At 45.0% G+C, this 144,179-nt stretch overlaps 1 protein-coding gene across 1 annotated transcript; it reads left to right on the top strand.

The window, feature by feature from the left end:
• The first annotated feature begins 11,837 nt into the window (after positions 1–11,837).
• Ppp1r14c (protein phosphatase 1 regulatory inhibitor subunit 14C) lies at positions 11,838–95,537 on the top strand. The gene is made up of 4 exons (XM_051164648.1): positions 11,838–12,442; positions 64,292–64,375; positions 66,399–66,431; positions 94,670–95,537. Exons 1-4 carry the CDS (start codon positions 12,140–12,142, stop codon positions 94,742–94,744), a joined length of 495 nt encoding a protein of 164 aa, XP_051020605.1. The 5' UTR covers positions 11,838–12,139; the 3' UTR covers positions 94,745–95,537.
• The last annotated feature ends 48,642 nt before the right edge of the window (positions 95,538–144,179 follow it).

The raw sequence follows: 144,179 nt of genomic DNA on the forward strand, positions 1-144,179 counted from the left end.
CTCTATTGTGTTACTTGGTTTGGTGGTGTTTAATTTCTTGAGTTCTTTATATATTTTGGATATTAAACCTTTGTCAGATGAAGGGTTGGTGAAGATCTTTTCCCAGTCTGTAGGCTGTAGCTTTGTTCTCTTGACAGTCTCTCCTGCCTTACAGAAGCTTCTCAGCCTCATGAGGTCCCATTTATTAATTGTTGACCTTAAGGCCTGGGCTGTTGGTGTTCTGTTCAGGAAGTTGTCTCCTGTGCCTATGTGTTCCAGACTCTTCCCCACTTTTCCTCTAACTGGATTAATGTCTCTGGTTTTAGGTTGAGGTCTTTAATCCACTTGGATTTGAGTTTTGTGCATGGTGACAAATAGGGGTCTAATTGCATTTTTCTACATGTAGACCCAGTTAGACCAGCACCATTTGTTGAAGATGCTGTCGTTTTTTCCATTGAATGGATTTGGCTTCTTTGTCAAAAATCAAGTAACCAAATGTGTGTGGATTCATCTCTGGGTCTTCAGTTCGATTCCATTGATTCACTAGCCTATTGCTGTGCCAGTACCATGCTGTTTTAATTACTGTTGCTCTATAGTACAGCTTGAAATCAGGTATGGAGATTTCTCCCAAGGATCTTTTATTATATAGGATTGTTTTTGCTATTCTGGGCTTTTTGTTTCTCCATATGAAGTTGAAAATTGTTCTTTCAATATCTTCAAAATATTTTGTAGGTATTCTGATGGGGATTGCATTGAATCTGTAAATTGCTTTTGGTAAGATGGCCATTTTTACTATGTTAATTCTCCCGATCCATGAGCAAGGTAGATCCCACCATCTTCTGATGTCATTTTCAATCTCTTTCTTCAGAGATTTAAAGTTTTTTTCAAATAGGTCCTTCACTTGCTTGGTTAGGGTTATTCCTAGATATTTTATATTGCTTGCGGCTATCGTGAAGGGAGTAATTTTCCTAATTTCTTCCTCTGCCTGTTTGTCACTTGTATATAGGAAAGCTACTGACTTTTTTGAGTTTATTTTGTATCCTGCCAATTTGCTGAAGGTGTTTATCAGCTGTAGGAGTTCTCTGGTGGAATTGTGGGGTCACTTATATACACTATCATATCAGCAGATGGCCTAACTTATCGTCCCTTTTTGGCATCTGGCTTGCCCCATGCCTGCCCGCCTGACTTTACAGGGCAAACCAGAGGACACTGCGCAATACGTAAATAAGCTTCCTAGAGTTTCTCAGAAGGACTCTGAATGTCTTGGCTCATGAGCATTACGCATTTACTAGGGTTTGTATTTCTGGGCCTGATGGCAGTTACTGCCGTTGTGCTTCTGGTGTGCACACATGACAGTTTGGAAGCACCTTGAGGCTCATCCTCATTCATCACGCTCTAGTGCATTTCTGGGTTTCTTCAGTCGAAAACCTCCATCTCAGTTCATAAGTGCTCAGACAGCCAGAGGGCATCTGTAGAGATATTTTATAATTCCTCTTTCTTGGGTTGGGCTGTGAGGACAGAGGAGGCCACTGCCACTTACCACTCATCCCACAGCTTACTGCCTTACTGTGTACCTATGTGCACGCTGCACACTTACTGTTTGCTTCATTTTCTAGGCTGTTCCATTTTTGCTGTATTATGATACCAGTGTTATAGTTTCTTCTGCTTTTCATGCAGCATGCGTTTGACATACAGCAACAGATTTTTCTCTGTTATCTCAAGCATAAAAAATTGAAGCACAATTATTTACTTTCTAACAGTTTATAATTTCTAAGATGAACACAATGGTTATGACAGACTATACTATTAGATTTTCCAAAAAAATTGTCTGAGGCTTTCATTAATACATATAATGAGTTTTGAACAAATCTACCTCCTCCACCCTCCCTCCCAACCCTTCCTTGTATCCTTCCACCATTTTCCCTCCAAAGTTCATATTCTCCCCCTGCCATCCACCCACTGAGTCCACCTAATGCTGCCTTCATGTACACAGGTATAGGGCTGGCTACTGGACCACAGGTGACCTCTCCAGAACCTCACCTCTGGAGAAACCCGACTCTTCCTTCACTCAGCAGACATCATTTGCCAAGAGCTTCTCACTTGCGTTTTTTTTTTTTTTAAATATAAGACTATATCTGAATACTTAACAGATGTTTTTACCTTTCTGTGAGATTTACTCCTGGGGCTGGAGGGGTAGCTTGGTGGATAAAGGTATTAATTCTCAGTCTTGGTGACCCCAGTTTGACCCCTGAAACCAGGCAGTGAGCGGGACTCATGGTGTACACCTGTAATTCCAACAGTTCACTGGTGGCATGGTGGGGGGGGAGGCAGAGACTGGACAGTCACCCTGAAGTCTGTGGGTCAGTTAGCCTGGAGGACACAGTCCAGCAGCAGGAATAAGCAGGGAGATCCCACACACGAGGTGGACGGTGAGGACCAGCTCCCGAACGTTGTCTTCCTGCCTTCACATGCATGTTCTGTCACGTGAAGCTGCCTTATGACACCATTAATTGTGTCACTTACCCAGGGGCATAATTGCGTAAAGGCTTCTGGGGAGATGGTGGTGGTAGTGATGATGCCGATCCAGGTTTCTGTGGCGCAAAGACACAGAGGGGAAGAGTATTTAGGAGAGAGAGGGAGGGAGGCTGAGAAATGAGAGTTATGTTTGGAATATGTAGTTGTCACCCAAAAGATTGTCCCTAGTGGCCTAGGACATCCTCAATCCTAGATGCATAGTGGAATAACATGAGTATTTTCAAATGACACCAATGCCACCATCCCAGAGATGTTGTCCTGTCTGTCTGGGTAGAGTCACATTCCTCAAGGCTGCTGGTTAGCTGGTGTAAGCTAAGAGTGCAGCAGCTCAGAACACTGAGGAGGAGGAGGAAGGGGAGGAGGAGGAGGAAGGGGAGGAGGAGGAGGAAGGGGAGGAGGAGGAAGAGGAGGAAGGAAAACCCACTTTCATTAAGAACAATCGGCGACTCCACATTTGGAGCTCTATAGCAATCTCTATGAGGGTTGGGTGTGTGCTTCTCTGAGGCTGGTTGTCCCCCAAGAATTTCTCAAGAAGGTTGTAGGGTTGACCAAACCACTGTGTGTGTGTGTGTATTCTTACTGTATACCTCTATTATCCCAGGCTAGATTCAAACTCATAGCACTTGTCCTCACTGTTGTATTATAGATTTTAAGCATGAATTACTACAGCTGGCAAGAACTTGGGGGTGGGGAAAGAGGTATATTAAAGGTTGAACCTGGGACCTAGCACATGCCAGGCAAGTATGTACTCTATTACTAAGCTATGTTCCTAGTGCCAAATAAATTAATTCTCTATTTCCTTTGTCCTTTTCCTCCCTTTCCCCTCCCCCTTCTACCTTCCTCCCCTCTCTCCTTTCTTAGTACCCCCTTCTTGTCTGAGGAGCAAACCCAGGGCCTTGCATATACTAAGTAGGAACTCTACCATAGAGCCATACCCCCAGCCCTCCTCATCTTCCCAGTGAACATAATCAGCCTTAAGGTAGATAGATGTGTGCACCCAGCTTGTAACGTCTGAATGTGTTGGAAACTGGATCCCCAGGGCAGCATTAACAGGTTGATGGGTTATTAGAAGAGTGGCTTTGTTATAAAACCAAGCTCACCCTGGTTGCTTGCCCAGTCTCATTGTGCGCTGATCTCTGCCCTGTTATAATGAGGCATGGAGGCCCTCACCAAACGCTCTTATATTTTCCAGCCTCCAGAATGTAAGTGGAATGAGTTTTTTTTTTGTCACAGCAGCAGAGCAAATGTCTTGCATGGTTGCTGAAAATTTTTATGAGATGGTATCTAGGTGTCAGTGATAGGGGGTGACTAGCACGGGACCTGCCCACACTGAATACTGGCCCATCTCCTTGAGGTGACTATGTACAAGAATAGTGAGATCTAGAAATTGTCCCCCACCCTCATTAGTGGCATCTGTAGAGTTCTGGATGCTAAAAGTCCACCCCAGTTCTCCAGATAATGTATTGGGTCATGTGTGTTTGTGTGTGTGTGTGTGTGTGTGTGAATGTGTGTTTGTAACAGAACCCTATCTGTCCTGGACTCACTTTGTAGACCAGGCTGGCCTCGAACTCACAGAACTCCTCCTGCCTCTGCCTCCCGAGTGCTGGGATTAAAGGTGTGCGCAACCACACCGCCTTGAATCAGGTCTTTTACAAGTACCCAGATATCCATCTACTGTTTGTGTCCCCTGCCATAGCGTTGGGTATCACGGGCTGATCCTGACAGTCATAAAACCACATAGGACTGTTGATTTCTAAAGCAAGGAACCCACACTGTCCTCCATGGTGTATAGTTGTCATGTGATGCCCATGCCATCTCAGTGAGAAGGTCCACATCTTTCTGGGTCACTGAGATCAATTGTATTTTAATGAAAGGTTTTCACACAAGAAATTAAAGCCAGTGTTTCATTCTCTTAGGCTGGAGGGCAGTGCTCAATTCCTATCACTGTTATTCTAGTTATTAAAATTTATAAGCCACTTACAGTTACAAAATGAGACTTCAGTACAATGCGTTTCAAGATGTGGCTCCCACACTGGCTCTGACTGGTTTGCTATTGGTCCATGGTGACGTAAGCACAGAAATGGGAGTAGATGTTTATGAGTTTTGAGAAATGTGACTGTGTCACTAGACGTAGACCAGGATCCAAGCCAGTCAGAACATTGTCAGATACAGTGACTCACAGTGACACAAGCTACATGTCAGTTGTAACTACAAGACCACACATTGCTCTGTAGCGAAGCTGGGAAAAGCAAAACAAGGTCACCATGGCCTTAGGGGTAGCTTTGAGAATTGTTCCTACTTTTGCAGCTGGGGCAAAAGGAAAAGCCCATGGCACTCCTGTGGGAGGTCAGAGTCGGAGTTCCAAACTGACTCTCCTCCTGTTTCTTCAGCCCATTGCCCACAGTGGGGTACCAGAAAGCCAAGGCTAATGCTGGAAGAAAAGGGGAGTTCAGATTCCACTCATGGGTAGGGCCTTGGGAGGACTGAGAGACAGTTGTTTCTTTGTTCATTATGGAAATATAATAAAACTCATGGGAGTGTCTCTCTGGAGAGAGACGCATTGCTTCCTACGACCTGAAGCCATTACCATTCTGCTGGTGCCTGTGCTGGGGAGAGAGAAAACAACCTCAAATTTCTTTCCCTTCCCTTCCCTCCCTTGCCCTCCTTCCCCTCCCTTCCCCTTCCCTTGCCCTCCCTTCTCCTTCCCTTCCCTTGTCCTCCCCTGCTCTCCCCTCCCCTTCCTTTCCCTCCCTTCCCTCCCCCCTCCCTCCCCTTCCCTCCCCTCCCCTTCCCTTCCCTCCCCTCCTCTCCTATTCTCTTTCCCTCTTTGTTTTTCCCTCCCCCCTTTCCCTTCTCCCCTCCTTCCTCTCTCCTCTCCTTGCCCACATCTTGGTACTAGGAATTGAATGTAGAACCTTGTGAACCCTTGTCAAGTGCTCTCCCTCTGAGCTAAATTCCTAGCCTTAGACCTGAACTTTTCTGTATTTGTGTTGGAGAATCAAAAGAAGTAGAGTGTGTAGACAACAGGCCCACTCATTCATTAGTTGTGGCTCAACGATGCCAAGCACTGTTCTTGTTCTTGAAAGAGCACACTACAATTAGCTGTGCCATTACTTCCCAGGAGCTTTCAATTTAGTCATAGAGGCAGGCAGATGACCACCACAGCCTGTCATTAATGAGATGCAGGGGCCATTGCTTGTCTTGTGGCTTTAGGAAGTACAAAATCCAATGTGAGCTCCTAAGTCTCTGTCCTTATGAGTTTATCTTCTTCTGGCACAATGAACACAGCCATATGTACCTTCCAAGTAGATAAAAGAAAGAGGAAGAAAAAGAAGGAAGGCGAGGGCCAGAGGGTACAGAAGCAAGGCCTGTCTGAGCAGAGACTGGATCGCATGAAGACTTGCCAGGTGACCTGCGATAGACAGGGATGGTGGTCATGAGAAAGTATGGAAACATCATCTCACTGAAACTAGGATAGTCAGGATGGACTTTGTCGAAGGTGTGAGAGCAGAGCTAGTGCTGAGGAGAAACGAAGCCGGCCTGGCACCAGGGAACCTGGGGAAGATGAAGGTTGGAGACACAGGGAAAGTAGCCAACCGTGTTTCCTGTTGAGAACAGCGTGGGCAGTGTTTGAGATGACACTAAAGCACAGAGCCACAGGCAGCTTATGACAAGCCTGTGCACAAGGCCAGGCTGTTTGGGGCTGTAGCCTGAAGGGAATGGAAGGCACTGTAAGCACAGCTCAGTCAGCATTACGTGATCATATCTGTGGTTAGAAATCTCTCTGGGGCTTTCATGATTGGAGGGCCCAGAGACAGATCAGGAGAGGAGGGAAGTCTGGGAAAGAGGGGACAGAGCTGAGATGGAGGCAAATCACGAAATCATCAGGGTTCACTTACTGATTGGATATGAGCCTGGGTTTGAACCCAGGGTCCTGTGTATGCTGTCGAGTCCTATACCACTGAGATACACACCTCAGCCCCTCTTTGGTTCTTTTGTGACACCTCTCTCTGGAAGGATCTTGCACGTGATCTGTGTCAGTCACTTGGGGGTCAAAGTTGCTTGCTAGAATGTAATATTGGTGGAAGAAAATGCCAAGTGAATCAATAACCAGGATGGACTGTGGTACCAAGAGGAGGGAGAATTGGGCTGGACCTTTCTAGGGACACTGCTCACGGCAGTGCTGGGCATGCTGAGGTCTCCGTAATGGTGGATTGGGAAGTCAGTTCAGTTGGTTGCGACCATCATTCTTCAAATGTAATAGAGCAGAATAGATTACAGATTCCAGGGTATCAAAGTGGGTCAATGTAAGGAACTGTATATGTGTGTAGATATCTGGGCCAAGACAAAAAAGTATATTTCTTCTTGTAACAGCAGTTTTAAATATTTGAAAAACACTGGTTTGGAATACTTTATATGGCTTAGAGTATGTGGCCCCAAACACTCACTACACAGCAGTTGTTTTTCTGTAACGAATTGATTAAAGTATGCGCTCATCTACTTTAACCGTGTTTGCCTAGGGCCTCAGCACTGACCGTCTGGCTGTCCATCTGAACCTGGGGCCTGACACTAACTCAGTCTTGGTGTAGGGGGTCTGTGGCAGTAGGTGGCAGTAAAAGCTGCAGGAAGCTACATTTCAGGCAAACGTGACAGCCTTGCAGCAAGGACCACCACAGCCAGAACCAAACCCACCTCTGCAATGGCGTCTGTTCCACCACGTCTCCCTGTCTGGGACTGTCACCACCTTTGCTGTTGGTTCCTGTGCCCAAGGATTATTTCATCAGAACAGCTTGTGCAATGTTTCTCTTTAAGTTTTTGGCTTCCCCCTTATCTCAATCTCTCTGAGTCTGCCCACATGCCTTTCCATTCAGTGCTATGCCACATACAGTCATTATCTTCGAAGAATCCATTTGTTGTGTAGGTTGACACAAATAATGAGCAAGGGATGGGTCATGCGTAGAGCTGGGACTCACCTCCCTTTCAGGGAAAAAGAGCTCACAGAACCCACTGCCAGGCAGCAACAGCTAAGCAGCTAAGACCAGGTGGGAGCTGGAACAGGGACCTCAGAGGAGAAGGTTTAGAGACCTTCAGCCATGGCATGCGGTCAAATTACGAAAGTGTTGAAGTGCTAGCAAGGACTCCTGTGACAGGAGTTGGCTGATGACCTTGTTGAGGGAACTTCCAGTGGAAGGGTGGTAGCAGGAGTGTGGGGGGAGAAGAAAGAGACATGGGGGTTGGGGGGGGCAGGGGTGGGGGTGGGGACAGGGAGGGAGGAGTCTTCAAGCAGAGAAAGGGGAAAAGAGAAGAGCCCTTGCCTAGAGAGGAGGTTAAGTTCCTCTAGAGACAAATTTGAACCTCATTTTCCAGAGAGACAAAATAGTCTATGAGTTAGACTGTGAATTTCCTGACCCCCCTCCACCCACAGTTTTTATCTTGTATGAGCAGTCAGGGAAAATATTTTAATTTAACTTATTTCTTAATTAATTTATTTTTTTATTCACTTTATAGCCAGACCTCAGCTCCCCTCCCAGTCCCATCCTCACAGGCCCTCCTCCTTACACCATCCCCTATCATCTGAGAAGGGGCACCCACCCCCATGGGTACCAACCCACACTGGTACATCAAGTCACAGCAGGATAAGACAATCTTTTCTTACTGAGACCAGACAAGGCAGCTATGTGAAAGGTATCTAAAGGCAGGCATCAGACTCAGAGGGGACTCCTGTTCTAATTGTTAGGGGACCCACATGAAGAACAAGCTGCATATCTGTGTGGGCACCTGCACATCTGTATGTGTAGAGGACCTAGGTCCAGCCCAGGTATGCTCTTTGGTTGGTGGTTCAGTCTCTGCGAGCCCCCATGGACCCAGGTTAGTTCATTCTGTAGGTCTTTTTGTGGTGTCCTTGACCCCTCTGGTTCTCTCAATCCTTCCTTGCATTGAAGTTTTATGGAGACAACATGTAGATTTGTGATTAATGACTGCTGATATTTATGCAAGTAACATCTGGGTTTGTTTTGGAGTTTTAGCTAAATTATAGATCCAAAGGCCTGGAGTTAGAAGAAGCACATTTGCACACACAGCTTGTGCCAAGGTCAGAGGACAACTTGCAGAAGCTCGTTCTCTCCTTCTGTCACGTGGGTTCTGGGCATTGAACCCAGATCATTGAGCTTAACATCAAATGTCTTCACCCGCGGAGCCATCTTGCCAGCCCAAGGATTTAAATGCCTTACTATTGGCATTCTTACTGTAGGTAAGAACACTGTGTTTAAGTTTGTGCCCTAAGGCTGTAATCATAACATCCCCAAGGAAGATCACCAGGTGTTGTGTAATTATGATGCTATCTAGTCTTTAAGGAGTAAGGAAAATTGTGCCTGAGCGTAAACATTAATATAGCATCCGTTTCACTGGGAGGCTGAAGAATGTCCAGAACTGATTATTAAAAGTCCTATCTAACTTCAGGCATAAAGATCACATTTAGACAAAGGGCCTATATAATTTCAGAAAACAAAACCCCTTCACCCAAATCGAATAGCAAGGGAAGAAGAAAAAAACAAAAACAAAAAACAAAAAACAAAAAAACACCCAAAGGAAGAAAGCAAAGCTAGGGAGAGAAGAAATTGACAAATACCACTTCCTTGGGCTGATCTCAGAAGAAGAAGTAATTGCCTTATGGGAAAAGCTCATATCTTGCATTTTAAATCCCTCCACTGCATTTGCTGAAAAGCTCTGTTCATTTGGGATTCATCTGAATAAAAAAATACCAGCTCTCTGTGTGCATACAAACATATTATATATATGTATATACACACACATATCTATCTATATATGTACAGATATATACACACAAATATATATACAGATATACACACACACACACACATACACATAGATGAGAGCAATTCTCTGTAATGCTGAGTTTGCTATCACTTTTGCCTTCTTCTGGTGTGGAGTTGGTGCCAAAGGCCTTGCCGTTGTGAGGCAAGCACTCTCTAAGGCTAAAACCTGCAGGTTTAACTAGTCATCTTGGCAGAAGGAGCCAGCACGGAAAGAATTACTTTATTTCCAAACATTTCACCTTTGTCTTCGGAAATATACAAATCCATATTTGGAGTGTCTACAGAGCGTTGGATGTGGAGGTTTGCGTTTTCAAGTGTAGAATGAAGCTTGTGTGGGGGGAGATAGGGTGGAGGAGTTCACTTCCAATATCAGTTACTTATTGGTTAGAAAAAAAATAATAAATGTGTTTCCAGAGAGAAGGGCACTGTGTTGGTTCAGTTCCCACTTGTAAGTCAGGGTGATTTGTAGGGGATTAAAGGCCATATTAAGAGCCTCTCTGCTTACTGGTGATTTTTCTACAGGTTCCATGCATGGCATCTATGCCTTTTGTCACTTTTGAAGTCACAAGCAAAAACCGACTTTTAAGAGCCAAGGACAAAACATTCTATGCGAAGAGAAAGAACTGACTTTAGAATTCTTCAGAGAGAACTTTGTGAATTTTCATGACTTCTTTGAAGACTTTCTTGAATGACTGACTTCATTGTCCGAAGTTCCAGAGTAGGGAGCAGGGAATTTCCCACTGTTTGCAGCCATACTTTGGGATCACAACAGTTTTCATAATAATTAGCACTTCAGGGGTTCAGCACTAGACCAGGACAGAAATGTTGGCTAGTTTCTCCTCCTTCACCAGAATTTCAGTTGTTTCTGTTTTGGTTAGAATTCTGGTTAGTGCTGTTGGTTAAAGCTGGTCCTGAGAACTTGGCAAGGAACCAACTGTCTGGAGGATGACAACTCTGTGTGTGTGTGTGTGGGGGGGCACTATTGACTGCTATGTTCCCTTCACTGCCTCCTAGAAATTTGGTAAAGAAACTCACCTCTCCTCTCTGCTGTGGCTTCAAGTTTAAGCTGGTCCAACATCCCTGCCAGGTCGCCTTGGGTGGATGACTGACAGATGGCAGTTGTCTCCAGGGCATTCATCATGGGAACTCATTTCTGTGATCTCTGATTGCTTTGCACATCTGGCTTTTTCTCCCTCCAGAGATCTGTTCTTTCAGTTTTTATTCTCTTCTGGGGAGAGGAGTTCTAGGCCTACCTCAGCCACCGTACTGTGGGACACCCTCACTATGGTCTCGTCCTTCCTTGGTACTTTTCAAGGCGTGACGATGACTTCCCAAAGAGCTTCAGGCATGGAACGCTGGGGAAAACCCTCCATGTTCTGCCTGGAAAACCCCACACTGAAGAAACAAAGACATCTCAGAACATGGGCAGAAGTGAAGGGTTAGCTGGTGATGCATAGCCTGGCTTGCTGGCTACTTCTTCTTCATCTTCTGTGTCTTAGGTTGGAGAATCCCACCCGAACATTCTCTCCACTGTAGAAAACGCTCAGAGGAAGCTCACTTGATGGTGGTTCCTTTTCCTCTGAGAGCTTCAGGAACCTCTTATTTCAGGGACCAGCTTATTTTAACAATCTTAAACATTGGTTACTTGTCTCTGAAAGTCTTTGTGGTTTCTTTCAGTTGCCTGAACAGGAATGAGTTGTTATGTAGTACAGGAGTATGTTAGCGTCTCCCTGTAATTTTATACACACGCACATGCTTTTTTTTTTTTTTTCTGTTTATAATTCTCCACCCCACCTCTTCCCCCTAAATGTTATAATAAGCTCATTCATTCGTAATTCTACTTGGTTGCATGATGTTTTTCAACTAAGCTAGTCAATGCAGCTGCCTTCCTGGGGGAAAAAAAAAGGAGGTTGTTTAGAAAGGGCCCTGGAAGGAAAGCTGGCTGAGCTGGGAACACAACAGGAGACTTTAAGTCGAACAAATGCTGAAATGCTTGCGGTCTTTTGGTAGCTCTAGCCCCTCACCCTCTGGGCAGCTCAAGCTTTCAGTGTCCAGCTTAAGGTGAAACAGGGGCTTGGTAAAAAAAAAGAAAAACCAGCCTGGAAATAATTTCTCAGGCGCCGTGATTGCCTGATTGCACAAACATCGCCTCCTCAACCACCCCCCCGCCCTCCCCTCCCCAATTCGACAGAGAAAGTGGCATCTGTGGTAGTCATGGCGTGAATAGGAATGTGTGTTTAGAGGCGCGGGGTGGGGCCGAAGGAGAGAGGAGGAGATGGTCCCCGCCATCCGTGGCCACGGGCGAGAAGACCCCTCACGCAGCGTGGTCATTTCCCACGACCTTTACCCGGTGGAACAGAGCTGATCCAGACTGAGGAGGTAGACAGATTTCGTGTGCCCCTAGACTGCTGGAGAAGCGCAGTTCCCATCTGCGGGCAAGAGGAGGACACCCCTGTAGATGACAGACGATCGACACCAGCCTCCTCCCAGGACTGCATTGCCCCTCTCAGGCCCGTCCGGGGCACAAATTCTCCACCTGGGACGACTCCCAAGCCGGGGGCGGTCTCCCAAGCTGGAGCATTGGGGTCCTTGGAGGCGTCTTTAAGGCTGCGGTCCCCGCCCTCCTCGCCCGCCCCCTTCCCTCCTCCCTCCGCGAGTGTTCGGCGGCCAGGCGCGAGGAGGAGCAGGTGCGGGCCCTCGTATGAGGCTGCCGGGGCCGCGGTGGTAGCGGCGCCGGGCGCTCGCCCGCCCCTTCTTCGGGCCACTCTCAGGCTCTGGCGCGCGGGGACATGTCGGTGGTGACTGGCGGCGGTGAGGCGGCCGGAGGGGCCAGCGGCGGCGGGGCGCGCGTCTTCTTCCAGAGTCCCCGCGCTGGCACTGGCGGCAGCCCGGGATCCAGCAGCAGCTCTGGCTCCTCAAGAGAGGACTCCGCGCCGGTGGCCACGGTGGCCGCCACCGGCCAGGTACAACAGCAGCAGCGACGCCACCAGCAGGGAAAAGTGACAGTGAAATACGACCGCAAGGAGCTTCGGAAGCGGCTGGTGCTGGAGGAATGGATCGTAGAGCAGCTGGGTCAGCTGTACGGCTGCGAGGTACCTAGTCACTAGCGGGGAAGGTCGGGACCTATTCCTCCCCTGTCTGCCCACTCAGGAATTTTCAGTGCCTCTGGTTCTCGGGTGCGCGCTGCCCAGCACCTGGGGATCGAGCCCCGGGAGCGTGTCGCTGCGCGATTTCTCTCCCCCGGGTGCCCTCTACCGCCTGGGCGCTGCGCTTGGAACGCCGCTGCCTGGGTTCGCCTGCCTAGTGCCTGGAGAGCTGCAGGCTCCCTTGATGGCTAGGGTGGAGGGTTGGGTACCTAGCAGCTCAGTGCTTCCCCTTCCCCCCCCCCCCCCCCCGTCGAGTTCCTGGAGCTTGTCTGCAGAGCCTTAACTACACCTAGTGCAACTCAGAGTGGCTCGCCTTGTCTGCGCCCTAGTAGAAGCTGGGGAAAGGAGAGCGCTTAGTGGGTGCCATAATCAGGACAGCCCGGATTTCTGTGGCAAGGAAGAAGAGGAAGGGCCTTAAGATGCTCATGGAGAGGAGACGTTCTGGGGGATCTCTGAGTCCCCCTCAGCTCCGATCAGTGCTCCCTCTTTTTCAGCCAGCCCCTTCCACGCGAGTCTTCACAATTTTTCCCCAAGCGCTCACAGTTGGGCTTTGTTGCAGCCTCTTTGATTTCCAAACCCTCCTAGAGTGCGCTCAAATGAAAGCCTCCAAGAGTGCCTAGGCAGATGGCTCAGGCACCATGCTTCAGATCTGCCCAATCCTGGTGCCCAGGCTCCCCTCAACAGCACACAGCTCCCACAGTTCAGGGACTGAGTTTACGCACAGGTCTGACACACATACATCTGACGTAAGAAGAAAAATGGCCAAGGCCAAGTAATCTCCCAGGAGTCGTTAGCAACAATGAAGTGTTCTACTTAGGGTTACCAGAGAGGAGTTTGGAAGAGAGAAAGCGTCCAGGAGATTAATAATTAAGAATGTGGTTTCTAAGTTAAAGCTAGATTGGTGTTCTTGCAATTGTTAGGCTTTTCGGCAAAAGTAAAAAGAAGCCAGATGAACTCACTGACTTTACCAATCCATGTGAGTTATCCTGTTTTCACATATTTTATGGCCTATTGTGGACACGTATTTTCTTCAGCATTCATATTGCACAAGGCAACAGCCTTCTGCACGCTGACTACTGATGAGTGATTGCAATTTAATGAAGCTTGACTGTACAAGCAGTAAGCTTGTAAAAAGAAGAAAGAAAGAAAGAAAGAAAGAAAGAGAGAAAGAAAGAAAAAGAATTTTCTGGTTTAGCCCTCACAAAAAGTCCATTTAGTTGCATAAGTAAAAATTGGTAAATTTGAACAGGATTGTAGGGTTTCATTTTTTTTTTAATAGGAAGATGGTGAAATTCTTTTAAGAAACAATGTATTTGAATTAGATGCAATTCCTGTTGCATGAATGGATGTGTTCAGTCCTGCCTCTATAGAATACAATTAATTTTCTCTTATTTCCTGTTGGCTTTTATAGTCCATTTTGGGTTTGGAGAAGGTTTGCGTTTCTAGAGAAAATACTGTGGAAACTAACAGTGCTTCACTAGAGGTGCCGTGGTAAACTGTACACCTCTCTGTGGTTAGCCTGACAAATTATATATTTTACAATTTGCAATTACTATATCGTAATTAGTGGTGGTGGTGGTGAAACTTTGAATGTTCACTGCATTGACTCATATTTCAAAGAGTAACTATGACTTTGAATCTTTTCCTTGGGCTCTTAGGCTTTCCACCATAACTAACATCTAGAGTGGTTGAAGGAAGCTTCTGTGCTGCAATTATTTAAGATGTTCTGCATACACTACAGTGTGTTGGTATTTCCCTTATCCTCTGTCATCAGAGGAGTGTTAGGAAGTAGCAGGCCACTCTGCTGACTAATAAAGAGCCAGGTGGTATACTAGACAGCCGCGCATGGCCTGTTCCCATCGATTTACCCACTGAGGGGCTCTGGGCTTAGTGGTGGTTTCTCTCTTCTGAGTGCTTTTTCTTGCTCACCACTTCAAGTATCTCCATTCGTGAACAAGAAGGACCCACCCTGGCTTAAAGCTCTGAACTATATAAATATGAGGGCTAGGATGTAGCCTTTTAATGTTTAAAACTGGAAACTGGTCATATCTTTCAAACGTTTATTTACACAGCAAGCCAACTGGCTAGGTGTCAAGCTTCATCCCAGCAAGGGGCCTGTGTTATCTGCTGAGTTTGGGATTGTAAAGAACACGTATTTAATTTTAGAAGGACTTGTACCAGACAGATCAGCCGTTAGATGAGTTGCCCTTTTGAGAATGGCCAATACTTTTCTTTTGCAGTGCACAAAACATGCAAAGTTAGAAAGGAATGGAGAAGAAGAAATACACACACCTGACTGAGGTTTGTACCTGGAAATTCACAGGACCCAGATTAGTTTTGTTTGGAGAAGGGTGGAGTGGACATTTGGAGAGCTCTTGTTCAGTCCCAGGTGCTGTTTCTGGCACTTGGCATGCACCAATTCATCTCCTAGTCACAGCACTCCTGAGATGAGAGGGGCCTCACTGTCACTGCTGTACAAATAAGGAAACAAACTCCCAGAAGATGAAGAGACTTGGCCAAGCACACATAAGTGGGAATGGCTTGGGGGTGAGAGGCAGGAACTCAGGCTGTGTGACTCTGCATGGAACTACTGGGAGCATCTGTAACTCTGTAGGGAGTTTATGTATCAAGCCAATGGAGTACCTAGAAATGTGCTCTCCCTGTCTACTCTGACAGCTGTACCCTTATAATGAGTTGCAAGGCTAAGTGTGCATTTTGAATTCTTACATGCCCCAGAGCTCTGGGCTGGAATGAACTTGAGAGAACCTTCTCCAGGTCCAGGTGTCTTCTCTTTTGGTGCCTACCCTTGGCACAGTCCTGGCAACATGTAGGTGCTGGGCTCAGCCTTTGCCCACTGAGCCATCTCATCCACCCATGTCCAGGCTTTGTGCACATCTCTTTCTCTTCCTATGCCCGTGCCTCTAGCTCATGCTTGCCTAGAAGAAACTTGTCCACAATCTGGGAGGTTCTTGACAATTGATGGAGGAATTCTAGTCACATGGAGCATCAGATGAAATCAGTTGGAGAGGCCCATTTAGTTTCAGAAAGGCTTCATGGATGTAGCATGGAAGAAGTGGAGCCCAGGGGTATGGCCCCTCTTGTTCAATCCAAGAATCTTTTGTGTTCACAGATAAATGTGGCCATTACATCCTGCAATGATTTGTCATGTGTTTAAAGCTTTTTTTTTTTTTTTTTTTTAATCTTGTGGGAAAGCTTGCATAGTGAAATTTTGAGCTAGGAATTTGATTGGCACAAACCCGCATCCATATGTAAGGGACTCTGTTTTAAGGCATTTCTGTGTCTTCCGAAGTGTTTTTAAGAACATCTGAAATCTGGCACACTGTCTACCCTGACAAGGGTTGCAAGATGGCTTGCTGCATAAATCGCGTCATTTTTCTCCAATCTTGCCCCACCTCAAAGTAATAGCTGTGTTTCCAGTTTTGCAGATTGGTTCTCCTTAGAAATTAAAATCTGTTGCTAAGCACAAATCATTGAAAGGGCAGGGAATCCTAGTCATAAACATTCCATATGTTGACTTGTTCTTTACATCTGAGGTCTTTCTGCTTTTTAAAAGTGGTCTTATAACTTATTGGCCCCTCCGGTGTTGGCATTTCTGCCCAGGGCAGCCATGCCCAGCTTTTTACCTGGATGATGGGGATTTGAAAAACCTGGGATTATTAGCATTCTAAGATCATAGTATTATTTCTACTTGATTGGTTGTTACTAGCAATGCATTCGTGTGTTTGTGTGTGAGAGCGAGGACAGGTGTGCGTGTGTCACGACACGGTATGAAGATCAGTGGACAGTCTGCAGGACTCAGTTTTCTCCTTCCACAGTGAGTTCTGGGAATCAAATTTAGGGAGTCAGGCTTGCACCACAAGCACTTTTACCCAGTGAGCCATCTTGCTGGCTCCATCTTATTATTAAAAAAAAAATTAAAATAAAAAAATTATTACCACACAGGCATGTTAATTGTACAAATTATCCTCACTGTGCCCTTTCCATATTTGCGTAGATCGTGTCTTATGGCCTGTGTGGCCTGCAGGGCACAGCTCTGTTGGTGGGCTAGCTCTTGTGTCCCGATGAGGCCTGTCATTCAGTGTAAGTCCTTATTTTCTGCGTATATCCCTGCCTGCCAACATCAAATTAGCCTGCCTGGCCGTGTTGTTGACATCTCAGCAGGAAGACGAAACTGCTGTTTAGAACTCAGCTTATGGGACACACGCCGAGTCTGCATTTGTTCAGGTTTTTAGGAATGGACTTTACTGCCGCGCGCGCGCACATGCGCGTGCGTGTGTGTGCGCGTGTGTGTAAAAGTCCCCCATAAACGCAACCTACTAAGAGCTGTACTAAAAGAATACTAAGGTGTGGAGATCTCTGCAACCTTTGTGGGGGCAGCAGAGAGATGAGCCAAGGAAGGCAGGAAGGTCGGTAAGCTCAACACAATTCAGTAGCTGGTGCTGGTTCAAACTTCCAGAGTCTGATTCCAGCTGGTTTATTTTAGGCATATTTAATCACAGGACAATTTGGTGAAAATTATTCTGTTGATGATTGACTCAATCTTGAGTGCTCAACAAAGCCTTCATAAATCTCCTTAAGGAACAAAGTAAGTTAAATACAAGTCAGACATGACTACATCAGAACCCTTTGTGAAGTCCATAAAGAAATGGTGTATGGATTGACTGAGATAAACAGGTTTACAATTCACTGAGAAAAACAAATTCATGATAAGGGTCTGGAGGGAGATATTGTGCAGGTTCCAGCCACACAGATATCGCAAAGACTAGTAAGCATGTCCGATCCTGCCTTCTCTGTGGAAAACAAGTTTTCCATTCCTTCCCTTAGAAGAACAATCTTGTGTGCTTAACATTAAATTCCAGGTTCCCCCAGTGCAGTGCATCTCAACCTTTCAAATGTCTCAACCTTTTAATGCAGCTCCTCCTGTTGTGGTGACCCACAACCATAAAATTATTTTCATTGTTACCTTATAACTATAATTTTACTACTGCTATGAATCACACTGTAAGTATCTGATGTGTAGGATATCTGATCTGTGACCCTTGTGAAGGGGTCATTCAGGGTCGAAGCCCCCAAGTAAAGAACTTTTGGAGTAGTGTGTGTCTGTGAGCACAAAAGACCTCCATTCCCCCTACACTAAGAATACATCAAACAGAGAAGCAAAACAAAACAAAACAAACAAACAAACAAAAAACAAACATACAAACAAAGAAAACTCTGGGATAAAAGAGTTCTGAATTGGCAAAGTAAGGAAAGAAGAGCACGCTTAGCTCCATGCGATAGCTACTGTTGATTGTCAGTCTGCCAAGATTTACAGTTAGCCAGGAGACAGACTCACGGAAGTGTCTGTGAGGGTGTTTCCAGGGAGAACCAGGGCCTCCGTGGTCCTGGGCTGGATAAAAAGGCAGGAAGCAAGTAGAATACCAGCATTCATCTTTCTCTACTTCCTAACTAGAGAAGGCATGAGACCAACATCCCATAGTCCCTCCTCTCGGCCTTTCTCACTGTAATGAACTGTGCCTCTTCAAACTGTGAGCCAGAATAAGCATGTCCTTCCTTTCAGTCCCAGTATTTTTGTCACAGTAATGGGAAAAGTAACTATCACACTTCCCTTTGGAGGTGTGAGAAACGGATGGAGCGGAGGTTAGGAATGTGTGCTCTGTGGCTGGATTGAGTTGTCCTTATGCTGTCATCCCCCTTTAGCAAGTGTGTAAAATCATACAATTCATTTGATCTCTTGAGCATCCCCACCCCCTCACCCCCACCCCCGCCACACACGCCGTGTTGTAGGGAATCATCCTGTGGGAGGCCTGGCTGGCAAAACGTCAAGCATAAAGCATAGTCTGTGGAATATAGTTGGTGTCTGGTTATTGTTGGTTTTATAAATGTGGGGGGCTATCGTTGGCTTTATAAATGGCCGCTAAGTGTGGGGGACTGTCTGCGATATGGGGAAAGAGGAATAGGAGGCAAGATACAAGGTGTTGACGTAAATTGAATGCGAAGCCCTGGGGATGCATGTAGGGCCCACTGTAGCTAGAAGGGTTGTGTGTATTTGAACATGAACATAAACAAATATGTTCCAGGGCCTTCCTGATCTTAAGTATTTTGGTAGATTTAACTGTCTGAAGACAAGAACCATGCCCATCTTCATTGTGTTTGTCCCTAGTAGGGCATGGTCCCTTAGCTTTTAAGTATGTCTTTGGCTGAAGGAAAAAGGGCTGACCTTTAGGAAGTGTTTAGAAAGTTATAGTGTTATAGTATCAGAATTAGTTGGCAATGTTTCTTTATTGAGGATGCAGTTGAGAGAGAGAGAGAGAGAAAGAGAGAGAGAGAGAGAGAGAGAGAGAGAAGTCCATCTGTTCTTTACTAACTGTAACTCATAGCTTGCATCCTTACTGTTGTATTTCAGCATTGGTGGGGGAAAAAACATGCCTACTTCATGGCACCAAACAATTATGTCACTGTGACAATAGTGGCTAATAGCCTTGTATATTTAAATTGAGGGAATGCACTAGGGAATTCAACCTTTTTTGGGTCTCCAGGCTGCTCTTAGATGACCCTGCCATGCTACCTTGCCAGGCCCATCTCTGATGTATGTGTGCTTCTGATGTCTTCTATCCTCTTCAGCTCACAATCTGGCCTAGCCCTGGAGTGAGAGAAGTGAGTGCTGAATTGTTTTGAATTGTATTGTGCCTTCTCTGCATGGCTTCATCTTATTCTTTTGATCTCTTGTTTCCTGTGCTTGGGTATTTCAGTCCTTGGCATCTTTTAAAAACTCTTGCTATGTCCTCATTTCTCAACAGGTGTCTTCTTAGCTGGTGTCCCACTGATTATGTTTCTTGCTCTGTATTGTCAACCTCTTTTTCCATTGGCACTTTCAATCTAACGAGTCTGCAAACTGAAATCGTTCTCTTTTGTTTAAAATAGTGTGTAGGCGTAATGTTACTGTGTAAAGGTTTCAATGCTGGTTTCTGTACCCCCAAATATCTGGTTGCAATCCTTGTTCAGAGAATCTCCTGTCTCAATGTTGTCTAAACTTTGGCCCCCAATTGTCCCTTGATATGTCACTAAAGCATCTTAACAGCTAATCTCTGAGTAGGGGAGGGTGGCTGGACTTCCTGCTTCCCAGAGGAGCAGGAAGGAGAGAGGAAGTGAGAATTCAGCCATGAGCAAAGAAAGCCATAAAATGCAAGTATCTCAGAGATTTCTGGCAAAGAGGGAATCAGATTAGGTTAGTGGGTTAATAGAGACATGTGTCATTCAGTTGTTGTGATGTAAAGCTTATTAAACAAATATGAAAGTCCAGGCTCAATTATTTTGGTGCTAGCGGCGTTAGAGGGAAACTGTAACACACAATTTTAAAACCAACACTAACAGTAGTTACTGTCATTTTCTACAGGATGAATGCTTCTCTTTTTCTGCCATGTACTCCTGATACAAGCTATCTTTCCCTTTCTGTATGTCCCAGGTCTTTCTTCACCCATGGCACGTATCTCTTTCACCCATGGTAATCTGACGTCACTTCCCAGCACAGCTGGCCTAGGGACCATCTTGTGTCTCAGTCCAGTGGCTTTGCTTAGGCCTGACTTTGATTTGACCTTTGACCATACAGACAGCTTATCAGTTCCCTCTGAAGTTCTCTCTTGTCCCTGAGCATCTTAAGCCAGGGCTGTCCCCTAGCATTCATTCATTCTTGAATGCTTATTGGCTTTTCCATTCCCAGAAGGGCTGCCTCTGCAAAGGTACCTCCTAAGGCCTTTTCCCAGCCCCCCACTCACCTCCTTTTCTGTGTCTTTCATTTTTACAGCCTATATAATTCTCCTTACTGGTACCTTCAGTTGATAGCCATCTGTTGACAACTTCCAAATCTCTCCTTTTAGCCTGAATTCCAGGCATCCACAAGGCACTTTGAAATGGACATCTTCCCTAGATGCCTCAAGGGAGGCTCCTGACCGGCTGTCTTCGAGGGAGCATCTTGTTTTCCTCCACAAATCTGCTCATCTTCATCAGTTCCCTCCATGTGTATAGTTGGTCCAGGAAAATATCATGTGGCATTCTTATCTCTTGTTCCTCCCTACCTGGGCACACCCAGTAGTCGTTAAGTCTTGCTGGTGCTTGTTCCTTAGATTGTAGGTGTCTGTTTTCTTGATCTCCCCAAGTTACTGCTACAGTCCAGCACTTTCTCATTTGTCACTGGCTTTACCGCAAGGGTGACTCGTTCCTTTTAAATTGCCGCTACCACTACACCCATCGTCACCCATCTCCATGGATACTTCTGTTTCTTCTGCTACCACCAGTAATTCAGGACTCAGGTGACTCATATTTCATTTCTCAGTTCTCTCAACAATTCTATAAAGTGTGTGTGTGTGTGTGTGTGTGTTTTGTATTGTCTCTGTTCTTTATTTTATAGGAAAGAAACTGAGATCAAGATGTCATTTGTCGTTGCTCAGGGCTATACTAATTCCCAAGTCACTTAGCCAGGATTCTGCCCTTGCTCCTGAAATCTGCATGTATGAAGTTCTTACTGTATTCCTCGTCCCTAAAGAGGCAGTGAAGAGGTCAAGGTTCAGACTGCTTGAACCACAGACCCTGGTGAGAAGCCACGTGCCATGGTCCTTGGGACAGGGATTTCTTTGACATCACTTCTAGCCCTCCACAGGCCAGAAGGTTGTTTCTTAGAATCCAGTGACTCTTTGTCTCCCCCTCTCCCCTGGCCTTACAGGATAGGGCACTCACAGCTTACACAGTGACCCAGGTTCCAGGGGTCTGCCTTATTCATTTCTCTGCAGCTGTCTACTTCCTGATCCACAGCTGACTGCTGTTTTCAGGTTCTCAATACAGGTCAGCTGTTCCAGGCAGCACTTCCTGCTAGCCTGTCTCCTGCCCCAGCCATACCTTTTTGAAGCCCTTATGCTGTTAGTAGCTCTAGTCACTCACTCTCCTGGCTGCGCGTGGGTATCCCTGCTATGGACTGACTGTGTTTCCTTCCCACTAATTCCTAAGGTGAAAATTTTAACTTCTAAAATGATGGCATTCGGACGTGGAGATTGGAGGAGATGACCACGTTACAAAAGGTCATGAGAGTACAGCCCATTTGATGGTCTTAGCGCTCCTATAGAGGGGCGAAGAGATCAGCTCTCTTTCTTTCTCCTTTCCTCTGGTTTGCCAGTGTCTCCTTGCTATGTCCCAGAAGAGAGCTCCCAGGAGGAAGCTGACATCCTGATGTTGGACTTCCAGCTTCCAACAGTGTAAGGGATGAATATATGATCTTGGACATCCTGATCTTCTAACAGAGTGAGAGATAAATGGCTGCTGTTTGATCCTAGGCTGAGTCATGTTGTTGTTGTAGTCAGAACCCACGTGCCCCATATCTGAGAGTGGAGTGAGAATGGTCGAAACTGGCGCTTCGGTGCAGCAGTGGCATTTCTGGGCTTAGTGACATGCATGCCCTAGGCTAACTTCATTGATACCATGTTGCTGTGCCCTCTTTGAAAGCGGCTGTTTCGCTGTTGACTTGATGTTCCGGTTCTTTTTCATGGCTGTAAATTATAACTGTGTGTCCCTTTGAACCTGAGAGCTGGAGGAAGTTTCCACGAATAAAGCGCAGATGCACGGAGGGTGCAAGTCTCCAGAGGAGGCAACCACAGGTTGCCACACTCTCCTCTGTCGTGTGAAGCCCTTGGTATGCACAAGGACACAGTCGCGGTGCACTGGAATATTAACGCTTGCTGAGCTCTGATGGGGTGAGTGCCTCCCATTTGCAAATAAAGAATCTGAGGAACGGGGCCACTCGGGTCTCTTTAGAGCAAGAAATGAAAGCTCGGGTTTCTGCCTCTGCTGAAAAGTTCAGGCCAATAAATTCTCACCACATTTTCTTTTGAAATTTGTTCCAATGAGATGAAACTGTACACTAGTCTCTAAAACATTGTTTTATGGTGGAAGGGGGCAAATGGTGAAAAACTGGGGGGTGGGGAGGGCCTTTTCTTTTTTGAAAGACTCCCTTAGCACAAATTGTGAAATGAACTGTGGAGGGCAGACATACTTCCTTTGTATTCCTTCCTTCCTTCCTTCCTTCCTTCCTTCCTTCCTTCCTTCCTTCCTTTCTTCCTTCATCCATGTGTTCACCCAGCAGATACTTACATAGGACAAAGGGGCAGGGTAATTCATTGTTTTATTATGATTTATTCCTGTGACCAAATATCTGAGAAGAAGCCACTTAAGGAAGGGAGGCTTATGGTTTAGGAGACACAGTCCATCACGGAGTGGGAGGGATGGCAGCAGGTAGCTCCGTGATGGCAGAACAGGAAGCAGAAATAAGACAGGATCCAGGCTATACAACTGCAAGACCCACCCTTCAGTGACCCACTTCCTCCAGTGAGGATCCTCCTCCTAAAACCTTCCGAAACAGCATCAGCATCCTGGGACCAAATGTCCAAACACAGGAGCCTCTGAGGGACATTTCACATTCAAGCCATGAAAGGAATGAGAAGATGTCATCCTTCTCAAACTTGCAAGGGCACAGATATGGCTGTCAAGAAAGTGCTATTGGAGAAAGAAGGAATTCCCCGCAGTTGAAAGCGTGTGACAGCACGACCTGTGTCTCGTTCCCCATGTGTCAATGAATTTATTAATACATTTCCTCAGAGCGTTGCATCTGCTAGTAAGCTTTTCCTTTACTCCAAGCCAGTTTTCAAGGGAGGATATGACAAATTCATTGAAGTTATAATGAAAATAACCCGAATTGATTTAATTATCTTTCACTGCAGTGGGAAATGTCAGGTCTCTGGAAAAGAAGGTGAGCTGTTAGCAGGTGAATTTTGGGGGTGCGTGCACCAGGGCAGGATGTGGTTATTTATGGGATGTGGAAATCTCCCTGGTGTATCTGACATCAGACCACACTTGCTCATTTTCCCATGATGCGGTAGGAAGAACCTGGATTCCTGAACTCTCTTCTAGCCTGTCCTATTGTTAATCAGCTTACACCCTGGAGAAATCATTTTTGCCAGAGGGTTTTATTTTCAGGTGGTCTTTCCTCAAGTGAAAAAAAAAAAAAAAGAGGAAAACTCACGTCTTTACAGCTCTAACCTTTAGCAATGGCACCAAAGAGCTGGCTATGCATCGGAGAAATTGAAATTTGTTAAAGGAGCGGTGACACCAACAGCATAAGAACGAGACTCCTGGCAAACTAGTTCATCAGACGGACAGTCAACTGATGCAGCCTCTAGTTACAGTGGGAGTGGAGCAAAACTGTCTGGCCCTGGGCATGATGTCTCAGGATAAGAATGTAAGGATGGGATGTGTGTGTGTGTGTGTGTGTGTGTGTGTGTGTGTGTGTGTGTGTGTGTGAGAGAGAGAGAGAGAGAGAGAGAGAGAGAGAGAGGGGACGGGGGGAGACAGATAGACAGACATGGAGACAGATGTAGACAGAGCTACAGGGAACACTTAAAGGTCAATCTCATGTGTAGTCTTAGGTGCCACCCACAGGTCTCTCAGTAACCTGGAACTCACCTGTTAGAGAGGCCAGCTGGCAGTTGAGCTCCAGGGATGTCACTGTTTCTACCTCCCCAGTGATGGGGTTACAAACATACCACACCACATCCAGCTTTTCACAAGGGTTCTGGGACTTCAAACTCAGGCCCTTATGTTTGTGTGGCAAGCATTTTACTTAGTGAGTTATCTCCCTAGACCCATCGGAAGCCATTTAAAAATGATTTTTCTTTCTCCGAAAACATCCTCCAATTATCAGCTTTTTGAATTAATTTGAAATCTGCCAGCACAGATGCTTAGCATCAACCTTGCTTCCTTTTTTCTTTTTTGCATTAATTGGGTTAATCTTTAAGATGAGCTGGCATATTTGACTTCACATTTTAGACATATATAATTTATAATCCTGGCTGTCAGCAGTGGCCTTCTCTGTATTATCTGCCCTTTACCTTGTCAGCTCATAGTAAAGTAATGGTGGTATTTGTTTTAACTTGAGGGAAGTTTGAGTTAAGATATAAAATGAGTATCAGAGAAAGAAAAATCACAAAAAAGCTTAAGAAAAAAAATTCAAAAGGTAAAATGTACAGATTACTTTGAATAGGATTATGAACAAATTTAGGTTAAGCAAATTAATTTGTGCTGGGGTATTTTATGGTTTGTTATAGGCTTATTATGACAGGATAATACAAAGAAATTAAGGCTTTACCGTGGATGGTTATTGTGGCGGCTTAAAAAAGAATGACCCCTCCCCCCATAGGCCCATAGATTTGACCGCTTGGCTACCATGGAGTAGCTTGGCTACCATGGAGTAGCTTGGTTACGATGGAGTAGCTTGACTACCATGGAGTAGCACTATTAGGAGGTGTGGCCTTGCTGGTGTAGGAAGTGTGTCACTGGGGATGGGCTTTGTGTTTCAAATGCTCAAGCCAGGCCCAGTGTCTGTCTTCCTGCAGCCTTCTGATGTAGAATTCTTGGCTATTTCTGCAGCACCATGCCTCCCTGCACGCCACCATGCTTCCCGCCATGATGATAATAGACTAAACCTCTGAACCCGTGAGCCAACCCCCGTTACATGTTTTCCTTTATAAGAGTTACTGTGGTCATGTTGTCTCTTCACAGCAATAGAAACCCTAAGACAGTTACAGTAGGATGTAGGAAGCAGGGTATAGTACTCTCCAGAATGTGTGTTTGTTTTGTGTAACGATGGGACCCTAAAGCATCACAAGATGGTACCACTCAACCCCTACAAAAACTTTGGGGTACAACTAGTTGCCCCACTTTAAGACAAGAAAGCAAAGCTCAGAGACCTTCATGGCATGAGCAAGCTTAATTGGCCTGAGGAAAATGGAAGAAGATGGAAGGCCTGGTGGCCCCAGGGCACTGTGGACCCCATCCCACCCTTACTCTAAGGCCTCTGATACAGCCATGAGTTCTAGCACATTTGACTCCTCCACGAGGCACATTTTTCTATTATACATCTGATACATTTTCCAAAGGACTTTGTCTTGGTTGAGCTATTGATGGGATTCTGTGATTTCTTAGATGAACCATTTCAGCAATTTTTTTAGGGGGAAAAAATCCAATCCATTTGCTTCTAAGTATATACCACAGTCAGAAAACTGCGTATTTCTTCCATGTCCAGGTTTGCAGGAGGAGCTAGCAATGGATCCCATGCTTTCCACCTACCCGGTTAGATGGAATGGGCTCCAGGATCAGTCCTGTCTGTGGCTAATAGCTAGAAGCTCACTTTAGTTATCATTATCGTAACTGCTCGTGCGTGTTACCACCAAACTACAGCCTCAGCCCCTCTGGAAGCTCACCGTGAGTAAGTGACAGCGTGTATTTTACCCTTCATATCCGAAACTACAAGATGCTATTTTTGATGGACTGAAGTGCAGTAACTATTTTTCTGAATAAAATGGGAAGACCCTTAAGTCGCTGGCTTATATAAGTAGATAATTTTGTTCAGGTCTTTGGCATCTGTAGCCACTGATCTTTTAACGTTATGTGTGTAGGTGTAATTGGTATAGTCATGTCATTCCTGCTTTTATTAATGGAATCAATCTGTTTAAAGCAAAGAGAGAAAGTGCAGAGTTTTCAGACTGGCAAAAAAAAAAAGAAAAAAAAAAAAAAAAACTGTGGGTGGGGAGTACTTTTCTGCCAAGTTCCCACAAGCGAATACTCTACAATTCTAGTCTAGTCGGCTGAATTTTCTCATGTTCACATTGGGTGTGGCAGCTTTCTGACAAGTCGGGAAAGAAGATGAATCATTGATTTGGTACTAGGACACGACTGTGCTTGCTACAATGAAAACACCCTACAAATATCGCAGCTTCAAGAACAGCATGGAGTGTCTCTGGTAGACAAGCACATTTTGTGCAGCTGAAATATTCCATTTCTTCTTCAGACTCCAGGAGGCTTAGAATTTAGTAATCTCATACCCAAAGCAGTTTAGCAGTTTAGGGGCAGGTGTTTAGCAAATGAAAACCTGTCTTCTTTTGGATAAATGAGCTATTGCCAAATCTAGCCTGAGACTCTGAAAGCAGTGCCTCCTCATAGATCAGTGATCTGAAACACGCCCAGGTTCAACTTGGAGGCGAATGAATGGCTAGCTCTGATACTGCAACAGAATATCAGAGACTGGATACTTTGCAAACAATAGAAGGTTACTTGCTCACATTTTGGAGGATGAGCCGTCCAAGGAGAGAGAGAGAGAGAGAGAGAGAGAGAGAGAGAGAGAGAGAGAGAGAGAGAGAGAGAGAGAGAGAGAGAGAGTAAAAGCAGAACCCTTTGGAATCAGAGCAGCCACAGGCTTTATAACAGTTCAAGGCTGGAGTGGGCAGACCTGGTGGGACTGTGTTTTGCAGTGTTCTCTTTTTAAGGAAGGTAGATGATAAAAAATTTTAATTTAAATTGTAAATACTTACAGAAAAAAAAAAAACAAGCTAGCCTATGTATTCAAATCAGCTACTTCATATTTTCAGAATGGCACCTAAAACCCTGCGGGGTGTCTTGCATTTAGATGTGTGTGGAAAGACAAAAGGACAAGCAGACTACCCTCTATTTGTGCATGGGAGCCTTATCCCCACCCCCACCCCCACCTCCTCAAGGTGAGCTAGGAGGGCAGGCAGCCCCTATTTGTATATGTTGGCCTTTTGAAACTCCTCTTTATAAAGTACCTGTTTAAAAAAAAACAAAAAACAAAAAACAAAAAGAAATCATTAACACCAACAACAGAAGCCCATTTTGGGATTTGAGCTGTCTGCCTTGTGGATCCTGGACTTGTCTGTCCACAACAGACCCTGGGTGAGCCCTCTGCAGAGATAAGTGTGGTGAGTGTTTCCTTCTAGGCCCGGAGTCGCTCTTTCACTCACTCCCTCACTGGTGTGTTTTGATGAACAGAAGTCTTTACTTTACTGTTTCCCAGTCTATCCGTTTTCCCTTCGGAGTTGCCTCCTTCGTCTGCATCCTTTTTCCGACATCCTATGTTCCAACATAGGATGTTCCAACAGCATGGATGTTCTTCCTTCTGTGTTTTGCTTTCTTACAGTTAGATCTGTAGCCTGCCTGAGGTGGGTTTTGTGTGTTGTGCGGTATAATGACTAAGATTCAGTGAGCCCTACTTGAACACTTGGACATCATTGAAAAGATGATTCTCTCCCACTGCTGCGGCCATACGTCAGAGGATGGGGCGGTGTGTGTGAGTGGCTGGATGCTTGTGCTCCCCTCCCCAGTTAATATACCTGTGAGTAACACACGATTCGAGATGGCACCTTTGAGAGGTGAGTATGTCCAGAGGGTGGGGCTCCTGTGAAGAGGATTCACACCCTCATAAGACATGGGGGAGCTTCCTCTCTGCTCTCTACCAGACATCAAGGACCACCCAAGGAGTAGGTATCCTGATAGGAATTTGGGCAAGGCACCTGTTGGCACCCTGATTTTGGAGTTTCCAGGCTCTAGAGCTATGATGAATACGATTTTGTTTCATTAAGCATTTTTAGCTTATTCTGTTTTGTTATAGCATCCCAAAACTGGTCCAAACAGACGGCTTTGGATATGAGCCTCTATGGCATTCATATTTTAATGTTGGATAGGTGCTATTTTGCTGTCTATATTCCATTGCTATGGTACCATGGCCCTTGCACCCTAAGAAGTGAACCCTAAGATATCAGCTGCATGATACATGAGCACGGAAGTTGCCCTTAACATAAAGTCTTCCCAGGGGTATTAGGCTCAAAGGAAAGGTACCAAATTTTGTTTTGGAGTAGAATTACTAGAGCAGTTATGTTTTCCCCCCCAAGAGGCCCAAATGTGGCTTTTGACCAACTCTGCCGACTGGGTTCCCTGGGAAAGCCAGCAGACTTTCCTATTGCCCTACTGGGTGCCAGGAAGAAAGTGGAACCGAACAATGGAACTCCTTCCAGAATCTCTATTTTTACTTTTAGAACATTTGTTGCTTCTTTCTTTACAAGTTAAATGCTCAGCACAGTGAAGGTAATTTTGGAAATTTTATTTCTGGGATAGCTTTGTTTATCATAGTTATTTAAGTTTTCTCTGTGTGTGACAGTCTGGGCAAACATGCAGTTAGCCTAGGAATGAGAGCTTTTATGTTGCCATTGGACCAGTCTAAAACGGATAAACTCCATAGGCTAAAAGGTATGTTTGTTTTGTTTTGTTTTGTTTTTTAATGCAGTGTTTTACATAGTGAGTTCAGTAAATATTGCTTGTCAAAATTTTGTGTTGTGACCAATGAGTCAGTTCAGAGTAGCCAAAAAATGGATTTTCAGAAGGTTAGTGTGGACTCAGGATTTACCCATAAGTCATTGCCTTAGATTACATTGAAGGTGGGTCCCCTGCTGCTGTTGCTCCTGATCCACCTAGAGTCAGAGACCAGGATACCCCTCTTTTGGCCACTATCTTGCTCAGCTAATCTTTCCTAGGGGTCACCTAAGACCATTGGAAACCACAGAGCAAAATTACAGTTATGAAGTAGCAAGAAAATAATTTTATGGTTGGAGGTCATCATAACATGAGGAACTGTATTAAAGGGTCACAGTGTTAATAGGATTGAGAACTACTGTGTTAGGGCCTGGACTCCTGTCCAAAGCCTGTCTTCTCTTCCCCCCCTGGAGGAACGTGAGTGAAGAGAGTCAGGGAGAGGGCAAGGGGGTGGAGTCAGCTCCCAGGGGTGGGGCCAGCTCCCAGGGGGTGGAGTCAGCTCCCAGGGGGCGGGGCCAGCTCCCAGGCTGCTGGAAGGCTGGGCTGCCTCCCTCAGCATTTCTTGTCTACCTCTACCTATGGCTGATTGCCACTCTGCTGCCTGAATGCCATTCTGGGCAAAAAGAGAGGCAGCCACGCAACTGGGTCCACCTTAGGAAGAGGAAATCTTCTACAAAGCGACCAGGGCACCTATGTCTGATGTGATGGAACTTTAACTCTTTCTTGTTTAGTTAATGCTTCTCCATGCTTTTTCCTTTTTAGTTTATTTCCAATGAATATTTTATACAGTTAGTGTAACCTCACTTATCCAGAAGCTCCTAATTCAACAATATCAACCAGTTGGAGCTGTAGGAGAGCCTAAAAGAAAGCAGAAGTGACTTTGAGGACCCAGCGAGACCCTGGCCTTGCATCCATTCTTTACTAGTGAGAGGCTTGGTGGCCAGGCAGAACTTGTTTGCTTTAGATAGACATAAACCTAGCAAGATCCTTAGTATCTTGGTTGGGAAGCAGTAATTAATGTTATTGGATGGAACTGCTGGGGGTGGGGGCAGGCACAGCTGACAGTCCAATGGCGAGTGGGGAGACAGCATCTACCCCCAAATGCTTGAAGATGGGAACCATTTTTTATATGAGACCAGAGAGCTCTCTTCCTGTGTCAGAAGCTTGGAGGGTGTCGCCACAGTGAAGGACATTTGGTTACGGGAAGCCTGAGCCATCAAGGGAGCTTGATTATATTGAAATTCTGTTTACCGAAAAGCTGGCGCGTGAGCAATCCATTAGACGCGTGCAGAAGATGGGTTTGTGTTAGTTATTTCAAGTCATCTACTTACGTGCAACCAACATTTCCCTCAGAATAGTAAATAGACCAAAAAGTGCCCCCCCCCTCTGTGTTTCTTCCTCTCTCCCTTCCTCCTCAAATTCTTTGGTGTCTTTTTTTCTTCCTTTCCTCTGCACTCTTGAGTGCCCCTCTTCTAACTGTCCTGCTCCTGCCGTCTACTTTGTCCCCCGCCACCTCTCTACTCATGCCACTCCCCTATACAATGCTCATTTCTATTGTCCCTTGAGTTTTTCCATTTAAGTTTTACCTTTGAGTTTTACCTATATCCAGGGGCCTGCTGGTACGTGTTTCATACCTTGTTCCCAGGAAGAAAGGCCCCAAGTTGATAAGATGCTCTAGTCTCCTTGGGGCAAGCACCCTCTCCGTGGTTTTCATTGCAAAGCTGGACATGGACTCGGGAACACAAACACCATGGACCTAAGAACCTCAACATTATAGATCATAGTAAACACTGATAACTTGAAAATTAATAACTTAGTAACTTCGTTTTAATATAATTACTTTGTGTACATGCTTATGCAATCAGTTGTTATTTAACATTTAGTTATTGTGTGTGTATGTGCACATGTGAGTGTGTGCACGTGTGTGCATCCCATAGCATGGATGTGGAGGTCGAAAGACAGCTCTCAGGAGTTGTTTCTCTCTTCCCACCATGTATGTGTTAGAGATCTAATTCAGGTCCTTGGGCTTGGCCGCGGTTATTTTTAGTCCTCAGAACCATCAAGTGGTTCTGTGGTTTAACGCAGAATATCTAAAACGTCTAACATATAATCAATATGGAATTATTAATTAAAATTTGTACTCTCTTAAAATATACAATTTTGCAGTATAGATAGAAGGGATCTTATGAATTTGGAGCCATAGGATCAAGATAGAGTTCACTCTATGGAGTGCTTAATTAAAATTTTTGGTGGCTTTTTATGGGCATAGAGCTTTTGTCTTTTCCTAGACTTCCTTGTGTGTAAGGAAGCAGAAGAAAGAAGCAATGAACAAAACAAAACAAAAGGAGAGCTAGCCTTGGCAACTTTGAACCACTGACCATATGTCAACAATGAATTATCTTGGATATCTCTGTTAATGGCAAAAGTAAAATCAAGAAGGTTCTACAGTTGATTTTAAGAACTTTGTTTCATTTCATTTGGGAAAAGAAAGGCCCCAAATGTAGCCCAGGCTGGGACTGAATTGTCTGTGTGGTGGCGATGGCTTTGAGCTTATGCCTCTGGTTCTCAAGTGCTGAGGTATTAAACAGGTGCTCTCACAGTCTGATAAGAATTTGTTATTGTTCTAATGAGCTAAACAATATCTCTGATGGAAAGAAGGTTCCACATAAACCAAAGACCTGCAGAAAGTGAGGACACAGGGTGACTTCTAGTAAAAAAAATAAAATAAAATAAATTTAAAACATCGTGTAGATAGAGGAAACTAAAAATGACAAACTGCTTGTGAGGAGAGCCCTAAAATAGAATCCACCAGGTTGACTAATTACCAATGCCAGACAGCAGAGCTCCTCAAATCTTAGTGACAAGACCTGTTTACTGTTCTGCAAATTGGGCGACATTTTGTCGAATCGGCTGGGTAGTTAATGCTGGGGTATCTATTGTCGAATCGGCTGGGTAGTTAATGCTGGGGTATCTATTGTCACAGGTTCAGGGAAGGGCTGGGGTTGTGAGCCATTTTGCCAATTCCTCCACACACAGGGTTTACCACATAGTACTTCAGACTCTTTGCAGGCTGGTGACTAGTTCTTAGGAAACATTTCAATAAAATCAGGAAGAAGATGATTTCACCTTTGAAGTCGCATAGTGTCCCTTCTGTTCTAGATTCCAAGGAAGGGAACCATGGGTCTCCTTCTGATGGGAGGACAGTCGGGTCAAAACACTTAGTCAGATATGGAACTAGGATGAAAAAATATGGTTGAGGCCACATTTGAGAAACATAAGTAGCCACAGGAGCAATATGGCGCAGCGATGAGAAGGGAATTGGATGTTCGGTCAACTTCATTATGTGCTAGAGACTGTGATGTACCAATAGTGCAGAAGGAAACAAAAGAGATGAGCCCCCTCCCTTTCTTTCTCGATTGAGGAGAATGAATGAGGAAAGGAATGAGAGAGGAGGGTCAACAGATGGCCTTGGAGGTCACGGTAAGGCTTCCCTTTTGCCTAGTAAGGGATTTGAAATTTGTTCCTAGGTTGAATAGCTTTCCTGAAGGGGAGTTACATTGTCTAACTATATTTTATTACTGTAAACCTTACCCCTTGACTTAGCATACTTTTTTCCAAGCACATTAAAAATTTTCTAATTTGTTTTTTGAGTAATTTAGATGAACAGCAAAACTGAGGGCAAAGGTAATGTTCCCATATGCTTCTTGCCTCCACACATGTACAGCCTTCACTAGCACCCCAAACCAGAGCAGTGCATTTGCTATAATCAGCGTATTTATATTGACGCTCATTATTCCCCAAAGTGCATCACTTATATTACTGTTTACTCTCTGTGTGGCACTTCCTGCAGATGTCAATAAATGTATAATGATATGGCTCTAAGATTATAGCATCACCCGTAGTTGTTTCACTGCCCTGAGAAACTTCTACCTACTGTGTTTAATTGTTGGATTGTGTCATTTCTAAAAATATAGCTGTCTGTTCTAAAATGGAAAAGCCAGCACGCAGTAGCATGCTGCCACCCGCTAGTCTCCCTCATAGCTGGGGACACTTTGCTACTTTATTTGACCCTAATGACACCCTAGACTCTGTGAGGAGATCCCAGGAGGCCACAGTTAGAAGAGATGCTAGTGACGGCTGCTTCTGACCCCTCTCTGATTGACACATTGATTTCATCTCTAGTCTGGTAAAATGCTCTTCCAGGGCTGTCATGGCTCAGGTTTCTCACGCCCCACGCAGATTCCATGATTGACAGGCACATTTGAAAGTTAGGGGACCTTCTTTAGGCACAGACCAGGGCTGCAACTCAATCTCTTTCTCTTGTTCTTCCCTAATTTTAGTCTCATGCAAACAATCTCATTCCTGATCTTATAATTAGCCCAAGACATGTTTCATTAAAGTGGGGATTACTTCAAAGATTACAAAACCATACCGTTAAGAAAAGTCAGTCAATGTCTACTAGAGCTTATTAGACATTTCAGATTATTTTGTTCATGAAGAAATAGGTCATATGTAACCTCTATATATTCATTATATAGTACACATGGGCATAGTATAACAAATATAAGAAAAATGCATGTATTTGTGAATAATCATTTTACATTCAGGACTAATGGCTCAAATTGCCATCTGAAGGAAATACTTGATTTTCTCAGACCAGTTAGAACAGACAGCTTTTTAGAAGATCACTTTAATCCCCAGTGTTAGTGTTTTCAGAGTGAGATGAAGCTCTTTTAGTGTGTGTGTGTGTGTGTGTGTGTGTGTGTGTGTGTGTGTGTGTGTGTGTGTGTGTGTGTAGTTGCCAGGACTCTGGCTTTGTGTGTACTTTGCCTGGTCAAACACATAAGCATCTTACGTCACCTAACCATGTCACTGGGTAACCCAACACGTGGCTATTGAAGCTATGCTTCAGGTTGCTGTTTTCTCTCTCAGCCAGGTCCGCTGAACTAAGATCTGGATGCCAGACTCGGGCCCAGGGAAGAAAATGCAGTTTGACTCACAGGCACAACATGTTGTACCTGTCTTGCTTCAGAGAACTTATTGGCTGGCAAGCTTTGTTTGTTATAGTGGATCCCTAGAAATTTCTGAGATTCTCTCTCTGTGACAGGATCTCAAGTTTTAAGTTACTTCAGCAAAGAAAAATCGGGCTCCCCAAGGTTTGGTTCCATTTTCCCTTTGTGGGGCATCCCACATGAGTGCTTCTTTTGTGTGGAAGTAGGGTCTTAAGACTAGAGTGGACAGGAGGGACTCTGTAGGCTCTGTGAGGTCAGGGTTTGGGGTGTGGGGCAGATCCCAGGCAATATGGGAAAGCAGCTCAGTTGGCCAGTCTGGGTGGCCCGGGCTTGGCAGGCTTGTGTTCTCCTTCTCCATGGGTGCCATGGCCTGCCAGAGTTCTCAAGCCTGGAATTGGCTTCTAAATATGAAACGAGGCAGGGTGCCATGTGCAATTCATGTCTGACTTCCTTGGCAACCATCTCTTGTCTCGTTTCCTGCTTCCAGGCAGCAGTGTCTTTCAGATTCAATTCAACTGTCCGCTTGCTTGGCTGTCTCAGAGCACAGAGACACGAGGAAAACTGCTCTGCTTCCATCTATGCTGTTTTAGCTAAAATAGGAAGGACGTTCAGGCCTCAAGAAATGTGAGGCCTGTCTTAGATTATTCTGGGGACATGTTCTTAGTCCAACCCATGATCCATGTCTCTCTTCTGGTAATTTGGCAGCTTAGTCAGTTGGCTGTCTCTGGGGAGAGTAGAGTAGTCTACAGTCTAACTGTCCGTTGGATCTTGGCAGTGAGTTTCCTTTTAGGCCATTTTCAGGAGTGAGGCCTGTATAAGCACAGGGCCCTATCCTTGCCACTGGTGGCTGCATTTGCAGAGAACTTGAAGGTGTGGCTTAAATCAAGAGAGTCCCATTGGTTTGGAAGGATGCTGAGGCCAAACACTGAGCTTTATCCCACTCAGGGAAGTGGAGTGAGAGACCATCAACAGCACCAGTCCCTTTTGGTTTGTCATAATGATCTGGCCTTCCTTGTATTCTGGCTCACCGGTCTCTCTCCTTTCTGGCTTTCTGTGTCCCTGACTTTTACATCGTGTTTGTTTTCTGTTCTCTTTTACCACAAGTCCCAAGGTCTATGTGTCCCACAACCTTGCTCTCAGAGGTTCCTTGCTGGGTGATGGTGCAATAGATGTTCTTGTGTGACACTGAACTGCCCTCCCAGCATGACTGAGACAGCTTCACACACAGCAGCAGACAAGGCAGGCCCATCTGAAAGGAGAACTTTTCTTCATACATCCAAAAAAGTGAAGACATAAGATTTCCTTGGTGGTTGCTGTGTGTTAAAGGATCTAGGGGGGAAAAAAGACAAGGAAAATAGAGATAATCTGTGGCCCATACATGGTCTCACTGCATGGCAGTTTAAGGCCAGTTTATATTGGGAAGGGAACTATCTTGGGAGATAAAGCGGGGATTCTTGCCAGTGTGCCTGAAGGCTGGAATGTGTTGACGGCCAAGGGAACAGGCAAGGGAATGGCCATGTGTGGACTCCTCAGACTGCAGCTTCTGGGAGGGTCTGAGATTGTCTCTGTAGCTGTGTTGGGGTGCATGTCTAGGAGCAGCGATGAATCAGAGTCCTCTCCTTCCCTTTTCACAACCTGCACCTCCCATCTCATGCTCCTGTATTCTACTCAGAGGTTTGTTTGGCCTGGAGTTCTGGGTTCGATTCAGGACAGGAAGGGGAGAGAGAGTAGGCGGGAGGTCTGTTTTAACCTGGCCAACTGAACCTAGCGCTGGATGGCGCCCCACTGACCAACCACTAGGCTGCGGGGAGACTCGTCCGTCCGAGAATCCCCGTCTTCAGGCAAGGATGGTAGATTACCCTTTACTGATCTTTCTTGCCTCATTCATGAACAGTGCCTGCTGCTGGCCAACAGGCTGTGGAGTCACACGGCGGCTGATACTGCTTGCTCTTGAGTGTGTAATATCCCAGATGGCACTGGTAGGTGGTCAGTCTCTTAGAAAGCTTGCATGTTTCCACTGGTATTGAGAGTCTCTCTGCCTGAGGTTTGCTTGCTATCCCTGCCCTCTGCAGGCTTCAGTTTCTTCCTTCTTGCCTCTGCCCGGAAGCTGCAACAAGAGGTCTGGGTACCAGCTCGTGTAATCATGTAGGAGGCTGGAGGAAACCCCAAAGGCAGGCTGCAACGTCTGCTTCTGTGGCTAACTGAGGGGTAAGATGAGCTTTGGTTTCTTTAGGAGACTCTTTAGGTGTATGTCTGAGAGGAAAGAGGTTACCGAAGATGGAGACCGATGGCTGTGGCTCAGCAGGACCAGGTGTTGATGCTCGATTCTCAAACCCAAGCTAAGCCAATATGGCTTAAAGACCCACCAGGAACACCTGAGACAAAAACCATTTCTGTGAATCAGTGTCCCTATTCACGAGGGCGAAAATCACAGTGGAGGCTTGTTTTGCTAAATGGAAAGTGGAGGGACATGGCTTCTAAGGAACTGAAGGCCATATTTGCATTTAGTAGTAGCTGGCAAAATTATCTTTGTTTTCTTAGATGTGAAAATCTGTAGCGCTCTCTTGAGAAGGAGAGTGTTTACCTCTTTAAACCAAGCTTTACCAAGGGCTAAGTCAGGTGAGTTTCTGCCAGGCAGACACTGGGTAAAGACTGCCCGGTATGGCGCCCTCTGGAGGATAGCACTCCTAGCCCGCTTTTCAGGGCGGGAGTGTCCTGGTGGGTATTTTCTTTCTGCTCTTGGATTCAGGTTGTCTTTAGGAGACATTCAATTAATTGGACAGTTAATTAATTAACTGTGGCTCTGGAGATAAACTCAGAGAGAGTCTACACGCTAGCTAAGTGCCTTAGCCTTGCGCTACACCCCCAACCCAAGGCATTTTAATAATATGGTATCCCATTTAGAAAGGTCACCTTGACCTAGGCCATGCTGTTCTCCAATTTGACAATGCTCATTCCACGCATTTTTATTCTTTTTCTTGTGTGTGGAAATGAGGGAAAATGTCTAATGTGAGCTTAGCTTTGTTTCCAAACCCAATATGATGCCTCCTACCCCTGCCACGGTTGTGCCTTTGCTGGGGTGCTAAGCCGCTGGCTTTGCTCTGACTCTGTGTGAGCTGTCTTTCTAACAGGCACAGCGAGTGTGCTTTCTGTGTATAGTTGTCAAGATCTCTCATTAGCTGTGACTTGATTTACTTAGGATCTAGAGCAATGGCTGGGTTTCCTTCTCATTGCTTCTGTAATTTGTCTTGAAATAGAATTGCTTTCTGCAGTAAATGGCTTGCGGTGTGTGTGTGTTTGCTTCCTCTTCTCCGCTTGCAGTTTCTGGCTGAAGTGGGAAATATGATTCAGGGGTGGAATAAGAATTAGGGATCTTCTTTCTCTCTCCCCAAATGCAGAGTGTCAAGTTGGCAGCGTAGCTAACTAGCTTGGGTGTAAAATATATTCAATAAAAGTGAAACTCAATCTTATCATTTGACTAACTTCAGGCTTTATTTTTTTTTTTTAACCAAATGATATTTGTTATCTCCCCGCAGTTTTAGATTGTATAACGTTTAGATGCAGAGTCTGTAATGCCAGGGCACGCTGGGTTTTATCTGACCCCCATTTTCCGAGTCGGACACCTTGAGACAAATCAGTCAGTCTCTCTATCTTCACCTGGCCATGCTGCTAAGAAGGGAAGACTACAGAGGATGCAGCTTAAGAAGCAGCTACTTGCTCTTTATTGTTGGATGCTGGAAAAGCCCAAGGCCAAGGTGCCAGCATATCTGTTACGTCATGAAACTGCTTCCTGGTTTGCAGAGAGCCATTTTTTCCCTTTGTCTTCACATGGTGCATTTATTCCATCCCTTATAGCCTCTTCCTATGAGGGCACTAGTACTCTTGAGGGCCCAACTTCATGACTGTGTGTGTGTGTGTGTATATATATCCTTAGATCCTTATATCTAGTCTTAGCATTTCAACATAATAACTCGGGGGCACATGCACTTTTATTCTACAGCATTTTCTATTTATAAGCTCTAAAGTGGTGAGAATTAGGGCACAGACACATTTTACAGAGTTGGTTTGGGCCTTTAAAAATATATGCAAGGCTGAGAGGATCATGCCTGACACCACAAAAGTACATGTGTTGTAGAAATTGATGAATATAAGTAAATATTCAGCATATGTTGTAGTAACTGATGAACATAAATAAGTATTTGGTGGTTTTCATATTTTATCTTTCATAATTACTGTACATTAGACTTTTCACACTGGGGAAAGAATGACTTTTTTTTTTTCTAAATGAGTCATCTTGAACTATTAGCAAGTAGTTCTGGTTGATATTAGTCATAAACTTTACTCAAATTTGCTGTACTACAATTAACACTGATATTTCAAAAGGAGATAAGTTAGTGAAAATAACTCATAATTCATAAATTCTATTTTATTTCTCTATCTCTACTGTAAGTAGAAAAAGAAATGTGTTTTCCTTTAGGCATTCAATGGGGTTCAAAGATTATTTTTCAGAGTCATCATGAATCTGTTGCTGAGTCACCAAAAGGGGACACTTCTTAAAATGAGTAAATGAGGCTGGGCGGTGGTGGGGCATACCTGTAATCACAGCACTCTCGAGGCAGAGGCAGGTAGGTCTCTGTGAGTTCGAGGCCAGCCTGGTCTACAAAGGGAGTCCAGGACAGCCAGGGCTACACAGAGAAACCCTGTCTCAAGAAACAACAACAACAACTGAGTAAATGAAAGTGGAATGCTTCAAAGATGCACAGAACATTTAGTAACATATGTATCTTCCATTTTTAATGTGTGTATGTTATAGGCATGTGTATGTGCATGTGTGTGTATGTGTGTGTGTTGTTGTGTGTGTGTTGTGTGTGTGTCCATACATATGGAGACTAGAAGCCAATGTTAGATTATCATCTCCAGTCACTTATTCATTTTGTTCATTGACTCATGCTTTCTCAGTCAAACACAGAGATGACCAATATGGCCAGACTCATTAGTCAGCTTGCTCTGGGGTGGGGAGGTCCCCATTTCTGACATTGAAACTCAGAATTACCCTGGAATTTATGTGATTTCTGAGGATCTGAACCTTGGTCTTCACACTAGAGCAGAAAATACTTAACTGCTTAGCCATAGTCCCAGCCAAACTCTCTCTCTCTCTCTCTCTCTCACACACACACACACACACACACACATACTAGCTGAGACTAGTTGGTGTACAGTGTTTATTTGGGACAGATCTCTCAGTGTTTGAATTGTTCCTTCTGGTATCAGAGCAAGTGATTCTTCTGGCTTTGGAAGATGAATCAGTTATGATTTTCTTTGTGAGGAGATCCCTCTCTCCTCGTTAGCTTTAATTGTCAACTTCACACAGCCTAGTGTCATCTGAAAGAAGGCACTGGTTGAGGAATTGCCCAAATCAGAGTGATCTGTGGCCATGTCTGTGGAGGATCTGTCTTGTTTACTAAGTGGTGCCAGAGGCCAAGCCCACTGTGGGCAGCACCATCCTTAGGGGAGGAGTTCTGGGCTGTATATGAAAGCTAGCTGAGCATGAGCACCTCAGAGAGGAGTAAGCAGCCTCCTCCCTGGTTCCTGCCTCCAGTCCTGCCTGCATGCTTGCCCCAACTCAATGATAGTTACCTAGAAGTGTAGGTCAAGTAAACCTTTTCCTCATCAAAACTGCCTTTGGTGAGAGAGGTTTTGTGTTTTGTTGTTACAATTTTTTTCTACTTGGAAGGTATCATGCCACCATGTAAGAAGTTCTGTGTAATCCAGCCCTAGCCTGTTCTATTAATTACACTTTTAAAAACTTTGTACTCACGAATTCCATTGCATGAGTTGAAGCTGGGTAAGGTGGCCATGTTCCACCTTGACAACCTCATGGGCCAAGTCAGTGGTCGGAATTTTAAGTTTAAGGGTAAGCCTTTTGGAGGCTTGGTGGTGGTGCAGCTTGAATTTCCACTTTAGGTCAGACTTGCTTGCCTTATTGTTGTAACTTATATTTCCACAACTAGTGTTTTCTCTAATTTTTGTGTTAGACCCACATTTGTATTTTACACCAAATAAGCACATTGAATTTCTAGTATTTCTCATTCACATAAAAGTTCAACAACAACAAAAAAGGCATAGTGAGCTGGGTATGGTAGTGCACACCTTTGATCCCAGCACTCAGGGAGGCAGAGGCAGGCGAATCACTGTGAGTTTGAGGCCAGCCTGGTCTACAAAGCCAATCCAGGACAGCCAAGGCTACACAGAAAAACCCTATCTTAGAAAAACCAAAACCAAAACCAACCAAACAAACAAAACAAAAAGAAAAAAAAAACAAATTAAAATGTTTTATTCTAACATGACTTTAGTCATACTTGGCGGAGGTCTGTTTGTTATCAAGGTTTCTTATTTTGTTAGGCGAATGTTCTGACTGGTGTTATCACAACTGTACTCTGTGCTTCAAGCATCGGGGTTTCTAATTTAGAACAAATTAATCTACTTCGGGTTTTATGGTGAAGAATCTATTTGTGTAAATCTTTTGCTAAGAGCTTAATTAGATGGTTGGACAAATATTTACACTGCACTTTTTAAAACCATAGATTTTGTTCCTAAGTGGCTGCAGGGTGTTAGAATTTTCTTTTTTAAATTAATTTAACTTAAAATTTTTATTTATTTATTTTTAATTTTTATTTTTATTCACATTACATCCCAATTGTAACCCCCTCCCTTGTGTCTTCCCATTCCCACCCTTCCTCTCTCCCTTCACCGCCCCCCAATCCCCCTTCCTTAGTCCTCTGACAGGGGGAGCCCTCCTCCCCAACCGTCTGAACCCAGCCTATCAGGTCTCATTAGGATATCCTGCAGGATGGTGGATGGTACTCCATGCTCAGACCACTGGCTGTCCTGGGCTGGAGCGCAGTTCTGCTTGAGAAATGAGGAGATACCCAGTGGCTGGCATAAGCAGAATGAAGAGACATAACTTTTTTGTGGAACATTCTAATCAACCTTGGCTCAAGTGCTAAACTCTCCCTTCTTACAAGTTCTATTTTCTTACATGTCACTGCATTCAGGCCTTAAGGGTCGGTGTAACCCATTCCTTTCCTTCAGAGCAAAGCACACGCACTGCTCTGAGTATAGATGTAGGGTTTTGGTGTTGCTGTTAATTTGAGACAAGGTCTCAGTCTGCTGGTAAAGCATATCTGGAACTCACTATGTAGCCCAGGCTAGCCTCAGCTTCACAGAAATCTTGAGGAAGAATCTGATCTTTTGATTGGTTATGGGGACAACTCCAGGGTGGCCTTGAGTGAGATTGGGAGGCATTCTCCTGTCCTTGTGGGTGGCTGGGGAGACACAAGGTCTGCAGTGCAGTGTGGAGACATTCTCCTGTCCTTGTGGGTGGCTGGGGAGACACCAGGTCTCCAGTGCAGTGTGGAAGCATTCTCCTGTCCTTGTGGGTGGCTGGGGAGACACTAGGTCTCCAGTGCAGTGTGGAAGCATTCTCCTGTCCTTGTGGGTGGCTGGGGAGACACTAGGTCTCCAGTGCAGTGTGGAAGCATTCTCCTGTCCTTGTGGGTGGCTGGGGAGACACTAGGTCTCCAGTGCAGTGTGGAGACATTCTCCTGTCCTTGTGGGTGGCAGGGGAGACACAAGGTCTTCAGTGCAGTGCGGAGGCATTCTCCTGTCCTTGTGGGTGGCTGGGGAGACACAAGGTCTCCAGTGCAGTGTGGAGGCATTCTCTTGTCCTTGTGGGTGGCTGGGGAGACACAAGGTCTCCAGTGCAGTGTGGAGGCATTCTTCTGTCTTTGTGGGTGGCTGGGGAGACACTAGGTCTTCAGTGCAGTTAGCCATCAAGCTTCCTTTTATGTGGGAGAGACATCTTGTGACTGCTAAATTCATCATCGCACTATGACTAGCTCGGCTCTCCTCTCTGTAGGAGCCTTGCCTGATCTCACCTTTCAGAAGTGTTCACACTTGGAACCTTTGCGAGCTTCTCTCAGACCAATGCAGAATGCCTGTATATGGTAGCCCCATCTGTGAAACTTTAGCTGAGATCACTATCCTGCAGAGTGTACGTTTCATTCAAAGGTGTAAGTAATGGTAATTCAATGGGAATAACCCACTAAACAGAAAAGCACAGAAAATAGAGCTAAGCAGACAAGGATTTTGTTCCCAGTTCCACCTTCCATATCTGTGCAATGAGCCCACAGCATCTATAAAGTGAGAATAAACACCTGAGACAGTGTGCTTCCCAGGGGCAGAGTCCCTCAGGATACAAAAGTGACTGGTGACAAGAGAGAAAGGATTCACCCAGATTCCAATTCTGGCATTCTGGGTGACAGTTTTGTTTAAAGCTGAAGCTGTGTTTCCTTTGACCATTTTCAGTTTCTGACCCCTTGTCTAAAAACCTGCCCAAGAGGGTCAGATTTGTACTTGTGAGGGTCAGTGAGAGACTAAGTGACTGGAGCATTGATTGATTAGTAATAGAAGATGAATTCCTGAGCCATAAATCTGGGCTTTAAAGGCTGGGTGTATATCAGCGACGAGCTGATCTTGTCACAACTACGAAGCTCATGTATACAATCCCCTCTTTTCAAGATAATAATAGCGACTATTCACCTAGACCTGTGTGCCAAGTGTGGTGCTGACGATGCTCACAATCGATTTATTGCTGCTCACACCAATGCTAGTTGACTAGTGGGTGCCATGGTTACCCATGAAGAAGGCACGGAGAGGAGACATGGTTTGCCCTGCTCAGGCAGCTGGGAGTGGGGTGGGAGTCAGATGGAGGATGGGCAGTGGCAATGGGTGAACCAAAACTACTGTTTTTGTTTGTTTTGTCTCATTTTTGTTGTTATTGTTGTTCATTTCTTTTGTTTGTTTGTTTGTTTTTGTTTGTAACTCACAAGTGGAGCCAGTGTGAAGTGAGGAACCCAGACGCCTTGCTGAGCCACACCAATCCCAGCCTTGGCCTTTTTGTGGGTTTGTGGAAGTTGTCCTTGTAGATGAGGGCTGAAGGGAGAAGGGAGAAGGGAGAAGGGAGAAGGGAGTTATAACCCAGAACAGGTCAGTGTGACTCCCAACAGCAAGGGTCAGGAGAGACGGTTGGCTGGCTTCTGTTTAGAGCTAGGCAGATTCAAAACTGAGCTTGAGCTCCAAACCCAGACGCAGCTCTCTGTTGTCTCTTGAACTAGCTGTGGATTTTGTGCCCACATCACGTGGCATCTGCTTAATTAGGGAGCCAATAGTTTCCACCTACTCCACTCTGTCCAGTCTGTCCCATCTGTATAGCCCAGTCTTCCCCGGGACTGCTCTTCTTTAACTAGCTGCCCAGGCATCAGATGCTCTGGGCCCTTTTGCTGGTTCAACCACAGTTTTCTAGTGGCTGCTCTTCCCTTTTTATAGTCTATCTTTCAGGATTCAGTGATAATAATAAACCTGTGAATCCCAGCTTAGCATCTAAAAAAAACAAAATAGTCTATAGCCACTGCTTCTCTGGTATTTCCATGTCACAGGATGCTCACATGTAGATCCTATGTCCGTTTGAAGCCAAACCTCTGCGTTTTCTTCTGCTTTCTTCCCTGCCCCCTTTTGCTTGTTGAGTGGAGTGCTGCCTCAACTGATGCTCAAGACCGTCTCAGAGCCATCCTTAACTGCACGCTACGCTTTGTGTTTCTTATGCCATTCCTCTATCCTGGTCCTTTGTGGCCGACTTCTTTTGCTTGGGTTATTCCGTAGCTTGTAAAGGATCTCCCTCCTGATTTCTCAGGGGCTCCCTCCCTAATGACCTTTAGGACTCTGCTCACAGGTCAATGCCCTGTGCTTCAGCACTGTTGTAAGGCCCTTCTTCCTGTCTCCCTTTCTTACTTTCCTCTCTCTAGTTGCTCATCCCTTGGTGAACATTTGTAAGTCAGCAAGTGACAGAAGGAGAAGGATTCTGTCTATAGTGTCTGTCTCTCATTCTGTCTTAGTTACCCTTCTCACTGTGACAGAGTACCTGACAGAAGTGACCTGAGGAAGGACGTTTTTTAAGCTCATGTTTGGAAGAGATAGAATCCACCATGGCTTGGGAGACAGAACACCCATCCTGGTTTGGAAGGCAGGACATCAGGAATGTGAGCAGCCGGTCACACTGTGTCCACAGTGTGGAAGCAGAGAGAGATGGATCGGGCGTTCCATTCTCTTGTATTCAGTCTGAGGCCCCAGCCTATTAGTTGGGAGCCCACATTCAGGGTAGGTCTTCTCTCAGGGGATTCTGAACCCCATCAAGTTGAGGGTTCAGATCAACCATCACACACACGCATCCATGCATGCACGCATGCACGCATGCGCACGCACATACACACACTATCCCCAGCACCTAAAAAACAATTCCTGGTGTGCTTGTTTGTCATGTGCTGAGAATGATGCTCAGAATTAGGAGGGACAGAAGAAACAGCTAGGTGCATATAAAGCTTCCAGAGCTAACAATAGAAAGAATGAGAGAGAGAGAGAGAGAGAGTGTGTGTGTGTGTGTGTGTGTGTGTGTGTGTGTGTGTGAGAGAGAGAGAGAGAGAGAGAGAGAGAGAGAGAGAGAGAGAGAGAGTGTGTGTGTGTGTGTGTGTGTGTGAGAGAGAGAGAGAGAGAGAGAGAGAGTGTGGGTGGGGAGGGGGGTGAGGGTGGGACAAGCGATGGCACCTCTCTCATTATGTAAGTCCAGAGACGCCGTTTTGTTCATTGCACTGCTTGGTGACAGATTATTGATTTATCAAGCATCTCAGTAAAGAGGAAACTTCATGTGTTCGAGTATGTATATGTGAGACATATAGTTATTGTTGGAGTTCATATACACGAGGCAGATGGTTATTATTGCAGTATGTATATATGAGACATATGGTTATTTGGGGGTTATGTATACATGAGGCCTGCAGTTATTGACAGAGACTGTAAAGGAAAGATTTACAAAGAGAGACCTATCCCTTTTGAGTATCAAGAAAGGAAATGGGTCTTGGCCACAGAACAGCCTTTGAGCTGGGGATTGAGGTGTAAACAGGAACACAGGATGTTCCAGATGTGGAGGAGCACATGTGTCTAGGCCCGTGGTAGCTTAGCTTTCAGGGCGTGTGGGCAACAAAGGCTTTGGTTGAGCCTGTTTCTAGGTCTTCTGTGTTCTCCTCGAGGGCTTCATGAAGCTCAGAAATTCCGTGGCTCAAGTGAGAATGGATGCAGATTTGGACGGTTTATTTTTGGCTTTGCACACTCATTGTGAACACTTGACTTGGATCCTGGCTAGAGTGTGTGTGTGTGTGTGTGTGTGTGTGTGTGTGTGTGTGTGTGTGTGTGTGTAGCGGGCCTGACCCTGCTCTATTCTGATGACCAGTTGATCAGTTCTGGATCTTCCCCCCCCCCCCCACCTTTTGTCATTTTAAATCCCCGTTTAACTGGAAAGCAAATGTCCATCTCTAAGCTGCTCCTAGCAGAGATGGGCTGAGTATTGATTCAAAGAGAGAGAGAGAGAAGGCTAGAGGTTCCTCAGCCCAGGCTTGTGAAAATTGAGAGAGTCACTGAGGCTGGAGGATGCTTTCAAAACCATCCAGGTCTTATTTAATTAGCATCTCCATGGAATGGCCAAAGACTCTATTAAAGAGGAGGAGGAGGAGGCAGAGGTGGAGGCAGCAGTGGCAAAGGCCTTGGTAGAGGTGGTGGCGGTGGCAGCTATGTCTCAGACTGTGGGAAAATCTCAGAGACTGCTGTGGCAGGCACTTGTCAGTGACTTCTCAATATCACGTGACTCAGAAAAAGTGGGAAAACCAGAACAATAACCAACAACTACGAAAGATCCACCTGCCTGGTTCCAGTTCCTGTGGGTGATGGGCTGTCTCCACCAAGGTCTCTATTTTCAAGAGAGCCAATAGTAAGAAATGAGGAAGATGAATGAGGGAGCTGAGACATGAAGCAGGGGCAGGGGGCATGATGGAAAGGTCTGATGGGCTTGACTTGTTGGATGAGGGATGAGGAGGGAGCCTGAGGCATAGTTGAGGACACAGCAATCCTTCAACCTTTGGGTCACACATGATGAGCAGCTCGTCCTGGGTACAGCTCACGAGCCCCTTTCCTTCCTTTGACATTGATCTGGTATGGTTCTGGAGCCCACTGAGCTCCTTCCTCTGGCTCATGGGCATGTCTTCAGCAGATATTTATCGAATGCCTGTTGGGAGCATGCTTTTCTTCAACACATTTTATCTCTGTTTGCTCAAATCTTTTCTTCTACTTCTGTCACCATCCCCTTAGCCAAAGAAATGATCACTCATTGAATTTAAACCCCTTCTAAGAATTTGGTCAGTGTGCACCAAGAATTCTCTTTACATAGGGAACTCTAAGTCACTTTATGGGAAATGTGTACAAAATGATACCATGGGTTTTGAAGTGGTATGCATAATTTCATGAAGAAAAGTAAATTATGCTCCACCACAATTTATATGCCAATCATAAAATATTTTTTACATTCATTAAAGGAAGGATTCTATTTATCAAGAAATAATTTACCATCCCAAGGTGTTCTTAAAATATGTCTTCAAAATGATTAAGTAATGTTGCATTTAAAAGAATTTACACTTTATTTAATCACCTTGGCCTCCTACTGCTGCCTCCTTTAGCACAAGCAATTCTGTCTTCATTAACCCAATAAAATACATTGCCTGACTGCAATAAAAAGGTGAGCGGTCCTTGTAGTTTGTTACAGAGTTTAAGATCTACTCCCTGTGTCTATACTACCTGCTCATAGCTGTTTGCTATTTTTCAGTATCTCCTTGAATATAGAGGAAATCTGCTTGCTCAACATACTCTTTAGTGTTTGACACATATTTAAAGGTGAGGTGAAACCCAGTCATAAATAAAACAGTTTATTTAACAGGCACTCAATCTAAGATGAATGGAAAAAGAGCAGCGAGAGTTGTAAAAAGTAATGTGTGTCCAGTCCCCTTTGCAGTTTTTGACTGAGAAGCTTGCAGTTTCAGTCTTTAAAAAATATGGTTCTCACAATCTTCTCTGCAAATTTAGGTCAATTTTAGGAGCACGTTAGGTGCCCTTGTTATTTTATGGGTTACTTCTATTAACTGAAACATTAGAAAATGCACTTCACAGTGGTTTCAGGCCCAAGCATCTTACTGGGAATAATCTTAGTTTATTTATCGTTGTTTATTCATGAATTTTTATTATTCAGGAAAAATTGCACATCCTGAGTCCAGGTGTGAGCACCATGCTGTGTTTGGGAGTGCTGAGCCATAGATTTGTCCCAAGGAGAGTTTGCAGGTGGAGGTGAGGGCTGCCCACCTTGATGTTCTGTTTTCATTTTATTGTGGTAGAGCACACATGGTGTAAAATTCACTGCCTTTAAAGCATTCTGTTCAATGACACTAAGAGCTTCACATTGTTGGGCAACTGTCCACATCATCCATCTTTAGACATTCTCACTTCCCAAAACAGGGACCCTGGGTACACTCATTTTTTTTACATATGAATGACCACAGAGGTGTGGTCCCAGAGGGCAAGGAACTCTGTGCAGTGTCACAGGATCAGTGGTCAGCTTGACCAGCCTTCACCCCGTCTCCAATGTTCACCGGAACCAAAGTCCAAAGACCCAAGACTCTTTGGATCTGGCTCCTGTTGGAGCTGAAGCCCATGCTTCCTTCCTGGGTCAAACAGACCAAGAAGCACGGTCCTCTAGCCCCTCCTCTTGCTAAATGACAGTCTTGGCCTTAAATGAACCATCACAATATACTCTTAACTCCACCTCGGCTATTATGTGAGCCACCTGGAACAGCCTAGAAGCAAGCAGGATTTATGGTCATCCAGGGCAGCTGAGCAACCATAAATTGTGAGCCACGCTTGCCTTAATGACAACTGCGGTAGCTCCCCAGAGCCACTGGGACTCAGATCAAATCACACAGTTGTCACTGGGCAGCAAGTGATTGTGGAACACCCACTAGGTGTGAGGTGCTCTGTCTCCCCTTCCATTTTGGTCAGTTATTTAGCTGGACTCCCAGCAAGGCTTTAGATTCTTGAACTTTATTATTGTTGTTGTTGTTGTTATTATTATTATTATTATTATTATTATTATTATTATTATTTGTTTCAAGCCTCTCCCCCCTCCCCCCACTTAATGTGCAAGGTTGAGTCTGTCTGTCAGGGTAATGTACACGGTGCAGTGGGGGACTGAAGCGCCTCAAAAGTAAACATTTAACACCTCTTTCTGAGAATAACAACAAAGATTAGCATAATGATCCTGCCCCTTACTTTTTGTCACCTTTCTTTTCTTGTAAGATAAACACACAATCGACCCAAGTGGTTCAAGTGTTAAAACTGAAGCTTGGCACTTCTTCCCTCTTAGGATGCCCATGTCTGGTCTCTAATCAGAATGTGTGTTGTAGTAGTGAAAGGGACAGGTGTGTGTGTGGGGGCGAGGCGAGAGTGGGAGCTTGCTTTGCTGTGTTGAGTCAGAATAACAGAATGGTGGGCTTTGAAGAGGAATGTGACTAGGAGCTGCTTGCCTGGAGTAAGTCTAAACACCAGTGTTGCATTATAAAGGCAACTGTGTCCCAACCGCGTTGTCAGAACCTGTGGAAAAAGGTGAGAGTTCCCCTAGGGCCAAGAAGGGCCCAGAGAAGGGCCCTACCTTACTTTCTCCTGTTGGCACCAGCCACTCTCCAAGATCTAAACCTTAAACTGCTGTCTCTTTTCAAATTTATTTTATTGATTATTATTGAGGGCCAGGGTTGGCACATATGCTGCTTACGTGCACACAGAAATCAGAGGACAACTTTGTGGAGTCTTTATTCTCCCTCAGGGTTCAGGGGTCAACTCAACATATTAGTTATTCTTCTGTGGCGTGCTCCTCCTACAGGGCCACACTCCTAAACCTCCCAAACTGCATCAGCTGGGGACAAGTATTTTAAATGCCAGATTATGAGGGATATGTCATTAAACTGACTACACTCAGGTCTGGAGGTTTGCACAGAAGGACTTTTAGCCGCTGAGCCATCTTGCTGGCTTAAGTTGTTGTCTCTTGTCATGTAACTTTGGGGGGCATGACATTCATTTACACCAGAAGACTAATAGAAGACTTGCAAATAGAAGCTTCTGCAAAGCTTCTCTCTCTCTCTCTCTCTCTCTCTCTCTCTCTCTCTCTCTCTCTCTCTCTCTCTCTCTCTCTCTCTCTCTCTCTAGCTATACACACCCCCTCCCATTGAGTCTTATCCTGAGTCCATTTCTTTATAGTGGCAGGGGAGAAAAGGTTAAGTAAAATATGAGTCACAGGCTCAGCTTGTCCCAAGCCCTACACATGTGAGCAACCTGACTGCAGTTACTGTCCTTTGTCCAAAAGGTCACTCTGGGTGCATTTTATGTCCATGGGAATCGTATCCCCAACAGCTGCCTGTGGAAGATGACTTCACATCCAGGCTCCGGGGTCACTTGTCTTGTATGGATGGGTAATAAGTGTTTGGATAGAGCATTCACTGCTTGCCTCGGGGGGTGGGGGTGGGGGTGCGGGTGTCTTTGAGGTTAGGGAGGAGGGAACAGATGGCCTAGAACTGACAGGCTGCTTCACAGAGTGGCAAAAATGACTTCCAGACTGTCACAGGATGCCTAGGGTGGGCATCCATGTTATTTGGAGAAAAAGGTGGTCCTGTTTCCAGTGCGGAGGCAATCTGCTGTGACACCTGTCCCCCGCCTGTTCCGTGGAGGAGGGTAACGTGAACGCCTGCCTCTGTGTGCTTGTGCTTGGTTTGTGTGTGGGGGCATCAGCAGTCCTCCTTCCTGGAGGATGGACCACTTCCCACCCAGGCAAGAGTGAATGGCTGAGCAGTATTCTCCCTCCCACCCAGAACGGCCTCTCCCCATCTTGACACTGATAGCCCTTCATCCTGGTGGGGGTGGGGGTGGGGGAAGACCCACATGTGTACTTACAAAAACAATAGAAGATGAATTCCTCAATGGAGGTGCCAGCAGGGTCTGAGGACTACTAAGGTGGCCGCAGCAGAGCCATCTGTTCTCAGAAGGTCTTTGAAGAAGCCAAGACTATCGGTGGCAGAGTGACACGTCCCTCACAGCAACCCTCATGCTGCTGAGAGTCGCCTCTGTGCTGAGCGAGGGACAGAGAGAGCATCTCGCATCACAGCCATCTGCTTCTTTCATCACTGCTGGTTTAAACTCTTCTTGCCTGCTGCCCCAAACTGTAGAGGTGGCTCTTATATCTTGCTGAAATTCAGTACCTAAGACGGTGCCCAAGCCACAGTATGCGGTTAGCAAATAGAGCAGAAACTGTGGTTTTCTTCAAATGCATGGAAGAATTTGGGGCACCGCTCCACGGTAGCTTTCTTCTTTCTTCTTGTCATCATCTGCAACGAGTAGCTTCCCTTATTTAAAAGGAACTCAAGACCTCTACAGTACTACCCGTGGTTCCTCCCTGTGTTAGTGTTGAGAGGGGTCCCCAGGAATCTGCCATGTTTATGAGGTGTGCCTTGACAATGGTTCGTCAGGCTTTTTCCAGGGAAGCACTGTTAAACTTAGGAAAAGTTCCTTCAAAAGCCATGTATTGAAGCCGAGTGGCCAGTGTGACGGTGCCAAGAAGTAGATCTTTACAAGGTGGTTCCGTTATGAGGCCTCCTTCCTTGGGAATGGGCTTCATTCAGTGTTAAAGAGCTCGGCCCACTTTTGCCTTTGGCCTTGTGAGGCAAGGCTGCAGCATTCCTCCTCTTGGGTGGGTAGGCAAAGTAACAAGGTACTGTTTGCAGAGTGGAGATGGAGATGGGGTCCCTCACCAGACACAAAACCTGCTGGTTTGTTCACCTTGGATTTCTAGGCTTGCAGAACCATGAGAAGGAATTCCTGTTCTTTTTGTTTTGTTTGTTTGTTGTTTTTGTTTTTCAAGACAGGGTCTCTCTGTGTAGTCCTGGATGTCTTGGACTCGCTTTGTAGACCAGGCTGGCCTCAAACTCACAGAAATCTGCCTGCCTCTGCCTCCCGAGTGTTGGGATTAAAGGTAAGCGCCACCATGCCCGGCTCCCTCCTTGCAAACTTTATTGGACCCTGTGCTCACCAAGTCTACACACAAGGTGTGCCTGTCTAGGACCAGGTAGTGAAGGCACACTGTGTCTGATCCTTCAGTTTATGCCTGCTCTGGACAGTGCTCTCAGGAGCAGACATGGCTTCCACTCTGACAGCCTGGATGACAGCAATAGGCAAAGCCACCATCTCGGCCATGTTTGTCACAGGTAAGGCCCAGTTTTCTAGCCGAGGTTCACACATACTCTAAAATGCTCAGCGGCTCCCAGACTTGCCCGCTTCCCCACTTATCTTACAAGAGCTATGGATTCATGAATGCTTCAACACTGTTGTTGTCTGCTGATTCTCTGTGGAGCTCCATTGGGCCCTGATGGCTGTAGGTGGCTTGACAACTTCTCCACACCATGGCTTGGAGAGCCATTAGGCTCACACTACTGAAAGTGTCTCTTGTTTTCCCTTGATACATCTATGGTTCCTGAAACCCCCAGTGAGGAAACCTTCCTTCCTCCTTATGCCATGTCTCAAGAGGCTACAGCACAAGTGGTGAGGCCATCTTTGCTGCTGCTGCTGGTGGTAGTGGGGGGGTTGTCACATTGTTTGGGTGTGAAAACTTTGGGCAAGGTGTAGTTGAGTGGTGTATCTACCATGGGAACTGCTTGTCCTTTGAGGTTGGTTGTGATCCTGACACCATACAATGCACTAACAACTGATAGTTTAGAGACAGGATGACTGATGGAAACTGATAAGTGTGCATAAAGTACAGCAGATGCTATAAACATGTGATGCTATCAACCAGCTTCCATGGGGTGGGGAGGCTGTGAGACAGTGACCGTAGCATACCATCCAATTACTTAGCATGTGCAGAGAGGCCTTGTGGAAGCCTAGGTGGGACATGCTCTAAGAGACAGTAGCAAGTGGAGTGCTGAATGGGAAAGAGACCAGAAGGTTGGCACACAGAGTGTTTATGGATGTCAGTAAGAATTTCTTTAAGATTTTTTTCCTTTTTGTTGTTGTTGTTTTTTGTTTTTTGAGACAGGGTTTCTCTGTATAGACCTGGCCATTCTGGAACTTGTTCTGCAGATGAGGCTGGCCTCAACTCAAAGATGTGCTTACCTCTGCCTTCAAAGAATTAAAGGTGTGCCCATCACCACCGGAAGAATGTATGTATGTATGTATGTATGTATGTATGTATGTATGTATGTATGTGTGTTACCCAGGGCTGAAGCCTGAACCCAGGGCCTTGCAGTTGCTAGGCAAACACTTTGCCTCTGAGCTAAATCCTCAACCCGAAGAAGTTATTCTTAAGAGAACTTGGAAGCCACTCAAAGGCTCTGGGAAGGAGAGTGACAGATCTGTCTTCTTAAAGCTGCCAGTGTGGCTGCAGAGTAGGAATTAGACTAGACAAGGGTGAGAATGTGTGTGGAAGCCAGCTCCAAGCATCCTGAAATAGCTTAGCCAGAGGCGGCGGACTCACAGATAAAAAGTGCAGAATCTGTGACACGGGTTATGGAGTGACCAACTGGAGTGGAGAGTTGGGCTAGGAAGAAGACTGTCCACGCAGGAGTCGTGCGAACACAGACCACGCAGAAGGCATCCAGGAGTCATAAATGGTTATGCTAATTATTTACGGAGGCACCTGCCCTTTGCGCTGCTCATTTCCCAGGCAAGCTGTGGTAGTAACTGGCTTGTTTTGTGATCGCCTCTCTAAGACTCGAATTTACCTAACAGCAGGTGGGCAAAACATACCCTAATGTGTCCTTGGTACCCAATGGGAGATCCTCTGCTCTTCTGTGTGTTGTGAGGAAGGGGAAGAAAGGAACTTTCCAGCAAGTTCATGCAGAACAGCCCTGAAGGTTTGCCAGCATGCAGTCGGAGTTTCTCTCTCTGCCCCTCCTCCAACTCTCCACTGCCGTGCAGGCTGGGCACTGTGAAAGGGGCAGTGCCCTGGCCCAGCTGCTCCACCAGACTGTGCTCGCTGTGCCCTGCTCCAGGCTTTCTGGGCCTTGGCTTGGCCTCTCTGGCTTTCATCTGGACCCTTGTCTGTTTGAGTTTTTTCCAGAATGCTGTCTGTCAGCTGTAGCCCTGGCTTCTCTCAGTACTGAGTAGAAATCTCATTCTGAACAGCATAGGCTTTGCCTGGCTTCGTGGCTCTTTCCCTGGCACTGTACCTTGGGGTTTTGCTTACCTTTTCTTTTCTCCGCTTTCAATCTTTGTGGTTTTCAGCAAGTTGATGATGTGTTGGGCCTTTGTTTGTGTTTTTTCAGACATCAGCTGTGAAAACTTCCCTGGAAGAGGCATTTACATAGAGAATTTATGTATTTTTAAAAGGGGAACTGACAGATTCTATATGAAGACCACCTAGTGTCCACTCTGGTCCCTTTGCTATGTAGTGAGCTTGCATTATGTCCCTGGGCTCAATCAGAGCCACTCTTCATGCAGGCTGGAAATTAAACAGCAGTCCTGTGTGACAAGGGTGGGAATAAAGGTATGTAGAGCCGCCTTGCTCTAGCACCCACAGACTATAGGGACCCATCTCTCTCTTACCCCCTGCTCTGGGCAGGCCATCATGCCACCGCCTGGCTGTGACCTGCAGTTTCACTACAGGGCAGCTAGAGCTGCAGGGAAGTGAGCATGCTGAGCTTTGTCACCCAGACTCTCTGACTTCCTCTTATTCTATAAGGAAAGGGCAAGAGACGTTTGTGATCAAAGATGCATGTGTCCATTGCTTCTGCCTGATTCTGCATCGTGTGTGTGTGTGTGTGTGTGTGTGTGTGTGTGTGTGTGTGTACAAAGTGCAATTGTGTGTCTGAGTGCACATATATATGTATGCGTACAAGGTGCAATTGTGTATCCGAGTGCACATGTATATGTTTGTACAGGGTGCAATTGTGTGTCTGAGTGTGTCTGTGTGTGTATGTGTGTGTGTGCATACAGGGTGCAAATGTGTGTCTGGGCACACATGTATGTGTGTATGTTGCAACCAGAGGACATCCTCAGCTGTCTTCCCTCTAGAACACCAGTTCTCACCCTGTAGGTTTCCCACTTTGGGAGCTTAATGATCCTTTCATAGGAGGTACAGATCAGATATCCTGCATATCAGATAGTTGCAGATATGAAGTTGCAATGAAAATATTTTATGGTTGGGGTCACAGCATTGAGGGTAGAGAACCACTGATCTAGAATTTTTGTGACAATGGAGACAGTGTGTCTTGTTAGCTTATAATTTCCCCAGTAGGTTAGGCAGGCAGGCAAACCCCAGGCATCTACTTGTCTTTCCTTCCATGTGCTCTGCAGGGAGATAAGCAAATACAACCATATTTCACTTTTTTTTTTTTAATCTTTTAAACATGGGTCCTGGGGCTCGAACTTACTTCTTGATGCTGGTAAATCAAGTGCTTTACCAAGTGAGCCATCTCCCCAGGCCTCTGTATCTTTTAAAAGTTTTATTTATCTGTATTCGGAGAGCATAAAGAGTTCTTCAGATATGTTCCTAAAAGGAATTGCTATGAGTAAGGAGAGATTTAGGGGTGGGGATGGGGTTCCTGGGGTGCAATGATACCTGGTTAGCTCTGAAGAGGGAGAACCACCTACCTGGTGGACAGGAAAGAAAAAGCTACATGGGCCAACGGGTTGCAATCTAGGAAAACCCTTCTCAGCCTGGTTGCTTTTTTCTCCTGTTCAGTAGCCATGGTAACTCCTGAGACCAGGTGCCCTCTCAGGCACCCCTTGATCTGCAGGGCATTCTCACAGCCTGCTGCTTCCTGTTTGGTCAGCGTGCACTGGGCACTCGATGCTCATCTTCATTAACGGCTCCCGCCTTCACCCACTTCAGTCTCTGGCAGAGTGGCACAGGGACACCTCAGCTGGCTGTGAAGTTTGGATCAGCAGTGACCCACATAAGAGCCTAGTTGTAAGAACAGACTGTATATCACGTGACTGCTGTGCTCCGAGCCGTGTTGTCTTTAGCGGTTATTTCTGGAACTGTGAACGTGGTCTCTGCATATGCTCTCCCTTCCCTGAAGCCCATTCTTCAGCAAGCAGAAGGGGTGAAACCTTGCAAAGCTAATCCGGGTCATGCTGTTCCTCTGCTCAGAGCCCCCAGCAGCTGTTCCTGCTCATGGTACCTTCTGGATGCTTTATAGGGCCCTGTGATTCTCTGCAGGTGATCCCCACCTCACTGGCCCCAGCTCCACTGGGGACCCCACACTCCTGCCACCTGCAGCTTTTCAGGTATAGCTTGTCATCCATTCTTCTCCCCAAGTATGACTGGTGCTCTCTCTCTCTCTCTCCCTCTCTCTCTCTCTCTCCCTCCCTCCCTCCTTCCCTCCCTCCTCCTCTTCTTCCTCCTCCTCCTCCTTCTTCTTTTCTCTTTCTCTCTCTCATCTCAAGGTCTTTTATTGAGATGTTTCCCACTCTTAATATCCCCAACCCCCTCCTCCTTCCTTTCTTCTCTCCTGTCTAGATTTTTTTTCCCTTCAAAATACTTGTTGCCACTTACCTCACTATGTATTATGCAGTCTGAGGATACCTCATCTGAAATACTGCAATCTAAAACACTCCCATAATTTCTGAGTGTCGTGATAACACCCCAAAAGCATTGGGCTGGGAGTCTGGAATGCAGCATGGTGGTAGGCCAGTTGTCTCCTGTGTGTGCCGTGGTTTGAGTGAGAATGTTCCCTGTAGGCTCAGCTATTTCAGCACTTGCCCTTGAGTGGGTGGTGCTGTTTGGGGAGGGTTTAGAAGGAAGTGAGGTGAGCTCTGAAAGCTTAAAGCCTGGAGCCATTTCCTGTTCGCTCACTGTTTCCTGATTGTATTTAAAGATGTGAGCCCTCAGCTTCCTTCTCTTGCTGCCATGCTTGCATGAGGGACTCATACCCATTGGAACTGTAAAACAAAAATAAACTCTCTCATAAGTTACCTTGTGGATCATTAAACCAGTCTGCCAGCCTGCCAGTCCCTTGCTGCTCAGCATGGTGATCTATGTTCCATTCCCCAAATCCACATGGTGGAAGGAGAGAACTGATTCTTGCAAGTTGTTCTCTGACCTTCTGGAGCCCCTTGTCGCCTAGTCACACCCTCGTGTGTGCATGCACACATACACACCCCCATATACAATGATGAGAAGTAAAATAAAACATTAAAAAAAAACCAAAGCAAAACAGGAAGTTTTGGACATTGGGTTTTCAGATTAGGCATGGTCAACCTTAAAGTTTCTGCTGATGCTCTGAGACCTAAGCTCAGCTTGCCTCCGGTTCCATGCATCGCAGATAAAGATACCTGAACCAATGTGTTCACCATCTGTGTCCCCGTAGAGAGCAGGAACGTTTGCCAGTGCATCACTTCTTATCCCTACCCAGTGGTACACACACAGGATGTGGACTCTCCTGGAACTCTGAGGTCCTGGTATAGTGTAGTTATGCATTCTTCTAGAATGGCGGTTCTCAACCTTCCTAATGCTCTGACCCTTTAACAATGGTTCTTCATGTGGTGACATAAACCATAAAACTATTTTGTGCTGCTACTTCATAACTGTAATATTGCTACTGTTATGAAGTTGTAATATAAATATCTGATATGCAGGATATCTGATATGTGACCCCTATAAAAGGGTCAGTGGACTCCCAAAGGGGTCCTGACCCACAGGTTGAGAACCACCATTCTAGAATACTCTAACATCAACGGAATGTCAATCTTCTTGTCTAGCTGGCAGTGTTTGATCCATGCTGTTGCTGTGTTGAGATAGCAGTGGGATTTGGGCTGCTATGACATGCTGGTGTGTCACATGTCATTTGTTAATAAACCTGGAAGTGCTAAACGGAGCCTTCGAGCTGTCAAAAATTCAAACACATCCCAAGGTGTTTGTAAAATAATACAACACTTGGTCAGTTGTGTCCTACGTGCTTTCATGAGCAGGAAGCAAGGGAAACAGAATGTGTGGGGGTTGGGAAAGCATGTGCGGTGTCCCTGTCCCATCTGCAGTAGTTGTCACTTGTCTATGTGTTGAGCGCCTCAGAAAGAACATAAGCTATGGGGTGTTTGACAAGGGTGGGATAAGCCTTGGTGTTTGGATAGACAAGAACAATAATTCTTATTAATAAAATGTAAAACATCCCTTTACAATAAAGTCATTTGTGGTCAGGGATGTGTGTGTGTGTGTGTGTGTGTCTGTCTGTCTGTCTGTCTGTCTCATTCATGTGGCCAAGGATGGCCTCTGACTCACCATCTAGCCCAGGATGATCTTGAATTCCTGATCCCACTTCCTGAGTGCTGAGGTTACAGGCATGTATCATCATGTTTGGCTGGTGTGATGCTTTTAAAGGAGTAGTTGGTAAGATTGGCTGCTCAGCTCTGAGGAGATTTCTGTTCACTTAGTCTTTAAAGCAAGTGCATGCTGGGGAAATACTATAGTGTGCCATCAGACTGGAACAAGGTTTTGTATTTACTCCTGTTGTTTAATGTCCAAATTGAGGACAATCTGACCCCACTAGGAGGCCATGCTGCCTCTGAAGTGTGTGTGTGTGTGTGTGTGTGTGTGTGTGGTACTGGACCCACATCTTGGTACTTAGGATCCCAGACACACTGCTGGCCCAGCTGTGGCTCTTCAAGCCTCTGCCTACTTGTCCTTCCTCAGTCATGATTTTGCCCTCCCTGAGCTTTGTCAGTTAGTCCTCCTGGTGTCTTCTTCTTCTGTTGATTTCTTTGCTTCTCCAGAGCGCTTCTTTCCCACAGGGGGTACATATACGGAGATGTAAGACAAGGTGTGTCAAAATGCCTGTGGTTTTTCTTGTCACTCTTGACTGACCTTTTTGGGAGGAGATGGGCATCAAAGTTAGAAAACATCCCTCCTTGGGTTTCTAGAACCCCTTCTTGCTCTGGTTTGGATGCAGTTTGTTTCTGAAGGCCCATGTGCACCAAGCTTGCTCTCCGGGGTGGTGGTGTTGAACTGGTAGAATCTTTAAGAGGGGGAAGTTCCTTAGATTGTGGGGATCCACCCCCTCCACTCACAGAAAAGGTTAACATCAACATTTCGGAGTGGAATGGGTTGGGTCTCACAGGAATGGGTCAATTTCAAAATGAGTTGGTCATCATTAGTAAGTGACCTTGGCCCCTCCCCTTCCTCTTGCCTCCTGCCTTTCATGTGACTTTCTACATGTGTCCTACTGTGTGATGCTGCCACGAGGCCCTGCTATGAGCATGCTGATGTCATGCTGTTGGACTTCCAGAATGGTGAACTGAATAAATCTCTTTTCTTTGTAAATCTCCCAGCTTCAGACTTCGTGTTACAGCTACACAAAACAGGTGAAGGGCTTGCTGCTGGCTTCGAGCACTCGGTGTCCCTGTTGGGAAGCCTGCTGGCTGTGGCTCTCATGCAGCCCATCTTCCTCTCGAAAGCCTCCGAGGTCTGCTTTTCATTCCCAATGTTGTGGTATTTTTCTGTGGGGATGCATTCTTGCAGACTGCTAATTTAAATATTTAATATTATAGCATCATTCACATATGCACCAACTTAAAAACAGGTACAAACTCCCGATGCTTATGATTCTTCCAATTATCAAATTATACCCAATTGCAAATTCAGCATAAAGTGCAACCACCTTAAATGCACACCACTCACAGACCATGATGGCTGACTTAGTTCTTTCAGCAGCACAGATTCCGTGCATATTGCTGTGGTTCCGTGTGACCTGTGTGACGTCTTCTAGCATCACTCTGTCTTAATAAGTCATTCCTATTTATTAAATTTATATATGGTTAGTCTGCCCTCCGACCTTTGCCTCATTAGCCCGTGACAACTAACGCAGTTTTGTTTGGTGCAATGTGTAAATGCAGTTGGCCCAGAATGGTGCAGTCACAGGAGGTCATTCCAAGAATCTGCTTGTTTACAGGAATTTGGCAGGGAGGAAGTGGTGTCATTAGAATGAAAACATGAAGCATAAATGTTTTCATAGAGAGTTCATATAACCCATTCCATTCTTACCTTATATCTCCTGGGTCAATCACCTCTGCTCCACACAGGCTTATATAAAGGTGAGACGTCAAATATTTGGCTGGTTCCTTCAGCCCCACCCCCCAACCCCCTGTCTCTTTGGAACTGCCACAATCTGCATAGTGGTTCATGCCATTGTGTCTTTCTGTGCCTGCTTTGGAAAGACTTCTGAGAACTGCCAGAGAGCTTGTGTGCTGAGCTCGAAAACACAATCTTTTTTCAAGTCTAGGTTTAGCTTGATCAGTCCTGCTGGCCTTGCATTTCTGGAGCAAAGTGACATTTGCATTTTGTAAATGCTTAATTGACCCCTCTCAAAGTTCAATACCAACCTTCTGGCTAGGTAGAAATGTGTATGCTCCTGTGAGAAGAGGAGAGGAAGGAATGGGGAAGGGAGAAGGAGAGGAAGGGGGAGGGAGACACACACACATGAGAGACAGAGACAGACAGAGAAAGACAGAGAGAGAAAGAGACAGAGATAGAGACAGAGACAGAGAGAGAATATGCATGGTGTGTTGTGTGTGACACTGGGGTTGTATTCCTGTATTACAGGCAATTTGCATGCAAATATGCGTGTATATGACAGTGTTTGTGTGTGTAAAAGATTATGCATGGTGTGGGGGTATGGAACAGGATTCATGGGAGTGCATGTTAATATGCACATGTGCAGTGTGGTGGTATAGATACATGTGTCAGCATCCATGGTGGCATGCACCGTGGTGAGTGCATATGTCATTACTACACGGGGGCTTGGCTCATTATTCTGTCTCAGCCACATCACTGAAGGCTGCGTAGGGCTCCTGGCTACTGTGGCTGCCTATTAGGGCCACATGCTGTCACCCAGCGCTACAGTGTGGCCCTGTGCATTGCAGACTGGGAATCCTGCCTCCGCTTTATCGCTGGGGTGAGCCTGGTTGTGCTGACCTCTTAGCTGTTGGGTAGGTTGTGGCTGTCTTAGTGGTCCCAGTGTCTCTGTTGTTTCCCTCGATTTCTAGAATACTTGGTGCTCAGAACCTGCATCCGCTCTTCACTTTTTCTTTCTCCAGTGTCCAATTCTTTTTTTTTTTTTAAGGTTTATTTATTTATTATGTATATAGTGTTCTGTCTGTATGTACACCTGCCCGCCAGAAGAGGGCACCATGTGGTTGCTGAGAATTGAACTCAGGACCTCCAGAAGAGCAGACAGTGCTCTTAACTGCTGAGCCATCTCTCCAGCCCCCAGTGTCCAATTCTATCCTGGGTTCCCTCTGTACTCTTTCCATACTTTCCACACCGTGAGTTTTAACTCTTTCTTCCATTCTTTTTTGTTGTTGTTGTTGTTTTCGAGACAGGGTTTCTTTGTGTATCCCTTGCTATCCTGGACTCGCTTTTTAGACCAGGCTGGCCTCGAACTCACAGCGATCTGCCTGCCTTTGCCTCCCGAGTGCTGGGATTAAAGGCGTGCGCCACCACGTCCGGCTTTTCTTCCATTCTTGATGACTCCCACTTCGGTCCAGTTGCCTCAGCCATGGATGAGGACAGCCCTGTTCACACAGCCTCCAAACTTCCCCATCAGCCTAGGGCCTGTAACTGGCCCAGCTCCATTCTCTGTCTCTTCCTGCTCTTGCTCTCAGTGGCCATGTTCTCAACAAGTCAGGGTGACTTCCACTTGTGGCTGTCCAAGTTCATCTCTCCTGCTCCTACTTCTTGGTGAGTTTTTAAAGCCTCAGATTTTTCTTTGCTTCTTACATTAAGAATTGTAGTTTGGCCAACTTGCGGGAGATGGCGGTACCTAATTCTCACCCACTCTGTGACTGGCTGGCTATCTTACAGTTTATGGAAAGCCACGAGACAAAGGTTGGAACATACCTAAGTTTAACTGTCAGACAGGCTAAATGTTTTTTATTTGTTTCTCTGTTTTTTCACTCTGGGGAAGGGGATGTGGTCTGCGAGCTGCCTCCTTCCTCTGTTACAGAGATCTTTTTTTTTTTTTTTTTTTTTTTTTTTTGAGTCCAGGCTGAGAACGTGTACGGGGCATTTTAAAGATCTCTAATTTTTAAAAGAGAAGTATCTTTGAGGGTTTTGTGGGTGGTGGAATACACCCACAAAGAAACCCAAAACCACAGAACAGAATCCCATTCATTCAGGGGTTAGCACTGCTGTGGTCCACTCCTGGGATAGGTGGTGAATGGAGCCTTTGCTCTGTTCCCTTCAGAGGTCAGATTCAGCTTTGGCTCTTGAGTGCCTGTTAAATGCACTGATTGTATATTGGGGTGCAGGGGGTGATATCCTGAAAGCAGAAGGGAGGACATGGTATCTCTGAGAATCATATCTCTCCCACTGGAGCTGGGGCCTATGGTTATAGTCTCAGTACTAGTAGAATGCTTGCCTAAAGAAGCTGGGTGCTACTAACATTCCCTGGCACTCTGAGGAGTACTTCCTGACACCAGCGCTACTATATGGGGACACATCTTCAATGTGGGGCAAATACCCAAAAGCAGCGCCTCTGGTTCAGGTGCTGTCGACAGACAGTGGGAGCCTTCGCAGCCCTGTAGGTGATTGGGTCTGTCATTCCTCTGGGATCAGCATTCCAGAGCTAGAAAGCTGAAGAGAACCTCCATGCACGCAGAATCGCCAGCCTCTGAGAGCCTGTGTTGTGTGTGCAGGCTGCACTCGGCGGCCCCAGGCCTCTAAAGCAGCGTGTCAGGCAGAGACTCTATAGCTCAGTCAGTCCTGACCACCTGTCAGCATGGCCTCACAAAGGAGCTCAGGGTGTCCCAGTCACATGACCATGGGTCTCAGAAGTGACCTGGGAGTCACCTTAAGACCCAGTATTTCCTCTGCACCCCTTAGCTCTTTTGACATGAAAGCCTTTTTTTTTTTTTTTTTTTTTTTTTTTTAAGATTGAGGCTTTGCTTCCTGACTCTGGCGCAGAGGGCTAGTGGCTCCATGGCCATACTGCCCATCAGGACCTTCTGTGATGATGAAACATTCTAAATCTGGGGCAGAAACCACTGGCAGCATGAGTGGGCTCGAGCCCTTGAAGCATGCTTGGTGTGAACGAGAAACCAAATCCATCTCTGGCTCTCATTCTGAGGCATTTAAACCCTACCCATGATGGCCGTGATGACCGTGATGACCGTAGCAGGCAGCCCAGCTCTCTAAGCCTGAGGAAACAGGGCAAGCACAGCAGCTAACAGAGACACATAGCCCTGTGCAATCCTAAGGAAAAGACATTTGGCTGAGGTGTCCCATGCCTGTGGCAAACATCACGCAAGTTTAAGCTGGTTTGATAAAACTTGGCTCAGCATCAATGCTGTTCCTGTGATTTTGTGGGGGGGCTCGGGGGGGACACCTCACTTCTGTGCTGTTCAGAGACAATGGTCATTATTGACTGTGCTTTTGTCTCCTTCTAGAACAGAAGACTCCAAGCCACCTACAGCTCTCATTTCTTGAGCAGGGTCTATGCCGGGTTCCTCTGCTTGAATTTTACAAAACTATGACATGAACAAGTGCTAAATACTGAACCCAGAGATCTGTTCTAGGCAGGAGTGGGGAGAAGGTGAAAGGGAGGCTGTGCTGTCCTTAAAATTTAAGGGGTTGTTTATTTTTGTGTGCCTTTTCTTGAAGGGAGCCAGCAGAGACCTGCAGAAGTGTTCTTGCCTTACAAGGTACTGATTAAAGCGATGCTGAGCTATAGATGGAGCTGAATTTGTCTCCAGCTTCACTTTTTGAAATACACATACTGGGGTTCATTATTAAGGGCCATTAATCCATTGTCCTAGGGATGCCTAAGGGATAAGTGGCCTGCCTGGTGCCACCTATGGATGAATCACCAGGCCATGGCCTCCCACAACACCCTGTTCTGCCAGTTGTTCTGTAAGCCACTGGGGCTTCACTGCTGGTTTTTGCATCCTATTTGGTCCTTTTGTTGTAGAGAATCTGGCAAAGTCTACACAGCTACTGCTAATCTGTTTAGGGCTCCCTCCTCCCCCCACCCAATAGCGCCACATTTCCCCCTAAGAGTGTTCCTTTTCTGTCACGATTTCAAATACACACCAAATCAAATTGTTGGAGATGCTCAGCATGTGATCTTTGTCAGGAAGTCAAGACCAGGTAGTTTATTTACATGGAGCAGGTGAGGCCAGGTTGGCCCCGTTGTCCTCACGTATAGCTGGCTTTCTTTGCAGCTGCTGGTGACACCCTTCAGCTCTCACTGTGTCTAACTGGAGTTAGGCTGCTGGTGAATCTATGGGGCAAGATGCAGCACTGAGCTGCAGATCTCTCTTGCAGCCTGGTTTGTATTTACAGCAGAGGATGTCGTTACTCTGAACGTAAAGAGAAGACTCAAATGACAAAACAGGGCTGGGGACAGAGGGCCACTGAGTGCTAGATATTCAGCTTTCAATCCCATGAGGTCTTTTGCTTTTCTTGTCTTCTTCTCTCGGCTAGATTTCTTTGGTTGCTCAACCCAAATTGGCTGGAACAATATCAGGCATCAACTCAAATGTGCTTGGACCTGGCAGCTTAGTGGTGCTGAGGGTCTAGCTGTATCTAAAAGTATTCCTTTATCTGAAATTACTTTTAAAATATTTTTTACTGTATTCTAGAGCGTTTCATACAACATTTCTTGATTATATTCACTCCCATCTCTTTACCCCTCCTCCTCCCAGGCCCACTCCTCCCTCTACCTTTCTTGTCCTCTTTTTTTGTTTTATTTTTATTTATTTTATTTTTTTGGTTTTTTGAGACAAAGTTTCTCTGTATAGCCTTAGCTGTCCTGGACTTGCTTTGTAGACCAGGCTGGCCTCGAACTCACAGCGATCCACCTGCCTCTGCCTCCTGAGTGCTGGGATTAAAGGTGTGTGCCATCACCACGCCCGGCTTGTTTTTGTTTTAGAAGAGACTATCCTGCTGAGCTGTCTTGGTCCTTCGAGCTTTCCCAACTCTTGTGTCAACCTTGTCCTAAGTTCAGGCTCTTTCGTGGCAGCAAGAGGCCACCAGCAATGTCCAGGGCTCTGCGTTTCCTCAGCCTGCACTCGATCAGAGAGAATGAGGGTGCTCTCTTGTGGAAAGAGCACCTTTCTTAGAACCCCCTTGGGCTTTGGAATACACATGTTTTGATGAGTTGGTGTCTGATGAGGTGATGCTTCTGACCCAAAACCCATGGTGGCATCAGATTTTCTCCAGACCATGGCCTGGGAAGGGAAATGGGGCCCACAGTAAAAATGGGTGTGGTTGCCTAGAGAAAAGTGTCTGTGGATCAGAAAGTGTAACTCCTGCCTTTTCTGTACTCTGCCAATCTACCATGATCCAGCCATAGGTGTGAGTACTGTTAGGAGCAGAATGCATCACTCACACTCCCCCCCCCCACACCCCTCTTTTCCTTCCTTCCCCCCTCTCATTTCTATCCCCTTTCCTTCACCTTCCCTCTCCACTCTCTGTTCCTCTAGTCTTGCCTTCCCCTGTTACCCATCGGCCCTTCTGGTTGGGTAACTGAGTCCTGTATTGAACTCATTAGCATTCCGAATTTAGTTCTTCCCAGCACTAAAACCTTCACATTTGCTCCCCCAGGAAGAAGAAATGCCAGATGTAGAAATCGACATTGATGATCTTCTTGATGCTGACAGCGAGGAAGAAAGAGCTTCAAAACTCCAGGTAAACAGTTTCCCAAGCCTGTAATTTTCTGATCATGGATGTTTGAGTCCACCTGGGTCTCCAAAGCCTGGCCATCAACTGATGCTTTCTGGTGAGAATGCTGGTTGTCCCCAAGATTTGAGCAGTGTCCCTTTGCAGAACAGAAAGCTTTGATGCTAGCTCTTGACCACCAACTGCAAGGCTGATAATAAAACAGATGTTGACAACAGTCAGTTTCCCAGGGACCTTCTGCGACAGTGTTCCCACATCTTATTGTCTTGGGAGAGAAAGCTGGCTCTACCTTAAAAGGTCAATCTCCAGGCAAGCCAGAGGTGCCGTACAGGCGGATGGGAAGGACCTGTGGGGTATCCAAGCCCTGGGCTGTCACCTCACCACTGTGGATTAAATCACTCGTGAAAGCAACTTTTAGAATTAGATTGCTTGGAATGTAATTCTGTTCAGTAAAATATCTTTTATGAGGTGCTCACCTGATTGTAGTCTGCCAGGAACAGTGGAGATTTGAGGTGCCTAGTGTTCTTTAGCAGAAAGCAGTAAAACGCAGAAGAAGGCTCTTCCTGTGCGAGGTCACCTCTCAGTCTGCACTGGGCTGTTCTGAACTAATTAACCCCTGACCTGCCGTTGTTCTTAATGTCTACTGGTGATTACTGTTAGTGGCTGTTGGCTATCCTGGGTGGCACATGGTGATGGGGGCCAATCAACACGGGTACTTTACTTCATTGATGTGATTAATGTATTAGTGATTACTAGATGCCTTGAGAGTGGCAAGCAGCCTCAGTTCTAACGGCTATTCTTTGTAGATTTCACTGGGAGACAATAGGGGTTTGTTTTGTTTTGTTTTGTTTTTCAAGACAAAGTTTTCTTGTGTAGACTTGGCTATCCTAAAACTTGTTCTATAAACCAGGCTAGCCTCGAACTCACAGAGATTTGCCTGATTCTGCCTCCTGAGTAGTGGGACTAAAGGGGTGAGCCACCACACCCGGTCCCATGACAATAGTTTTGTTGTTGTTGTTGTTGTTTTGTTTTGTTTTTGTTTTTAAAGATAACTCAGACATCAGTTCTTTAGAAGATAAAATGACATGAATATCAGTTGAGAACTTGACAGGGACTTTTAGTTGCTCTCCAGGCCCCTCTCCTGCTTGGTTTCCGGGTCAGTGAGAAGAGCAGACAGTAAAACCATCTATGGCTGAGTCGTGGCCAGAACCCTCTCTCCATGTCCATCATGGCTGCCACCACCTTGCACAGGCAGCGTTCCAGCTTTAAGTAGGTCCAGTTTAATATGAACCAGGTAGGGAGCCCAAAGGGCAGGGTGTGAGTGTGCACATGTGTGTGTGCAGAAAGAGGTGAAGTATTACCATTTAACGGAAGCTCTGCTCACTGAGCCATATATAATCTAGTGAGGGTTATATTTGATTTTCAAAACTTCTGATAGCACAAAAGCAAAACTTTTATCATCTAAAAACTCTATGCAATACATTCAAACATAATACGTACATACATACATACATACAAACATACATGAGTGTGTGCATATGTACTCATGCTAAGGACAAAACATGGCTGCATATGAATGGCATTGTTATATCTTAGCTGACCAATTGGTACTGAAATAAAATGTGACTGTAGATAGTCAATAGTAAGCCTTGACAGTTCTACAATAATAATTTTAAAATGAAATGAAAGGGCTGGAGAGAAGGTTCAGCAGTTAAGAGCACTTGCTGCTCTTCCAGAGGGCTAGAGTTCAGTTCCCAGCACCCACGTCAGTGGCTCACAGCTGTCTCAACTCCAGCTCCATGGGACATTGACTATCCTCCTCTGGCCTTCATGGATACTGTATTCATGTGAACATACCCCAGACACACACACACACATACACACACACATACACACACACACGCACACACTTTAAGATAAAATAATTTAAATTAAGAAGGAATGGCTTTTTAATTTCACCTTTAAGATGATGATTTTTTTTTTTCAATCTTAATTAAAAAAAAATCCTGACTTTCTCTGTATTTAATTCTAGGAAGCTCTCGTAGACTGCTATAAACCAACAGAGGTAAGCAAATTATTCTACCTAAGCACTGTGTTAGAATTGGCTTTTGTCAGATCAATTTGTCTGTCTTGAAAGCTAAGCTACGACAAGGGAATACAAATGACCCGTTTCTACCCATGAGTGCCTGTGTTCACGCAGCGCCGGCTTCGTTACTTCTAAGTCTAAACCTGTTTGGTTCAGGAGGATGTTACTGGAACAGGGTGTGCTTATCTTTCAGAGAAAATCTCCACTTCACAGAAAATTGGGAGGAGGTGCAGAGTCATTATAGCTGCAGAATATAGCTTATGACTTTATGGATATGCATTAAAAAATGCTTCCAACCAGGGCTGGCGAGGTGGTTCAGAGGTTCAGAGCACCGGCTGCTTTTCCAGATGACCTGGGTTCCTTGCAGCCACAGAGCAACTAAAAACCATCTGTCACCCCAGCTCCAAGGTATTCAATGTCCTATTCTGGCATCTGTAGGTACTAGGCATGCACGTGGTTTTCACACATACATGCAGGCAAAAGCATATGCATAAATTACTTTTAGTAGGAGAAAAAATGTTATGCCTTGTCTGGTTTTTTTATCCAGTGGTGTAAGAAATACTTGGTACTGCAGACTAGACCAAAGCATTCAGATTAGATGATTAAAAGCAAAAGCTGGGTAGAGACGAAGGTTTCAGTCAGTTATGAAAGTATTCGCTTCCCTTCCCTAAACACTTTCAGTTTGTCCCTGTGGCGAGTCAGAGAAGTTAGAAGACCCATCAGATGTTTAGCGATCACAAAACATCAAAGTGGCGGTGATAACTCTTCTGAGCTTTGAGGTGGTGAATTGTGGAGAAGAACATATGCTTTTAGGAGTGCGTAAATATCTGAATATGATCATTTGGTTTAAGGGTAGATATCAATTTGAACTATATATTTAAAGCCCTCAGTTTTGATTACATCCTATAGAAATTTAAATGTTTATTAAAAGTGTTTATGTGTGTGTGTGAACGTGGTACACACTTATACTTCTGAAAACCACCATGTTATAAGGCCAAGAAAGAAAAGGTGATCTTTGCCCTTTCCCTCTGTAGAGGCGTATATTTTATATATGCAACACGTGTGTCTTTTTTCTTTCGTTTACTGTTATATTCCTAGATATGTATTTATTGATTTTATTCATCTATTGGCCTTTAGGGAAAGATGATAGTTCTCTCTCTATTTACATAATTCATTTTCATTCATACCCTCAATAAACTTATATAGCAGCAGTGTCTTATTAAATCAATAGTTTAAATCTATAATATTACAATTTAAACAAGTGTTTTCACTATGAAGCCAACAGTAAATAGGGCCATGGCTCCTTTCATATACGTGTGTGTGTGTGTGTGCGCGCATCTATGTGTGTATGCTATGTGAGTGTGTTCCTGTGTGTGTGTGCATATGCATGTGCACACATGCATGTGTGTGTGTGTGTGTATTTGTGGTGTGCTGTGTATGTGTGAGTGTGTGGGGGTGGTGCGTGAGTGTGTGCATGTGTGTGAGTGCGTATGCATGTGTGCACATGCCTGGGTGTGTGTGTTTTTGGTGTGCTGTGTATGTGTGAGTGTGTGTGTGCGTGTGCATAACCCTTTGTCTTTATTTGTACATTTTTACTCATTGTTTTTATTTATTTCTTCCTCAGCTTTCTGCCTCTCTGGTTATTTTCTTAATTAGAAGTTTCGATGGACCCTCAAAGCTCACTTGCATCTTGTTTATCATGTCCTCGGCCTAAACCATCTTTCTAAAGACTTCCTGACTTGAGCTTTTCTAGTGTTCCTTACTGACATCTTAAAGTGATACTTGTTCTATATCTAGCACCAGAGATTCCTTTCTGGATCAGATTTCATTTGTTTTAGTTTTTCTCTGTATTTCAGGGTCAATTTTATTTCCTTTTCCCTTTGTGGATTTTAACCAGGAACTTTATTTTAAACATTTTCTGTTTATTCTTGGGTCTTATTATGGGGTGAGCTGATTGCCAGTCAGACTTTTTATGCGGCTTTAAGTGAAATGAGATAAGGTCAGTGTAATTGTGGGCAACATAATAATGTTGGTCCCTTAAGATTACGTTATAGGGAGATGTCACCATTGTTGCCACAAATGCAGAGTATTTGCACAACAAAATTCTCACACACATTCTGGAGAATGGGGCCCCTGCTTTAAATGGTGCATGATTACTTGGATGTCTTTCGTTGTTCCCCTGAGAAGACTGAGTTTTTGTCAAAGTGATTGTTCTAACCCCCAACCCCAGCTGGAAGGCTGCCAGCTTGAAATCAGGCCTCCAGGAAGAGGAAGGAGGCAGGAGAACCTCCTCCTTAGCTCTTTGGGGGAATGGAGCTTCTTTATCTATGGAGTGTTGGGAAATAAATATGAATTACAACAGTTTAAAGTTGTTGTACTGGGGTAGACAAGACTGCTAGGGATGTAGCTAAGAAAAGAGATGAGGGCTGGAGCCAGGCATGGTGCTGCATGCCTTTAGCCACAGCACTCGGGAGGCAGAAACAGGTGGATCTCTGTGAGTTCGAGGCCAGCCTGGTGTACAAAGCAAGGTCCAGGGCAGCTAGGGCTGTTACAGAGAGAAGCCCTGTCTTGAAAAGACCATAAGTAAGTAAGTAAATAAATAAGGGCTGGTCATGTAGCTCAGTGTGGAGTGCTTGCCTGGCACATGCAAGGCTGAGAGCCAGCACTGAGCATACAAAACAAGCAATGAGCCAAGCTGACAGATAACTGCACTATGGAGTGTAGCTACCGTGTGACAGCCAGTGTGTACTGGCATAGCTTGCTGTTGAGAGGGACCAGACTGGGAAGTGAAGAATGCCGACTCTTAGATACTCTGCTTTCGTTCAGTTCTCCTTTCAGATAGATGGTTATTTAGGTGAGAAGGCTTTGACTGGCACATTTATACTTTCATCAGCCCCATAGACTGCTCTCCAAACAACCGCCTTTGTGTCCCCTGCCATGTCTAGGGATCCAAATCTTACAGTGGCTCACAGCTATGCAGATAATTAAACATGGAGGGTCCTGTTACTGGAACAAAACACGTCTAGTTAATTTTTTTTTGGTGTGTGCATTTATGTATGCCTGTGCATGTAGCTGTACGTGTGGCCGCGTGGAGTCTAGGGGTCAACCTTGCCTGTCACTGCCCAAGTGCTGTCTACGTTGGCCTGGTTTTGTGGTTTGTTGGTTCTTAGAGAAAGCATCTCTCACTGTTTTGGAGCTTTCTGTGTCGGCTGGGGAGGTTAGGCTGGATAGCTAGGAAGTCCTAGGGAATCCTCCAGTCTCTGTCTCCCCAGTGCTGGGATTAGAGCATTAACTATCACACCTAGCTAGGGGTTGGACTTAGCCCTTCATGCTCTCAGAGCAAGCACATTGCCAACAGATCTATCCCCTCAGTCTCAGGTCTTGATGTGGGGGCTCAGGAGATGAAAAATATGCAGCCTTCAACTATTCTGAAAGAAGAGAAATGAGCTGGAGTTCATGAACGAACATCTCTAGATTCTTTATTTTATTTTATTATTCACTTTACATCCCAGTCATAGCGCGCTCCTCTCCTCCCTGTCCCACGCTCACTCTCTGTTTCCCTATCTGCCCTCCCCTACTCCTCAGAGAAGGGAATCCCCCCTCCTCAGCATACCAAGTTACATAAGGAATAAGCATATCCTCCCCCCCCCGCCCCCCCCCGTGACCTGGCCCAAGGCAGCCCCATGAGGGAAAAGTGGTCAAAAGGCAGGCAAGAGAGTCCATGGGATTCTTCTTTTTAGCTCACAGTTTCCAGGAATAGAAATGTCACAGAGTGAGGGATTCTGTCCAAGTTCATTTATCCTGATGGATCCTTCGAGAAATATGGAGTGTTTCGCCTTTCAGTTTATGCTCGTAAGACCCGGTTTTGTGCCACCTGGACTATGAGAGAAGCGTACTGGCTTCTAATTTTTCCAGGGTTAAATAGCTCACATCGTTCTGACCTACATCGCCCTATTTAATCTGCACAGCCATCAGGTGAAGTAAGAGGGTTTGGGTAACTTGTCTCCAGGGTCAGAGCAGTAATCCAGGGAGCTTGATCCTGAGGCCTAGCACTGGGTTCGGTGCTGCATGGTTCCATCCTGCCAGTCCTCATGAGTCCCTTGCCTTAGTGAGAGATTCAGAACTTTAAAGGATGCTCTCCAAACTGAAGAAGATGCTGAATAATTAATTAAGCATCCACCCCTTTTTTAAAGCAGCCACCTCAGGAGGTGCTGTCTTTGATCAAAGTTCCTTTCTATGCAATCATGTCACTTGGACGTTTGAAATGTAAACAAGGTGTCTTTGCTGGCAGAGACAGAGCTGTTTATGTCCTCTGGCTGCAGAGGCAGGGTGGGTGGTGATGAGAAGGATGGGTTTTGACTTGAGTTTTGGGGACAGAACCAACTAGTGCTGTTTCAAGCAGGCTCTCAACTTCTCTGCACTTCCAATTCCTCTTGTAACGTCCTGTAAATAGAGGTACTCGTAACTGTCCCTGAGCATCTCAGTAAGAGTTAGTTACAGTGATAATTTTAATAGCAGTAACAACAACAATTGGTAATTGATTAATAAGCTGGGCACTGATCTAATCACATATCATGTAATGAATATTTTTTATGAACGTGTTAAACATTTATGATCATCTGTGCCTTAGTATTTTACATACTTAGGTTTTTTTTCATAACAATTTTAGATCCACAGTGTAATAGCCCAGAGGATATAAAGACTTCCTCTGTATATCCCCCAGCCTCCTCCATTATCAACATCCATCCCCCCCACCCAGACTGGCACTTCTGTTCTTCCATAGGACACATGCTAGTCACCCAAGTCCATAGTCTACATTAGGGTTTACCCTTGTTCTTGTGCCTTCTGTAGTTTTTGAAGAGTCTGTGCTCATCATAACTGCCTTACAGAATAGCTTCCCCACCCTGCATTCTGCCCTCCCGTCCCCTTCTCCCTTTCAGTCCCACATAACACTGGCCTCTTTGCTGTCTCCGTAGTTTCCCCAGGTTGTCATCCAACTAGAGCCTTACAACATGTCACTTCCACAGACTGGCTTTCCTCTTACTCATCTGTTCCAGTTTCCCCCATGTCTTTCCATGGCTTGATACCTTACTCTGCTCTTAGCTGTAGATGATGACATGTCTATGCATAGCGCTCACCAATGGAAGGATGTCTTGATTGTCTCCCAGTCTTGGCAGTGCTGCTCTGAATACTCTTGTGCAGGCTTCTGGAATGATAAGTTTCCATGTCTTTGGGAGCAAATTCCAAGGAACATGGATTGTATCATAAGACTGTATTTGGGTTTGTGATAAACTACAAAATCCTTTTATTCTCACCTTTCATTCTCATCAGGAAGGAATGTTCCTCTTGCCCCAAACGATGCCCAACATTTGGTGGTGTTGGTGCTCTGGACTGTTGGCCATTCCTAGAGGTATGGAACAGTGATGCTCCACTGGTTTCATCTAAATTTCCCTATGGCATGTAGTCTGGAGCACCTATTTGTGTGCTCATTTGATACCTATGCATTTCATTAGGCGAGAGGTATCTAGTGAGGTCTCTGGTTCTTTTTTATTATTATTAAACTAGGTTTTTCTTTGTTTTCATTTTTTGCTGCTGTTGAGTTTAAAGCTGTCCTTATTTTATTTTAATTTTATGTGTCCGAGTTTTGTCTGCATGGTGTGCCTACAGTGACTTAAAAGAAGACTTCAGAGTCCCAGAGCTGGAGTTACAGGCAGCTGTGAGCCACTATGTGAGGTGCTGGGAACCAGACCCAGATCTCCGGTAACAGCAGCAAGTATTCTCCTAACCACTGAGCCATCTCTCCAGCTCTTGTCATTGAATCTTTAAAATCCTTTGTGGCTGGGCTATAGATCCTTGGTAGAATAGTGGTGTGTTATACACCAAAGAAAGAGTGGGAAAGAGATAGATTATTTTGCCCTCCGGGATTTTATTAACTGGTATGTCTTTTGAAAGTCTTTTCTCCCACTCTTTTCATTCTCTTCACAGTGTCTTTTATAGAACAGAGCAGTTCATTTTAATGAAGCCCAGCTTATCGATCCCTCCTTGTGCAGATTTTTTTTTTCCTTTGTTGATGTTCCTAACATTCACTGCTATGGACAACCGTTGCTGCTTTCTCCCATGATGTTTTACTGGAGTGTTTTTTTTTTTTGTTTGTTTGTTTTTTGTTTTTCACATTTAGATCTATATTTGGTCCATCTGAGTTAATCTTTGAGGAGAGTGAAAAGTTGTATCTACAGTGTGGCTTTTATCTTGAATGTGCCTGTCCAGTTGTGTCAGGACCATTTGTTGAGAAGTTTATTCTTGTTTTACCCTATTGCCTTTGATCCTTTATGAAAGATTGGTTCATTGTATTTCTGCAGCTCTATTTCTGAGCTATCTATTTTGTGTCATGGATAGCTTTTTCAGTCTTTCATAGTACCACACAGTTTCCATTACTTGAGCCTCATAGTAAGCCTTGGAGATAGATAGCATCAGCTCTCCGGTGGCATTCTTCCATTGGTGTTGTGATAATTGTTGTCAGTCACGTGCCTCTACACTTTAGGATCTGATGACAATAACCACAAAAGAACATACTGGGAGTTTTGAGTGAATCTGTAGGGCAAGTCAGGGAGAAATAACATTTTGATAACAGTGTTTCTGCTTTCCACTAAGACTGGAACTTCCCCCATCTTAGTTTTTCCCCCCTATTGCTGTGGTAAAATAACCTGACAAAAACAAACTAAGACAAGAAGGGTTTATCTTGATTCATAATTCATGATATTTCTATTGATATAGCCTTATGATTAGAGACTCTTTCTGGTTACTTGGTGTTGAGTGGTCAGTTGGTGAGATTAGAGGAAGGTATGAGCAGCTACTACCAAGCCAAGTTGAGTCTCTTTTCTTATTTCTGTCTCTTCTTTGATTTTCAAGTCTTAGGATCTCATAGGTGTGCCTCCATTAAAATATAGAGGTAATAGACAGAAAATGTGTTTGGGACATGCAGGAGGGGTCTACCTTGTGGACAGCAGGAGTGGCAAGGCCAGGGGTGGGCTGTTCTGAGAAGTTTCTGCTTCTACCTGAAGGTGCCCATGCCACTGTTTGGGATAAACATCAGGTTTTGCTTTCTGTGCCTCAGGTTTTGATGTCCTTTGCTCTCCCAGCAGTTATGGTACAAGCTTGCCTTTGAACAGTCAAGGCCTGTCTGTTGCTATGCAGCCAGAGGTCCCCAGGATGATTCAGCCTGTGAGGCAGTAATGACAAGAAGCACTTCCAGGTCCTAGTCATCTGTGGGGGTCATAGAAATGTCAGAGCCATGCCACAGTAAATGTGCTTTGCTAGGATGCTCTCCCCGTGCCTGCTGTAGGGATCAAATCTCTCCTTGTTCAGGCCTGATGACATACTTCACTTCTAAGGGCTTTGGTGGTGGCCGTGGTTAGCTTATTGTGTTTGTATCTAGCTGTGTAGCATCATAATCTGCCTCATAAGTTGTTATCTGGTTTATGCTGATGAGAACTGACCCATACCTTTCCTTGAGCTGGTTAGAGTGGAGAGATCATCTGAATAGAATGTTGACAGCACAGAGAAGCTGTGGGAATGTCTGGAGGGGGCATGGCCATTGCTTTAGCACAACTGCCTTATTCATTTGTTCAGCAGATGTTTACGGACTGTCGCTAAACCCTAGCCAGGATGCAGCAATGGATACTCACAGCTATTTGAGAGGCCATCTCTTCAGAAGAGAACATTGATGAGATGTTAAATGCTCATCAGCACTTCTGTAAGTGAGGAGCTCGAGTGGCTGCTGGGACACGGCTTAGAGGAACTGCATTCCAGTGCTGCCACCACTGGTGTGAAGGTCCCGAGGTTCTGTAGAGTAACAGGGCAGTGGAGTCGAAAGGATTCCATTAGCAGTGAGATACACACGAGGCGTTATTAGATAGCTTACAGGATTCCAGCCCCTGAGTCTCCTGGCTGTTCGTTGCACATTTTCATATATACTATTTTATTTTGTTTTGAGTTTTTTTTTTCTAGACCAGACCAACCTCGAATTCACTATAGAGCTGAGGATGACCTTGAAGCTCCGATTCTCCTGCCTCCACCTGCTGAGTGCTTAGGTTAAAGGTGCGCACCATGCTGGGCTTGTGTGGTGCTGGGGGTTGAATCTAGGTCTCAAGGTTGATAGGCTAGCATTGTGCCCACTAAGCGACATTCCCCAGCCTCCTCCTACTCTTTATGCCCCAGGCGTCCCTGCCCAGCTGGAGCTGGCATTTGGACCAACATTTAAAATAAGCCCAATGTTCTCTCTTCCCCTTGCTGCTTCTCTCTGTTCTCCTACAAGGTGAGCACTGGCTCCCTGCCAGAGTATCCATAAAGTCCACTGTGGAGTAAAACCAACCCAGGAGTGGTCCCTGACCTGTAGTCATGGCACAAAGGTCTGCGTCCATAACCTGTCTAGCAAATATTAAGTACTCTGCAAGGTTACAGAACAATTCACAAGACTGTCCCCACTGCAAGACCAATTGCGGGTCTAGGGGTGCCTCAGGTCAGCTCTGCATTTGGTGATTCACCAGAGGAGCCCACAGAGTCTCTGAAATCTGTTGTATGTATTATTCTGTTTCACTAGTAAAGATGACAGATTAGAATTGCAGAAGGGAAGAGATGCAGGGAATCAACTGTGGGAACCTTCCAGACATAGCTGGCTGCTAGTTTTCTCCGCCCAGTAGAATGGACAGTTGATTTTGTCAGCAGGGATGTGTGATATTGTGTGTACAGTATCAACATGGGAGGCTTATCTGAGTTTAGGTGTCCAGATTATGTCTAGGGACTTGAATGTGTTGACATGATTGACCACCAGGATGGCTGATCTCAGTCCTCGGGTGACACTCATGGACTCAAAAGCCCCACTTGAAATCACTTTATTACACCATCTTAGGCCAAAGTAAATCAAAAGATTTGTTGAGGAAGACATCCTAAGGGAGGTGACCTTTCAGGGGGTGACAGCAGAGGGCAGACCTATTCTTTGCTACATTTTCCTAGATCCCAGGTGAGCCAAGGGCAGTGACAATGGTGGTGATGGTGATGACAGCAGTGACAGTACCAACAGGAAAGAGCAGATTCCTTCACAGGAAAAGGCACCCACATCTTGAGTTTGGATACTTGCCACCCCCAGTTGATGATGTCATTTTCTTTGTGCTGGGAGTGGAACTAGGGATCTTGCTCATGTGAGGGGGAGCACTGTACCACTGAGCCATGTCCCCAGCCCTAAAGCACAGCCTATATAAAGCACTGGGTCTAGTTGACATTTTCTAATGATTGATGGTAACTTTATAGCCTATCATTATTATTAAATTCAAAATGATCACTCTTACCTTAAACAAAACCTCACTTCTCACCGTGTGTTTAGAATTACATGGACATAAATACATAGGAATTAGAGACTATTGAACATGTAGCATTTGAGAGTTCTATATCTTTGTCAGAGATGATCAGGATAAAAAGAAAAGAGATATTTGAAATTATCACATCCCTCCAGTGCCATGGTGATTAGTCTGAACTTGTAGCCACACTACAAGCCATCTAGAGAGAAGAGAGAGAAACTCTGAGAGTCATGCAAATTGGGCCATTTTTAGGACAGAGGTATGGTCCTGAAGCATCTGTGCTGGGCCCTAGGGTACAGAGGTAGACTTACTGTATTTTTCGGACTATAAGACACACCTGACCATAAGATGCACCCAGTTTTTAGAGCAGTAAAACAAGAAAAACAGTAAAACCAGCAATCAGATCATAAGGTGCAACACACACACACACATACACACACACACACACACACACACACACACACTTTTGGGAGGGAAAAGTGCATCTTATGGTCCGAAAAATATGGTATCCTCTGATCGTTGTCCTTCGTAAGCAGCCCATGGAAGCCACTTACACCTCAACCTTTTCACTTTTAAAGGCACTCTCTAACGGCCCCCAAGGGGACACAGTATGGTTTCCATGGGAACCTGTGCTTCCTAAATTGCAGTTCTGGGAGCCAAATAAATGCTCATTTGCTTTGCAGACCACCACCTAATGGTAAAATTACTTTACTCTCTTTAGTTAGAAAGTGGGAGATTATAATTTCATTTGTTCTGGCCAGTTGATAATTTTCCATGGCTGGAATATTTCTGTAGACTTTACTTCCTGTTGCTTGAATTGTGAATGCAAAGATTCCAAGAAATTCGTTAGGAAGCGAAGAAAGAGTTCCACATCCTAAGGCTGAAATTGTGGAGTGCAGGTGACTGCCTTTGCTGTATGCAAACATGGGTGGGTTTCACACAAAACAAAAACAAAACCAAAACCAAAATTCATCTAGGAGCAGAGGTTGAATCTGAGATTAAGGGGACCATACAGCAAAATGAATTAACCTCCTAAGACAGACAGTCCAGAAGTCAAGAAGACATGGCCTGTGTCCGCGGCTTCAAGTTAACGAAGGGAAATCAAAACCTGACTGTGGTTAAGGCCTTCAGGAATTTACATTGGCAGAAGTCATTTGACAGCAGCCACGACCCACCTCCCCTGAAGCAGCATCCATAGCCTCTTCTCAGATAATGAAAAGCAGAGTCAGTTCTTGTGTGCCCTGCCAGCTCATAGAGCAGTAACCCTCCACCGGTCCCCAGATGAAGTGGACATTGACTTGGTCTCTCATGAGTGAGACTGAATGGAGCTTGCTGTAGGGCTGTGACCACGTCTCAGAATCCCCTAGGCTGGGCACATCTGGATGTATTACAGTGATTCACTGTTTCCTGCCTAGTCTCCCATGCAACTCACATGGTCAAGGTAATGCCATTTCTATGTGAGTATGTGTGTGGTGTGTGTGTGTGTGTGTGTGTGTGTGTGTGTGTGTGTGTGTGTGTGTGTGTGATGTCTAACTGGTTCTCCAGGTGACAAAGTTTTGTTATTTTGAACAGTTTTCAAGTGTGACCATCACCTGTCTAAAGAAGTGAGCCCTAGCCTTCCATTTTTCTCACTTACCTCAACTTTGGCAGGTTGGGAAGTTCTTCTGCCCTTCACTCTGCTCCTACATTGGTGGATTCTTACCTTGGCTACTGTTTCAGTTAATTTTCTGTTGCTGTGATAAACATCATAACAAAAAGTGTCTTGAAGAGGAAATGGTTTATTTTACCTTGTAGGTTATAGACCAACATGAGAGGAAGTCAGGGCAGGAACTGGAAGCAGGAACTGATGTACAGGCCATGGTGGAGTGCTGCTTGCAGGCTTGGTCCTCATGCTTTGCTCACCCTGCTTTCTTATACAACCCATGGCCACTTGCCCAGGGGTAGCACCATTCACAATGGTCCCTTCCACACTAACCATTTATCAAGAAAATGACCCACAACCTTACCAATCTGATAGAAGTATTTCTCGACTGAGTGTCTCTCTGTCCAGACAACTCTAGTTTTCATCAAGTTAACAAGATTCTAGCTAGCACAGACTTGCGATTGAAGCCACCTGTGGTAAGCAGCTGGAATCCCAGTACTTGAAAGGCTAAGGCAGGAGATGGATGAATCTAAGTTTAGCCTGGACTCTGGCTCACAAAACAAGCAAAACAAAAGCAAGCAACAATGACTAAAAACAAACCCAAACCCTAAAGAAACCTTTAGACTTTTAGTAAAGTTGACAGTGAGTTGGGTCAGGGGCAAGTAGCAACAGTCAACATGCCAGTTTTAGGGTCATGATTATTCTTGGAGTAAAGAGGGGAGTACATGCAGCCATGTGTGCATTGGCTGGGTTTGCGGCCCCTCTGTATCTCACACTTAAGAATTTTCATCTGCTCCTCCTCTCTCCTCTCAGCCTCTACACACTGCCACAGGGGCAGGTAGTGTGTTCTAGAAAAACAGGCTGTAAACCCATAGTTCTTCTAGGCACACTTTGTTAGAGCTTACCTCACTGGCACACTTACTGCGGCTGGTGACACCATTCTCCAGGGAGTGCCATTTTAGAGTCTGTGTATTGGGAAATACTTCTAATTAAAGACTTACTATTTGGGATCTGGCCGGCTTATTTCTTTCTAAGTGACTCAGGATACTGGAAAGGCTGACCTAGGTGTAGTTTATGAATAGAACAGAGTTTTGTTACTTTGCTATTTTCCAGGGACCTATCTTCAGAGCATCATATTGTCACCAATGAGCATAACAGATTAATTACTTTGAGTGACCAGAAAAGGCCCCCAGACACCCGGCTATGGTGATAATTACAAAGCATACGTCCATCTGCTGCCTCTGGCACAGGCTGGAGCAGGCGCGTATGTGATCATGGGTGGATGCTGAAAACCAAAGGGCCCAGACGGGATCTGGAGAATAAGGTCTCAGAGTAGAAAGTGGTATAAACTCTGGAGCTAGAAAAGGCCTTCTGTTCTCCGGGCTGCTGCCATGTTTCCTTGGGCCAGAAGTTAACTTTCCAAGCTCCCTGGGAAAGCTAGCCATTCTGTGGCTGCTGATTCCCTTCCCCACTCCTTCCCTGCCCTGCCCTCCTCTTCCCTTCCCTACCATCCCTTCATCTCCCCTACTGTCCTGTCTTCTCTCCTCCTCTACTCTTCCCTCCCTTTTCCCTCTCATTATAACAAAATAGCCTAGACTCCACCCTTCCCTTACTCTCCCAGACTCATTCCTTATCCAGGTCTAAAATACCACCCTGAGAGCCTTCAGGTTTCCTGAGGTCACTGGATAATTTCTACAATTTTCTCCCTAGTGGACATCAAAGACACTAGTGTCTTTGTCCTCATTCTCCCTTTAAAAAAAAAAAATCTATGTTTTTTATTTTATGTGTGCGAGTGTTTTGCTTGCTTGTATGTCTGTGCACCACAAGCATGCCTAGTGTCCATGGATGACAGAAGAGGCCACTGGGTCCCCTAAAAGTGGAGTTATGGGCAGTTGGGAGCTGACATGTGGGTGCTAGGAACCAAGCCTGGGTCCTCTGCAAGAGCAACAAGCACTCTTAGCTGCAGAGCCACCGTCTCTGACTCCCCATACCCTTTTCTTTACGGCCATGCCACAATTGTACCCATTCACTCATTCACTCAGGTTATTCTTTGCAGGTTTTTGCAGGGCTTTTCCTAATGTCTTGACCAAACAGCAAAAATGAATAAGGTTATTGTGACTACACAGGAGTGACAAGTGTACATAGAGATTATATCCTGTGGTCTTTTTCAATTTATAATAATATTTTGCAAATTTTCTTTTTTTTTTCACCTTGCTTATTTTACCTAACATTAGTATTAATGCAATGGGTTGTTCATTCTTCATCAAGTTCTTTTATTATATAACATTATCTTTAAAAAAAATTTTTTTTTTATTGTTAGTATGTGGCACTCGTATGGCAGGCAAAGGACAGTGTTCGGGAGCTGGTTCTCCCCGTCCACCTTGTTGAGGCGAGGTCTTTTATGCTGCCATGAGAGACTGTGCTGCATGTTTCAGCCTGGCTAGCCTATGAGTGTCTTGGCTGTTTCTACTGTCTCTGCCTCTCATTTCACTGTAAGAGTGCTAGGACTGTAGATTAACACCACGGCATCCAGGTTTTTTAGCCATAGAGATTCTGGGGCTCAAACTCAGGTCACAGGCTTGCTCAGCAATTGTTTTTATCTGGCCAGCCACATGTAGCATTCTTTCCCCCCCTCCTTTATTTATTGTGTGTTTTTATGCATATGCCACGATGCATATACATATGTAGAGGTCAGAGGAAAGCTTTCAAAGGTCAGTTTGCTCCTCCTATCACTATTATAATTATCCATTCTTCTACTGGTAATTGCTTGGATTGTGCTCAGCTTTTAGTTAATGAAATTATTATTGCTGTTATGATTATTATTATCATCATTATTATTGTCTCATGTACATGCATGTCTTTAAGGAATATAGCAGGAGATGGTGTTCTTCATGGTTTGGGCTGGCTTCATGCTTACCAATAAGTGTGTGGATTTCCTTTACCCTCATTATTACAATGCCTAAAATTATTAAACTTTTAAGATTTTGCTAACCTAATGAGATCTCAATGTTTCAATAGATCTTTCATGGCTGTTGGCTAGGAAGACTGGACTCTTTTGCAGGGTGGGGTGGGGTACGTGTGCTTAACTAGCAGTGTGTGGTGTGTGTGTGTGTGTGTGTGTGTGTGTGTGTGTGTGTGTGTGTTTAATTAGCAGTGTGTGGTGTGTGGTTTTTTGTGTGTTTCTTTAGGAATTTCCATTTCAAAGTTGTTCTCCATGTTTTTTTGTTTTTTTGTTTTTTTTGGAGTGTTGGTATTTTCAATATTGATTTTTAAAGAATTCTCTATACACATGTATATTCAGGATAACAATCCAGACTAGAGTTTATTTTGACTTATGATGCCTGTTCTCTACAGGAAAAGGCTTAGGGTGAACTAAAATATAAATGTGAGGCATTTTTTAGAGACAAAGGTGGTGGTGGGGGTGGAGGGAGGACCCAAGGTCATTTAGCAAAAGTGCTGACTGAAAGATAAAGAAAAGATTTGGGTTGTTTTTAAACAGAAACTAGTTTGAAAGATAGAGAAAAGGGTGAAACTTCACATTTAGTCTGGCTAGTGTGGCGTCGCTGGAGCTCAGATTCAACAGAAAGAGCTGGAAGTGGGAGGCCATGGTGGGGAAGGTGCTCGCTGCACGGCTCTGTGCACGCATGCATGCTGGTGTGTGCCTCGTGCCTGTGTGTGTGGCATGGTGGCTGTTGAGAAATACTGCTGAATGGATATTTCCACATTCCCTTCAAGCTCTTCATGAAAAGAAGCAAGCACACTCACTTGTAACCCCTTGAGAAGGAAAGCTACTTGTCCCAAAGTGCCTTGGAGCAGCTGATTCGTCCTTCAGATTGTGGAAGGAGAGAAAAAGGCAGGGCTCTCAGGAACTGTGGCCCTCCATTCAGATGTGCTGGGAGAAGCTAGTGTGGGTCAGCCTCTATGTCCACTGGGAGGAACATTTACTCAGCCGTGGTCACTGGTGGCTGGCTAGGAAAACACTTGAACAGGTGTTTTGCATGGATGCTGTCTTATTTTTACCTGGCTCCATTGCAAACCTTCCAGACAGGGTGTGGGGAGATGAGCTGCATTTTCTTAGTGTACTGCACTCTCTATGGGAATTTGTATAGCTCACGTCCTGGTCTAGTCTATGCTGTTTTGTCAGAATATTCAAGAAAATAAGTATAATCCTAATGTCTTAAGGGTGGGATATCCAGGAGCATGGTGCTGGCCTCTGGTAGGGGCCCTTTTGAAGTGTTGACATAGCTCAGAAGAGCCAGAGCGCACAGGAGAGGGACAGACGCAAGGGAGGGCCAATCTCTCTGTGACAGCCCTTTCTCAGGGTAACTCAGGATAACTAATCCATTTTCAGGATAACTAATCAATGGCTGAGATAAGTAATCCACTTTTGGGATCATGGCATTAATCCATCCTAAGAACCTCACAGCCCTGCTCACCTCTTCTGGGTTATATCTCTTCACACTGCCATAACAGGAACTAAAATTCAAGATGAGTTTGTTGGACACAATCAAACCATAACAGACTAAACATATTCTTAAACTTTGGTATAGAGGTATTGATCATGATGGTGGTATTACATGGACTTTTTGGTGCAACCTTTTTTGTTGCAGGATGGAGTGATTTATTTGACTCCCATTGTTAGCTGCCTCCAGCCTGAAGCACTGATCCTTATGTCCTTGATAAGCCACCCTGGCAGTGGGAGTGTACTGCAGAGAAACATCTTTATGTCCTGGCTATCAGGGAAGAAAGGATCAAGAACAAGATATTTTTAAATACGAAATATACGCCACATAACAGATATGCTCTGGAGAAGTTTATTATTTGAGAGGGAGAGCAGGGAAGTGGAGGGCACCCCAGAGAGAAAGAGAGCGACAGAGACAGAGAGGAAGAAGAGAGAAAGAGAGACAGGAAGAGAGAGGCAAGATGGGTTTGTCCTTTCATATACTTCTGGGCAGAGGCACATCTAGTAGCAAGGAGGTAATGATGTCATAGGTTGCTAGGCAGACTGGGGCAGTATGCTAACAGATATCCCATTCTTCCAGCTTGGTTCCACTTCCAAAAGTCTCTAGCACTTCTCAAAATAGTCCCACTATCTGGGACCATGCTTTTGATATAAGAGCCTTTGAGGGAACACTTTATCGCCGACCAGTGACAGTGATGACAGTGGTAACAAGAGTGAGTGTTTGCACAGCACTGACTATGACCTGGCTCTTCCTGAGCATATTTCACATGTGAACTTGCTTTGTCCTTCCAGAAAACTCGAGGGCAGTTTCATTAGCATACCCTCCTGCTTACAGGAGGAACACCCAGTAAGTGGTTGTTGTATGTCTTTTTCCTGGGTAGACAAGCAAAGGTCTATTTACCTCAGACAAGACACTAAAAACAGCAAAGAAAAGAATCCCCTACACCCAGCACAGGGAACCTGTGACCCTATCAGGGTTGCTTGTAAAACTCAAAGGAAGCTGTGTCATTGAAATCCCCAACATAATACCGTGACAGGATCTTGTGAGCCTGGTAACTTCTTCTGAAATGTGGCTCTTTACATAAGATCCTATGTTCAAGAGCGGATGTTTCCAGCTGGAGGACTCAGTACATAAGGGTGCACAACATTTGAACCCAGCCATTCCTGGACCAGAGTCACCTACCCTGGCCATAGAATTGTTTCTTGCTCAGTGTTTATAGAGCGACTCCTTTCTTCTAAAATAAACTACTGTGGCTTTTCTAGGCATTTGTTTCAATGAGTCCTGTGTTTGCAGCCTAAGGTCTTTATCTTCTATTCACTTTTCAGTCTTCAGGACCCCCGGCTTCCACCTCATTAAATGCCATAAGAAGGTGTCTCCTGCGACTGTAGTTTGCCCTGTCCTCTCCAGCTGTTCTATCGCCACACTGAACAGCTGGAGGATTCTAAGGTGATATCATGCGCGTCTTAGGTGGTATTTTGGGGACATTTGGCCAAAACCTGCTGAAGCAGTCAGAAATAAAATAGACAGTTTATCTTGAAATATGGCTCAGAGCAAATGTTGGTTTGCCTTGTAAAAATTGTGTCAGTTAACCAAAATAGTCTTTCAATGGTTAAAAAACTAGAATGGTCAGATCTTTAAAAAAGAAAAAACAAAACAAAACAAAACACTGGGTGATGGCCAGCTAATGCTAGTTTCTTAAAGAGAGAAAGAAGGGGGAAGTGGGTAGAAAACAAATCCTTACTCCAAAGTGTATTCTCTCTCTCTCTCTCTCTCTCTCTCTCTCTCTCTCTCTCTCCCTCTCTCCCTCCCTCCCTCCCTCTTTCTCTCTCTCTTCCTTCCCTTCCTCCCTCTTTCCCTCTTTCTGCCTCTTCTTTTCTTTCTTTTTTAAAAAATATTTTGAGACAAGGTCTCACGGTATAGCTCTGGCTTGGAACTCATTATGTAGATCAGGTTAGTGTTCGAACTCATACAGATCTGCCTCCCTCTGTCTCCCGAGTGCTGAGGTCAAAGGCGTGAACACCATGTCCCAGAGTAGCCATTTTTTATTCTGCAACCCCCCTAATTCACCAAGGGTTTCATCTTTAATAAACTCTTAGAACCATGACACTTGTTTGCCCTGGAGAGAGAGAGAGAGAGAGAGAGAGAGAGAGAGAGAGAGAGAGAGAGAGAGAGAGAGTCAGTCTAGTAGATGATCCAGGTGCTGGCTGACGTGAGCTGTCTCTCTGCCCAGTGGACCTGTGACACACTTAGCACTACACCTCATGCCTCCTTTGATGGACCTGTTTCTGTAGCTTCCTCCCCACCTAGCCTAGGAGCCCCTGGAAAACAGGGTTTCCAGCCACCTGTACCCCATATCTTAGTCCATAGGGAAGAATCTTCAATGGAGTCCACTTACTGTCAAGTGCAGGCTCAGCCTATATTTAACCGATCAGATGGCCACTGAAAATCCCACATTCAAATATTTGCCTTATGACTTCAGACAGGCAACCTGTAATGAAGTAGAACATTAATCACTGTTTTCTAACAGTAGGTGCGTCCAGCCCACCCAAGACCAGATCCCAGTACAGAATGTGTACCCACCAGGGAGTACCCTATCTACCACCACTCATCCATATCACCAGGGAATGGAAGTCCCCAAAAGAAATGCCCCCCAAAAGAATGCATTACCCCTTTTGAGTATTACAAAAGTCACATCCTCTGTGGCTAGGGAGTTGCCTTGAATGACCTGTCACTTTCCTGTGGGAATCCTGCAGCTTGCAGTGGAAGCAGCCTGTATCCATCTTTTCTCACAGCATGCTGAGTGCATGAGGCTTAGTAGAGAGAAAGCCACACAAAAGCAGCAGTGAATTGCTGGACTTAGAAACAGAAACAGCCTGTAGATTTTTAGAATTTTTTAAATTTATGTTTTATTTCATGTGCATTGGTGTTTTGCCTACAACTATGTCTGTGTGAGGGTGTCAGGTCACCAGGAACTGGAGTTATCGACAGTTGTGAGCTCCCATGGGGGTGCTGAGAATTGAACCCCGGTCCTCTGGGAGAGTAGCCAGTGCTCTTAACTGCTGAGTCATCTCTCCAGCCCCCAGCCTGTATTTTTAAATAAAAGGCACACAGAACACTTGCCAGTATAGAAATTCTCTGAGCCATAAAGCAAATAGCACATTGCCAGGGATTCAAGTCATACAAATATGCTCTTTGACAACAGTGGGTTAGTCGGAAGTCAGTGGTGGAAAGCTGCCTAGAAAGCTCTCCACTATATGTGAACCAAGTCACACGTTTCCTAATAACGCACGCCCCAAAGAATGGAATGAGAAGGCATTTTGAACAGAACCAAACTGCTGTTCAAGCAGTGCTTAGAGGGGAGTAAACTGCACTAAATGTCTTTGCTAGAACGTGTCTTAAGTCAGTCTGAGGCTGTGGCTCACTTGGTAGAGGGCTTGCCTAGCATGCACAAAGCCCTGGGTTCGATCCCAAATGCCCTATAATCTGGGTGTGGTGGTGTTTGTCTGTCATCTCAGCACTAGGGATGTGGAGGCAGGCAGGAAGATCAGGAGTTCAAGGTCATTCTCAGATGCTCAGTGAGCTTCATGCCACTTTGGGTTACATAAGAATCAGATTAATTAATTAATTTAAAATCTAATTAGTTAGTTAATAGATAATGCAATTTTCTATGAGCTTATCTCATCTAGTCCTCAGATGGATGGATGCAGCCTTGAAAGAACTGACCAGGTTAGTAGAGAAGGTGAGCCGGATGCCAGGTAGAAGGACACACTGAGTTAAAAGCTAAGCAGTGCTGTACCTGACAGGAAGAGGATAGCTGAAATCACACCCTTGTGGTCACAGACACCCCAAACGGGCAAATATTTGGACACAGCAACCACCCTTCAAATTCCAGCATCACCTCCTTCAGAGAAGCGTGAGCCCACACGTTCCGCTCACTGTCACTGATCATCGCGGGCTGTGCTGTCTGTGCCCCCTGGCTCTCACCATTAATCTTCCAAATTGTCAGCAAATGGTGCTGCATCTCTTTGGCAATTAAATTAAATGTGACGAACGTTAATGGAGAGTCTCTATGTTTCACGCCTGGCTGTGAACGACAAACAAGGATGCCCCGGGGGTCCTGCGTAAAACTGCGTTTTGAAATCTATGTGCAATTATAAAAGTGAACAGAGGCATGGGAACGGGGCTTCAGTTCCTATGTAGGGTTATACTGAGTAGGGGAGGGGGACTTTTAAGCCCCACGGGGTGGGGGAGGGGGACAACAAGAGAGCCATGGGGTTGCAGGAAATGAAGAGTGAGTGTGTGGCCCAGACTGTAGCAATACTTTTAGAAAGAGGTCAGGAGGAGTGAGGCCACAGGGACTTTCTGGAATAGTGTGAGCTGTGGCAAGCAGGAGCTGTCTGTGCCAGAAGACACCGACCTGCCTATATCAAGGCCCAGGGACACAAGGCTAGACAACAGAGTCGATGTCATTCTGAGCACTCCTGTGTTTTAAAAGGGAGCATCGGAGGGTGGAGAGATTGCTCGCTGGCTGAAGTGCTTGCTGAAGAAACAGGAAGGCTGGGTTATGGATCCTCAGCACCCTTGAAAAAACTGGGAAACGGTTCCTATTGCCCCTGTGGTGAAAGGCAGAGGCAGGAGGATGCATGGAGCTTGCCAAGCAGCCAGGCTAGCTGAGTGTGTGAAGTCCAGAAGTAGTGAGGGACCGACCTTGTGTCAAAAAATACTGTGGAATGTGACAGAGGACACCTGCTGCTTTTTGGCCTATAAACACACACAGATGTAGACACACACACACACACACACACACACACACACACACACACACACACACACACCACAATAGAAGAACCTAGGGTAAGGTTTACCTTGAAGAGGGGAGAATGGACTATGGGATATAGGAATCACATATCTCTTGTTTAGTGCTGGGGACAGGTGTGACACTCCTTCGAGAGGCCGTATTTCATAGTGTCGAGGACCAGAATGTCGAAACGAACCTTGATTTCAACAGAAGCTCTTCAGCCTTTGGTGAACTTCTCGAATCAAGTGTCTTCTTTGGGTTGGTACAGTAGCGATGCTTGCCCACGGACTTGTGAAAGCTAAATATTTGTGAAGGCCTTAGGACTAAGTACTAGGTGGCACTCAGATTCTCATTTTAAAGTTTACAGTATGTGCTGAGCCTAACTTCTTTTAGTTGTGTTAAGAACTGAAAACAGAAAGTGTCTACCATGGAATGAGAAATTATATGTACTAGTGTTGATTCCCAAAGTACAAGTGGCACTAGTTTTAGCCTGTGCGTATGAAAGCACCTACTGAAATCTCAAGTTGTCCTTTAGAATCAGCTGGTATGACAGAGACAATCCTGGAGCCTAGACCAAGTGGCTCTCTGACACTACAGTATATCCCCACACCATCAGCGCACTTACCCATTCAGACTAGCTGGATCTGAGTTCAGTAGGCTTGGCAGTTCCTACTTTGTTGGCGAATAGCGTGGTCACATTCCTATCTATGACGAGGAAAAGCATTTCTTGCACTGATTATCTTAGTTACTGCTCTATTCATGTGAAGAGACAGAAAAACCAGAGCAACTCAGAAGAGAAAGACTTTAGCTGGGCTTGTGCCTGTCATGGCTGAGGGTGGTCGAAGGTGGGCACGGTTCTGAGGAAGTAGCCAAGAACTTTTGTCTGACCTGAAAGTTAGAGGCAGAGAGAAGGTAGGACTAGGCCTAGAGTGGGCTTTTGAAACCTTAAAGCCAACCCCCAGTGGTACACATCCTCCAGCAAGGCCAAACCTCCGAGCACTTCCCAAGACATTGGACAGAGGATTCAAATACATGAACCGATGTGGACATCTCATTCAAACCGCACTCCACATTCTTCCAGAGTGGGGATGAAATGATCCTCTTTCCCCCATGCGCTGGACCACTCGTGAAGGCGTACCTATAAATTCCAAATTATTGTCCCAAGTTTGAAGTAAAAGGGTTTGGCTTCTTTGCTCAGCTCTGTTTTTCACTTGGTTCCAATGGTTCAGCTCTTCTTAATGAGTTCTGTCTTCCTCAAGAAAGGCAGTTAGAAGAATCTGTGAGGAGGCCAGCAAGAGGGCTTTGCAGGTAAAAGTGCCACCAAGCCTGACAGTCTCCAGGACCCACATGCTGAAAGGAGAGAGTCAACTCCCATAAGTTGTCCTCTAACCTCCACTTGAGCGCATGGCATGTTCAGCACCCCGACCCCAGTCTGTACATTTAAAATGTAAATTTAGGGATTTAAAAAAGACTGTATGATGATGGTTCGTTGTTGATTATAATGCTAACAGTAAGATTTGTACAGAGTCCTTATTTTCCCTTGGCTTTTGTAAGAAAATGTATGACTGAATAATAACCGAGCTACTTCCTCAAACACAAAATACAAGTAAATTATTACCGTGAAAATTAAAAAAAAAAAAAGAAAATCTATTACAGTGCTACATAATATCAGCAAACAATTGCAAATAACAATACACTGCTCATAGTAACACTGGCAGTATTAAATACATACAGATACGACCAAGTTGTGCACTCTCCACACACTGGAATATGTAAAGATTTAGTGAAATCAGGGGTACCTCAAGTTCACAGGTGAGAAGACCCACTAGTGCTAAGGCATCAGGTTTTCCCAAATTGATCTACTGATTTAATGCAGTCACCATCACAAATCCAAACAAGCTTTTTGGACAGAAACTCCTGAGCTTATTCTAAAGATCTTAAGTTAATTTAAGGGACCTATAAAGGACAAAACCATTTGGAGAAAAGTTACCAAAATTGGAAGAATAGTATTGCCTGATATCACCAGGACTTACAGACCGTGTTTGCAAGAACATGTGGTTTTGTTATAAAGATAGATAAATAAATGGATTTATCTCTTTCATTTAACCAACTTTTTTTTTTTAAGGCATAGGACTTTATTAAGCATCTGTTCCTTCTAGAAGAATGTTCTTCTGTGGGATCCTTCACCGCTTTCTGACTGCCTTCCCCTCTTACCTCTTGTGGCCCCATGTCCTCAACCAGTCCTCACTTCTCACACAGCCTTCAGCCCTGCTCTTCTGTCTACTTTCCTGTGCTTTCAGTCACCTCCAAGGTTTCTTCATCCAGTCCTGCATCTTAGTGCGTCATCATCTATACTGGCTCGTAGAATTTTCTGGTATAAGGTAAATATCATGTGACTGCAATGTGCTGTCTGGTGCCCATATGAGTATCAGTTGCTTAAAACATGGCCTTTGTGACTAACGACAAGCATTTTTTCATTTTACTCATTTTAACCAACTTCAATAGCCCCATGCACTCAGAAGCTACTGTACTGAATAGTGTGGGTCTAAGCCATTTTGTTCACAAACCCTACATTTGAACCTATTATCTAGTTTTGACCTGTCTTTGTTCAAAAAATGGGATAGCAAGGGTTCTATTTCTTTTATGCAACCTTGTTTTAGTCTTGTGTCTCTGTGGCTCAATGGCCATTTGCTTTGTATAGAAGTTGAAGGTCACTGATGGGACTGCTGCTGAGGGCCACAGTCACATCTACATGCATGAGGTCAAGTTCCATATCACACTTATCTTGTCATCTCATTGCAAACCTATTACTTTGCCTCCACTTGTCCACATCTCAGTCAATAGCGTTACCTTTTTGGCTAGTTGCTGAGGAATGGTGACTTTCTCTTCTGTCTCTTCTCCCCTCTGCATCCTACCCCCGGGTTCAGTCAAGCAGCACGGTCAGTTGGCTCTGCCTCGGAAATGGATGCAAGATATCTACTCGTTTTCATCAGTGTTCACGGTGGCAGTGATTGCCTGGCTCGCTGCCATAGATTCAAACTGATACGCCTTCCTTCCGTTCATGCCTTCAAAGGCCACTCATTACATAGCTCCCAAAAGGCTATTTTAGAAATCTAAATCTAACCATGCTGTTCTATGCTTCAAGGCCTCCCGTGGCTTTCCATGTTAAAGATAAATCTCTGCTCTGTGGTCTACTAGACCCAGTCAGGCTTACTATACATCCCCTAGTATTTCCCGATCTCCTCACTCTGGCATTTTGTCCTAGGGAGAGCCGTCTCCTGGTCTGAAGGTCTCTGTGCTTGTATTGTCAGCAAGCCCCTCTAAGCCTCCTTTAACCTGGCCTATTAATCCTAGTCTCAGTTCAGAGGTCACTTCCTCAATGAGACAACACTCCTCTGACTAAATCTGTGTCCTCTGCTCAAGGCTGAGTTTTGGAAACAAATGGGCTATCTTTTTACTGGCCCAAAGTACCCTAGAGAAACAGACCTGGAGCCATTGAAGTATCCTTGACTAGAAATCCTGAGTCTTCTAGGAGGATCATTTGGAAAATAAAACAGACCCTTTGGGGCAAGTTCCATGGCCATGTTTCTGTATGGGGAAAACACATTGATCTTGCTGCTTTTCACATACTCAACTAGGCACCCGAATATGCAAATTTAACGGATAATTTAAGCAGGTATTTATGAATATTCTATTAGTCAGGATTCTCTAAATAAACAAAACTGATAGGACCCATATTAAGGGGTATTATTAGACTGACCTACAGAATAGTCAGTGCAAAAGTGGCTGTCACAGTGGGATGGCCAGAGAATTCAGTAGGTGTTTGGTCAACAAGGCTGGATGTCTCAGAAGTCCAGCCTAGTGATGGAGTCCCAGAGAGTTCCTGGAGCATTAATGGTTATCAGTCTATGTTGGAATCCTGAAGAAGTTGGATTTAATAATGGCTGTAGCAACAGGAGAGGCAAACTTGCCAGAGAGAGTGAAGGCAAGCAGGCACAAGGCAAAGATTTTCTTCTTCCATGGTTTTGTATGGTCTACATTAGAAATTGTAGCTCAGATTTAGGGTGGGTCTTCCCACCTCCTATATTCTGGTTACAACAATCCCTTGAAGGTGTGCCTACCAATTTAGATTTTAGTTGACTCCAGATGTAGTTAAATTGACTTGGTCATCACACGTACAGACAGTGTATTAAAGTGTAGACATAAAGTTATGTTTCTATAAAACTAAAATCCTCTGATGGCTCAGAGGATAAAGGGACCCACTGCCAAGCCTCACTGAGTTTGATCCCTGGGACCATTTGGTGGAAGGAAAGAAACAAACTCCCAAGGTTATCCTCTAACCTATATATGTTTGCCATGACCTCTCTCTCTCTCTCTCTCTCTCTCTCTCTCTCTCTCTCTCTCTCTCTCTCTCTCTCTCAACTTTAAGCACAAATTATACCATGGAAACATTTTAATCTCTGAAATTCACCTACATTATGATCAATTCTGTAGAATTTGACATCTATTTAAATTATCAAGTCGCTCTTGTCTCAAGGAAAGAGGCCTTCAATTTAGGGCATGCTGTTCCTCATGTGATTTTTATCTTTGTGAAAATCTTATTAACACAGGAGAAAATTACCAGAGTTATTCATGAAATAAATGGCAGGGTTTCCGATTCTAACCTTGGATTTTTATCAAGATGGGAAATTTATAGTGGAATACTTGACTCCTGCCACTCATTTGCATAACATTCATATACATAACAATTATTCACATAATAGTTTCCAAAACAATGAAACAAAAATTGAATGTGCCAAATGCTACAGGCTGCTTAAACCAAAGAGTCAAGTGGACAGTGAAAAACTTAGGTTTTCAAAATGAAATTAAATATAAATGGAAAACAATGTTATTTTATCCATGAACATACTTTAAATTAGATACGTGTACCAAAAATTGCAGTAGGACTTCCCTTTTGCTCCCATGCTGTCCACTGTCAGGGATGATGAGGAGAGTTCTCTGACCAGGTTGTGGGACCAGTCTCCAAAAGGAATTATCTGGGTAGGGACAAGTAGTAAGGCATACAGAGTTCAGTTGTACCATTGTTTAGAACTTGGAAAAGCCAGAAGAAGCTTCTGAGAATCTAGGGCTGGGAATTTAGTAGTGGTATAGCCTATGCAAAAAAGACTGTGTAGCCATGTGCTTTTAGGAAGGTTTTCACGTAGTAGGGGAAAGCTTGACATAGTGTCAGGTAGACCAGAACGATCACACAGTGTGATCTAAATAGCTAAGCAAATCTGTTAAGTGTGGGTAATTCTAAGGAAGATACCAATGCTGGTTTGTGTTTTCCAAATAGTTAAGCAAAAGCACCTATTGGTTTTATGCTAGCAAAGACTATTAAAGGTCAAATTGTGGTGGTGGTGGTGGTGGTGGGCAAAGTATCATATGTTAAAGCTTATTATGGTTTAGGGCTAGAAAATAGTGCAGAGCTCACAGAGCCTGGGCCTTTAAGTTGGCAGGAGGAGATGGCCAGAAAGCCAGTTTTTGGAAGGTGTCCACATAATTAAACCATGATTCTTCCATAAGGTCAGCTGATCCATGTCTGTTCTGGTTGGCCCTGGTATGACACCTAGTTCTCTCTTTCCTTGCTGGCCAGGAAGTTCAGCTGACTGCCAGCTTTGTCTTTACAAATAATAGGAAAAGGAAGGAATTATCACCTAATAAATGTGAGTCTGGTGCCAGCTGAACACTTTAAGCTACAAGACAAAATGACGGCTTCTTCATGGTACAAGATAGGACTTGTAGATCAGTGCTCAGCCTTCATTCCTGACCCATCAGGAAACTGCTGGGACTGGGGAGAGAGCTCAGCTTTTAGAATGATTGTCTACCATTCAGGAAGCCCTGGGCTTCATCCCAATGCTGCATAAATCAGCCATGCATGTAATGAATAAAATCAAGAAGCCACTTTAGTGAGTTTCCCCCAGCATTTTTTAAAAAATAAATTAGATTAAAATAGACAATAGAAGGAATTTTTTTCTGTGAGTTTAAATGCAGGTGTGTGTAGGTACTGAATTCTAATATCAAATGTAATTATTGTTTTGTTTTGTTTGTAGGACTTATAGAAAAAAAAAGACATAGATTCTAGGTATGTCCTAGAGAAGGGCTTCAAAAACTTTCTCTACTGCGGGACCTTTTCACACAAGACTTTCTCTTTAATCAGTATAATATTATATTTATTCTTTGATAATTTCATACACAATGTATTTGCCCTAGGAAATTTTATACATCTCCAGTAATAGGTATTTAAAGCAGGAATGCAAACAAAACACTCACTGGCAACAAATTATGAAGACATTTATAACTTGTAATTTTTTTTTTAATTTTAAAGCAAGTCTTTGTTGCCCATATAGTTTTATCATTTATTACAGTAAGAGCAATTTTATATTAAAAATGTGCTTGTTTGTTTTAACATAAAGAGGTAAATATTTGTATCAGGATGAGAACACTTCAGATTTTTTTTTTCCAGAATTGGTTGATGTGACCCAGTAGTCCTCAATCTCCTAATGCTGTGACCCTTTAATACAGTTTCTCATGGTGTGGTGATCCCCAATCATAAAATTAATTTTGTTTCTGCTTCATAAGTGTAATTTTGCTACTGTTATGAATCATAATGTACATATCTGTGTTTTCCTGTAGTCTTGGGCAACTCCTATGATAGGGTCATTCAACCCCCAAAGGAGTCTTGAGCCACAAGTTGAGAACCATTGAGTTGGCCAATACTGTGGACGTAGACACTCCACAGAAATACTTAGTATAAAACAACAGAAGTACATTTAGAGCCATTCCAAAAATTGTTGGAAATTCTGCCCCAATCCCAAGCCAAAATTCACTGTGTGTGTGTGTGTGTATGTGTAAAACTCAAACAACTCAATCAAAATTTTTTTAAAAATCAAGGCTTCTAGCATCAAATAGTACCAGTAATTACTAGTTTGATATTTCTATAATGGACAGTAGAAATTATTAAAAGTCTTTTTTTTCTATAAGTAAGTAAATATGTTTCTATGATGTCAGAGAACTTGGGATGTGTGGTGAAAACACTACACTGTAGAAGTCTGAGTTGAGGGGCTTTGGGTGGCATTCCCAGTCTTGCTAGCATGACCAACCAGCATGTGCATCGCAAGGTGTACATGTTGTATGTTATAAATCATCCTGCAGCAAAGTCATGTGACACACCATGGGCAAGTGCCACCAATCAATGCCTTGGATTGATTCTACAAATGACTTTGCATTAATCTTGGGCGTTGTGTGCACAGAGACCTTGTGCTGCTGATAAATGGTTCCTGCCTGCCGCTTTCAGGTGCACGGCTTTACTCACGTGGCGTCACCATCTACAGTTTTAGCAACTGAAGAGCACTGGTTCTCAGAAGCATCGGCCTCACTTTGGAGCTTGTCAGAAGGGCACCCTGTCATTTTCCATATTCCTGTACTGGAGAGGGACTAGCACCTGTGACTAAATTCCGTTGGTGGGTCTGATACTCAGCTTTGAGACCCAGTGGACTAGCTTCCCTGATCCAGGAGCAGTCCAGGGACATCTGCAATCTAGTTGGAAATGACAGCCTCTTTGACCCTAGCCTGGCCCTACACAGCTGGCATCTAGAAGATGTCCATGTATTGTGCATATACGTTGTAAGGCTGAGCACAGTCGTCACGTGTGCCTGTAAGAGTCCACGTGGAGGATGTCTGTCAGTGACAGTGACCTGTGACCTGGATTGTTCCCTACAGAGAGTAGGGCATGAAGAAGGCATATGTGCCATGAAATTTAAGCACTTTGGATCTTCCTAAAACCTCCTTTGTTATTTTATCATTGGAATGCAACACATACAACCAGATTCATTAGCTGTAGCTGACATCTCTAGGCACCTTCTCAAGCACCGGTCTTAATAGCGTCGGCTTCTTGTATTAACTTCCTTGATGTTTTGTAGGAATTTATCAGAGAGCTGCTGTCCAGAATAAGAGGCATGAGGAAGCTGAGCCCTCCACAGAAGAAGAGCGTATGATTTTGCAACAGGCTAGACTTCTCTCGGAGATGAAGAAAGCGACCTGGGATTTGGACTTCATGGATACTTTTATTAAATAACCATAGCTGTCTTTTACAGACAACACTTTTTGGTGTGTATGTGTTGGGGGTGGGTTAGACGTTTATTCAAAAGTGTTCCTTCTTTTGTTGTTTTAAAGAGTTTTCATTACTGTACTATTTTAATGGCAAAGCTATTATAACTTGGACTACAGCCCAACCTAGGACGATCAAAGCAGATGCATCTGACAGGATAGGTGAGGCCAGGCAGTGTTTTCTGTAAGGACTTGACTGTAATTTAGGACCTGATAATACAGGGAAGGTAGTTTTCTTATGGTCAGTTTGGTAAGATTTTTTTTTTTAAGTTGTACATTTGACTTAGATGTGAAAAATGTCTCATGCGTGTATATATCTACAAACACTAAGTTTAAAATAGAGACACGAGCTTTATTTCATGATGATGGAATAAACCTGTGCTCGTCCTGTTAGACGAAGTCACGGCACGTGTGTTTTCAAGATGCCCTCAAGCATTCTTCAGACAAATGCGGTCCTCCCTCAGCATCCACCATCTGCACCAAAGTGAAAGAATTTCATGTGGCCATTATTGTAAGGAGCCATACAACATACTACGTGCTGAGTTGTCAAGGGCTTACTTTGCAGACTTTTATTATTTCACTGGTTGAGATGCTTTGCCAGGTCATGTACGTATTGCCTCATTGTGGTCTTTTTAAAAGTTTTAGGAACTCTTAATTTTGAAAACCAACCTGATTTCTAAAGAAATGCCCACACCTCCTGAACAGAGATTTGCAGTGGAGAAAGGAAGCCATGGGTAGCAATAGGTCCTCTGGTTCCACTGCCATACTGTATATTCTCTGTCCATGAAAGCGGGTCAAGAGGAAACCAGCAGATTGAGCCTCTTCCTTCTTAGAAGTAGAGTCTGGTCCCTCCTGTGCCTAGGTACCATCAGTCCAGAGGTGTGAACTGGGAACTGAGAAAAATGGAGAGATGGGAAGGCCCCTCAAGACATCCATTGCTTTAGAAGTGTGGCTTCACCTCTGGTTTCTCTCAGTGGCTCATGGTCCTAATTGTGACCTTGATTTCCATGTTAGGAGCTAGGTCTGAGTACCTACCCTAACCTCTCAACTACCAGCTCTTTGGAGAAGAATTAAAATGCATATGGGATGTAGGCGGGGTGAAAAGTGAGTAGAAACCCTTCCTTCCAGGAAGCCCCTGCTGCCTCCCCCTGGAAACCCTGCCTGCCACCGTAAGAAGTCTCCAGGAGGCCCTGTCTGAAGACAGGGATCAGGCAACTTATATCAAGGGTGCTTTGAACATATTTTATTTTTTAAAAGAACTATGTTTGTGAATTTTCTGTATACTGGCGAGCTTTTGGAAATGTATTTAATTTTGTAATGTTTACCAATGATTTATTTACAAGCTATTTACTCAAATAAAGGGAGCTGCTTACAAGCTTGTTGGTGTGTATGACTGTAGGACATACTGGGGAGTGGTCATTTTTCTGCATGCTCTGATGATGGGGACCACAAGTGCCCCTCACTTTCCGAGCATGTGCAAGCATTTAATTTCGTGCTGTTCTGGGTGTCTTCAGCAGAGGACCCAGTCATGCTCTCCGATTGAGAAAGAAACCAGATGATCAATGTATGCTCAGCGCTGCCGCCTTCTGTTCCAGGCCTCTCCCAGGCTGTGCCCCATCCATTTCACCAAGACTTCTCCTTCTCCCATCAGGAAGAAAACTTTTAGCAGATTCACTCCCGTTAATAACAGAACGGCGTTCCCCTTTGGAGTCAGGAAAATGTGATATGTGCAGGGTTCCTACCGTTCTTGACCAGCCCAAGTTATGTTTGGCAGATGAAGCAAGAGTTTGTTATCCTCCCAAGGTCTCTTGTCAGACTTGTGCACACTCTGGCCTTCCTGCCTGCCCTTGCTCAGTGGCATCACCACATTTCTTGGGCAATCCTGCTGTTTGCCAGGCCAAATTATTGATCCCCATCCTTCCCTCAAATACCCAGCCATGGAGCTTATCTAATACCTTTTAAGTCTGTCCATGAGAGTTCTCTTTAGATTGCCGCCGCCATCTTTGAACCAGCTTGTCTATGCCCAGTCTCTTGACTCTTCCTGTTGTTTCTACCCAGTAGTCAGAAAGACTGGATCATCTCACTCCTTTTTATAAATGGACCCCTCCTCACACCTTCAGAGGAATGGGTCCCTTTGCCTCCTACTTCTATTTTTGGTCCTGCTCGGTGCCGTTGAATTCCTGGGGTTTCTAGAATGTTCCATGTAGTATTCTAATCAAGGGTCTGTAAAATCTTTTACCTCATCTCAGAACATCCTCTCCACCGGCAGGCTCTGTTAAGAGGGCTGGAACAGATGCCCCTAGTCCTCCAGGGAGTTCAACCACATGCACGCCATCACAGCATGTATCTGCAGTCCTTGCCCATGTGAGGATCCACTGGATCGTCAGTCGGGGGAGTGGAAAGTAACTCAGCATCCAGACCTATGCCTGGCTTATCAAATAGGTCAGCAAGCATTGAAGATGTTTTCAAAAGACACTTCTCTCCTCAGGTATGGCAGTGGTTCTGGGTTCTGGGTATGTGTTTGATTCACTTCCAAAACTGAAAACAACATAGGCCTCAGTCAGCTCTCACCTGGCACATTCCCTAGGACCACAGAACTTGGTTTTCCAGATCCCCAGATTGAGCCTCTCTAGCTCAGTCATACACCACTTGGTGTGCTGGATTGAGGTCAGTCTCTATAATTTATTTAATTACAGCAAGAGGCTGCTGGCACACAGACACACTGGCTCTTCATCATGCAGGTGTTCAACCTCTGGTTCCCCAGAACACTGGAAATTCTAAAGTTTATGATATACTTCCATTTATAACCAGTAGCAGCAGGCTAAACACCCTTGTGCTTTATCTTATTTAATCCCAGCCTTAATCTCATTAGGCAGGCTGAATCATCGTTGTTGTACATTGGAGGAAGTAAACTCAGAAGATTTGAGGGCCTACCTCAGGTGATAATTAGACCTTAGGGCTCAGACTCAAACAGGAGCCTGCTTAACTCCAATAACCCCCAATGGTTCATGGCCACTGTGTGGCATCACCATCAGGACCATTTGTGAGAGTGAGAGCTCAGAGCTGCATCTGGGGTGGTCCAGGTGTCTGAGCTGCGGGGCTAAGATGGAGAAGTTGATGATGAAAAGACCTCAGCCACTTATGTTCTTCTTCATATCTGGGGACAGGAGGCTCCCTGCCCATCAACAGACCCTAGTGCCACCTCTCTGTTTCAGAGCTTCTACTCTCCTTCTCTCACGCCTTGACCTGACACAAAGTCCCTGGATTTGGCTTATCAGCTAAGCTTGGGGTAGCCACCTATCTATCCATTTGTTGGGAAGACAAGAAAACCTAGCTCGGGGAAAGGTGTTTATAAATCCCTGGAGCACGTAAGATATCAGATTTTTATTTACCACCTAAAGTCCCCTAGAAAGACTACAAAATGAGCTTAGCAACAGTAGTGGAAAATATGTTTATATCCAGATCTTTCCAAGAAAGCTCAGTGGCTGAGACCATAAGCCCTTGTCCACATGACTTCACTTTAACAACAGAGAGGTCAAGGTTATGCTTCATATGCAGGTAGGACTTTAATCTCACACCAGGGTCTAATGTCTCTGGGACTCCTTCTCTTGGCATTTGCCCTCGAATCCATCTATGTATGGGGGGGAGTGCTTCCCTACCTCTCTCTCACCTTTATATTTGATTCTTGGTTTTGGTGCTACTAGGCTCCTTTAATGAGCCTTTAAATGATGCTATCAAGTACAAGACGGCATGGAAAGATGCTGTGGGTAACAGGAGCTCTTGTCTATAGTCCTTCTTAGAACAAAAATATTTGACAGTTGGAACTTTTGGAAGCTATTTTCATATTGGACACAAATATATGCCCCTGAGGTTTTTTTTTTTTTTTAACTTGAATTCATTTAAACCAAATGAGCCTGTAGAATTATTGTTGAAAACTAGCTCCATTTCCTTGAGGAGGAGAATAACTTACTGTGTGTTTATAAATTACCTGTGAAAAAACTGAACATCTTCTCAGCCTCAGAGGCTCAGCTTCCCAAGTTGTGTGAGCTCCCCTTCCACCTCAACCTCAGGAGCACACTGACCACTTCTCCTTGAAGAGCCATGGTGATGCCCTCAGGGATCTCTATGTTTTGCCCAAGGACAAATTGCCTTGTATGTCCTGTTTGCTTCCCACCTCCTTTCACTCTGCCTGCTCACACCACACCATACACCTCAATGGAACGCTCAGGTTAAAGCAGCTACAGATAAAAAGCCCCTCCCAGCTTCCAGCCCCTGCTTTTCTGGTACTGGGTTAACTTTGGGGGAAAAAAAAAAAAAAAAAACAACTGTTTGTCTCTGATAATACTTCCTTGGGGAGGTAGCAAAGAAAGTTGGTTGGGCAGCCTTCTTTGGCCTGACCTTGTTCTGTTAAGTTCTAGAAGGGGCAGATAGGGGAGAGGGGAGTCCTGGCAAGCACAGAATATGGGTTTACCTTCAAGAGAAGTAAAGAAGCTGGGAAGACTCAATTCCATTTATAAACATGTTTTAATTCCCCCTACAGATGTTAGAAAAAGTCTAAGCAGAGATTGTTCTTTGTCTTGCCAAGCTCTTCAAGAGTACTTGGAGTGTAGCAAACAACCTTGGAAGTTAGAGGTGCCATCCTCAAGAACAAAGAGTGTGTGCCTGCTTCTTGTTATACAAGCTTTGGGTTTCCTAAATTCAGAGGACCTTATCCTGGATTGTAACCTACCACATGTGACATTTTTATAGGAATTCCAAAAACTTGACACTAAACGTTAACACACACAGACACACATCACAGAGAGAGACATACACATACACTCCACACATACTACACACAGACGCAAAATGTACACATACACAGACACCACACACACACACACACACACACACACACACACACACACACACACAGGCACACACTGCTGCTAATTGCTGAGGGTAATAAATTGTCCTTCTGACTGAGGTGTTAGTCTTCTGGAAGGATCCACAAACAGTGGCAAGTTGCCCTGTGAGCTTACAGGAGGACAAGCCCTCAGGCCCTCCCCAAGCCTCACACTGGCCAGCCTTCTTCACTGTGCAAAATCACTCACATCTTTCTCTTTCCCCTTTTCTCTCTTTTGCTCTCTCCTTCTTTCTTTTTTCTTTTCTTTCTTTCTTTCTTTTTTTATTTCAGCAGAATCTCACTGTTTAGTCTAAGATAGCCTTAAATTTGCAGTTGTCCTGACTCAGCCTTGCTAGGTCTGGGTATATTATTCTTATAATGAAATTTTCCTGGACTCAGATTCTAATCTAGTTAATCATTTTAACTATATAAAGTCAGGCCTTTTCCTTAGAGGGACTTCTTGCCTGGGAATGGTTATTCTGTGCCAAGACTTGCTTTCATGGAAGCCATGTTGCACTCTTCCTTCTAAACAACTTAAAGTGAACACTGCCTGGTGGAAGAGAGACCCCACATCCTAAGAATATATGGCAACCTGGTTCCTTAGAATGAGGTAGGGAAGACAGAACATAGAAGTTTTGCTCTGAGTCTTTCTCTTTAAAATCAAAGAGCTGAAAGTGCACTTAGGTTATGATCCACCTGACTCACTCCAGCGTATGTATCAAAAGGAACTGGGATTGGCACTATTCGCAACAACTAAGTTATGAGTAACCTACGTGTCCATCAACAGATAGCAGGGAGGAGAATGAGATCCTGTCACTTGCAGCAAAATGAATGGAAATGGAGGACATTCGATTGAGACAAATCAGGCTGACCACAAGCTCCATCACGTGTGCAGAAGCTGAAAAGAGCCAATCTGAAGAATAGGGTTTGGCAAGACTGGCGTGGGTTGGAGTTGATGGGTGTGTGCTGTAGGCAAGTTCGGGCAAATGGTGTGGAAGGAACCCTGTCAGCGTGTACAGGTAGCTCATATTTATAAGAGCACCCGCGCCTAAGTACTATGTATAATTTGTCTTCACTTGCTGTTTGAGAAAAGTAAACTCAGGAAGCCATTAGTGAACTGAATTCGTTTGCTGGGTCACGGTTCACCACATGGTTATTAAAACCCAAATAGAAATTGAGCTCAGGGAAAATCTGGTGCCACCAGGTCCATTCTTGTCAAGTCCCTAAGTGACTGGTTATGGTAACCTGACACCCTCCCTGTCACACTTGGCTTGAGGCTAAGTGACTGACTGTTTTTTCTCTGTGGTTTGATAGCAGCAAATTATTCATCTGGTGCCCAGCACAGCCTTTGGCAGATCGCTAACTGATAAATGACAAGCACTTTGGGCAGTGTCTTGACCACCAAAGCTATTATCCTAGCACAGTGACCACTACATACATTCTGTTTTGTCAGTTTATCTCTTCAGACAAGAATGTCCCAAAGACTTAGCCAATGGCCTCGCTTTGTAAATGGCATTAAGCGTAGAAGAAACCCTTTAAATCCACAAAAAAAAAAGTAGCATGTTAGACGTTGGTCTGATATAGTTTGATGCTAATTACTGCCTGCTGTCTCTACGCCCCACCTGTACCTTGCCTAAGAGCCTAATCTGTTTGACCAATAAAAGGCCATCACACCTGGGCAGGACAAATGGGATAGGCAAGGCTAAAGTTCCTGGGCTTTGGGAGACAGAGGGAATCTTGGGAGGGAAGAGACTGGAGGAGAGGAGAGAAGAAAGAAGGCTGCACCATGCATTAGGTGGAGGAGAAGCACATGGCTGGCATGGATGGAGACTCGGCCCAAATGAGGATAATTAGCAAGTATTTGGGATTATGGATGGGAGGTAGCTTGATAGAAATTATTAGAAGCAGATGGCATGGGATTGGGACAGGTATCCCATACCTGCTCCACTATGGGAAGTAGTTTAGGGGATTAATGTCTGCCCTGCCCCAGGTTAGCTGAGGCTATTTTAAAATATAACAGGTGTCTGTGTCTTGATTGATTGCTAGTGGGTTAGAACATACCACCATAATAATAATTATAGGCCTGATAATAAACATTATTAGGCCATACTGATAAATTAACCACAACATAGCATAGATTTTTTTTTCTCCCTTGAATCTTATTTTCTGTTTCAAGCATGTGTTTCCTTTAGTGCTGAAAACTGAGCTTACCCATGTCATTTTACTAGAAGTTTCTAAAGCCAGTTTATGTAGATCTATGAGGTCATCAAGCCATTAAAACTGTGAGTAAAAATACAATATAGTCATGGAAGAGAGAGGAGGAGTTAGAGGGGGAAAGAGAACAATGTAGATATTGTGAGCCAAAAGAAGAGCAACAAAGCATTGAGAGATCCATGAATGACTGGGGAGGAGGAGACACACAAGGCCTCCACATCCTGAGAAGGCCACACAGCTAGTGCAGGTAAAGAGCCAGGGCCAGAAACCTTGGAGGCCAGAACCATATTGAAAACACACACACACACACACACACACACACACACACACACACACACACACACACACACACACACCCTTCTCTCCACAAGCTCTCTGGTGTCCACTCAACAGTGAACACTCTACTCTGCTTCTCTGGCATGGCTTTCTACTATCCATCCTCCCATCTGGCTCACCAAACAAGCAAATAATGACAACAACATGAAAACAGTGCATAATACATAGTGACAGATGCAAGAAAAGTCTACAGATTGTCATTATGTCCTTGGAAAAGTAATTGAGAGGAAGAATACTGTGTCTTGATGAAGCCCATTTATAGCTTTCTTTCATTGTTTTATAGCCATGCAAAAAGACAAAGCTATCACTGCTATCATTAAGAATGAGATGCCATGCAACAAATATATTATGGAGAGATTTATTTGGAGGTGGGACGAGGAAAAGAGTTAGGGCCTGAGTGGGCCATAGGGGTAGAGAGAAAGAGAGAGACAGTGGGAGAGAAAAGGAGAGAGAAGCAAGATAGAGCGAGAGGTGGCCTGTTTGTCCTTTTATATCTGGTGCCTCTGGCACACACCTGGTGGTAGGTGGCAGATGATGATGTCAGAGGTTGCTAAGCAACCTACAGGCAGATCAGATCAGCAAGCAGGCTAGCAGATTGGCTTGTGAACTAACAATTGTGTTATATTTTTGCTGGGAATTTTAATTCCATAAATCATTGCATATCATAACAATTTAGATGTAATCTGAATAAATTAATTAAAAAATTTTTTTAAACCATTGCATACCTTCTAGGAGGAAGTACCCTCTTAATTGTTCTTTTTATTTTTTTTTAACTCATGTTTTATCATTTAACTTAAGGTAGTGCTTTTTATTTGTGGTGTTTATCTGGAGAAAGCCTTGAAGATATTTCTTTCTGCTATCACATGTCGAATGCCTGGATCAGAAACCAACCTGGCCTGTGTGCACGCTCTGCCCTCCACCACCAGTGATCAAGAATGGCTCACGGTGGGAGGAACAATACAAAAGCACAGTTCTCACGAATGCCAAAGCCCAAAGGCGGAAAACACGTAAGAGCTGAACTCCTCATTTAGTTGCCAAGAACAAAACTGCGACAGTATTTGCTCAATGAGGGTTATCCGGGAAAAGCCAGACAGACATGAAGGGGTTTTAAACTCATAATCACTGGTCTAACCTCCCTTGGACACACTCACTTCATGACAAAGAGGCGAATTAGTTTTCCATTCACAGAGTATTGGGGGAAACTCAAGGTCACTGGGAAAGTAATGCCTGCTATAGAGTGGAAACGGCGTGTTAGAACTGACCTGCTAGATGCTAATATTGAGGTGCCTGAATTTGGATGTCTTATAGTTTGTCCATGCTATGGTTCATGGAAGCTTTTAAAGGGCCATGCGGTATCACAGGAAAGTCTCTACAAGGAAGTGGGTGGAGTCTGCTCACTCTAGTTTGTTTAGCTTTTAAGATAATCTGCCCATTGCCCATATCTTTCCTGACTACCCCATTTCAGTTTGTGGTTCTGAGGCTGAGCTATAGAACCGCCGATCTCTGCCCCCCCCCATTAGTTTATTTATTTATTCACTTTACATCCTGACTGCAGCCTCCTCCCAGTTCCCCCCATCACACACCCCTCCTCCACTCTCCCCTCTCCTCCTCAGAGAAGAGGGAGGTCCCCATGGGTAAGAACCCACCCTAACACATTAAGTCTGCAGGACTAGACACATCCTCTTCCACTAAGGCCAGAGCAGGCAGCCCAGTTAGGGGAACAGGATCCAAAGGTAGGCATCAGAGTAGAGAGGGCCCCTGCTCCAGTTGTTGGGGGACCCACATGAAGAGCAAGATGCACATCTGTTACATATGCTCAGGAGGCCTAATCTAAGCCCAATCTCTGCATGCTCTTTGGTTAGTGGTTCAGTCTCTGTGCACCCCCATGGGTCCAGGTTGGTTGACTCTGTAGGTCTTCCTGTAGAGTCCTTGACCCCTCCAGTTCCCTAAGCCATTTCCCCCAACTCTTCCAAAGGACTTCTGAACTCTATCTAATGTTTGGCTGTGGGTCTCTGCATTGATTTCCATCAGCTGCTGGGTGAAGCCTCTCAGAGGAGTCGCTAGGCTCCTGTCTACAAGCATAGCAGAGGACCATTAATAGTGTCAGGGATGGGTTCTCTCCCATGGCATGGGTCTCAAGTAGGGCCAGTCATTGGTTGGCCATTCCCTCGATCTTGGCTTCATCTTTGTCCCTGCACATCTTCTCAGTAAGACAAATTTGGGGTCGGAGGTTTTGTGGGTGGGTTGGGGTCCTTATCCTTCCACTGGCAGTCCTGCCTGGCTACAGGAGGTGGCCACTTCAGGCTCCATATCCCCTGCCGCTAAGAGTCCACCAAAGTGATCTCCATAGACTTTCTGGGGTCTCACGTACCTCAGGTCTCTGGCACATCCCAGAGACGTCCCCCACCTCCGATTTCCATTCTCTTATCTGCCCCTCTCTTCCACATTCTCCCTACTCCTAATCTCTACCCTCTGATCCCCTTTCCATCTCCTCTCCTACCCAGTTCCTGCCCTCCATCCACCTCCAATGCCTATTTTGTTTCCTTCTCTGAGTGAGATTCGAGCATCCTCCCTTGGGGACCTCCCTGTAACCTAGCTTCTTTGAGTTTGTAGATTTTAGTCTCCTGTACTTTGTGACTAATATCCATTTAGAAGTGAGTACATACCATGCATGTCTTTTTGGGTTTGGGTTACCTCACTCAGGATGATCTTTCCCAGTTCCATTCATTTGCCTGCAAATTTCAAGATGTCCTTGTTTTTAATAGCAAAAAGTAGTCTTCCATTGTGTAAATGTACCACATTTTCTTTACCCATTCTTCAGCTGAGGGATATCTAGGTTGTTTCCAGTTTCTGGCTATTGCAAAGTGGCTATGAACATAGTTGATTAAATGTCCTTGTGATACGGTGTGCCACAGATCTTTAAAAGAAAGACTCCATAGGCAAGAAGCATCAGTTACCCGTCAGAGTGAAGCTAACAGACACCTCCCCAGAAGAGGCTTCAGTGTCACCAGGGAGGCCTGTGTGCCTCAGTGTCCCCTACCACATCCACATCTGTGGCCACACAGTCAGCTTTGCAGAGTAGGCGTAACCAGGACTTGCTTATCAGAACCCTCCACTGATCCATGGAGGGGGAGGATGCACACTGAGAGGCAGAGAAGATGCTTGGAAGATTTAGGGGCTGGGCTGACAGTGCTCCCATCACCGACATCGGCCAAGGGGGTGAACTTGTCTACTTTATCCAGCGTGATCTGAAGCACTCATAGAGAGAGCCTTCCTGGGGCAGGGGGCTTGCCTCCCTTTCACTCAGCTCTGAGCAACCCCACAAACATCCTCCAGTGTTTGCCTTTCCTGCCTGCCCAGTGAACACGGAAAAATGTGTGGAGCACCCCTTCCTAAGCCCAGCTACTTCCATTTAAGATGACTGTCCTCACCAAGGCCGAGCAAGTGACACACAGCTGCCTACTACAGAGTGCTCACTGCACCAGCTGTCATGAGCAGAATCCCATGGACAAATGCCTGCTGCTATTTTCTCACTAATACAGGTAAGGAAACTGCACACCTCATGCCATCCTGGGGGCCTTGTCTCCATGAACCCACCCCAGAATAAAACCGAACACACACAAGTCTATCATACAAATGACATAGTGTTCGCACATGAGCTGCACACATCCTCCCAAGCACAGCTTACCAGATTATCTCTCAATAATTATAGTCGATAACAATGGAAATGCAGTGTAATGAATTATGATAAAGTATTATTTAAGGAATAATGCCAAAAATATCTGTGCTTATCTGGTTAAAAACAAATTTATAAAAAGTCCTTTGGACCCCACAGTTAGGTGGGCCTGCGCGGGGTAGAGCCCACGGGTGCGGAAAGCCAGCCATATTCTGAGCTCATGCAATCAGGAGGTGACAGAGCTTTGATTCCAACACTGATAACTCTCTTGCTCCTAAACTCCATAGTTAGAACACAAAACAATTATATATAAACCTCACCTCCTAATGAGTCTACCACTCTCCCAACAGTGACTCAGGCTGAATACCAAGCCATACATATGTATATATACATATATATATACATATATATGTGTGTGTGTGTATACATATATTTATATATGTGTGTACATATATGTATATGTATATATATAATCTCTGTGCAGCGCTTCATCCTTTTAAGTGTTGTAATGTGTCCATGTTATTCTTTTTTCTTGGGGTCATGATTGGTGAGGGTGGAAGCAGTTGGCAACGAAGAATGATAAATCATAATTAGAAAAAGTAGATGTGGGAGAACAGCCACCCACGCTAAGATTCAAAGGACAAGAGATCAGTCTAATGAGCTCACACGTTTCCCGGGCCACTGTCTTTAGATCAAGGACAAGCTTATAGACACTCACCGTTAATTACACCTGCAGTCAGTCCCCCTTGGGTTGTGTGCTGTGTTCACCTTCGAAATCACATACTCCAATTAGCAGCTTTCCTCCTGGCCTCAAGGCTTTATTTGCTGCTCTGGCCGTTCTCTATGGCTATAATTTGCTTGACTCTCCCTGGAAGCATCCACTGTGTTGTTTCTTTCCTTCCTGTCTTAGGTCATGTTCATTTTCTTTCCTGATGCATCTTTTTTGTTGAGAGCCCAGCTGAGGGCTGTTCTCTGTCTTAAACTGCTACACTCTGCCTGGCCCTACCATACCAGCCATCCTACCTTTGTCCATAACATTTAGTAAAGATGCCGACCAGCATTCCTAACCATATACTAGTATATTAATCAAATTTCTGTCATTTTGAGAAAAATCGACTTTAAAAAAGAATGGCTTGTTTTTGGATCAGAGTTTTGGGAGTGAGTCACTTGGCCTGATGGTGGCTTTTGGCCAGCACCTGGCAGCAGGAATATATAGTGGGAAAAGCTTGTTCATGGTAACCATGAAGGAGAAGGAGCAGGGAGAGGAGGAGGAGGAGTGTGTGTGTGTGTGTGTGTGTGTGTGTGTGTGTGTGTGTGTGTGTGTGTGAGAGAGAGAGAGAGAGAGAGAGAGAGAGAGAGAGAGAGAGAGAGAGAGAGAGAGAGAGAGAGAGAGAGACTAACTCAGGATAGTGTGGACTTTTGAACCTCAAAGCCCGCTTCAGTGACAAACCTCCTCCCACAAGCCATACTTCCTAATCTTTCCCAAACAGTTTAACTTACTGGGGACTAAACAGTCACATATATGAGCCTTTGGGCCCCATTACCATTTAAACAGCCACACCCTTCTTCCCCAAGTCTACTTATAAGCAAGGAGGCTCCAAGTAGATGCAGCTGCTTCCAGATGACACTGTGCCTCCTCAGTGTGCACACCACTGCAACCTGGGTAGGGCTTGCCCCACTCCCTACCTCTCTCAGTCCCATGTCAGGATGGTCTACTCAGCCAGTGCTTAGAGTCAGGCCCAGACACAGGTGTATGGGGACAGCAATTTCATTCACACAGCTGAGGAGTAGCCACACTACTTGTCCCTGGTTCCACATTTTCTCAGGAGATTACAGGACAGACAGAAAACTCCTTATTTCTGTCTGTCTTTAAGCATATGCTTGTCTTCCTATGTCTGTGTCTGTGTTCTGTAGCCTTTGTCTGGGACGGTGACATCCCAGAAGGGCAGTGAATTTATCGATGACCTTCTGGCCTCACTCACAGCCCATCATGGTGTGTCTTTTCCCCATCTGAAACTGAGTATCATCTTTTTACTGTCATACTTGGAGACCAATTTGGTAAATCCCAAGTTAACAGAGAAATGATTGGCTATTACCTGTAAGAAGTACATTATCGGCACTCAGTAACTGACGGTAGAGTGACATTTTAATGTTCAGAAAGTATTTTGACCTCCGCCACCTGCTGTTCACATTGACTTCATGAAAATGAGGCAGAAAATTATCATTTAAAATGTTCCTGCTGTCACTTTTGATGGGGATTTAAACTTATAGAAGTGTCTGAAGAGGGTTTCAGGCATTCCAGAATCTTACTATTTTTAAATGATGTTTTTATTTATTCCTTTGGAAACTTCATATATATTGGTTATATTCTTTGTCACTCCACACCTCCTCCCAGATCCTCCCCACTTTCCTACCTACCCAGCTTTATGTTATTTACCTCCAAAAAAAAAAAAGAAAGAAAGAAAGAAAGAAAGAAAAAGAAAAGAAAGGAAGGAAGGAAGGAAAAAGAAAGAGAAAAGAAAAGAAATGAAATGAAAAACATGGAGTTCAAATTGCATTGGCTGCCTGCTCCTAAGCATGCCTGGGCCTGCCCTGAGGTGTGGTTGATATACCCAGTGTCACTCCACTGAAGAAAACTGATTTGCCCTCTCTCAGCAGCCATCAGTTGTGAATAGCTTCTTCTTGAGGAGGGGGACATTGTGCCTACTTCTCTCCTATGCTGGCATTTTTTTTCTTCTGTGTGCTGTCACAGTCCCTGTGAATTTGTATGTGCAGCAGCCTGTTCTGTGAAGCTACCCACCACCTTGGCCTCTTCTTTTGCATCCATCCCTGAGGCTTTAGGGGAGGGATGCGATACAGACGTCCCAGACTGCAAAGTCTCTCAGTCTCAGCAAGTTGACCAGTTGATGGTCTCTGTGTTAATCACCATGTAATGCATGAAATTTTTCTAATGAGGGTTGAACAATGCGCACATCTAATGTTCTCACTGTGTGTGTATGTGTGTGTATGTGTGTGTGTACACATACAAAATTTGTTATTTTAAAAATCTGTCTCATGCCATGTTAAGAGCCGGCAAGTTCAAAATCTGGGAACAAGGGCAGAAACTCATATTTCAGTTTTCAGGGAAAACAATTATTTTCTCTGAGAAGTGTCAATTTTTGTTTTTATGTGCTTCAACTGATTGAGCAAAGCCAGCCTGCATGCCAAGGTTAATCTCTGTGCTTTGGCTCCTCCATGCTTAGCCCAATGCCTGGCTATTGTGGACCATCAGTAACTCTGCGTTCCTCCATGCTTAGCCCAGTGCCTGGCTGTCATTTGCCATCAGTAACTCTGTGCTCCTCCATGCTTAGCCCAATGCCTGGCTGTTGTTGGTCATCAGTAACTTTGTCCTGAAATAATAGTCAGATAAATCCTCATTGTCAATTCACAGACACTGATCACCAGATTAACCATAACTTACCAAAGTGGTCATTTCCAGGCCTTTTTAGCCATCTGGTAAGTGGTCCGGGCTAAATGGTAGCATCCTCATTTTTGTTACTACTGTTGTGTTGTGCGAGTAACCAAACTTCTCTGTACTCCATTTTCCCCATTTAATGTGAGGATGTTAATTCTGTCTATCATAGCACATCGCCCACGTAAACACACGTGATTGTTAACGCACAGCTAATTCTAGATGCTATTTCCATTTTTCCCACACATCCTCAGTTCTTTCGTACAGAGCATCACCTTCATCACTCGTGGGAAGTCTGCCCTGGTGCTGATGCTTCTTTCCCCAAACATTCCTTAGATTCCGAGGTGATAAATTGCAGAAATAACATTCAAATAGGTGATGAGATTGCCTTAGAGGAAAGAGTCCCAATTACAACAGTCTCATGTGGCTTTGTGCTGCCATAAAGTGCCACAGCCTGATGGCTAAAACAATGGAAACTTGTAGTCTCCCAGTTCTGAAAGCTGGAGGCTCAGATCAAGGGGTTCACTTAGCCAGCTCCTTCAGAAGAGCCACGGTGCTCCCTCAAATTTGGGTAGCATGTCAGTGCTCCTTGGCTTATGGAGAGTGCTCTTCCATGTCTGTTTTACCACCTACTTCCTTCTTAGGAGAACATGTCAGTTTGGGGCTCACTCTACTGATCATCTGCAAAGCCAGTGTTTCCACATGATGTGTAAGTGCCCAACTTCCAGCCAGGTTGTGGCGATCTCAATGAGTTGTTTCCTGCTAAGCTCGGGCATTTGCATACTTGGTCCCTACTTGGTGGCGTTGTTTAGAGAGACTTAGGATATATGGCCTTGTTGGAGAAAGTGTCACTGGAGGTAGGATTAGAGGGTAAAAAGCCTCAGCTATTGCTAGTTTGTTCTCTCTGCTCTGACTTGTGGTCCAAATGTGAGCCCCAAGCTTCCTGTTCCATCCACCATCTCGGACTCTAACCCTCTGGAATTGTATGCTCAAAATGAACTCTTGCTTTCTAAGTTGCATTTATCATGGTCTGATATCACAGCAAGAAAAGTACTTATTACACTGAGCTTCTGCACCATAGAGCCCCAGGCAGTGACCCAGGGATTGTGTGCTGTTGTGCTAACATTTGCGGGGGGCAGGGGGGCTGTATTACAACCTCTTTCTGTTGTGAATGTAGTTTACAATAAACGTTCATTTAGTCAGTGGTAGTTGTGCTAAAAGCGGGGAGCAGGGGGGAATGAAAATTAGACATAAGAGGTTCTGACAATGTCCAAACAATGGGATTGCCATGCTGTGGACATCAGAGCTGAGAGGGGTCAAGAGAGTGAGCTGATATTTGTCATGACTCGACTGCAAACTGTCCATCACAGTTTCATATATTTGACTTGCTAGGTTTCCACATGGCAGTGCTGTTTTGAAAGCTTGTGAAGTATTTTGGAGGTAGCACCCAGCTGGAGGAAGTGCACTTCTGGGAAGTAGGCCATATGGTTTATAGCCCACCCCTAGTTCTGGCCAGAGCTCTCTGCTTCGTGATCCAGAGATGCAAACAAGCTGTCTTACAGTCCAGGTACCACAGAGCTACATGCCCCCATGCCGTGATGGATTGTATGCCTCAAACAATGAGTCTGAACATACCCTTTCTCCCTTTAAATTGCTTCTTGCCGGGTATTTGGTCATAGTGACAAGAGAAGTAAGTAGTATAACGCCAAAATGTGTTTCAAAGAGCATCATTAAAAGTCTTATGTGCTATGAGATATTGTTTACTCCACTTTCCGTTTGCTTCCAGGTTGAGATGAGTTTGGGCTCTGCACAGCCTTCAGAACCGCTGCCTGCCTCTGAAGCTGCTGCTCTGAACCTGTGCCGGGCTGCATACCTCTCCCCACATCATCATGAGCATCACCTATTCAATACGGGTACCTGTTGGCGTGACATTACCCTGAAGCACACAGGCAGCTGCCTGTACCTGTGTCAAGTAGGGGTTGTAACTGAGACACAGAGCTGAGGGAGATGCAAGGCATGGATGAGCTCCCGATCTGGAATTTCATTCAACAAGCTCAACAGAAGGTCATGGTTGGAACATAATAAATAAAACCTTTTACATCCGTGCATCTCTGAGTTGAGACCGTATGAGCTATGAATGTGCTCCATGCGTCTCATGACCCAGAAACATCCGTGTTGGTGGAAAACTACAAAACTGCCCCATTTAGAGTTGTCTTGTCTCTCCCTGAGGCTGAAATTCGATGGTGGATAATTAATAGTCCCGGAGTCTCCTCTCTTTGCAAATGACTTGCCAAGAAGCAGTTGCCTAATTGAGTCACTGTTGCCATTAGCTGAAGAACAAGTCATTCTGCATGGGTCACTGATGACAAGTCCTGACTGATATTGGCAGTGGCTCCAAGAGCGGCTGTTCTAGGTCCCCATGCCCCCACAGAAAGCTGCCCAACCAGTCACCCTCTTCCTGCAGGTATGATCAAACACTTTAGTGTTCTGTCAAGCCATTCACTAATGGGTTCTGGGAGAACGTGTTCCCAGTCACTGCTGGGCAGAGATAGATTTGGTTGCAGGCAGGACAGAAATGGAGAGTCTGGGAGGTGGCCTATGGCTCAATCAAGAGCCTTTGTCACATGAGCCAGTGTGCTGAGGCTGGAGGGGCCACTGTTACCTGAGGGTAGACTAGACGCCAGCCCAGCTCAGAGTGATTGTCATGCTTGACTCTTCAATCTTAGAGCCATCCCTGTGAGGTTAGGAGGTGCTACTTACTGCTCTGCTTTTATATAGCTAAGTGATCCTCAGGGTCATTAAGAAAGTTCCTCTAATGTCCAGCTGAAGGTGGGAGTATATTCCCAAATCCCAGAGAAATGGGCTTTAATATCAGTGAATGGATGAACCTGCCAGTGAGAGTGAGGGCAAGCAGGCAAAGAATAAGAACTTCTCTTTTCCATGCCCTTTGATAGGCTGCCAACAGAAAGTACAGCCCAGATGTAAGGTATGTCTTGCCACCTCAAATGATTCAGATTTAGGATATCTCCCCATTTGCAAATGATCTAAACAAGAAAAAAAAAGTCTTCATAGGTGTGCTCAGCAGCATGGGTTTTAGTTAGTTCCAGATGTAGTCAATTTGACAACCAAGAACGGACATCACGGACATCAGGTGTCTAGTCTAATGGAAGATACAAAACACCAAGGAGAATGATGGCTTGGCATAACGAGACTTGAGCTGTGATCGGGGCCACATGACAATGAGAAGGATGCTGAATGGAATCCCGAGGAAGCAGGAGGCTCATGCAATATTTACAGGACTGAGGGTTTTATCACGATGTCCCTCTGGTACCCTGGATAATTAATAATGTGTAGCCTTCACTGGATGCTCAGACGTCTGGTCAAGCATTGTTTATTGGCCAATGAGCTGAGGACCTCAATGGAACAAAACTCCGATTGATCTGGGAGTGAGAGAGAAGCCTTCTTTTCTGGCTCCTTTCAACTCGGGGCCTTGGCTTTATCTTGTCCTTGAGCTAGAACTAAAACATCTGCTTTTTCTGATGCTGACTCACTGTGTAGGTCATGGGACTTGACCACCTTCCTTGTGGCATGAACCAATTCTTTACAGTAAGTTTCTTTGTAGGTGTCCACACATATATTACTGGTTCTGTTTCCCAGGAGAACTTCTGACTTAGTCATGTCTTAACACACCCTGTTCATCTCCTTCCACATTGCTTATTGCAGAATCTACACCCTGCCTGTTCATTCATGTCTATGCCGTGCCTTGCTGAGCTGTAAGCGCTGGGTATGCAGCCCCAGGTGTTCCTGCTTATTGCTGTGCCCTCAGCACCTGATGCACAGAGCAAACAAGATGGAGCGCGATGGAAAGACTGACCAACACAAGGAACAGCATGCTGGAACCTGGAGGCTGCATGGAGGTGTGAGAGAGAGAGGTGGTGATGCTGCAGGCTGGAGAATGGCAGGTAAATTTCACAGGGATGGATCCTGCAGGGAGGAACAGGGAAGAGAGGGACCCGATGAGGGGTCGAGGGAGAATGGCTTCATCTTTATGTTAAGTGGTATGTTAAGTGACCTTCAGGACAAGATCCACAGAATGATTCTGACCCACTGTGAAAGGTGACCTGGCCTAAGATGCGTCACCTTGGACTTCTGTTTTGTGCTCATTAGTTTTTTCCTATCACAGGGAAACCAAGGAACAATATATGCATATGGTAGCCATGGGAACCCCTCGGGGAACGTTGGGTACTGTGTGAGGGGTGGCATGGTGGGAATTTGAAGGGCGCTATATATGAGGGCCTGAATGTGTCTGTGGGGATAGGCCAGGCATCACCCTTGTCACGCAGATAGCTCTCTGCCCTTCTGCTGTGAAGGTGGAAGTTCTCAGGCTGTGACAAATGAATGTCCACAGCCTCAGAGGACAGAAGCCTTCCCAGAGTACCTGAGTCCTATCTTGGGAACTTGGAGATGAGTAAGTGATGTCTAGGAAGAATTCCTGGGAGGGACAGACAGGTACACAGGAAGAGAATCTGGGTGCAAGGCCTCATGGCTCCCATATGTAAGCAGCTTGATTCACTCACTCATTGCCTTCCAGGGCTGGCTGGGTGCTTATGGTCATTCACAGCATGCCGGTTGCCTGTGACAAAACCTTTTGGTTGGTCAATATATTACTCTATGGAGGAAAAATGCAGAGATCTGCACTATTTGTTTAATGTGTAAACAGATTAAGTTCCTGTCTTGGGAGCCTGCAGATAAATGAATGTTGATCAAATGGGTTAAACATTATGAAGCAAATATTGTGGGTTATTCAACTACTATCACAAAGCCCAATTTGTTTCAAGAAGTATTTAAATGTTTTGAAGATCAGTAGGGGGAGAGGCAGAGTTGCTTTCCCAGCATGGTGGCAGACAGGAGATTCACGGATCTAGGGGAAGGGCAAGCCCCTGCACCAACTCTAGAGTAGAGGGGTCCTACCCCTCAGCAACACTCCAAGGGACCAGAAAGCAGCCACTGTCAATATTCATTCCAGAAATGAGATAGTGTTGCTCCCAGTTGACCAAGCAGTCCTTGGTTGTAATCCTCTTGCCTGAGTAGATGGGGTTACAGACCTGAATCTAGAAACCAATCTACAGCTGAATCTAGAGACCAGATGCTCTGCCTAACCTATTGGCTATCAACCCACCTGCAAGCCCTGTCTCCCTCTGCGCTATCTCAGCTGCTAGTGCCATTCTTTGCAGATGACTGAATTTGGATGGTTGTTCTCAACCACACAGGGAATCCTAGGTGCGAGAGTCTGTGATATCCAATTTGTAAACTAATAAGCGACTTAGAAGAAGAATGGAGAATATTAAAGAGGCACAGTCGGTCTTGGCCATATCTGTGGTGAGTGTCTTCTGTAATGAATAGCAATCTAAATATTGCTGTGTTCAGTGAATGGCCTGATGTATCAGGACTGGGGAGTGTGCTTTTCTGTTCTGCACATAAATGACATAACACATTCACCTAGAGAAGTCTGAATATGTCTCCTCTCCCCCTCCCCAGTCTGTGCTCATGCCACTTGGAGGATGAGTTGCCAGCCCAAGAGCATTCCTCACCATAGCTACTTTCGCAGGCTGACAACACCAAATCACATAAGCTGTAGCTGGCCCATTCTCTTCCCTTTCTTCCTCTGATAGCCAAGATTAAATGGTTGGTGGCCACTCTCAATGAAGATGAGGTCCTCAAGCTCCTAAGTGGGTCTCTGGAAGTGAGATGAACTAAGTTATCAGTGTAGCTGATAGACCCCTCACTTTTTTTTTGCTTCTCAAATCCCACTTCAGAGCCAGGTAGGTTTGGGCATGCCAGGCAGGGCAGGTCCCTCCGCACGTAGGCTGGATTCCAGCTTCTTGATTCATGGAAATGATGACACTAGGCCTCCTCCCTGCTCCTTAACAAGACATCTGAGGCGAAGTGACTCACTTCTTGAGGTGTGAATGGTGGTATACCCACAGTTCGAATGGGGTGGCTTCTTTTTCTTCTTCTTCTTTGTCTTCTTCTTCTTCTTCTTCTTCTTCTTCCTTCTCTCTCTCTCTCTCCTTCTCCTTCTCCCCCTCCCTCTCTCTCTCTCTCCCTTCCCCTCCTTCTCCTCCTTCTTCGTCTTCTCTCTCTCTGTGTGTGTGTGTGTGTGTGTGTCTGTCTGTCTGTCTGTCTGTCTGTCTAAGTGCTTGGGATGCCAGAGGAAAACAGTTGGTTCTTTCTGTGGGTCCTGGGGATCAAACTCAGGCCATCAGGATTCTTAGCCAACCTCCTCACCTGCTGCACCCTCCCCCAGGCTCACTTTTATTGCACAGCTGACTTAACAGACCTGCTACTGTAGCTCACTTCCTTAGTCAATTACTCATTCAGCCTTTCCTGGCTGGAAGATTTGTGAAAAGGCCTCAGACTTTCTTCAGACAACAGTGCTTCTTGGCATCTGGGGACTATGAGGGAGTACATTGAATTTATATGGGCGTTTTGCTCTCAGAAGAGTGTGTGGATGAAGGCCACAGCATCTCCATCATTCCCTTCCCACATGTTTTGACTATTAGTTAAGTACCTGAGAGTTGGCACATGTCCATCCCTTTCCCTCCTAGTGGAAAAGGACTGACCCAGGCTTGTCTGTCTAACCTGCTATTGTTTTCCTTCTGGAAGGAGGGATATTTGAAGCATCAGTAAAGATTTTGTGTGAGACTCCCAGCAGGTCTGGTCCAGCATGGCAACTTGTTTGTGAGAACAAAGGTCTATTGGCAGATTCCTCAGGCAGAAGACCAAATGGGGCTACATTTGAAGCTTCCTCCAACCCCCCTCCCCTGCCCATCTCCCACAGTCCTTCTGAGAAATCATCAAAGCATAGGCAGGTCTTAAAATGATCCCACCAGGAGTAAATCTTTTCTTCTTCTGACCTGGAGTGCCTGGGTCTCCGGAAGTGACAACACTGTGTATCAGAAGCACTTTGAGGCTTTTCCCACCATACTCCTTCACACAGCCTGACCCAAGGGAGCTGGGATGATAGGAAGAGCACCCTGGGCTCGGCACACCCTCCTCCAATTTTCCTTCCTGCCGTACTGTGTTGCCCTATGCTTTCCTCTTTTTACTATTGACAGTACCAGGTCAGAAGTACCAAGGAAACACAGCCAGGCAAAAGAAAATTAATTCTGAGAAGAAGAAAAGGGCTAAGAGAAGGGCCTGTGAGTTGGGGTTCAGGAGCCAAATAGCACTGGGGGCTCTAGCAGCTGTCCAGCCTTCTCCCGGCTCTCGGGGTGACGTCAGCTAATGCCGATTGCTTGAGTTTCATAAAAATATATGTGTATAATAGCATTTTTCCCACAACTCACTCGATATCAGTAGATTAAGGACACTTTCTCCCCCAAATCAAGCAGTTGAAGAAAAGATGTGTTTGTGGTGTAATAATTCCAGTGCTTTCCAGCCTCCACTTTACTTTCTTCCTCATGTCATGCATTAAGAGACCCCAAAAGTGCTCAGCAGCAGTGAGGTCTGCTCTGTGTCCTCCACGCACCAGTTCCCAGGCCCGAGCTCTGCTTGAAGTGCCAGAGACAGCAGTCATTGGAGACTACCAGCATCGGTGACATCTGCCCTTTGCCCTTTGTGTGCCAATTACCAGGTCCCAGCTCTGCCTGCAGTTTCATAGGCGGCAGCCATCAGCAACTACCAGAGGTGACAATCATCAGGGACTACGAGGGACCTCCAAGCCTGCCAACACCAGCGACAACCAGATGCTAGAGGACAGTGTAAGAACACACTCAACACCACCCAGGGCAATATGGCACTGTAAGAACCCAGCTTTCCTACTACAACAAACTCTGGATATCATAACTAGACTGAACTCCTGGTGGAAGGAGGGGAACGCCAGCCCACCCACAGAAAATTTAAGCCAAATTTACGCTGCCTACAAGATGTGCAGGGATAAAGATAAGGCAGAGACTGAGGGAATAGCCAACCAATTTCTGGTCCAACCTGACACCCACCCTATGGGAGAGAGCCAGCCCCTGACACTGTTAATGATGCTCTGCAGAAGACAGCCTAGCATAGCTGTCCTCTGAGAGGCTCCACCCAGCATCGGATCAAAACAGATGCTGAGACTCACAGCCAAACATTGGGTGGAGTGCCGGGAGTCTTGTGGAAGAGGTCGGGGGAAGGATAGAGGAACCTGGAGGGCACAAGAACTATACAAGAAGACCACCAGAGCCAACTAACCTGGGCCCAGTGGGAGTTACAGAGACTGACACACCAACCAAGGACCATGCATGGACTCGACCTAGACCCCCTACACATATGTAGCCTGTGGGTAGCTTGACCATCATGTAGGTCCCCTAGAAAGGAGAAATGGGGCTGTCTCTGACATGGACTCTTGCTTGCTTTTTGATCACTTTGCCCTGGCAGGGCTGACTCAACAGGCCACATGAGAAAAACATGCAATTTGATGTGCCTGATGTGAGTTGCTGGGGAGGGGCAATAGGGGAAAGAGAGAGGAAGGATGGGAATGGGAGGAGATGAGGAAGGGAGCTATGATCAGTATGTAAAGTGAATTAATTAATTTTTTAAAAACTCAAAGGCACAGTGGAGGATTTGAATAAGTAGGGCTGCAAACCAAAGGTGAGGTCACCAAGAAGGCATCTCCAGATGCCACCAGGACAATGGGAGAATGTTTTTAATTATATCACTCTCAGTGCCCTGCTCCCCTTTGAGCTTCCTGGATTAATTGGTTGATTGATTGATTGATTGGTTGATTGACTGAACCTTTCATTAATCGGAAACTATCATGGGGATCACACCTTCGGTTTTAGGAAAAGACTATTAAGCAGCCACAGGGCAGATGAAGAGGCACAGGATGAAGGAAGTCACAGAGCAGGCTGGTGAAGTGTGTCCACAGAGCAGTCTCTGAAGTGCCTGGTATGCACTGGAGTTATGTGACACCACAGGTGCCTCTGACCTTTTCATTATGTCCCCTTCTTCTAGTGCCTGTCCCTTATTCTGCACCAACATGCATGGCAGCATCTGTGGGCACCTGTCCTCATTTGAAATGTTCTTTTCTGGGGTTGGGGAGAATGGCTCAGTTACAAGATCTGAGTCTGATCCCCAGAACCCACATGCAAGTTTCAGGTGTGGTGGCAAATACTTACAATCCCAGGGCCGAGGAGGCAGAGACAGGAGATCTTGAGGAGTCACTGGCCAGACAGCTTAACCTGATTGATGGGCTCCAGGGCAATGAGAGACCCTGTCTCAACTCGAGTAGGCAGTGTTCTTAAGGATGACACATGGGATGGACAGACAGACAGACACACACACAAGCACGCACATACACACCTATTGCAAATGGTAAGCCAATTCAATTATAAAATTAAAGACTATGTTAGTGGTGATCCTGCCACCACTGTGTCCAGTCCTTGGCAGCTCACCCGTTGCTCTCTTCAAGGCTATTCTAAGTCCCTGGCTGTGTGAATACAGCCCTTTAGCTGTCAGGGTGAATGCTAGCAATTGAATTGTTCTCATGGCTTTTTGGCAACAGTCATCAGGCTAAAAGACTCTTTCTTTTACTGGTGGCAGGAGGCCAGAGCTGGCTCTGCTCTGAATCATTCAGATATTTCAGTTTCATTCTACTGCCGTCTGAGACACCGGCCACTGCAAAGAAATGGGGAGCGGTGTCCCGGGAGATGGAGGGGACAGAGGACCCCACACAGCCACCCTGGGACCTTGCTGCCCCATGCAAAGAGGGCACTGTTCTTTCATCTTTGATTGACACGTTGATGCATAAGACATGTGATTTGCTAAGGACTTGGAGGAACTAGCCTGAAATACAAGGGTGAGAAACCATATCCAGTAGGCTGGATCCAGCCCACTCCGTGTTTTTATAGGGTCCTCTAGCTAAGCATAAGATTTTCCTTTTTTAAATGGTTGGGAGGGGGAAACAAAGATAAGAATGATACTCCATGACATGTAAAAAATTATGTGAAATTATACTTTCACTGTCCATAAATAAAATTTTCTGGGGATACAAATCATATGCATTCGCTTGCCTGCCATCTATCACAGCTTTTCTCCATCAGTCTTTGTTGATTGATGTGGGAGAGCCCAGCCCACTCCAGGCAGTGCCCACTCCGGGGTCCTGGGTTGTATAAGGAAGCTGACTGAGCAAAGGCAGAGAAAGAAGACCAGGAAGCTACAGAAATCTCCATGGTTTCTGCTTCAAGCTTCTGGCCTGCTTGAGTTCTCCTTCTGATCCCCAGGTTTCTTCTGTCATTCTGGTGCTGCAGTGGTCATTTCCAGAACCTTGGGGCTTCTTTCGTGCTTGTCTCTGTCTCCTGACTTCATGTTCTAATGTACACAATAGCAACAGCTTAAACCCATCAAGCATTTACTAGGCAACAGGGACCATAACAGTCATTTTACATGTAGAATCAAATAGATTTTTTTCCTCAGTCCATTTAGGTGAATGGTATTATCACCTTTGTCTTACAGATCAGAAACCATAAGGCTTAGGGAGTTAAGTAGCCTTCCATGATCACCCAGGTAGAAAATGGTCAACCCATCTACTGTTGTCTTTGCCAAGGAATCTCTAACTTTCTCTTCTCCTTGACAGAGGTTACCTTAGTGACCCAATTGGGTCACAGCTAGTGGCTCACGATTGAGTGTAGTCATTCAATTAAATGCTTTTTCATCCTGAGGTACAGCTCCTCCTTGCTGTCCCCCTTGATCTCCTAGATCTTGGGTGTAGAATCTGCCCTGCAGTTCCCACAGTAGCCACACTGTAGTCTGTGTTTGGACATAAAAGTGAGGGCATATTGGTAGCCCCCTTACAAATAATCATGTTTTCTTCCTAATAGTATGACTTCATCTATTTCTATTGCTATAACAGAATACCTGAGACTTAGTGGTTTATAAGGAAAAGAGGTTTATGTTTATGGTTCTGTAGGCAGTAAAGTCTATCATGCCTATGACATCTGCTTGGTTTCTTGTGAGAGATTCGTGCTGCTTCCGCTCATGGTGGAAAGGAGAAGGGCAAATGAGGAAAAACCAGATTCTCCCTTCCCCAGTAGCCAACAATTGTCAAGAGCTCCTCAGCTAGGGGTGGAGCTTGTGAATCCCCAACCTTGCCTTGTGCTAGAATGCTGACTGACTTCATCTTGTGCGGATCTTGTGCAGGCAACCACAGCTGTTGGGAGTTCACCAGTGCACCTGTACCGTCATGTCCAGAAGACACTGTTTATCTCCCTGACATCTGGTGCTCTTCTGGAATGGCCCCTGAGCCTGAGGGAGAAGATGTGATATAGAGGTTCTATTTGTGGCCAGGCAGTTTGTTGGCACTTACTCTGTGAACTTAGACCAGTCATGGGTTTCTACATTAACCTCCATATTCTGCACAAAGAAACCTCTCTGATGAGGTCTGAGAGCTGCACTGATCTATAGGCAGAGAGGTTTGGGGCAGGTTTAGAGAGCACTTTGATCCTATGCTTGTCTAGTAAAATAATAGTAATAGGTTCATCCCTGGGGCATGTGTGCTCCCCATTCATGAATTATTGGCCAGATTTCTAGTACCTGGCATGCATTTTCTCTTGTGGAGAGAAGACCTTAAATCCAATTAGAAATCAGTTGGTTACCCCTATAATATTTGTGCCTCTATTGCATCCCCTGTACATATCTCATAGTAACCATTTTCAGCATTTGCACTACCTGTCTGGCTCCAACAGCCATATTTATTTTTGAATGGGCAGCCAGAGCCATGGAGTCTTCTTTGGGTAAGTTTCCTATGAGTTGAGTCTTAAAAAAGAAGATTCTTTAAAAAGAGTGGAGTCTTAGGAGGTGATAGGTAGTGATTATAATACTGAGGCAGGTGAGTAATATTGAGAATAAAGGTTAAAAACAAAACAAAACAAAACAAAAAGCACTTGCACAAAAGCTACAGAGTTAGCATATGAAAGAAATAGATTGACAGAGCACTAGAACTGGCTGGAGCCCCTGGGTTCAAGTGTGCAGGAACTCCAGCATCGAAAGGTGACATAGCCCTCATTATGATACTAAAATACCCACCCTTGGGTGGAGAGTAAGATGCTAATGAGCTATGCTATATATATATATATATATATATATAATGGCAGAAGGAGCAAGAGCAAGAAAGCTCATGCCAATGTAATATAAATGGCCCCCCAATTCCCATGCTATATAAATGACTCCCAAAGCCTAGACAATGTGACCAAACTGCCCGTGTTTAGTTCACCACTGTTGATTGAGCTACTGAAACTTTCCTCTGATTTTTGTCCCCTTCCCACTCCTTATATTGTCTCCTAGTAAAGTGATGACACTTCTGCATTTGCCTCTCTCTAGTTGCTTATTCAGAGAGACAAGAGCCTAGAAGCCCTCAAAGAGTGCTCGTGGCAGCTCACTGTTTGCCGATGTTGCTACCAGGCATCACTGTTGAACAAATGTCATCAGACTCAATGTTTTATATGTGTGAAGCTCAGTTCCTACAACGCTGCAAGTTAGACAATGCCTTGACCTTGCTTAAAGGTCATATGAGTAGAGGCCCAGAGACATAAAGCAATTTGCTCAGTGTAACACCGCTATCCAAGATGTAGATCTAAGTGGCTCTGCCTAACTCTGAATGCATGCTATTTCTAGTGAGTCTCCAACTCTCTGCCTTCAGAAACTTCCTACTTTTTATGTCTTTCTGGTCCATAATTACTGAGTCCAAGAAACGGATGTGAGAAAGGACACAGCTTTGGCCCAGGGAACACAACAGATGGACCAGATTTCTGTCCCTTTTTATAAATAAGACTCCATTTTCACAATCTTGTCCTAAGGGATGATGACTTGAAAGTGCCCCCGCACGTTTGCTTTCTGGGGCCTTCACTAATGTGACTGATTCCTCGGTTGCCCACATTTTCATGTCCTCTGCAGATGGACTCTGTCCCACAGCTGTTATTCATTTGGCTGGAAATCAAGTTTTTCAAGTAGGTTTGCAAGCATTCCTGTCTGAAGTACCTCCGTTGATGGTCCTACAGTTTGAGTTCAGATTCCCCAAGGAATTGTCTTCTCTCTCACTCTCTCCAAGTGCTAATGAGACTTTAAAGTCCTCTGCTTCTTACCTCTGTGGAGTGAGCTTAGTGAATCAGCCCTACACTGAAGGGACAACCTTGGTGTCATAGTTGGTTTCAGTTGTCAACTTGACACAAACCTAGTATGTCATTTGAGAAGAAGGAAGCTCAGCTGAATTGCCCAGATTAGATTGTTCCGTGTCGGTATATGTGGAGGCATTTTCTTAATTACTAATTGATGTAGGAGGGTCCACTATGGGCAGTGCCATCCCTAAGCATTGGGCCTGTGCTGTATGAGGAAGGGAGCTGAGTAAGCCAGAGGAGGCAGGCCAGTAAGTAGTGTGTTCCCCTATGGGCTCTGCTTCTGTTCCTGCCTTCAGATTTCTGCTTTGAACTGCTGCCCTAGCTTCCCTCAGTGAGAAACTATAAAGTGTAAGCTGAATTAGACCCTTTCCACCCCAAGTTGAGTGGTCATGGTGTTTATCACAGCAACAGAAACCAAACTAGAATACTTGTCCCATAGCAATTATATGTTTATGAATACAGATGCATATGAAAACTTGATACTTACTTGCAATGTGTACTAACCAAATGCAGGAAAAAACATTTCCATTTTCCTAAACAAGTATGCCCTTTCTGAGTTGAAGGCCTTTAGATTCTCCTTCTCCTCCTCCTTCTTCTTCTTTTTCTTCTTCTTCTCCTCCTCCTCCTCCTCTTTCTCCTTCTTTTTTTCTGTTATTTTGAAATATCACCTGACAATAGTTTTCTTAATGAGACCTTCCTAGTGGTGGACATGAGTAGAAATGAAAATTAATCTCCATTTTAAATTGGGTAAAAAAATAAATGGCTAGCTTATTTTTAATCCAGAATGAAATATTTCACTTGCTGGGGTACAGGAGGCTTAAGTAAAGAAGAAAAGACATTACAAGCAGAAGGATTCCTGGATTGCAGATCATATCTTGAGAAAGAGGGGTCACTGGTGAGAACTTGAGGTCAAGTTAAAGGTCACAGGATCACTGTGGACACCAGAGACAGTACTTCTGACAGGAAGGGGCATCTCCATGGGAAGTGGCTAGGAAACAAGCTATGGTGGCTTGTGTTGTGACATGCTGACTTAAAACCTATTTGGTCTCTACTTCCTGGCACACAGCTTTTAAAACTCTGGGGATCTCCAAAGATTCCAATGTCCTTTGTATACCAATGAGGTAGACTGTGGTCTCCTGGATAGTTTAGGCTTAGAGCTAATTGACAGAACAGCTTTATGGCGAAAAAGCTAAAAGCTTAATTTCCACATTCCCCTCCTGTCTTCTCCTCTTCAGAGAGGCTGAATTGAATTGATTGAATTGGACCATGGAATTGATCCATAGCTAATGATGTAATCGACCATGTCTATGTAATCAAAGCTCTAGGAAAAACTCACAGCTTGAGGTTCAGAGCTTCAGGTTACTGACAATATGGATGACGTCCTATTTCCCACACCCCTTCCTCCAAACCCAGCACTTTACTGTCAGAGCTAGCTCCCTAGCCCCTTCAGTTATCTCACAGTCCTGTCACTGCTCTTGTAACTTTCACTAAAGTACCTTCAATCCTAACTAACCTATGTCAGCACTTTAGGAATGCAGACCAGCATAGGTTAAAGGGATAGACCATGAGGATGGGAGGTTCCATTGAAAAGAAAAGGGGAGCAGGAGGATCTTATTTTTACTGAACTCCTAGGAGGCATGGGATGCTGGACTTCAGAATAAATGGACAACAGGCTCAAGCTAGATCGCTTTGATGTTAAAGCAAAGGCTGAGCTGACAACACTTGAGTACTGAGATGTGAACAGCAAATGCGTGGGTTATATCAAGAAGGCTGTATGAAATCTCAGAGCCCAGGCTATCCTACCCACATTCCTTCCATGGAAGTCTGGGGTCCTGATGGGTACTCCACAAGGAGGCTGACTACCCTCCTCCATGCCATCCAGCTGTTCTTTGGGCTCATTTCAATGTTCCCCAAAGAATGATACTGTGAGTTCTCTATCATAAGGAAGACCGGCTTACAATAGCTGGGGCTGGATGCTTATTTTAAACTCTACGAAGGGGCTGGGGTTGTCAAGGGAGAGGCAAAGGATCCCCCCTCCCCTGGCTTTTCCCAGCCTTTGTGTTCTGTGATTGCAAGAGAGGAGCCAAAGTCTAGTTTTGTACAGAGATGAATAAAATGTCATGGCCAGATGTCAGCTGGACTGCCAAATCTGTCAGCTGACAAGAACAGAACCGAGAGCCTCCAAGGAAGACTCGGTCTGCACGTGAGATTCGTTCATACAGAGTTTGCATGTAGGCTGAATAATGTCCGTGATGCTCCTAAGAAGGGCTTAGGTGCCCAGCAGTAGCAAGGCAGAGGCAGGTGGATTGTTGTGAGTCAGGGCCAGCCAGGTCTATAAAGTGAGTCCAGGACAGCCAAGGCTACACACAGAAACCCTGTCTTGGGGGGGGGGGGGAGAGAAAGAAAGAAAGAAAGAAAGAAAGAAAGAAAGAAAGAAAGAAAGACGGACTTAGGCATCCTGGGAATGAAAGAAGCTCAAAAACAGGCCATTTCTAGGACAACACAAATGAGCATTGAGATTGAGGTGTCACACTTGGGGAGATCTGGGCTGCCAGAAGATTCTTAGCAGCTAGGGAGGCACATGCAAGGACAAAGAAAGTCACTTCCATAGTCAAGGTCTCAACCAGGAGCTGGAGAGTGTGTTGCTTGGCAACAAATCTCCTTATCTTTCCCTCCCCCCCCCCCCCCCCCGCAAAGCATAATAAGGTGTTTTCTCCATTTCTTCTTCTCCTCCTCCTCCTCCTCATTTTTCCTCTGAATTTTATCTTAAATTTATCAGAAACCCAACATGATTTGTTTGAGACTGCATGTGGATGGTGGTTAGAGAAAAAACATTCCTCTTAGGAGCAGAGGGCCTATAGGAGCTCAGTTCCATTCTCTGAGGCATCGAGTTGCACCTACAAACCTGTCACCTTCTACTGTGGCCAAATAACACGCTAGCAAGGGCTCACAGCTTGGGGAGGGGAAACGGCAGGGTCTTGAAACCCACAGAAGCCGCAGGTAGCTTGCTAATGCATTTCCACAAGCTCGCCTACTGTGCGCCACCGTGATGTTTTACAACCAGACATTAGCTACCAGTATAAAAGGCAAGCCTGCCTGCGGTACCTTGCCTCTCAAGGCTTTGTATTTCCGGCCATTGTTGAAAATCAATCCTCAGTTACCCTTGGTGTTGTGTTATTCAGAGATTGGGGAGGTGAAAGAAAAACCACTGGATAAAAAAACTCTTGGAAATGTCTCACCACCATGTATTTTATAAACACTTAGCAATTCATTTTTAAAATATACCAAACACCAAAAAATATCCACGTGTAGGAAGCTATTGTGTAGCAGTTTCCTCGGAGTTGAAACATTCAGTCCTATAGGGATATTCATTAAGAGCCCAGAAGTTCTAGAGGGAGTCTCGTTGAGACTCAGGAAGTAACCTGCTCCTAAGTCCCAGGTAGTCCCTGGAATTAACCCGAGGTACAAAACTCCTCCTTCTCCAAGCTTTCATGAGCACTCGTCCGTGTGGAGGTGAGCGACTGGTGATGCCGCATCTTGAGTCATTAGTACGCCAACACGTAATCCCTTGTCATGGTCCTGTAGGTGACTCCAATGAACTCACCAAGTGAGACTTGGTGAATCATTACTTTGGTCCACTGTCAACGCCCTCTGGGGTGAACAGAGATCTGCTCATATCTCCTTAGAAAAAGGCACATTACTGCTTAGCCACACCATATTTAGCCTTCAGACCCATCTTTTTTTTTTTTTTTTTTTAATATTGAAAGAAAAGATGACTCCAAAAGAAAGTCTTAGAAAGTGTCATCTTCCTGGACAACACTCAGATCACACTATGAACAAGTTTTGTTTTGTTTTGTTTTGTTTTAATAAAATTGGAAACATGTGATGCTGCAAGATGACTCAGCAGATAAAAGTGCTTGCTGCATAGACCGGATGACCACAGTTCAATCCCCACGGAGGGAAGAGAGAGCTGACTCCTGAACGTTGTTCTTTGGCATCACACACACACACACACACACACACACACACACACACAGTAATAGCAAAGATTATAGAGCTGATAATAATACAATTAAAGTTAAAAAGAAACTGGAAGCATGTGATTACGGTAGCATCACGTGCTTGTATAAACTGAGGGGTCCAGCTGTGTTATACTTGCCCAGTGCATTTATGCTGTGCAGAATACTGTAGGCCACCAAGACGGAGTCAATATTCCTAGCGACTTGACGTATCCTCGAAATGTATTCTTCTCACGTTTGAGTCAAAACATCATAGAAATGCTTTGTGGAGCGAAGTCTTTCAGTTCCTTAAAGCTTTGAGTTTGTAAATTTGGGAGAAGGAGAGAGATTTATTAGGAAAGGAAGAACCTCTGCCGAGCTGGGGACACTTCCTGCCAAAATGGAAGCAAAACAAAGAAGGAGGAAGGGCAGCCTGTGTTCTTGCATCAAGGCCAATAGTTTCTTGTTGTTCATAGTGGGGCCCAGTAACTTTTTACATCTTGGAGGTCGCTTGGCTTTTGAGCCACACTTCCAGCCATTGCTCTCCTTAAAGACCCGAAGCATTAAAGCAGCAATAACAAACAGTCTTGCCTTTATTCCTGAGCTGTACCTCAGATTTCCGGGTGTGGTGGAAAGTCCATCCCAAAGGCAGTTCACTAGAAGCAGAGACAGGTAGGTTCGCTTGTCTCTGCAGGTTGGCTTCATGGCAGAATGTTTTGGGTGGGGCAGAGCACCGTCTCCACCTTGTGCATTCTGATGAGAACCAAGGGTAGTTCTGGTTTGCCATTCTGTTACTGTGTGCTTGGTTTGGTTCGGTTTTTGATGGGTCGCCCACTTTGGGAAAAAGCGTGGTCTTGGTCGTCAATCTTAGTAGCCTGATAATAGCTCCTTGGGTTCTCTCTGGTGATTTTGTTGTGACCGATCAAAAAAAAAAAAAAAAAAAAAAAAGTGTGCATGCAAATGGCTTGCACAGAACACACTTCTTTGGTATTTAAAAAAAAATGATAGTATTCAACTCAATATTTATAGAAGCTTATGCCTACAAATAACTAACTATATGAGAACTCACAGAAAGTAAAAAGCTGATACTGTAACAACTTTCTTAGAATATTTAATAACCACACAGGATACAACTGTCCCGTTAATCCTGATAATTTCTTACAGCAGTGGTGACGATTCCAAATGTATAAGTGACAGTTGTCACATGACCAAGAAGGTTGGGTACCCATGTATGGAGAGGTGGGGCTTTGCCTATTGAAGCACAACTAAATCCCAAATAAATAGTGAGATTATAAATGTTGTATCTCAAATAATTTAAAATATAAGCAAATAAAACAGTATCAGTACCTATGTCAGCAAAGCCAAAAAAAAAAAAAAAAAAGAGAGAGAGAGACGTAGAAAACCATATTTTTCTTCCTCATGAAAATTAGGGAAAGTTGAGATACAGCTGTTGGCGAATATATAGCTGGTAGGAGTATAAGTGAGTGGAAACACTTAGGAAAACATCTGGTCACTATTTACCAAAGGGGAAGAAGATACATGCACGGTCTGTTGTCTAGGAGCCTCACCCCAGGGTACCTTCCACACAAAGAGGAACACAGTGTTCATAGCACCATAGCGTCTGTGAAAGTGCAGCCTATATGCTGTTCATCAGCTGTACGAATGCGCAATGGCATAATATGGAACTCTGTATGGAAGTTCAAATAAGTTCATTACTACTACACCCCTAAAAAAATGACTATGTCTCAAAAGTATATTAAGTTTAAAAAATATAATAATTACAGAGATGCCAACAGAATTGTTGTTTTTTTCATTAGGACTTTTTTTTTTTTTAAGTAAATATGAGTTTTAAAATACAAGATGGCAGTTGCTTCTGGGGAGAAAGTAGATTATCCTCTACAGCACTCTTGGTTTTTATTTATTTACCCGAGTGGTGTTTCATAGTAGTTATTAAGTTGTAGCCTATTGATTTATTTCTCTATAAAAGATATAAAATCATATTATTTGCAGAATTCCTCCAAAGAGTACCATAAATTAAGATAGTTAAAGACCAAAAGAATTAACATTTTAGGTGGGCATTGGTGGTGCACGCCTGTAATCCTAGCACTCGGGGAGGCAGAGGTGGGAGGAGCTCTATGAGTTCAAGGCCAGCCTGGTCTATAGAGTGAGTTCCAGGTCAGCCAGGGCTACACAGAGAAACCCTGTTTCAAAACAAACAAACAAACAAACAAACAAACAAAAGCAAAATACAAAATAAATAAAGCTTTGATTCTCACTATCCTCTCTGAATAAGCTTTTTTTTTTTTTAAGCAGCACGTGGAGACACATTAAAAAGAATATGTCATATACACAAAATATCAAAAATAAAAAAAGCAACCACATTTTGCAATATGGAATAATTTGATTCAAAATATATAGTGTTACAAAGAACGACAGCCATCATATATCAGCCTCAGTGTGCTGGGCCCTGAGTGCTTGGGTTTGCACACCATGGTAGTTACTGAATCAGTCCTCGGGGTCAGGGAGTAGGCTCTTCTTTGTTGCACAGTTGGTGGCTATAGAGGAGGAGCCAGAGCCCAGAATGGCTGTGTGATTTCCCACAGCCACAGTGATGGTAAGTAGTGAACTTGGCTTTCACCCTCTTGGTGGTCACACTATAAGATCCATGCATTTGCATTCTCTGTGCCTTTCTAATTCTTCTCACTAAACTGACCTGACATCAGAGGTTTCAGGGTGGGGAAATGACATTGTCCTATATAGAGATGAAGGTGACTCCTCCAATAAGGGCAGACAGGCTAGGCTCCAAATCAGAATAGAACAGGGCAAGCCTGTAGTGCCTTTTCCTGATTGATGATTGGTACGGGCTGTGCCACCCCTGGGCTTGTGATTCTGGGTGCTACAAAGAACCAGGCTGAAGCTAGGGATAGTGGTCCACGCTTTCAAGCCTAGCACTTTGGAGGCAGATGGCACTGAGTTGCGGGCTAGCCTGATCTACATGGCGAGTTCCAGGAAAGCTAGAGCCACATAGTGAGACCCTGTCTCAAAACAAATAAAAAGAAGAAAGAGAAAGAAAGAAAGAGAGAGACAGAGACAGAGAGAGAGAGAAAGAAAGAAAGAAAGAAAGAAAGAAAGAAAGAAAGAAAAGAAAGAAAAAAAGCAGACTGATCAAGCCACAAGGAGCAAACCAGTATGCAGCAGCCCTCCATGGCCACTGCATCAGCTCCTACCTCCAGGTCCATGCCTTGTTTGAGTTCCTGCCCTGACTTCTTTCAATAGTAAACTATGATGTGGCACTGTAAGCTGAAATCAATCCCCTCCCTCCGTTGAGTTTCTCTTTGGTCTTGGTGATTTCTCTCTAGACGTAGAAACCCTGAGACAAGACTCAAATGCAGCTGCTCTGAATTTAAGATGTCATCTGTGGCAAATGCATTTGCTATCATTAAGTTAACAAGTTGGTTTACAGATCAGACTCTCAGGAGGCTGATTAGTATGAGCCGGATCATCAAAGCGTGAGTCCCCTTGGGATACATGTAATCCTCCCTTCAAATATGCGACTTGGAGGGCTAAGGCTCTATCAAAAAAATCTGTGGGCCCACAAGGACATATTTGTGTAATGTAGACCACAGAGACCACATCCAGCATCCTTCCTGCCTGTTGGGGCCCCCTGGGTAATGTAGAGTGATTTGGCAGGAGACGTAGCTTCGTGTCATCAGTTCCTAAGCTGGTTTTTTCCCCCCATTTCTGCTGTTCCCAGGAGACTCTAGAACAGTGGTTTTCAACCTTCCTAATGCTACAACCCTTTAATACAGTTCCTCGTGTTGTGCTGAGCCCCAACCATAACATTATTTTTGTTGCTACTTCTGTAATTTTGTTACAGTTATGAATCGTAATATAAATAGCTGATAGTTCCAATGGCCTTAGGTGACCCCCACAGAAAGGTCGTTTGACCTCCCAAAGGGGTTGTGACCCACAGATTGAGAACAGCTGGGCTTGAAAATACAGCACCGGGGTGAGATGGTGTGGGAGTCTCTTTCCCTAACGTCTCTTGATGCCAAGAACAGCAAACATGTCCTGTGTTTCTTAGATCAAGGTCAAAGGTCCAATGACAAATAGGGACAGAATAACTGTGATTGCATGGGACTTCCCAGAATGCCACACGCCACACCTGGAAACAAGTCCTCCATCAGTCTACACACTGCATGTGCTGTCACCTCCATTGACCCTATATATGACACTTAACACAGGCCACACATTCCCAGAGTGCTGTGGGGAGCACGGTTTTGATCTGGTGAGTGAGGCAGCAGGCAGGAAGGTGGAAAAGAAGCAACTCTACTCCCTGTGAGCTGCAAAGGCCTGGGACGGCTGAGACCAAGTGCTCATATCAGCTGCAATGCCTGGGCCAAGAGCTTTTCCTAGACATGGCAAAGATCTGGTGCCCCAGGAGCAAGATGTGACATATAAACAGGAAAGAGAAAGTAATGTCGTCTAGTTTACCTTGTCAGCAATCTATGGATGAGGATGCCTTTTTAACTGTACTAGTCCATATCTGCACTGCTTTTTAAATTAGGTTTATTTTGACTCACTGTCCCTAAGGTCCCATTGGATGGCCATACTAGTGCTGGCCTTCTTGCTAGCAGGGTCCTGAGGTGGTGCAGGGCATCATGGGCTGAGAGAGTCTTCTAGGGTCCCTGTACCTCTCTCACAGAGCCCTCTGAATTCAAACATGGAAACAACTCTAGCAACCTTCGCCCTCATTTCTTCCTACAGGTCCCACTTCTAAACAACGTGGCCAGATTAAGCTTCTATCCTCTAAATATCTCAATGTTATAGTCGGGCTCAAGTCTGCTCACTGTTCAAGAGCCAATAGTGGGGAGATAAGAAGAAACCTAGGTTTACTCAAGGCCCAGCACTCTGGAAATATGGGAGTGACCACTGTCTCAGAGTTTGGTTGTGGGGAACTCAGATATGTAAAAGTTATTTACATTTTATTGATTTTTTTTCTGTACTACAACTTGAACCCACAACTTCCCACAGGATGACCATGTGTCTAACTACTGAACTGTATCTCCAGCACTCAATATGGAGGGAAAGGAAGTGCAGAGGGCAATGGGCAGGAAGACTGTGTGCTTGGTGGGTATCTTAGTTAGGGCTTCTATTGCTGTGAAGAGACACCATGATTGTGGCAGCTCTTATAAAGAAAACATTTAATTGGGGCTGGCTTTCAGTTTCAGAGGCTTAGTCCATTATCATCATGACGGGAAGCATGGCGGCGTGCAGGCAGACATGGCGCTGGAGAAGGAGCTGAGGGCTCTACATCTGGATCTGCAGGCAGCAGGAAGAAGATGTCACACTGGGTGGTGGCTTGAGCGCCTGCGACCTCAAAGCCCTCCTCCCTTTGACACACTTCCTCTAACAAGGCCACACCTACTCCAACAAGGCCACACCTACTCCAACAAGGCCACACCTACTCCAACAAGGCCACACCTCCTAATAGTGCCACCCCCTATGGGCCTTTGCAGGCTGTTGTTCTTCCTCACCCACAGCACACACCTCTTAGATCGTTTTTTTTCTGGTTAGAACACAGAAATCAGTTCTGACTTCTTGAAGCTGATTTCTAGAATTCTTCAGACAAAATATTCTGGTTTTCTGAAAGTTAGAACCACAGTAAGTTACATATTTTGAGTTAGATAACTATGTTGGGAAAGGACACTATATATGTTGATGCCTGAAGGCTACCATATTAATATTTAATTGATTAATTATGTATATACTTATATATAATTAAATATTTAATCAATTAAATGTGGCCTTTCTTTGTATTTTGGAGTGCTGACAAAGGAAGAGGAGGTGACCTTGAAGAGGAATCACTATTAGAGTGGGGGTTGCATTTCAACACTTAAAGCTGAAAACTCACTTGGAAGCTAAAGGAGAAAAATTAGATACAGTGCTAAATTTTAAAATAAATGTAAAATCTTTTATGAAAAAAAAGTATAACTCGAAATCAGCAAGTAGAACCCTTAGGGGAAAAATGATATATAACACAGAGGGCAATTATGCTAAACAAAGAATTTCTTTAAACCAATAAGGAAAACTACCAATGGCTACAACATTGGTAAATCTATTAATTATAGATTTATTATGTAGTTTTTATTTGTTATTTATTATGGATAGTAACCTAGAATGAAATAAACACTTTAGAAGGATACCATTTTGGACTAGGATTCTGTAGCAAACCCAAACTGAAAAGATAGAAAAGGAAAATGAAGCTGTTCATATGTTACCAGGATAAAACCACACTGTTTACCTGAAATTATTACAGAGATAATGGCCAGGTTTCCCGCACAGGCCAGCTTCAGCTGCTGTGATAATAACATTTCCCTCCACCTTAACTTCATGGGAGAAGATCACTTGAGGGATCGGATGTTAACTAAATAATGACTTTCATATTATCTGTGTCCTGCATGACAGAAACCATAGCTTTGACATGACAATCCTTACTGGGTTTTATTTCTGCTTCTTTAGCCATTTTTTGACTGAAAAACTAACTTCCTCGCTCACTGGAGTGATTATCCACTTATTCCATTTTACAGTATGAAGTGTTGCCTGGTTCTAGACATAATAAAACCAATGAAGATGTTGAAATTCTTCTAATTTTGCTTGGTGACCCAGCTGAAATTAAAAAGACAGTGTCTTGTGACCTAGCCTTCCCAGTTCACAGACTGTTTTGTAAACAAAACCACACAAGGCCTTAAGCTTGTTTATAAGAGCACACTCGCCATTTATTCAATATTAAACATAAAACCAAACCAAGAATGAAACTTAAAAGCACTTACTGTGCACAATGCATATGGCAGAGCAATGTCAAATCTTCATTTGGCTCTTTTCATTGGCACAAGGAGGCAGACATCACTTATATTTTCTTATGAGAGAGGAGAACCCCAGGGATGAGGGTGCAATAAGACCCTGTGTCAAAGAGACAGACCCAAAGAAACAAAACCAGTAACAACAAAAGGTAAAGACTAAAAGTCCAATCTAGAAGTTGAATAGGAAGACAAAAATAAAAACCCAAGAGCTTGGAAACAGAGAAAATAAGAATCAGAAATATTTCATGTGTATGGTGTTTTACCTGCATGTATGTCTATGTACCGTGTGCGTATGTGGTGCCCACATGTCAGAGGAGGGCATTGGATCCCCTGAAACTGGGGTTACAGATGCTTGTGAGCCACAATGTGGGTGCTGGGAACTGAGCCTGAGTCCTTTGCAAGAGCAGCAAGTGCTCTTTACCACCGAGCCATCTCTTCAGCATTAGAATGAGACATGAAACGTATTTAGTTAAAAGGGGAAAAATTAGAGAGTACTAACAATTTTGAGAGCCTGAGACATAGAAACTAAGAGCTTATGAAGCACAACACTAGCAAATTCTCGAATACGTTGGTCACCTGCAGGCCGAGCCCTACCCACCGCCTGGGCCTGGGAGAGGTAGCCTTTCTAGGTCAGGCAGCTAGCTATCTCTGACATTGTCTGTCTCGGGTTTGGCTCCTGGCCTTTGGCTACAACCTCTTCAACAACTAAGCCCCAGTGATTTCTCCAACTAGTCTGTCTTCTGTCCTGGCCTCACCTTCTCCATGCTGACGCTTGGAGCAGTGCGCCTGGCCATGACCCGCCTTGACTGCTTTGGCCTACTTCTTGGGAAGCCCTTCATTCCGTGAGCTGGCTTGGTACCTGGCTGGATCATCCTCAAGCTCTGCAGTGTGCTTTGAACTGCAACTCTAGGATCTCGGAGGAACCTTGTTCCTTAGAGGCTGCAGGGTGCCTGCCATTCTGATTCCCTTAGAGTAGACTTCTTGGCCATTGGTCCATCCTGACCTCCAGACATGGGGCTCTGGATACGAGTCTTTCTTGGGAGCAGGATACAACTGTGAGGCAAAGGAGGAGGAAAGATGTCAGACAAGCCGGGCGTGGTGGCACACGCCTTTAATCCCAGCACTTGGGAGGCAGAGGCAGGCGGATCGCTGTGAGTTTGAGGCCAGCCTGGTCTACAAAGCGAGTCCAGGACAGCCAAGGCTACACAGAGAGACCCTGTCTCAAAAAACCAAAGAAAAAGAAAAGAAAAAGAAAGAAAGATGTCAGACAACTTGTGAAATCGGAGGTTTCTACTAAAGAACCACAGGATCTTCAGAAGCATTAGCCTGCCCAACTGCAGAAACAAACGAGGAAGCCAAAGGTAATAATGAAGCTTGTCAGCGTTCGATCGCTGTGAAGAGATACCGCGGCCAAGGTAACCTTATAAAATAAAGCATTTAATTGGGGGTTGGCTTATAGTTTCCGAGGTTTAGCCTATTCTCGTCATGTCAGGGCATGCATGGTGCTGGGCAGGTGAGAGTTACATTCTGATCCATATGCCAAAAGGGAGACACTGGGCTTCTTGTAGGCTTTGGAAACTCCAAAATCCACCCCCAGTGACACAGTTCTCCAATAAGGCCACACCTACAGCAACGAGGCCACACATCCTACTCCTTCTAATGCTTTCTAACAGTTTCACTCCCCTGTCACTAGGCATTAAACATATGAGCCTCTGGGGCTTTATACTGAAGGAAAACCCTTCAAACCAAAGTGTCCCTCTGGGGTTCTGGTCAAGGGCCAGAATGGAGTTAAGTGAGGCAGAAAGCCAGCTGGTCCCACTGCCCAGAAGAGAGAGCAAACAGCCTCCAGCAGGAAGGATGAAATGAGTTCAAGTTACAGAGGTCCAATTATGGAAGCAACTGCCCCCAAGTGCTCATTTTGAAAACTGAATGGGTAGCTGGCCCAGAGGTCTTGCGCTGTAATGAAGTGGCTGAGTGGGTAATGAGAGACCTCAGGACCAATGATGAGAACTTAACGGTGACCTACTTCTCCCAGTACTCAAGAGTGATTACACGACAGCATGTCAGCTGGCACACGTAAGTCACTGTCAAACACAGCCCAGTGAAAACTGCTCACACGGATGCTACATGAAGCGTCATCCAGTTTTACTCTGGAGCAGTATTAATACTCAAGCCCCAATCGTGGGGCATAAGTAGACTGGACTAAGGAGACGGCGTGGTTAGCAATGCTCTTACCACCTGAGCATGGGGACCTCAGTTCAGACCCCCACCCCTCACCCTGGAACCCAGGAGGAAAAGTCAGGCACAGCAGTGCAGGTTGTGATTCTAGACACATTGGGGGCTTGCTGGCCAGTCACTCTAGCTGAAGCAGGAAATTCCAGGGTGAGTGAAAGTCCCTGTCTCAAAAAGTAAAACTGAGAGCAATAGACGAAGATGTTCAATGTGCACTTCTAGCCTTTAAGGTAACATGTACACACACACACACACACACACACACACACACACACACACACACACACAGGGGGCAGTAAAGGGAAATGGAAAGAGGTAAGCAGATATTCTTAGTAACAACTTGAGGAATCTCTTTTTTCCAATATCTAAGTAAGAAGCCAGGTATATGGCTTTATTAAAATGGCTCCAAAGGCTCACAGATTCAAGGCTCGGTGCACAGCTGAAGGTGCCCCTGAGATGCGATTGGATATTGAAAGTGTGATCTTCACCCATGGGTTTTTTCCTCCTCAATGGCTCTTGGGAGGCAGTGAGGGCCTGCTTAGGGGAAGTAGTACTGAGTGTCTTATTCCTACCCCTTCTGGCCTTTCTCCTCCTCCTCCTCTTCATCCTTGTCCTCCTCTTCCTCTCTTACTCCATGGCATTGTCTCATCACAGAGTCAAAGATGGAGCGAGCTGGCATGGATTAACTTCACCAAAAACCCACAGCAAAGTAAGCATTTCCTCCTTTGCATTGTTGTTGGAGGTGGTGGTGGCGGTGGCGGCGGTGGCGGCAGTGGCGGCGATAAAAATCCAACACACCAAAATTCTGGCCAGTTAGCTGAAGCTCCCCCAAATTACTGAGGCATGGCAGAGTGACCTATCTCTGGGACCCCCAACTTCTATCATCTCTGCCAACCCTTTCCGTTACACCACCATGCATAAGTCATTGGTTTTACCAGTGAGTTGTGCCCAGCCAAAGTTCACTGTCAGCCACTTAGAGCTGCATGCAGCAGAGCCCAGAGAACTCCTTCATCAGCTGGCTTGGTGCAGGATTACTTGGGCCACTAAGGATCTTCTGTACACAGACGCTGTGTGCCTCCAGCCACACCCTCCATGATGACATAGAAGCTTGCCAACAGTGCCAAACACTTCTAAAGGAATAATGATTTGTGCAAACAGCCTTTGGCTCGGGGTTGTCTAATGGCTATGTGGCAGCTGTCCTGGATTCCTGGAATCTCTTTCCTGGGATTGCCTGCATTTTTCTTCCATTCTCCCATACCCAGGCAGCCCGCAGGCAATCTCTGGCTGCCCAGACTAACTTCACCTCTACTTGGATGTTGATAGTTTTATGCCCTTCTCAAGCCTTTGAGGCCTACATGGAGTTGCAGCCAGGACTCCAGGCCTTGAGCCAACTGATGGAACTCACCAACACATTAGTGTCAGCTGCTCAGAACCAAGTGACATGTTCACGGCTGGCCAGTTTTGACAAGGAATAACACAGATTCATGACTTTTTTAATAGAAGCTGAGCTGGGAGACCAGAGGCAATAGAGAACTGAGCACTTACAAAAGTGAGTTATTCAAAGCAGCCCTTGCTTTTCTTTTTTCTTTCCATCTCTGGGGCCTGGCTGTCTTGACAGGTGAAAAGGATTCAGTATATGCATTTCTAGGCCGATGGGCCCTTTGGGTGTTTCCATGGGTAGAAATAGCTGAAGTGTTGGCATGTATCTCAGGATCCTGATCTTAAGTCATTTCTCGCCCTCAAGCTGATACCCCTTTCATAATAATTACTGAGATAACTTTTCAGTAATTGTGTAGTCCTCTCGGCATGTGTTGCTTCTTTGGGTCGACAATTCATTCTGTCCTCCCCGAGCAGCTGTGGCAATAGAAGCATCAGGGGCTGCTGCTCATGGCCAGTGAGGGGATTGATGATGAGTGACGTCACCATCTCTGGGGACAAAGATCAAAAGCTGCCTGCCACAGGGTTATTCCATGTGAGGGTTTCAGTCTCACCCGGACCCAAGAGAAGCAGCGACAGGAAACAAACACTCTGGAGGTGTTTGAGGACTGCAATTATAGGGTGTCAGTTCTGCAAGATTGCACAGGTAGGGGATGTGCTAAATTTAGCGGGTTGCTTTATTGGTGTTGACCAGTAGCATCACAAGGATGTAGGATGCTAAGCTGGGTACCAGCACCATTAATAGGCCAGTTTCTCTGTGGTTGTTGGAACCAGTGGTGGCAGATCGTCTGGAGCCTGTGGAAGACAGCTTCCCTTTTGCAGTTACCACCTGTGTGGTAGGAAGCTGGGCTGCTTCTGGAAGATTTGCATCATAATCCATTTCTGCATAAGCAATTAAGAATACGGCTCTCAATAAGAATTGAGAAGCCACGCTAGTTAAACAGCTGCTAATGATAGCTAGAACAGGATCCCAAGAGAAGGGGCAGGCAAAGTGCAGTGTGAATTGCTACAAACTGTAAATACACTTCAACTGGAATATACTGCTAGGATCCTAAGTTTAAGGACTGCCTGTGGCTACTTTCAGGCCGTAGTAAAAATGTTGAATAGTAGATGGAATTATCTCCAAGCTCAAAACAGTCACTAAATGGCCTTAAAAGAAAGACATGAGACCCTGATCTAGAGCAATGGCCCAGGGCCATATGTTGTCAGTAGCTCCAAACCCTAGGATTACATGAAAACAATAAACTTTCACTGTGACGTCAGCAGAGATAGCAAACTGGTGGCCAGAGGCAAACCCAGCCTGTTCTTCAGGCGGTATAATTGTGGTTTGTTTGTTTGTTTTTCTTCTAATACCAGGATATTATACTAGCAGGAGATGTCACATAATTTCTTGGAAATTTGGGCAACCCAGCCACCCTGACCCACTTTCCTGTGTAGAAACTATGGGGTCAATGGCCCAGTGCCTACCACTTCCTGTTGTCTCCCCCCAACCACCCATTAATGAAGTCAGATATAGTCTTGGTAATTTTTGTCCTATGGGATCCACACCCTGGAAGGCTTTATTAAACACTATAGGTGAGCCAGCACAGATGTTTGCACACAGCCCTACCCCCCCTCCCCCAAACTAAAATCAGGATCCTTTGCTTTGTGTTTGGGCTCTCTCTGGTTTCTTACCAGCCCTGGCCTTGTCACATTGGTACAATACTGTGCCACTGTGAACCATTGCACCATTCTGTTGATGATGACATTAATAAATCATGTGAAAGGATACCATAAAAGTGGTACTTCACACTGGGAAAAAAAAAAAAGAGGCAGCATTGCTGAAAAACAGCTAAGAAAACAAAAAGCCATTGTCATGTACCTTTCGAGACACACAGCATTTCTTTCCCAATCATGGGAACTAGTTCACACCCAACTGTCAAATGATGAAGACTCCATCACCCCTGCTGTTCTGATGATTCCTTGTATCTGTCAGGGTTCTCTAGACAAACAAAATTGACATTCATAAGAAAGAAAATCTTACTGTTTTTCAAAAGGTGCCTTGAGGCAGCATAGACCCAGCTACAAACACACAGAAAACACTAGATGCCTGCTAATGACTAGCAGTTTAGCTTTTTCCCCTTGCCCAAAGTCTGCTAAACTACCCCTCCCACAAACTAGAAGTAGAGAGTAAGAGATTCCTAACATCCAGGCTTGTCTTAAAGATTGCACAGCTGCAAAGTTCAAATACACAGTGTAAAGTGTAGCGGGAACCCCACTCATTTTTTTTTTTTTTTCCTCTCTCTCTTTTTGGCTGAGAAAAGGGCAAACTTAAGTTAACAGAGGGAAAGATATTAACTAAGTAATCTGTAAAATTGTACTCTCCCCCTTATTAGAAGAGAAAGAATTGGGGGGGGGCGGCGGGAGCAGGTCATGTGTTCAGGTTTTATAATGTGCACCTGCGACTCTAAGCTGACACCTGTCTTTACAAGGTCATAAAATAAACTTCCTGCACTTCACTACTTCAGGTCTCCAGGGTACTTATTATAAAGTGAGGTCATAGTTCATCACAAAGTATAGATAGATATATATGCCGGTAAATTGTAAAAAGGGATTTATTAGCTTGGCCTTACGCAGCTGGCCAGCTGGTCCAGGAATGGCTTCCTGAATGCTTACAGCCTCAGAGCGTTTTCTTCTTTCCCTCAACAGGGGCTGCAGACTGTTCACAGGTAGCACTCACATTCAGGGTGTGTCTTTTTCCCCGTCGACTACTGCATTTTCTGTCAGTCGTCTCTGGAAATGCCTCACACGCAGAAGCATCCTTTATTAATCCCTCAACCAGATCAACAATCGCGATTAGCCGCTGTTTGCTTCCACCAGGGGGCGTCCTTCTGACTTGCCAAAAAACAAAAAGAAAAAAACCCTTTCCTTCCAGGGATCTCTCTGGGTGAACATTCTGCAAAATGGGATGGTGGGCTCCCTACACAGAGCCATGTGGAGTACCTGCCGAAGAATCCACTTTCCTGGACCCACCTGAGACCAGCAAAATCAGAAACCTTCACAGGGAAGCTGTTATTCAAACACCCACAGTCTGGCATCTGTACTACAATTTTGACAATACCTTTGCTTTTGGAACTCCAATAAGAGTATGTTCTTGTCTTTAAAATTTTTTTATTAGAATTATTTATATGTCTGTGTGTTCCTATATACTTGCAAGTGTGGGTACCAGTCCTCAGAGAAGTCAAAAGAGAGTGACAGAATTATAGGTTGCTATTAGGTACTTGCTGGCGCAGGGAACTGGACTGTGGTCCTCTGTAAGAGCAGCAAGTGGTCTTAACCATTGAACCATCTCTACGGTCCCTGTTTTTGTCTTTTCGTCACACTGAACATTTTCCTGCCAACTCTAAGATGTACTTGCTTTGCATTCCCAAGAGGAGGAAAAGAAACATTGATTTTTAAAAAATTATTCTTTAAAAAAATTCATAATTGCATTTCTCTACCATCTGCTTGTTTATACCGTTTAGTAAGGAAAGGCTGTAATTCCTTATTTAGAACCTACTAGAAGTTCGAGGCACAAAACCCCCCAAATCCTGCAACTCAACTGAAAACAAGCTTCAACAGCCAGTTAGCATCAAAAGGCATTTGGGGTTGGACATTGGCGGTATGTCTCTCTACTTCCAACCTTTCAGAAGCAGAGGCCAGTAGATCTCTGTGAGTCCAGGGCCAGCATTGTCTTCACGGTAAGTTTCAGGCCAGCCAGCTACATAGTGAGATTCTGTCTAAAAACAAACAACAGCACCAAAGACATTTGGGCTCAGTTTCCTCTTCAGCACAGAAGGCAATGACTAGGATTTGGAAGTAGATGTAAAAAAAAAATCTTCAAGACGTCGCATTGGCTCTTGCAAAGATGGGGACAAATGGGGGGTGGAGGGGAGGGACAAAGACAGCTACCCCAGCCTTGTGAGTTTTCAAATGTGTCAAGCGATACTGTTCTCATCTTTTTAAAATGCAAAGTGACACAGCAGAAATGAAACCTTCCTCCTTACATCTTGACTATTTCGTGGGGGAAATTGTGAATAAAGTTACAGCTTTATTTTACGCGTAGGGTACTTCGTAAGCCCCTGGGGACTCATTGTAAGATCCCACTCAGGGTGTCCAGCAGCCTCTGGATGGATCTTGGATGCTCTGAGGTTCACACCTTTAGTTCTAGGATCCCGGAAGTGCAGGGGCTGCCTGCTGAATGGCTGGCATGGCTGGCCCTTCATGGCTTTCTTATTTTTATCATGCACAAGTATCCTCTATGTCCTCTTTCTTCTAAGGGCTCTTTACTCTTTGCTTGTTCAAGTAAAGCATTGTCTTTTCCTTTTGGTGTGTGTGTGTCTTTTCCTTTTGGTGTATGTGTATGTGTGTGTGTCCACATACATGTATGCATTCGCACATATATGTGTACCTGTATATGTGTGTGTGAGCATGCATGTGTGTGTGCGCGCATGTGTGTCTATGCACGCACACGTGTGTGTGTGTGTGTGTGTGTGTGTGTGTGAAGTTTGAACACATACATCGCAGTGCTCAGTGGAGGTCGGAGGACACGCATGTAGTCAGTTCTCTCCTTCCACATTCCTGTGGGTTCTGGGAATCATGGGGCTAATGAAGAAAATGACCCTGAATGTGGTTTCAGATGTGGTATTTACCATGATGGAATGCAGGTGGGCATAAAAAAACAAAACCAAAAAGAAAACCGGCTGGCTTTTCCCCTCAGTAATAAAATTGCCTGGCTGAGCGCCTAACAGAAAGAGACAGGTGAAAGGCGGGAGCGGGAATTAGCTGGCATTTAGCTGGAGGCAGCTACTGTAAAAAGATTTGTGACAGCGACTTCGGAAGAGAGATGAAATGTCGGAGCTTCTTCCCTGGTGGAATAGTGTCAGGTCAGTGCGTGGGACAATCCCCACCACGAAGTCTGCTGAGAATATAGTGTAGACGGTATTTTATCAAATTAGCAAACACGGCATGGTATGCAGACATAGTAGAATGTGAGTTACTAAGATGTGTGAAAGCGTTGGTTGATGTGGGTGCTGAATGCAAAATAACCTGTTAAAGAAAAATAAACAGAACTTAAAATAGCCCGAATATCCTGATGATGATGCCATAAAACATGTTCCTTTGTAAGTGTTGGGTCCTGCTGCAGGGCATGGCTGGCGTGACACGCCCTCTACCTAGGGGCGGGGCTTCCCCTCTCAAACCAGACACTTTCCCTTCCACGGGCCCCCTTTTGCCCTTTTGCCTGCGCCTGCCCTTGCTCTTTGCCTGCCTCCCTGCCCTCCACCCCTGCACTGCTGTCCCCAGCTCGTGTTGCTCTCCCTTCCCCTGACCTTCACAGCACCAAATGATTAATCAAATAAGCAGAATAAGATAATTGGCAACGAAGCTGTAACATATAAATGCGGGTTTATTGGAAGCGGCACGGGAGGGGCAGGGGAAGGAGAGAGGGCAAGGGAGGTAGTAAAAGGACAAAGGGCAGGGGTGGCCAAAAGGGCAGATGAGGCCGGTGGAACGGAAATGTCTGGTTTATATAGTCAGTCTCTGGGAGAAGGGAAGCCCCGCCCCTAGGTAGAGGGCAGGCCATGCCAGCCACGCCCTGCAGCAGGACTTTAACATCCAAGTGTTGAAACAGTTTGGAGTAGCAAGTATATTTGGGTTGATTCTTTTGTAGGGCGTCTGTCCTAGCTCTAGGTTACTGTGACAGTGGTGGCTAACCTGAATGTCACCTTGACTGACTGGAGAAACAGCTAGGAGCTTTGGAAAGAACATCGCTGGGTGAGTCTGTGAGAACATCTCCAGAGAAGATGAGCTAAGGGAGACGGAGCACCCTGTGAATCTGGGGTCCTGATGGAATCAGTGAGAACCAACAGGAAAGTCGGCAGTGCGGGCATTCTCTCTGCTTCCTGGCCACCACGATGTGAGCTGCTTCCCTCCACCACACCCTCCCCCACCATGATGGACTGAGGCCCACGAAGCTGTGAGTACAAACAAATCTCCCTTTAAGTTGTTTTCCTCAGATATCTTGTTACAACGGAGAGACTGGCCGTGAATGAGAAATTACCTGAAACGAACAGCTTATAAGGAAAGAATATTTGTTTGGACTCATAGTTTCAGAAGCCCCAGTCCATGGATCGACAGCCTTTTGTTTGGAGGATGCATGGTAGGCATGAGGCAAAAAGCAAATGAGGAAGGGGCGGGGGTCTTGTGTTAGTTTCTTTTCCTGCTGCTGTGATAAAATACCCTGACAGAAGCAACTTAGGGGAGAAAGGGTTTGTTCTGGCTCATTCCATCATTTCAGGAAAGGGCATACAACTCCTGCAGGAGGTCGGGGACCAAACTGTATTCATAGTCAGAGAACAGAAGGAACAGGAAGTGGGACCCTCTGTCACCCAGTTCTTCCAGTAAGGTTTAACTTCATAAAGTTATCACAGTTTACCCAAGAGGTATGGGGTAGTGTGGGAGGGGACGGGAGGGGCAGGAGGGGGCAGGAGGGGGCAGGTATTCACAGACATGAGGCTCTGGGAGACGGTTCACATTTAAGTCACAAGTCAGGACTGCCCCTTTAAGAGCATGCTCCCAGTGGCCTAACTTCCCTTCACCACCTCCTAAAAACGTAGCACTACAACCTGGTAGGAAAACCTTTGGCATATGAGCCTTTGGGGGAACTGTTCTACAATACCTAGACTAGTTTCTTCACCTCTTCAGTCTTCTCATTCACACACAAAAAAAAATTAAATAAAATAAAAATAGGCAAAACAGAAGCATTCTGAAATTCTGTGAAATATGGGACATTAGTGTTGAAGCTGAGGGTTTTTTGCATCTTTATTGACTTTAGTCATGACAATGACCCCCCACTGAGGGTTTGCTCTGGGTATCAACCTTCAGAACATAAGATGCTTTTAGTTGGGTATCTATGTCAACTCTGCATTCCACCAAGCCCCCGTGCAGCTCTTAGTCCGTGACAGTCAGCACTTCTGCAAGGTGCCTGGATCAATCATTGCATGGGGCGGTAAGGAAATATACCAAGGACCCTGAAGCAGTCGTCACATGCAAACCGCCCAAATG

Source organism: Acomys russatus, chromosome 21 (assembly GCF_903995435.1).
Source record: "Acomys russatus chromosome 21, mAcoRus1.1, whole genome shotgun sequence".
Lineage (NCBI taxonomy): Eukaryota > Metazoa > Chordata > Mammalia > Rodentia > Muridae > Acomys > Acomys russatus.

Excerpts from the sequence above, each read along its gene's own strand:
- Ppp1r14c (XM_051164648.1), top strand. The coding sequence starts at position 12,140 with ATGTCGGTGGTGACTGGCGGCGGTGAGGCGGCCGGAGGGGCCAGCGGC. Across the intron at positions 64,376-66,398 it reads AAAGAGCTTCAAAACTCCAG|GAAGCTCTCGTAGACTGCTA; the intron begins GTAAACAGTTTC and ends ATTTAATTCTAG. Across the intron at positions 66,432-94,669 it reads ACTGCTATAAACCAACAGAG|GAATTTATCAGAGAGCTGCT; the intron begins GTAAGCAAATTA and ends GATGTTTTGTAG.